Here is a 120,663-nt window from a genome sequence, read left to right as displayed (position 1 = left end):
CATGTCAGAACAGCAGCTCTGCAGCAACAAGTGCACCAGTTGGTAATGCAGGTGGGCCTTAAGGCAGGAATCTTTTCACCACGCTTATGTAAAAGGTTTAGTTTAGCTTATGGGTGCTTCAGAAGTAATGGCTGTTTATAAGCAAGGTTCCTGTAGCAGCACAGCACCTCAGTAGTGTTAGCTCTGTGCCTGTTAATACACTGGGGTTTAATTCTGTTAAATCTCTTGGGAAGGAAATCTGTTGTGTGTTCTTGTGGGGTTTCGAGTTATCAAACACAATCACACGCTACAAACACAATAGGAAATGAAAGGAGTACCTAAGCTTTTTGATCTCAAAGGGTATTGCTGACTTCTGTGCTACTATGCCTGTCGTCTACCACAGAGCTCATACCCTCACCTCCCATTAGCCCTCCCTGTGATCTGTGAAGTACTTTATAATCAGGTGAAGCCTTTTCCTGCAGTGATTTCAGCACTGCATGGTTCAGGTAGACGTGGCTGAACAGCCAAGCTTCTCTCCTAGAAAGCAGCATTTCAGTACTGGAACACTGTTGATTTTTGCCTCTCTGTGGAAGTCAGTGTGTGCAGAAGCTGCGGTGTAAGCTCTGTGTTACACGTAAAGAGAGCTTCTCATCTCTGTCAGCTCACACCTGTCTCCATCCTGTTGCTTTTCTTCTTACCATCGTACAGGATGGCTGCAGCTTGGTAAGGTTGGAGTTGTTTGTGACTACTCAAAGCCATCTTGTCAGGTTTCACACAGTACATTTGGGTTAGATTGTCCTTGCAAGGTTTGTTTGCTTGCTGCAGGATTCTGTGTTCCTTTCGGTGCTTATCACGGCACAGGTTGATTTGTCTCTGAAGGATAAAAAATGCTCCTTAATCTGTCCAAATTCTTGTACCTTTCCTTTAGTGAAATGGAGACTGCAGTGTAGGGAAAGGAAGAAGGAAAAATGAGAGAAGGGCAGTGATGATCTGCAGTGGGTGAAGCTGTAGTGGTACTAATCTGAATTTAATTCAAGCCCTAACATACATAAAGGAAGAGTGGTTTACAGAATGCATACATGTGAGAGAAGAGTGACTTAATATTCCTTCTGACTTCATGTTTGCATTGAATTCACAATCCTATAGGGAAATGTGGAAACTGGAGTTGTTTGCAGCCTACTGTAAGCTCTTACTGAATCCTGCTGGGTCTATTTGCAGCAACTGGTGTTTTCAGATCACACTGACTTGTAGCAGTTGTTACAAGGCAGCTCTGTCTGTGTATTCACAAGCAAAAGCCCTGGTAGTGTTGTCCAGTTCCTGTTCCTATTCCTATTGTTCCTATTCCACTTTAGAACAAAGAGTTTTTCACATTCTAGAGGGTTAATTTGAATGTAACCAAACAGCACAGGTTCCAGCACAGACTGGAACAGGCTCAGCACTGAAGCTGGTGTGTGCTGTGAGCTGGACTGGAGTGAGCAGAGCTTACCTGAACTCAGCCTTTGAAATGGATCTCCCCTTCTCTCCAGCATCATTCATCTGCCTCAGGCTGATTTTCAGACTTAGTGACACTGCTCTTGGTGTCCTCCTTATCACTGGGGGGTTTCCTTTACTTTGGCTGAAGAAACCAAAGGGATGGGGATCTCAGTTCAAGTCTTAAGCATCATCCATGAGACACTCTCATGTTGGAGAAGGAACTAAATACACAAACACAGCTATTTTGCCTCACATTTCTCCACCACTTCAGAACAGAAAGTAAATCCCAGTATTTTCCAAGGTTTCTAAATTACTCAGGAGGTTTTCAGTAACGTGGAGCAGAAGCAGAAGTGAGAGCTCTCCCATGACAAAAATCATACGTATTTGATTTGCTCAGCTCAGGATGGGAACCCAGTGATGGATAGGTCATACTGACCCTGCATGTCACATTGATTTTAGTTCAGATGAATCAGAAACCTAGTTACAGGAAGGCCATATTTCACTGGTTACTGTTCTGCCCAAGGTTACTGTGATTCTATAATGCTTTCCTCACCTTACACTGCTTTTCTGTGCTGAATGCTGTAGAAACAGCAGCCAGGGGATGGCTTCTGAGCACTTGCACTATGTGCACCCCAGCATTAGTGTGAGGAGGCTGGGTTGAGCTTAGCTGCATTCACTGTGCCAGCTCATCTGTCAAGTAAAATCCAGGCTTGGATGAAGTGACTTTAACCAAGCCTTCCAGTAACTGGCTCTTTTGGGGTGATTTTGGCTGTGTTATTTATCTGGAGCTGGCTTAACTCATCAAGATGCTTTATTACTCAGAAAGTATTTCAGGTAGAAGCATGTGTCTGATGAGGCTAACAAATACTGTGCTGTATGGGCATCTCATGCCTCCCTCAGCTTCACAGGGCTTTCAGTGACTATCTTGTGCCTTTTGTTCTTTATTACTTGAGGTTATGCTTAAACTGTAAATCAGCTCCTGCTCTTCCCATCACTAAGTGTTAACTCCAAGGTTTTTGCCTTTAGTCCATCTGCTTCTGAGAGCTTTGTGCTGCTGCAGTCGTGTTTTCAGCTCGGAATTAGGTAACTGTCAACCTCTGAACAAACTTAATCCCTTCTGCTCTTTGAAACTCATTGTATGGCTCAGCCTCTTGTATTAACCTGTAACAGCTTCCAGCTTTTACCTTTGCAAAGCCACCTCACTTGGAGCTAAAACCTCCTCCCCAAGCTGTTAGCAGAAAGCTGTCAGACCTGCAGGGCCTGTCCAACAACAGCTCCCTGCATGGGAGAAACAAGCACCCTTGAGCTGCTTCTCTAGACTGCAGCTCAGCCAGTCCTCCTCTTGTTACCGATGCAAGCAGCAGGCCAGGCATTGCTGCTCAGCCACAAACCCAGCCAGGTTTGTTCTGCACTTGTTTGATGTGCTGGAAGCATCCACGTGCCTTCTCGCTTGATGCTGTGTTAGTCATTCAGCTCTGCAGCAGGGCTGGAGGTGCTTTTGGCTCCTGCCCTTCTCCCTGCTGCATTGGTATTTGCATCTGGTTAGTAAGGTTTTAGTGTAAAAGGTGTGGTTTGGGTTTTGCCTTCTTTTGGAAGTTTATTAATAGGGGTGCTAAGGTAAATGTCTTGTGCAAAGAGCCTAGGTCTTACTAAGCTGATGGTAAAGAATGTTGCTCTCAGCTCTGCATGTAAATGGGAGATTGGCCTTTCTGAGCTGTAGGTTTACTCTGGGATGCAGTGCTGGCTGCAGCTGCCTGAACTGGAAGATGGCTCAGTCGTGGGGCTGCATGGAAGGAAGAGCTGGTGAAGGAAGCTCAGTCTTGCTCTGGAAAGCTGTGCTGTGTCACTTCTGATGGAGGCTCCTTAGTGAGGTCAGGCTGGTGGCTTAAAGCAAACTTCTGGGTGTCCCTGCCCATGAATTGTTCCTCAGTTTTGGGGTATTCAACATGAAGCTCAGGGCAGGGACTAAAGAAGAGCAAGTGTTTATGCTGGTGCATGCCCCAGGCTGCTGCTTCTGGCTCCCTCAGCCTTCTGACCTGCTGCAGAGGGAGCTTTGCTGAGGGCAGATCCCAGCCGTTCAGTCCAGCCTATTTGCTGTACTTCCAAAGCACATTTAAATTGCAGTGGTTCATACATAGAAAAGCCCTTGTAAGAAGAGACAAGTGACCAACTTTGACCCCGGCTATCTTGGGACAGGCAGCAGGCCATGGACATGTCACATCTCTCCAAGGCTGCAGATGGAGAGCTGGATATGCTGTTAGAATTAATTCCTTAATAGGTTTATGCTCATGATATCTGTTACAATGGTACAGAGGGATAATATTTCTACTGGTACCTTATATGCAGTTTGGGTGAGCCATCCCTTTAGCTATCTCAGATCCAAGACCTATCCATCTATGATCTAAGAACCAAAATCAGAGACCACCAAGATCTGTGTTCTGGAGAGACCCAAAGACATGAATGAAGATAAAGAAGATGCTGCCTGGCTGATAGCAAGTAAGAAGCTGAGAGCTGCTAATAGAATTAGGTGATCATGCATTTTGAATAGCTTGATTACCCCCAGTTAAAAGCCCTTGTCACTTACAGCTGTGATGACACTGTCCAGATGTTGGCAGGCAGGAGAATTTGTACTATGTCTCTTAGCTGGGCTTCCTTTGTACGTGAAACATACCTTCTGAAAAGGGAATGTGCTGTGTAGGCAGTACTAGTGCAGTGCAATTCCTTTCTGTGCAGTGCTGAAACTGCTGGGAGCTTGCTGGGGTCATGAATTAGTGAGTGAAGGCTCATTATTGTCCAAGAGGAGATTTCTGTTTCTTTTAAGGCATCTGGTTGTGACCCAGCAGCTGTTTGTTGCTGCAGGGAGTTGTGTGATGGTCAGAACCCCTTCTGCTAGGTGTCTGCTCACTGTGTGACACTGCAGTTAATCTAATTTAGTTCAGTTTTCTACAGAAAATGCATTTTAAGGGAAGTGCTTCCCATGCACAATGTGTGTCCTGTAGTGGGGAAGCAGCAATAGGTGGATGCAATGAGATCATTTCACCTTCTTCCCACAAAATCACTTAAAAAGAGCTGGAGTGAGGTGGGAAATTCCCTGTGGAAGTGTGGAGCTGATCTCTTGGCAGAGGGTTTAGGTCTGGGGGTTAGTACCAGATCAAGAGCATTGCCTGGCAACCTGGGTGATGGGAACGTGACATGATGTGGACCAAAGCTCAGTGTAATGTGACAGCTCAGTGTAAAGTAATTGAGAACAGTGAGGGAAGAGGATGCTGCAGTGAAGCAGTGATGCTCCTGCCTCTTGGAAACTGTTCTGCACAAACACTTGGAGTTAAAGCTTTGTAAGTGAAAACTTGTAGCTCAAAGTGAGTCAGGAGACTCGGGGCAAGTTAACAATAAACTTGATGCTTATAGGAGAGAGAAAAGGTCTGAGCTGTTCATCTGCATGGTTAGAGCAGGCTCTAGGATGAGATTCAACTGATTTAAGTACCTCTAGCATATTAAAATGAAGGTAAAGGTTGGAGCCAGCCTGTTTAGGAGCAGTTTGATGGGGGGATCTGCTTCATGCTGTCACTGCTGCTGCACACTGGTGAGGAGCTGACTGCGATGGGGCAGAGCCTGGAACCACACATGCAGTGAGACCCTCTCCCCTGCGCCTTGAACGAGCTCACCCTTACTGGGTTGAATGAATCTCTGTTTCTTAGTGCCTGTGAACTCAGTCATTGCAGTATTAAGGCTTTTCTGTTACTTCACACTGATGCAGGTACATGGAATCATAGAACAGTTAGGGTTGGAAAGGCCCGTTGTCATTCAGTGCTTGCCTGCTACTGTTTATAACACCTGGACCCTGATGTTTAATTAGATATTACAGGAAACTAAGTTTGGAAGAGCTCAGTTTTCCTCTGGATTTCTCTCCTTCCCAGCTCGTTTGCAGAGGAGGAGGCCAGCAAAGGGTTTCTTGCATTCTTTTCCTTTCCCACCAGGCTTTTATCAGCCCCTTGGCATGAACACCTGAAAACCTCCAGAGCCTTTATCTCCTCCACCTTCATAGCAGCTCCCTGGGATGGGGGAGTGCTATGGGGCCCATCTGCAAGGCCCTGGGAAGGTGCTTTAGACTGTGATAAGCTGGAAGCTGAGCTCTGGCATCCTAAAGCTCAGGCTGGTGCATAAATCATGGCCTCAAACCCTCATTTATTTTCTTCACAAAGGATTTTAGCTTTTCTGAGGCTGGGAAGCAAAGAAAGAAAGAAAGAAAGCTCAATGAGTGTGACTACAAACTGTTTTATTGCTTTGTGTCTCTGTTCATGATTCCCAAATGTAATAAGGAGATATTTACATCGGATACAGAGCTGTAAAAACCAGACCTCACTGCAGTCAATCAGCATGGCCCAGGTCAGGATGCTGGAAGTCCTCCTTGACCAAAGTGAAGTGAACCACTCAACCCTTTTCTTCCCACCAGGATTCAGGCAGAGCTGCTGCTGAAGTCAGTGGAAGTGGGGCCCACAGCAGGAGGGGAAGCAGCAAACCTTAGCCCCAGGACTATATAAACCTAAAGAGTGAAGTCCTTCAATCCATAACTGCCTTCTCAGTGCAGCTCTGTGTTACATGAGGCATGTGAGGCATCCCTGCCCATGGCAGGGGGTCAGAACTGAGTGATCTTAAGGTCCTTTTCAACCCAAACCACCCTATGAGATGAAACAGGCAAACTCCCAGGACAGACATGCACTGCACAAAGGGGGTGTTTAAAGTGAGGGTGTTCATTTCTACCTCTTTTTGTAGCAAATTCACTTTGGAAAGAAATATCACACCCCCTTGAAACGAAGGTCCAGCAAATAACCTTCTTTCTCATCAGCTTCTCACTGATGCACCACAGCATCAGGATTGACCTGTTCCTTTTGCCTGAGCCACAGAGCTCCCATCGCTGGGAATACAGATGTTGTTTGGCTTTGGGAGTTAGTTTGACAGCCTCATACTGTGGAAGGAGCTGTGCTTTAGTGTGCAGTTCACAGCAATACCTGCTTGCTGTCCGTGTGCCTCTGCTCCATCTTCAGATTAGGGTAGAGTGCATGAGAAGCAGCACTGTGGAGAACGCAGGTGATGGGCTTGTGCGGTGCCAGCTCCAGGAGATGGTGCAGATGCTCATGCATGTGGTCCTGGTGTGCCACGTTTCACACTGGGCTTCCCTTTTGCAGGTCTAGAGAGGGGAAAAGGGGTTGATTTCCTCTGATGTGAAAGGAACAAGGTGTTCAACATATGGCTGCTGCTGAGCTCCTTTAGCCTTGGTCTGCAGCCTGGGACCTGCAGGAGCAGGCTGCGAAGTGCTCCTAAACCATTTCAACTGGATACAGGCAACAGAAGGACTTTAGGTCCTTCTTATCCTATTTAATGAAAATGATTCATTGTTATACTTAATTAAGAAAGGCTTTTTGGGGGGTTGGAACTAGATGATCTTAACATCCTTTCCAACCCTAACTATTCTATGATTCTATGACTCATGCACTGTCCTTTCAGTGTGCCTTTCCCCACCCTCAGAAGTGAATGAAGAAGAAACCAGGGCTTTTCTTGGAGTTAGGGAAGCCGCTATCAATCCATAAGGACTTTTGCTTGTTGCAACCCAGTTCCCTACAGAGGAGTTTTGGGGGGGGGGGTTTCTACACAACCAGTGTGCTCCCAGTATGCCTGGAGTCACTGGGCTCCAGCAGCTGCTGGTTTGCTGCTGCTTTGATGAGCTGGGGCTTTGGCACAGGTTTGCACTGCAGATTCATTTGTGGGGGGAAAGGAACCCCTCAGCTGCCAGCAAGAATCCCAGGCCAGCCCCTGAGGCCCTCTTTGATCGGGTGAATGTCACTGTTAACTTCCCAAGAGCTTCATTTCAATCAGTGGGAGCTGCTCGGAGCAGCAGGAATTCCCTCTCTAAAGAAAAGCTTAAATCTGCCGCAATTGCTTAAACCAGAACTGTGTCACTTTAGTGCTGCTGGAGCAGAGCTGGCCTTGATGAGAGGATTTCCTGAGGCACTTGGAACCCAACTGCCCCATTGGTGCGACACGGAGCTCTGCAGAGTGGTTTTCCCCCTTAGGAGCAAAGCATCTTTGCACAGGGCTGGTTATAGGGATTGATGTAAGTGAAGAGTGCAAACATCGCCCTCAAAAGGGGTGCAGGAACAGCTCTTTGTTAGCATTTAGCCCTTGGAAAGCCAGGCAGGGATCTGAAGAGGGCTGGGTGGAATGAACACCCATCATAAACATGACAGGCTGGTCCCTTCTTCAGCCGGGTAAGAGCAAACACAGGTCTGGGGCTGCAGCTGTACTGGGATATAAGATTACACCCAAGGGGCAAAGTCATTGCTGCTCAGTGCCTCTCTCCTTGAACACTCTTGTTCTTATTCTATACCAAACTATTGTAGTATCATTCCAAACCATTCCAAGGTTATTCTGGCAGTGATTTCTGATGTGTTCTGCCTTTTGGAAATGAAGATTGTAAGGATCCAATTCCTGTTCATTCAGGGGGAGGGAGGTTCTTTCCTCTTTCCAAATGTAGTAATTTGGATGACTAAACCCCCTATTTTTTACTATGAATCCCATAAATGTATAACAATTGACTGTGTCCAATTTAAAAGATGCTCCATTTACAAAGAAGAAGGTGTCAGAGATGGGAATCAAACCTTCTTGCAATCCAGCTTTTCCAAGCCTGAGCCCAGCCAGGGCAGGAGCAGGGATTTTGGGGCTGGAGCACTCCCTTGCCACCAGCCTGGGTTGGGTGCACTTGGCACCAGATGTGGTTTTGTGCAGAGCAGGGGGTCGATGGGCAGGAGCAAAATGTGAATTCCTCATGGACAAAAGGGTTTATTTTCATCCAAACAGGCAAATTGCAGTTGTTATTCTGATGGGGTTTTCCTGCTGACTCAAGGGGATGGGGGAGGCAGAGGGAGAGCATAAAGAAAGGGATCCTGTCTGCCCTAGGACATGGGTTAACTCTAAAGCTATACACATCTGCATGGCTGTCATCTAACAAAGTCATCTAAGGCTGCATCAGCCCCTCTGCTGCTGTTCCTTACTGACTGTTGGGGAAATAGAGGCACAAAGCTATGGTGATGGTGGTCCAAAATAGTGCAGAGGGGGATTTGGGATGCAATAGCTTGTATCTAACCATGGCTCCAGTGATGGCTCTGAATGAACAGCCTGGGGAGGAGTGAAGTATGGTCACCCCAGGCTCAGGTTGGAGGCACATAGGAGCACGTTGTGCACTGGGAGCACACAAGTGTGGTTCATTACACGCATCAAGTGATGCACAAAGGCTGCCACAAACACCTCATGTCTTCCTATTGCAGAGTCAGTGCTCAGTGGTTTGAGTTACTTAGGATTAAAGAAACAGGCATAGGAGAAGAGAGTTTTACCTCTTTTTTGCCCTTAATTCACTACACATCCCCCTCCCATCCACCGTACATCGGATGAAGAACGCTTAGGTTGGATTTTGGCACCTGCCTCCTTTATCCCTTGTGGGTGGGATGCTGCCAAGTTTCAAACACCCACCCCTGTCACTTACTAACCTTTTACATCTGCATCTTCGTCTCCTGGTTTCTAAAACGAAGAAGAAAATGTGTCAGTTCAGAGCCACCAAATCACAGCTCAGCAAGGGAACGCTGCAGTGAGGTAGGGCTGGTGTTCCCCAGCAGGCTGCTGTCTTCAGGACATATAAAGATGGATAAACCCAGCTCATTTTGGAGGAAAGCCATGCAAGGAAGCAATGCTGCAGCTCCCATTCCCCCAGCAGTCCCAGAGTATCCTAATGAACCAGGTTTTCACATGAGTCACAGTACCAGCATCAGCCTGGGAACACCGACAGGGAATTAGGTTTCCTTGCTGTGCTGCTTTGGCATGTTGCTGGAAACCCATTGGCATCAATGAATTCCTCGTGGGAATGATGCCAGCTCTTCCTCATTTTAGCATTTAGGTGGTTACTCTGGGATGTGTTCAGCAAAATACAATGCCTGGACATTCATCTTAGTATAAGGGGGGGAAATCTGCCCTTGAGGGCTGGGGCTGCAGCTCATGGGTTTTCACTGGGCATTCACATCACCATTAAAAGGCAGGAATGAATCACTGAACGGTGTTTGTAGCTTAACTGGGAAACCCTGGTGAGTGCAGAGGGAACTGACACCAACTCTGGACACTCTGCTGCAGCATCAGCCATTTCCCTCAAGGAGAATGATGTTTTGTTGGGGCTCATCAATGTTTTCTTCCTGCATCCCTTCCTGTTGCTGCAGGTCCTGAGCAGTTTGCAGGGCTGAAGGATGCTGAAAAACTAACTTTCAGCCTTTCAGAACCTAAAGGGGCTGCAGGAAACCTGGAGAGGGGCTTGGGACAAGGGCCTGTAGGGACAGGCCAAGGGGAATGGCTTCAACCTGCCAAAGGGGAGACTGAGCTGAGCTCTTAGGCAGAAGCTGTTCCCTGTGAGGGTGCTGCTGGCACAGGGTGCCCAGAGAAGCTGTGGCTGCCCCATCCCTGGCAGTGCTCAAGGCCAGGTTGGACACAGGGGCTTGGAGCAGCTGCTCCAGTGGAAGGTGTCCCTGCCTGTGGCAGGGGTTGGGACTGGATGAGCTTTAAGGTCCCTTCCAACCCAAACCATGCTGTGGGTCTATGATGTTCTGTGATATTTCAACTGGCTCAGCTGGTAAATTCATCTCACATCAGCTCCAGGCTGTGGGGAGAGTGAGGATCCAGTTGGGTTCATTCAACAGCAAAACTGTGGTGGTCCAGGCAAATGAGCTGAGCTGGTTTAATGGAATCAGTGCAACCTCTGGGGTACCTCAAAGTTGAACTGATTTCAGTGAGCACTGAATTGGTTTCAATACATTTGCACTCGCTGCTTGCTCAGGGTAGTGAAAGGTGAACTTTCCCCATAGGACTTTTTGCCTATCCAGAGATTCTGTGTTACTGCTTTAACTGCAGCAGCCTCTGAACCCGTGGGATGAAGCTGCTCATTCGGTTACAGCTCAAGCTGCTGGTGAGGGTCCTGGTGTTTGAATTCACAAGTTGTGTGCCCAGAGCTTGTTTATTCTGTCCAAGTGTTTCAGGTTCTGGTACTTCCATCCTCTGATACACCAATATAAGGATGGTAGAGCCAATACAGTTTGGTAGAGTGAAGTTTTCCCTACTTATAATCTATTTTTCTTCCTTAAAGGTCTTTTCTAACCTAAATCATAATATCATAGAATCATAGAATGGTTTGGGTTGGAAAGGACCTGAAGATCAGCCAGTTCCAACCTCCCTGCCTGCTCCAGTCATTCATGATTCTATGGTTCTAAAGTGATAACTATTTCTCAGCCTAAGCCTACTGATGAGTACAGTGCAGTGATTTTAGCAGTGGTCCTTCCCTAGGGCTGGCTGTCCTGGTTATCTGGTGCCTATGTAAAGGGGATAGTTGGAAGATCTCTTCCCTTGAAAGCCAGGGCTGCAGTTTCAGGCCAAAGGAATGTCTACAGAGGGTTATGGGTGACTCTTACGTTGGCACAGCATGATGGTGACGGCCAGGGCGAGCAGGAGCAGGAAGCAGGCGGCTGTCATGGGAACCCAGATGAAGATGTCACATAGCAAATCCAGCCCTTTCTCCTTGCTGGTCTCTGCAGGAATAGAGAAAGAGGAAGGTTCACCATGTGCTGGTGGAGCCAGGACCTGCCTGGTGTCAGTGAGGCTGGTGGTGAAGCAGAGGGTACCCCCTGCCCACCAGTGACCTCCACAAGTGCATCAGTTACTGCTGATCATGTACACCAGCATCAAAAGGCAGAAGTAACCCCCTGAGTGGTGTTAGTAGGTTCACTGGGGAATCCTGGTGACTTCAGAGGGAACTGGCACAGCAGTTCCTGGGAGGATGTGTAGCCAAAGGTGTTCTTGTATCCCCTGCTGAATCCAAACCCATCCCCAAACCCCCCTCCACCTCTTCCCAGTGTGCCCAGCATGAGACCCACTCATGCTTTTACATCATTTCCCACACAGGATGAAACGCTGGAGTTCAATCCTTCCAACTCCGCTAAAGCTCCATGTGTTTTCACACTCCCCACATCCCAAAATGCCTCCAGGATCTCCCTCAGTATCAATGGACCAGAGCCCAGCTCTTCCCCTCTCCCTTCATGCAGCAGAGCTATACCTGAATCCGGGATCCTTGGGCAGGGGTCCCTTTCGGTGATGTTGGGTGCTGCGGTGGTGGGTGCTGGGGTGGTTTTGGGTGCCACTGTGGTGGTGACTGTAAGTGAGAATGGAGAACACAGTGAATAGCTCCTCCTGCCCTTGTGCTCTCCCACCCAGACCATGACCCATACTGGGTCTGAGGGGGCCTCATAGATCCCACGTTGGGTTGTGACTCCCCCAAGACCCCGTAAGGAGCTGCAGGCTCCTGCCGAGCGGGTGGTGATGGACTTTGCTTTAGTCTTATCCCTTAAGAGCCATGAATGGGATGGAGAAGCAGGGATGGGAGAGGTGATGCTGTGTCTGCCCCATCACCTTCGCTTCTGGCCACAAGAAGGCAGGCAGGGAGCCTCTGGCTGCACTGGTTGTGCTTGCCTTGGGCAAACAAGCATGGACAATGGGGTCTGTGGGAGAGCTGACTGGTTACAACAGGCAGGGACAGGAGGTGCTGGGTGCTTTGGGAGAGCTAAGGTTGGGTGGAGGTGTTGCTGACCTGGGAGGAAGACGGGCTGGCCAGGGCTGAAGTACAGGACTTGGTTGACGTTCATGAGGCAGAAATAGGTTCCCTGGTCCTGTGGTGTGAAAGAGTTCACTGCCAACCAGGAGAACCTTCCGTCCTTCCCCGCCTGATAGTGTTGGGATGTCCTCATGCTATTCCCTCCAAAGATGGTCCGGGAAAGGGAAGAGATGAAGACAATGAAGCGAAGGGTCCCAGCCTTGTCCTGGTGGACCCAGAATACGCCACTGAGCATGTTGTTGCTCTCACACTGCAGCATCAGTCGCTCTCCCATCCGGGGCTGCTTGGTGCTGTGGATCTTCACCGTATACTTCTGGCCACGGATCCCAGGGCAGCCTGTGGGAGAGGGATCCATGTGGGAACCGCTTGGGAAGAGCCATGTTCCCTCTGGACAAACCTCTTTCCCTGTCCATGAGGCCAGATGCTGCCTGGATGAGCTGAAGGTTTTACTGGAGTCCTTGCTGGGGTTGTGCATGGAGGCTGCTCAGCAATCAGCCACCCGGGGTTTAAAGGTGGGTGCTGCCCTTAAAGCCTTTCAGCTGCCTTCTCAGGGATGTTCCCCCTTCCCAGCTTACCCGAGGTGGCTCCTTGAAAACACTGACTCCTAAATCCCTCTGTTTCCCATTCCCCCTCCCCTCCCGAACCACTTCTCCAACCGGGCTCCCTTCCCAGCACAAATGATGCTGCAGCCACCCCTCCATCCACACCACCTTCACCTCCACCGAGCAAACCTCAAAGCCACCCTTTTGGGTTTGCTTTTACATTCCCTTTAACCATTTAGCCCAATTTCCTGCATTCAGGGGCAGGGATTCACTTGCCCATCCTGGTGAAGGTGATGCACAACCCCATGGTGTCCATACTCACAGAGCCCCAATGTGAGCAGCAGGAGCAATGCAGGAGCCCCGGTCATCATCTCCTTGGTGCAGTGGAGCAGAGATGATCTCTCTTGCTTGACTTGGGTAGGCTGTGCTGCTCTTTGTGGAGGATGTGATGTCACCAGGACCCTCTTGGGCGATGTTCAGCATCTGCAGCAAAACGAGGAGAAAATAAGATTCCTGAAGGAATCCAGTTCTAATCCAGAATTCAGGGTCATTTACCACTATCAGTTTGCAACGGTGCCGCAATGGTTTTGCCTTGGTGACTCCCCTAAAGATCCAGACTGATGATGCTCATGTCTGAGACAGGATCATCCCCTGCAGCCATTTGGGGGCTTGGAGCAGCTCCAGCCCCACACAAGTGATGGACAAGCCCAGTGCTTTGGCTGCAGGCCCCGGGTTGCAGGGACTCTGCTGCCTTCCCTTGTGCGCACCCACAGGGATGGCAGAGCACCTCCTGTTTCACCACCACATGGGGTTTATACCAAGTGTTGTTTACCCCCAAGCACACGTGTGCCTGCCCCGCAGCTGAGCTCCAGGTGCTGCTGGGTTGCTCCCTTTGCATCCCCTCCTGCAGTTGCTCTGCAGAAGCCACTTAGCGCAAGGCAGGTGGTCTGGGATGTGAAACCCATCAAGGGAGCCCCATGCCCTTGGGTTGTGCTTCTGACTTCTTGTGGTTTGCTTCTGGAACCACAGGGTCTTCCGCCCTGCCAGCAAACCCCTGTGTGCTCCAACGGGGAGGGCCCTTGCTGCTGCCTCCGGGGACCACTCACGCATGGGTATGGGTGATGCTTCCTTGAATGGTGATGCTGGTGGGCTGGTGGGTTATAGATCTTCTTCTTACTGGCACTTCTTGCCTTTCCTGTTGGTTGCTTCTCTGTGGGAGGTGTTTTTCTATGACCCCATCACAAAGAAATCCCCCTTTTTTCCTTGGTTGTGCCAGGGATCAGGTGCTGCTGATGCTGCTGCCGTTGCTATTGTGGCTGCTGCCTAATGATGAGTGAAGGAAAACGGTTTAGGAGCTGGCTTTATTCCATTGGGCATCAAAGCGTGTTGGTGAGTGAGGAAAGCTGCTGTTAGGCCCTGCTGGGATGTGTGAAATTCATACTGAGGCTGTGAGACTTGTGCTGTCTGCCTGAAATAGAGCAGGTTTTGGCAAAAGGAGGATAAAATGGGTTTAATCAGTTAAATGCCATTACAGGGATCTGGATCTCACAGTCCCATCAAGGAAATGTCACACTTGAGCTCTGTGTTACCTCTGAGCACTCCATGATGGGACATCACCTGCTGATACTTGCATAGGCTCCTCCTGGTTTCAGTGGGCAGCTCTTTCTCCTTATCTTAAGTAGAATTCATCTTCCCTTTATAATGGGATAAGCTGCTCTTGGGAATTGTCTGTCTCCATAAGCTGATGGAGGAATACAGACAAGGAACTGAAACCAGGGCCTGCCTTGTAGATGACTGCAATTGAGTCTTAGGTTTTCTGAGATGCAGAAGCGAGCTGGTCCCTGCCATCCATCAGGATTGTTGTGTGGGTGCCTCCCAACTTTGTCACTATCACACCTCAGTGACAGCAAATGGAATTTCAGAAGCAATTTCCAAAGTACAACCTGAGACCAAAGCAGGAAAATTCCTCATTCCCATTGTTCAGTATGGTTCAAATGGGAGTGAGTGTGCTGTGGCTCAGGTGTTTGTCAGGAGCAGGTTCTCACTGATGTAGTGTGTGGATGCTTAACTACAGCACATAGTGTGTGTCCTCAGAGAGGCAGTGATGGATGTGCTATACATCTAAAGGATCATCCAGGAGGGGCTGTTGCTTTTAGCAGGGACATCTTACTTCTCTCCTGTCTCTGATTAACATTGAAGGTTATTATGAATCTCAATGGCCTTAAAGGTCTTTTCCAACCTGGTTGATTCCATGATTCTATGGATCAGTCCAGGGTAACAAACTGGAGCCCAGAGATTCCTCTCCTGGATGTAGAGGTGTCCTTGATCATGGTCCTCATGGCTTGAGCTGGTTTCCATGCAAGGCCACTGTTCCCTTTGTTACATTCAGACTCTGTGTCACCATCCTCCTTTTTCTCCTCATACCCATACTTGCTGCAGCACTTGGTGACTCACCACTGCACCAATGGTGCCACCAGCCCCTGTCTCTTGTGACTCCTGCCCATTGTGCTGGGCAGCCACAGGAGCTGGCTTCAGGGGGAGCTATTCCCTTCTGCTGCCTGCAAGAGGCTGCTCATGAATACATCCTTTAAAGGCAAGACAAAAGCTTCTTGTCAGCAGAGAGATACAGCTGCAAGGGGGCTGTCACACATCCTTCTTCTGCATGGACACTCTTTGTGGGCCAGAGGGATCCAGGCAAGTGTAGCTCCAATGGAGATGTCTGTATATGGTCAGACAAGAGCACCCCTTTCCTGTCCCCCCATCTCATGTCTCTGAAATAATAAGTGAGCTGAGGCAAGGATCATGGAATGGTCTGGGTTGGAAAGGACCTGAAGCTCATCCAGTTCCAACCCCCCTGCCATGGGCAGGGACACCTCACACTAAACCATGGGTACCCAAGGCTCTGTCCAACCTGGCCTTGAACACTGCCAGGGATGGAGCACTCACAACCTCCCTGGGCAACCCATTCCAGTGCTTCAGCACCCTTACAGTAAAGAATTTCTTCCTTATATCCAATCTAAACTTCCCCTGCTTAAGTTTTAACCCGTTACCCCTTGTCCTATCACTACAGTCCCTAATGAAGAGTCAAGAGTTTCTGGTTTCTGTGTTTAGGTATGGCTCAGCATGAAGCTGTTCCTATTTCACAGACTAATAAGGAAAGCTAAACCAGTTGCACTGTTTGATCATGGAAAGCTCCAGGCACAAGCAGGACCTCCAGGAACAGCTCTCATTTAAAACCAACACTCGTATAAAGGGTTTACATCAGTGATGTAAGTTTTGTGCTGATCACCTGGTCCAGAACTGGCAGGAGGAAGTGGCCAACCAAATCAGCTAAGGAATGTCTGTCTGGTTTGGTGCTTTGTCCTCTAGATTATATTTTGCCATAGACTTGGCATTGTTAGACCGGGGGCCTAAGTCAGACCAGTGAAACAGCAGCATTAATACCATGTTATTAGTGTATATTAACATAACATATATTAACGTATACTAATATGACATATTCTATTGTGGTGCCACAGCTGTGACAAAGGAAGAAGGAGAAACTCAACCAGTTTCTTCTGCAGAGCATCATGTAAGATGTCAGGGGACCAACGAGGTTGGTTAGCCAGTAGAAGGTAATTCCCTTCTCTTTTCCCAAACCTAGCTATTTTACTCATAGCTAAGGTTGCTGGGATCTGATTGCTTAAGTTGCTTTTGGCAGAGGTTTATCTTTATGTATTAAGAGCAGCCCAGGGCTGTATTTAATGAATATTAAATAATTAAGCAAAAGGAGACAGGAGAAAGGAGAGAATAGACAAAATCATGCAGAGAACAGACTAACAAGGGTGTTTGAAGCTCTTTTTATTGGAGCTTGGCAGGAGGTGAGTTCAGGATTCACTTTCTCTATGGTTGCTTGCATTCATTGAACAGAGAAGACAGGGAAATGAGAGGGAGCTTGGGTCATCATTGCTGAAGGAGATGCTGAGTTTCACATATGGTCGATTTCTCAGTCATTTTGCATAAGGATCCCAGTGACTTCTTCGTGGTCTAAGAAGCTCTCCAGCTTCTGAGCATCGATAATACCAGACATCACATGGAAGCCTCAGAATTCCATGACTGGCAGCAGGAGCACATGGGAATTACGCTACGATTAACGATTGGTAGACATAAAAGGAGCATCAAAGTGACCATCTATCAGTTCCCTTGTTCTGTTGCCCGTGGTATCTCCTCACAGTGCTTCAGGAGGGCTTCCCATTGGAAAGCATTGATGCAGTGCTGCTGCTGATGAGCAAGTGCTGCTTGGCCCCTGCAAGTGATCAGTGATGGGCTTGACACCGGACTGTGCATGCTTCAGCACTGCTGATTCTTCCTCTCATTACCCTTTAGAAGATCTCCTTCATGAGGAGGAATGGAAAGTTCTAACGAAGAGATCAAAATCTAGCCCCAAATCACACAATCTTGTTTCAAACAGAGGGGGGAAGGATCTTGAGACTGAAGCACACAACTTTTCCGGTGTGAAATGAACCTGTGGTTTATGAGCAACTTGCTGCCCCCCTCTTTGCAGAGCTGCACCACCAAAGGGGTTTGTAGAATGTCAAAAACAACTGTCACCCACCAGATGCTATCTTTCCATTGTAGTTGTTTCCAACTCAGTGGCCAACACTGCCCTTTCTTCTGTGTACTCTCACACACCTCATTTACAGTGTGTGCAAACCACAAACCCTCCTGAGCCTTCATCTCTCCGTGGTGTAGACCTTTAGCTTGGTCACTGGGTTGGAGATCTCCCTAATCTCCATGCTTGGTGGTACCCCAGCTTTGGGTCCAATAAGGATGTGCAATGAGGCTTCCCACACTTGATGCTGTGAACTGCACAAGGATCTCTCTGGAGAAGGTGGATGTGAAATGATGCATGCTAGGAAAAGCAGTCCTTAGTCTATAAACTAAGGAGTAATGGCTGTTCCATTGCTGCTCTGACTCTTTACCTCCTGCATCACGATGACTTGGAGCACGTATTTCAGTAACACTGGTGTCATTTGCAGCTTGTTGCTGATGGCAGGAATACACAATCCCAGCTCCAGGAATGTTCTATCTCAATTTCTCTGAAGAGACTGATAGGAAATACCCGAACTTGGATTTTGCTTTTGGTGCTGATGTTAAGGCAGAAAGTGAAGCCCTGGAGCTGGGTGTCAGCACAGCCCAGCACCGCTCCTTGGTAACCAACAGGTTCACCTTGTGCTTATGCTGGACAATGGTTGCACCTTAAGCTTTGCTGAGGAGCAACAGAGGTTCTCCAGCATCTCCTCCCATGGTGGTTCCCAAAGAGATGTCAGATGTGGTGGGTTTCTGACACGGGCCATGCTGCAGTGCGGAAGAGCAGCACATACCCATCATCTCCAATGAGGCCCTGCCTGTCCCCAAAGACATCTGCCCAATACCTATGTTCTGTGTTGCATTTCGTGCTGCCTGCATGGCTCCAGCTCTCTGCACTGGGGGGAACAACAGGATATGCGGTGGGCAAGATCACACACGTATATCTGCGGACAGAGACATCTCTTAAGCCGCAGCCTTCCTCCCTGCACAGCCTCATAATGGGAGGGTGATGAGCCCCGTGTTTTGGTACCCAACCTCTGGCTGGATGTTTTAACAACAAGCAGAGAAGAAGAGCAGGAAAACCAATGTGGCTTGCACCTTGGGCAGGGTAAGGCTTGCTCCATTGTGCTTGTAGGGTGGAGGAAGGTGTGGGGTGGGATGGGGCATGGGGCTGACAGCAGCAGACAGAGTGCTGGTGGTTGGCACCAGCTTGTGGGCTCCATGCTTTGCTTTGGGTTCATCCATTGCTGCCCATGCAGAGCAAATCAGGCAAATCTTTGGTGTTCCCTGGAAAAAGTCAATGTTATAAAACCTTGCCTGCAGCACACAGGGTTTCTGCAGGATTGGGTTTTCTGCTGCGTGATGCAGAGGCTCAGTCTGCTTTGGGTGAGATGAAATTCAGCTCTTTGTTACTGCCCAACCCAAAAACTGCCCCTTCATATGCTTGTTTATCTTAAAGCCGAGATGAGAAGCTGAATCTCAGCAGGGGATGAATATTGAACCTCCTATTGCAAATACTGAAGGCATGGGGAGAGCTTTGTTTCATGTGAAAGGAGCCCTGGTGTATAAACTCCAGGTAAGCTTTCCCATAGCAAGGTGGGAGAGAAGCAAAATGCTTCACACAAACAGATGTGTAGCTTGCTCTGATGCATGTTCCAGGTAAATGAATGCTGGAATTGCCAACTTCCATAGAAGCTGCAGTGTGGAGTGCACACGATGCACACACACTGAGAGGCACAAACAGCTTCACTCCAGCATATAATGTTTAATTCAATAAAGTGAATCATAGAATCATCGAATGGTTTGGGCTGGAAAGGTCCTTAAGAGCATCCAGTTCCAACCCCCTGCCAGGGATGGAATAATAATATGGAAGGAACAATTTCTGGTTTATATGGAGCAGGAATTGGATCTGTTGCTGTTTCTGATTTAGTGAATGAAATGCAGTAGGGGATACATGGGCAAGGTTATCTGTCAATCCATGTAGCTGTCAACATATATGTATAGTATATATAGAGTAACATATATATATTATATATAATACATAACACAGTATATGAAATAATACATGCTATGGTCATTTATAATATATTTAAATATATATATTTAAATCTAACACATTGATTTAGAATACATATACCTATACTGTAAACTTTTATCTATTAGCATTACAATATAATAATCATAGTTGTAATACATAATAATATAAAATTCATGTAATAATAATATAATAAATGTAGTATTAATAACAATAAATTAACATATTTAATTATATAATACAATTGAATAATCTAATAATATAATTAGAATGATAAATGCATAATATACAATTATATCACAGTCTATTTTATATTTTTATAAACATGTATATTTATTATATATTTATTATATATCACTATAATAATTTCTATATTTGTTATATATATGCTTACATGTAACATAATATATAACTATTTTAATATATATACTATATTCAACTATACTATATAACATATAATATGCAATTTATAGGTGATAATAATAATATCTAATTAGAAAACAGTTGCTATAACCAACCATCAATCTCTATAATGCAATGTTTCTATATTTAAGGCTCCTGTTAACTGCTTGGTAGCCCAAAGAGCAGAGTACCCTGGTTAGCTGCTGTGTGCTGAGGGTGCAGGAGGGCTTCTGTGTGTGGGATGCTTCTGAAAGATAGGGAAGAGACTTGCCCATGCCCCTGCTCATGTGTAGGGCTGTGTCTGTGTGCAAAAGGGATTTGGGAGAAGCAAGGGAGAACTGGGCTATGTTTTGTGGCTTCTGGGACACATCTGGTTTTATGTGGTGGGAGGAAAGGACATTTAGAGCTCCCATTTCACAGCTCTGGGCTGGATGTCCTGCTGGGGATCCATTTTTCCTGCTGGGAGGATGTATTCACCAAGCAGCTGTTGTGCACGGAGCTGGTCTGGCCCAGGATTAATCAGAAGGAATTTAAACAGCACCCATGGATATAGGCAGAAAGAGCAGGGTAACAAGAGCCAGTGGAGCTCAATAAGGACAAGTGCCTGCCTTGCACCTCAGTAAACCCAATCCCAGAGTGCAGCAAAGGCTGGGATCTGCCCTGGGAGCAGCTCTGTGGAAAGGGACCTGCGGATCCTGGTGGACACCAGCTCAGCATGAGTGAACACTGGAGCTGCAGCAGAGAAATCCAATGGGATGCCAGGGAACATCAACAAGGGCATCAGCAGCAGGGATAAAGATGTGATTATCCCACTGTACTCAGTGCTCATCAGGCCACAGCTGGAATATTGTGTTCGGTTTTAATCCCCACTGTACAAACCAGATGTGGACAGGCTGGAGAGGGTCCAGAGAAGGGCCACAAAGATGATCCAAGGACTGGGAAGCTGCATGAGGAAAGGCTGAGAGAGCTGGGACTGTTCAGCCTTGGAAAAGAAGGCTCAGGGGAGACCTTGTCACTGTGTTCCAGTATTTAAAGGGTAGCTGCAAAGAAGATGGAGACTCCCTTCTTATAAGGAGCCCCATGGAAAAGATGAGAGGTAATGAGCACCGGTTGTTCCCAGGGAGAGTCTGACTGGATACAAGGGGAAAATTACTCACAGTGAGAATGATCAGCCATTGGGATAATGTCCCCAGGGAAGTGACTTCCCAGCACTTAAGATTTGGCTGGACAGGGTGCTGGGACATCTGATTTAGGCTATGCTTGGCCTGGAAAGCTTGGACCAGATGATCCCTGAGGTCCTTTCCAACCTGGGATGCTATGATTCTATGGTTCTATGCTGTGTGTCTCCTTTACCTCTGCAAAGCTTTCAAGTTCCATCACTTAATAGAGATGTTATTCATCCTTTCTCCATCAGTGCAACCCAATTCAGCTGTGTTTATGACCCTGCCAAATGACTCTTTATACATTTAGGAGCTTTAAAATCAGATCCAGCTGCTTCTTTTGTGTCACTATCTTGTTTTCAATTGAATGCTTTCAGCTGAACCTGACTTGATTTACTTCTGTGTCTTATAAATGCAAAGAAATAGGTATATAATAATACAAGGAATAGCCCCATAAAAATGACTGGGCAGCTTAAAAGAATAAAGAGAAATGGAGCACAACCAATATTAGATCAGCAACTGACACATTCCAGTAAGGATGACAGGGTTTTAAGGTCTGTGTGCATAAGTTTTACATTAAGACTACTCACTGCAGTGCCTGAAATACCTTTATTCCTGCTCTGCTCTGTCCTTTGAATATGTTAATGCTTTCATGGTATGCATGACTGTTACTGAAAAAGTAATGGCAGTACTTTTAAAATACAGAATATATAGAAAATATAGAATATATGTGTATATATATGAATATGTATAAATTATATCTCTATATAATATGTATATATGTCAAATATGTTCTAGATATAGAATATACATAGTATATAGAGACTATAAACCAAGAAGATAATAAAACTATAACAACAGATCATTGCAAAGTGTGATTTTGCCCTCTTTTACAGCTCCTTGCCCAGTGGCTCACAGGGGTGGGTACAGCACAGGTAACGTTTTGTACTTAGGATCTGGAACAACCTCCTTGTCCTATCCAAAACCCTTTTGTCTTTGTCTGGGTTTTTGGGCTGCCTCCTTCTGACAGCAATTATTTATGCTGGTGTGAGGGTCATGGATAAAATCCCAGTGCTTTCCTTTCTGGGTATGGAAGTTCCCTGCTGCAGGGAGCAGGATGACAGTGGGGGACAGGGGATGGCTGGTCCAGCCTCAGAAGGAAACAAGGGATAAACCAGAGCCTCTCATTTGCCAGGGCACTGTGGCTGGGTAGCCTTGTGATGGGCAGTTCTGTTACCTGCATCCCTCCCTCCATGGATCCAGGCACCAAGCTATTAGCAGAGATGCATGGAAATATATTCCCATTAGTTTCCATGATGGAATCATGCCTTTTCCCCCATGCACCGTAACTCAGCATCCCTGACTTTCGGCTGGTGTCACCATCGTGCTCTCAGCACAATGACAAGGTAGGAAAGAAAACCAAAGAAGCTGAGGGTATCAAGGGACCAGATCATTTTCTCAGACAATAAAAGCATCTTTTAATAAGCATTTCTGTTTCTTATGTGTGCTCTGGGAAAAGTCTATGAAACAGAGGTGATTTTTCCCACTGGCTCTCATAGCTGTGAAACTGCTGCTGAAATCTCTCTGAGGTTTAGTGTTAAAGCAGCCTATTGATGGGCATAGGAATGAGTACAATTTATGTCATCATTTCCATCGGTAAAGTGCCCAAACCTGTGTACCAACAGCACTGGGGACATCCCTGACCTCTCCTGTTTGCACACAGATGATGGAATTTGGGTTTTTTAAGGATTTTTCCTTTCCAATTCCAAAGGAACAGCAAAGTCAAACTGGGGAATTCGGACACTGAGCAAACTCTTCCTGCCTGTTGCAGTTGTCCAGAGAGCTGAGGGGTGAATCCCCATCCTTTGAATGGGTGTTACTGGAGCTGGGTGGCTGAAGTCTATCAAGGCAAGGTGGTGTTGTCCTGGGGGGGGGGGTTGTTGAGGAGTGGACACTGTGGGAATGGCCTGAGCATGGGGATGGAGGGAGAAGGATTGAAGCAGGCAGGGTTATCCCTAAGGCTGCTCACCTTCCTATGGGAGAGGAGGATTGGACTGTCACAGCCTGGCTATTGCTGCCTGGATGCTTGGCCATGGGAGGGCATCTCCTGTGCTGGCCGAGAGGTGAAGCAGGTCTGGACATTAAGGTCAGGATGCTTCAAGCATAGGAAATAGAGCTGGCATCTCAAAGGCAGCTGCAGGCAGAGGGAAAACCCTGGGTTTGAATGAGTAAACCTTTGCCCATGGGGAGTTCCAAAGGGGTTTCCTCCTATCTATCCTGTGCCAAATACACATCATAACAATCATCTGCTCCTGGGGTGAAGCTCTGTGCCCTGAGCCCTTGCAGGGCAGGACAATGATGTGTTTGGTTCATTTGAGCTTTCCCAGAGGCTAAAACGTGCTGCTGGTATGGTGGGTATGGTGTGTCAGAGCAGAGGTTCTACAGGACCCCACTGCAGCATCCCTGGTGGGATGGGGTCTGGAGCAGCCTGAAAGCCTGGTGAGCATCACAGGCTGGCTCAGGGTGGTCCATTGATGGCTTTATCACTGCATCACTTGGGGGAAACCTCCATCTGAGGAGCTGGCTTTGAGACCAGACCCTCCGGATAAACCAGTATTAATGTGGAGAGCAGCATCTCTGAGGGGAGGGGGGGAGGCAGGAGGGATGCTGCTGTCACTGTGGTGCTTTACACCCGCACACGCTCTCCCTGTGCCTGTGTCTGCCCTGGCCCTGGGCTCTGTGGAGCCGCATCCCTCTTGTCCCGTGGGCAGCTGTAAGCACACGTGCAGCGGGCAGGACTGGGGACCCCAGCCCCTGGCTTTAACACCCACCCCCTGCCCCTTCCCCTTGCACCCGCTGCAGCCGATGCAGCCTTGGTGAGCAGAGGAGTGGTTGCCTCTGAGAGCAGGGTCGCCCCCTGCGCTCAGCACCGAGCTCAGCGCCCATGGACGGCTTGAGATGTGAGCAGTGGCTAAGCACTGGTAACATAACTGGGGGACACATCCTGCTCCTGGCAGCACTCAGGGCTGGGGATCCATGGGCAACACTGGGCTCAGCACACACGGGCACCATTCGGGGCTCAGCACACACGGGCATCACTCAGAGCTCAGCACACACAAGCACCATTTGGGGCTGAGCACACACGGGCACCATTCAGGGCTCAGCACACACGGGCATCACTCAGGGCTCAGCACACACGGGCATCACTCAGGGCTCAGCACACACAGGCATCATTCGGGGCTCAGCACACACGGGCACCATTCGGGGCTCAGCACACACGGGCACCATTCAGGGCTCAGCACACACGGGCATCACTCAGGGCTCAGCACACACGGGCATCATTCGGGGCTCAGCACACACGGGCACCATTCGGGGCTCAGCACACACGGGCATCACTCAGGGCTCAGCACACACGGGCACCATTCAGGCCTCAGCACACACGGGCATCATTCGGGGCTCAGCACACACGAGCACCATTCGGAGCAGTCCCCGTTGGCTGTGCCAGGTGTCTGGGCTCAGAGCCAGCCCCAGCTCCCTGTGTTTGCTCCCAGAGGTGCTGTTGGCCTTCAGGCTGTGCCAGGTGCTTATCGGCTTTGTCTGGCTCTCATCTCCCACTCCTGCCCGTTTGCAGTCTCCCATGGGACAAGACTCCCTCCCAGACCTGCTCCCCTTGGAGCTTTCACTCTGCTTTAACTCTTGCTTGGGCAGAGGCCTTGGTTTCTTGCCTGCTCTGCCTCCATGTTCCCACTGAGCAGGGCCACAGGACACCAGCTTATAGAGCAAAATGGCCAAGAGGTGTATTCCTGTTGCTAACACACATGTCTGTACAGGGTCGTTACAAGCTGTGCAGAGAACTGCCCTCCATCTGCCGGCTGCTCTCACAGCATTCACTACCAAAGTCCTATGAACCAGCATTAGCAGGAGCAAAGCAAAATCATCTTCATGTTGTCCTATTGATGAACATAGAGGAGGGAGAAGGAGCTCACAGCATCTTTCCAACCCACTTGAGCCCCTTTGGTGCACCAGCCCCATACCCCCAGTGCAGAGCCAGCCATGGTGTTTGCCCTGCTCAGCACCCTGCAGAACCCAGCCTGGTCCCTTTACCAGCTGTTGTGTTAAGGAAACCTGTTACAGTCATGATCTGTCACAGGGAATAAATGTCTGTTTGGTAGCACAAGCCTATGTCTGTCTGCTGTAACATCCTTCCTGGGTCACGTCCAGGCGGGGGGGGGCAGAGCTTCTCCCTGTCTGCCCGAGGAGCCGGTGGGATTTACTGCCTGTGGATGCGAAGCCACAGCCTCCGCTTCATACCTGGGGAGAGATGGTGTCAGTCAGCTCCAGGACCCGCTCCCAGCTCCCCATCCTGCTCCTGGGCTGTCCCAGGGCCTGACACCCCTCGTGGTCCCCCACAGGATGCTTACGGTAGAAACGATGGGCAATGGGGATCAGGCTGAGCAGGAGGACCAGGACAGTGGTGGCCAGTGGGACCCAGACCAGGGGGCTGCAGGCACCTGGAGGAAAGGAGAGGACTCAGCACCATCAGCTCTGAGGGATGGAGCATGAGGTGGGAAAGGGAGGAAAGCAAGGCAGGTCCTTAGAGGAGGGGCTGGGGACACCACCATCACCCTGGGGAATCCTGTGGAGGATGCACTACACCCGAGGGCATTGCAGGGAACTCAGAGATGGGTCCTGGTACCTAAACTGAAACACATCCAGGCCCCTACACCCTTGTATATCCCAGGGGAGCACTCCTAAAGGCAGAGGTCAGCTCCAGCCAGAGTGATGGGTTTAGAGAGACCCAGGTGCCCACCCCGACAGGGTAACATTGTGATTGCCCAGGACAAACTGCATCTGAACCCTGTGGACCTCAGGAGCTCAGCACAGCCCTTTTGCACTGAGCAGACCCCGTGTCATTCATACCTTTCCTGATGGGAGCTTTGCTTTTGGTCACGCACTGCAGAGCCTTTGTGGAGAGCGGGGCTTGAGTGGTCTTTGGAGGCAGAGGAAGGGCATCAACTGGTGGGTAAGGAGGAGAAGAGGTCGGTCAGGGTGGCACCGAGTGTGATGGGGATCAGGCCAGAGGGGCTGCAGATTCAGGCTTTTAAACCTAGCCCCATCCAGCGACCCCTGCAAAGGGCTGGAGGAGCCAGGAGCTCGACCTGAACCTCTCAGTGGCCACAGAAGTTACCAAAAGCATCAATGAAACAATGTGTGGGGCAATGAGGGGCAGGAGGCTGAGGCAGAGAAGCTTACATTGAGCTCCATTTACTGCCAGGCATCCCCTCTTTAGCACCTCACAAACCCCTGGGCAGCAGATTGCAGCAGCACTGGGGGGGTTTGAGGGATCCCTGGATCTTGTCTTACCCGGATCCCTCTAATCTTAGCTCCAAATTGGATCATTTCTTTCTTTCCTGGTAAAACGAGGGCAGGATTTCTTGTGGTGCATCTGAATTACAAGGGGGCACATCCACCTCTTTGTAAAGGTGGTCAGGAAAACCCCCAGGAATGCTACATTAAAATACCCCAATAAAATGAAATGAAAATGGCATTAAACTTGTCTGCTCAAACTGCACTATTTGCAGTGATTCAAACCCAATTTGTTCTGATTTAGGGCTGAAATTCCTATGGGATCCATTGTTCTTTTACACAGAAAGATGAAGCATTGGGTGCCTGGGATTTATCTGGACAACTTTTCCCTTACATTATAACAGACTTCAACAAAAGGAACGTACAAACAACCTGTTTTATCATGAGGACTCAAAGGAGGAGAGCAAAGCCCGATCCTCCCCGAGCACCTGCTGCTGTTTGGGTTCCAATTAGAGCGTCCTTGATGGTGCTCAGTTTCAAGCCTGTTTTTCGTGCTCTGCTTTGCACAGATATGGGCTCGGCTGATGAAAACCAGCTCCCCTTTATCTGAAAACAGCTTTTCTTTGATCCAGCAAGGCTCCTGAAGGGGTTTCTGAGCCAGCTCAAGGTGCAGGGTTTGTTTGCAACAGAAACAACCCAGAAAGTTTGGGACTCTGGGGCTACATCTGTGTTAAATGAGTGATTTGTCCCCCTAAAAGCCTACAAAGAAAGGGCTGAATCCTGCTTCAAACACATTAGTTTTTATACATTTTATACTCCTGCTCTTTGTTCAAGGGGAGAATGGGCTGGAAAGAGCTGCATCCTGACCCAGGGTCTGTAAAGCACCATTACCCCCCCATGCTACCCATAGACAGCTCTGATTTACGGTCAGAGGGCCCCAGTAATAGAGGCTTTGAGGAATAAATCCCATTTCAGTGCTTTATGTGAAGGACAGGTTTGAAACCTGCAGCCACAGCCACCCTGGAGATGCAAGGGATGATGTCCTCAGGCCTTAATGCTGCTCTTGTCACTAGGATGGGGAGGGAAGAAACAGGGCACACATCAAACCTCTCATCCGAAGTACCACAGGGGATGAGGGAAGCACAGGGCATCAGGGGATGAGGGTCTTCCCATGGGAATCCTAAAACACTAGGACGAACACAGTGCTCAAGGCATGACCACAGCAGAGCAACTGCTGGTGGCAAAAGGACTATTACATCCAGCTGACCTAAAATGTAGCTATTATTATATGTGTTTTCTGTCTTATCCAGTCTCATAGGTCTCTTCAAACCTCACAGCCCCATCCTTGCACCTCAAGATTGGGAAGGGTCCACTACCATGCATCACCCCTTGCCCTTGCTCATCACAGTGGTACATTTTGGAACCCCAGGGCTGATGCTTACCCACACTGAGCCGTGTCCCAGTGCCCAGGATGAGCTGGGAGGACTGGGAGATGGAGCAGTAATAGATCCCATTGTCCGAGGCATGGAGGTGACTGATGTGCAGGCTGTAGGTGTGGGCACTTGCTCCATGGGCACTGAACTTCTCCTGGCTCATGTTTGTGCCATAGGTGGCTTTGCCCATCGGGCTGGAAAACATCAAGAACTCGAAGTTTTGCTTCTCCTGGCTCCAGCGGTACCAGTACACCCCTGCATGCTCCCTCCGCAGCTCACACAGCAGTTGTGCTCCATTGCCAGCTTGGGCTGTAATGTGCTTCGGAGTCTGGGTTATGAGGAGATTTGCATAGAAACCTAAGTGAAAAAGGGACAGGAATGAGGAGTTATTTGCTTCTCATGATTTTTCTTCCATGCTAAGGACAGATGTTCTTTGTGGGATTAAGAGCAGGTAATTACAGACCAGGGGAGAACACGACTGAGAAACAGGAGCATCTTTATCAGGATGATCCCATATTCTTTCAGAGGCCTTTTAGGCCCAGCTGTTTTTTGGTTAAGCCTAGTTAAACAGGTAGTATACCTGTACTAAAATAGGTAGTATATCTGTAGTTAGACAGGTAGTATACCTGTACTTAAATAAGTAGTATATCTGCAGTTAGACAGGTAGTATACATGTACTGAAATAGGTAGCATATCTGTAGTTAGACAGGTAGTATACATGTATTTAAACAGGCAGTATATCTGTAGATAGACAGGTAGTATACCTGTACTGAAATAGGTAGCATATCTGTAGTTAGACAGGTAGTATACATGTATTTAAACAGGCAGTATATCTGTAGTTAGACAGGTAGTATACCTGTACTTAAATAGGTAGCATATCTGTAGTTAGGTAGCATACATGTACTTAAATAGGTAGCATATCTGTAGTTAGACAGGTAGTATACCTGTGCTTAAATAGGTAGTATATCTATAGTTAAACAGGTAGTATACATGTATTTAAACAGGCAGTATATCTGTAGTTAGACAGGTATTATACCTGTACTGAAATAGGTAGCATATCTGTAGTTAGGTAGCATACATGTACTTAAATAGGTAGTATATCTGTATTTAGACAGGTAGTATACATGTATTTAAACAGGCAGTATAGCCTCTAAACACTCATCTAGGGGGGAAGCTTAATGCCATGTAGGGAGGAATGAGGAGGGATGATTTTAGGGTGTCCTCAAGACTGCACATACAGGGCAGAGCATCCCCACCTACTCCTATGGATGCCCCTCTCCCCTCCTTTTCTCTCCCATTTTTCAGAGAGGGTTCACCTCTCTTTCAGCAGGTTTTGTTTGAGCCATTTAACTTATTTGCCACATTTTTGTTCTACCAGATGCAACACCGGTAAACTTCATCCCTGGTGCAGAAAAAGACCCCAAATCATGCAAAAAAACACCTCAAAATGAACCGATTTGATATTAATTTGTAGAATACATTACTTTCATATGAATCTCAGGAGCTGGGCAGGGAGGGAGGGGGGTTGAGGGGTAGCGGTGGGATAGAAAGCTTGGCTTTGGCATCGCATCGCCCTGTTTGGGGTTTGAAGCTCCTTTGGCCGTTATCTGAGTTGTGTTTGGCACAGGCAGATGTGAGCTGTGCCTGTGTGAGAGCCAGGATGCATCCTTGTGGGAAGGATAACAGTGGCCTCTGATCCTTTCTGTTAAGCAAACAGGCCTACAAAGCTGCAGATAACTCCAAGACCAGGTGAAAAACAGCCCTCTGAAGATAAGGATGTTCCCGCTTTCTCTGCCTGTTTCCCAAATGTGTTTTGAAGCTGTGCAAAAGCTCAATAAAATACATTTTGGGGCCTTTTTTACCTTAAAATGTCCCTATTCCTTCAAAATCCCAAAGCTGCTTCCAGTAGCTGTTGCAAACAGCCTCATGCAGCCTTCAAACCCGGGTTTGCATGATCTGTGTTTGAAGCCCATGTGCCTGATGTCCCCCATGGGGACAGGTAAAGGAGAGGGCTCTGGTGACTGACACAGGTCCAGAGCCTTTCTCTGTCCCCACACCAATGACCCCATCACTGCTGGTGCACTGCAGAGAGGAGCAGGCTTTAGCCCTAATATTCCAATGCCAAATTCAAGGCAGCATTGATGCAGCTGCAGCATTTCACCGCATCCTTTGGTGCTGTGACAATATAAATATCTCCTTATTACTAAAATACATAATCTTCAGGTTTTGGAGTGTAATCGTGGTGAACTTTGCTCTGGCAAACACATGGATGAGAAGGGATCCTGGCAAAAGCTCAGCTCAGCTCTAAGTCAATGGTCAAGCTCCAGTGGGGTGAGCTGAGACAGAGACAGAGCAGAAAAGCTCATCCTCTGCCACAGCTTCATCCCCTAAACCCTATCCATCCCCTTTCCCAATGTATATTCTGTCAGGAGACCCCAGGGAATTGGGGTGGGATGGGTTTGTTTCCATGTGTTTAGTTACACCAGCCTGCAGCAGCTTGAAAATGATCCCTTTTCCCTTTGCATGATTTATTGGGGCTTTCTCAGCAAGGACCCCACTGTACAGATCTATAGGATATTACTACCTATATGTAAGTGCCTCAGGCTGTTTGCAGCTGTGTTATGCTGTACGTGAATGACCATCACACAATGTGAACAAACACCCTGCAGTCCTGACAGCCTCTAGAGAGGGTGCTGAGCAGCTTTGAACCTGTGTTGGGCAGCATTTTGGGGGACCAACTCGAGCTGTTACTCGAATATATACATTAAATGTGTGTTTCAAGCTTTCAATATTTTCTACCTGCAAACTGATGGTAAAAATTGTCTCTTAAAGCACAATTCACTTTGCCGTGACACCGACTATAAATTCAATTCAACCTACTCCTCCAGCCTGTCTGCAATAAGCAGAAGGCAACACGGTTTTATAGCACCCATTCCAGCTTGGCCCTTGGGAAACATTCAATCCTGGGATAGATTTAGGGGAAAATTTGATGGGATGTTTATTGTCTTCAAGTTACAGTGGCAGCGTGGATAGGTGCTGCTTTGACTTCTCCATCAGCAGCATCCCACAGCCCATCTGCACTAAGAGGGTGCAGGAAAAACAAATTCGGTGGTGTCTATACCATTATATATTGCACTTGGAATAGAGTAGGGTAGAGCAGAGTAAAGGAGAGGAGAGAGCAGCCTGTTTCAGTTGGAAGGGATCTACAGTGATCTAGTCCAACTGCCTGATCACTTCAGGCCTGAGCTTCTGCACTGACCAGAAGCTAAAGCATGTTATTAAGGGCATTGTACAAAATTATGCAATGATAGGCAATAACATAGGTAATAATATCCTGTAATCTATCCTACATTTAAACTTCCATCATGCAGATGCTGTGTAAAATCCCATGTTCTAAAGCAGGGTGGAGGAGAGGCTCCAGCATGATTTTAGGTGCCCCTAACCCTTAAGAGATGCATCCCTCTTACCTGGGATCTGGAAGGAGATGCAGAGACGGAGCCACAGCCAGGCCATGGTGAAGGGGGCAGTGATGGAGGGGTTTTGTGCCATCTCCATGCAGGGTCCCCTCTTTAGTGCTGGGGCTGTCTTTACCCAAGAGGTTCTTCCTCTTCTTGATGCAGACGTCTCACCAAAGAGCATCTGCGGCAGCACCCAGATCTTCAGCGTGCTCCCTGCTTCTGCGCTGAGCCCCACATCCAGGTGTGCATCAGGGCAGCAGCCCCATGCACTGCTCCAGCCTGGGGTCCCCCCAGATCCCCTTTAGGAATAAAGCCAAGGGGAACTCACTGATTTTTAATTATGATTACTTTGTATTTCATCACCTCTTTTCCCCTCCCTTATATCTAGCTCCGTGCAATTGAAAAATGACAAATGTAGGAGCTTAGCACTAAAAATGAAAGCAGGAAGGGATGAATTTTTGCTGTTTTCTCCCCCTTTGAAACCAAAAAGCACTCGAAATAAGGAAAAGATGCAATGTGTGCTGTGCAGTTGTTTTCTTCAACAGAATCTTTAGCACAAGGTGTTATTCTCCGGGCCTGGAAAGTGATGAACACCGAAGCAGGTTGCTATAAGGGCAGAGGAACGAGGCTTTACAGCCAAAACCAAGAAGCCTCTAACAAATTTAGTGGCTGAAAACGTGGCTTTGAAATGCCTTCAGGAGTGACAGGTTTGAAGCACTTGGGATTTAGGGTTTGAAGAGTGGAATGCACGACGTGAAACGACAGGGAGAGCTGGTGGCAGAAGCCCCCAGTATCCCCATGCTTGGGGAACAAGGTAGAAATGGTTTGTTATTTGTTATTTGTATTTATTCACTGTTCCCCCTATAACAAACAAGCAGGGTCTGGTTTTCTTTTATGCCCCCCCCCCCCTTGTGCCGATACAGAATCACACAGAATCACAGCACGGTTTGTGTTGGAAGGGACCTTAAAGCTCATCCAGCTCCAACCCCTGCCCCAGGCAGGGACACCTTCCACTGGAGCCACTTGCTCTCATGTCCTCACAAAGCCTCAGCATCTCCCCATAGCTGGATCCTGAGCAACAGGGGGATACCCCTGAAGGCTGTCCTGTGGGGGCACCAGGAAACCTCCCCCGGGGTTTGAGCAAGCAGGTGAATAGGAGAGGGCAATGTTGCACCTTGTGCAGTGGGGGGTTTTGGGCTAATCCTTTTCCCCATCCCCTTGCTCCTATAATGCATCCCCTCCCCATTTCAGTTTAGTTTCCTGCCCGAAGCAGCCTTGCCGCAAAGGGCTCAGCTGAATCCCTCCTTAACTCTTTCCTGGCAGGAGAAAGTACTTTTAGTGCCTTCAAACACATCTCAGTGCTTAAAAGCTCCTGTTTTGAGAGCCGAGGCCCTGGCATGGGGTGCAGCAGCCCCTGCCTCTCCCCTCCTTACCTCCTGCTCACCTTTCCCCTTTAGTTTCACATCACTCCCAAACCGGGACCTCTCCAGAATGGGGTATAAAGACCTCTTGTTGGGGGGTGCATGTGCTTAACATGAGAATTACCACTGTGAGTGTGTTTTCCCTTCATCCCCACAGTGCAGCTGTGAGCTGAGCCTCATGTCCCTGCTTGCAGCAATGGCTGCATCCCCCTTTTCTCACTGCTGCTGTCACCTCGAGCATCTTCTGCCCCCCTGGCCAGGTCCAAAGTGCACACAGAGGTGGGTTTTGTCACCATTAAAAGCTTGGACATGGGGCACACAACACAGGGCTGCTGCAGGGCTGGTGACACTGGGTTTTCTAAGCAGATACTTTGGGTTTGGAGCATTCCCCAGCACATTACAGCAGCTTTGGAGATGCTTCCCTGCATTGCTTTTACCTCTAGGGTTTCTCCTGTGGAAAGAAGGGAATATTTGCAATGTAAAAGCATGGTGTGTGTGCTGAAACAGGGCTTAATTCTTAGTTTGGCTTTGAAGAGGTTGTTCCTATGCAGTTCAGCCATTTCCCAGTGTCCAGACTGCTCTCAGGGCTTGGTGTTGCTCCTAGGAGAAAACATTCCAGATGGATCTAACAGCTTTATCACCAACAAATACAATCCATGGAGGGAACATGCAGGAGAGCAGCTGCTGTTTATGACATCCCCCCATTGTCTGGGGCTGCTGTGCTGGGAAGAAGACAGGGGAGTAAAACCTGGTGTCAGTTGAAGTGATTTGTTAGCACAAACAAGGTTTGGTGGTGACCTTGCTGGGGTGCAGCAGCTCCTGATCAGGAACGTTTGGCTCATGGCTGGTCCAGGGGGGGGGATCGATGAATTTTGGTGTATTTGAGTTGTTCAGATGCACAGTTTCTATGGGGGGATTTATTCTTTCTATGAAACAAAAGACAACGACCCCAGACCCTTGTTCAGCCCCCTCCCTGCCCCATCTCGGTGCTTGCCCTATGGCCCATCCTGGGGGAAAACAGCCCCTCTCCTTTGTCTCATCCTGCATCCAGTGCATTAATCCTGACACTGATTCCCCATCCTTTTGCCAGCTTCATTACAGTTTTGCCTCTTTCCTGTCTCCCCTGTGATGGGTTTCTTACAGCAAAGTGTTTGGTTTGGGGGGGGGCTAGAGGAAAGCATTGGGGTAGAACAAAGGGGGCTACAGACAAGAAGCAGGACCTGGCTAGAGCTTCATCTCTGTTGCAGCAGGGGTAATTGCAGCTGTAAATGCCAGGCTGGAGAAACAGTTCCCAACAAATAAGGGAAAATCCAGTCCCTCTGTGCTTCTGGGGCTGCAAAAGGTGATTTTGGGGATTGGGGAAGGCTGCTCAGCCTCAAGCCTGGCCCCACACAGGCAGTACTGCAATAACTGGAAATAAGGGCCCTTTGGGGGTAACAGGATGCTGGGTGGAAATGGCTCAGGATAAAGCAAGCCACATTTTCAACAGGATTTATTCCAGGGAAGGATGCACCTCCTGCAGTATTTCATTAGGGGGAAAAGCAGTGATGAAAACAAAGCATTTCACTGGGTTAGTGCAATAGCAGGTAAAAAAGAACCAAGTGGGTCAAGTTCTCTGTTCTAAACTGCTCTAAGATGTGGTTTGTGGGGCGAGGCTGGGGGCTCCGGCTGCCTTCTGCAGGTGCAGATTTACAGCTGCCATTCAGCTGATGCAATAGCACAATTGAGGCCCTTGTCACATCATGGGGTACCCCCAGGGTACACATCAGCATGTGGAGAGCCGGTTTGTGGCATGGAAAAATGCTGCTTTTGAACTCCATGTGTCCAAATGGATCTAAATGAGGAATTGTGTGATTTTCCTGCCTTTTCCTCTCCTCTGTGTGCTTGGGGGGACGAGATCTAGAGGGAACCATGTGTGTTACAGATGTCAGATGTGACCCCCAAGTGTGATCTCCCCCCCAAACTCAGGTGCTAATGGGGTGCACAGCAAGCCGGGGGGCTTAGGGGGGGAGGCATTGAGGGCAGTGAGGAGGATGGATGCTAAGGGGAAAAGCTCCAGCTCTCCCCCTTGAGGGCACTTGGTGCAAGCAGAAGTTAGCATAAGCGAGAGTGACTAATCCTGGCCCCCCCAAAACAGATAAGGGGCAGAGCACCTGCTTCCCTAATCTGTGCCCAAAAAGGATAAAGAAAAACAAGGATGGTGTCCTTGGGAAGACAGGGGGAGAGATGAAACACATGCAGGAGGGAGATCCGCCATAGAAGTAAACAAGCCCCCCAAACCGGCCAGCCAGGGCTATAAAAACCAGCGGGCTGAGACCCTGCTACCACCTTAACCCTAAAGGTGCTTCAACGGACCGGAACTCTGCCCAACGGACTCGTCTCTCTCCAGATCCCCGGGACTGCCAGGATCCATCCAAGGATTGGTGAGATCTTATTACTGGGGTCCTATACACCTCTTCTCCTCTTCACCCCATCCCGCATCCCTTCCCCTTCCCCTCCCGGGGACCCCGGCGGGTCGCGGTGGCCACCGCCGTTCGTCCCTACCTTCCCTTTCCCTTGCTACCAGGTTCTGCATCCCCCCCTTCCTTTTGGGTGGCTTTTGGGTGGCTTTGGAGCGGTTTTTGCGTGGCTTTTTGGGTGGTTTTCGCGTTGTGGAGCTGCAGCTTTCCTCTGTGTGTGGGTCGGTGCTGTTTGTTGCGGTAGTTTCCCCCTGAGATAGAGCCGTCTCGCATCTTGTCCCCATCACTATGATGACCGATATCGTTAGCAATTGGAAGCTGGAGCAGTTTGTGCTCCAAAAGTGTCTCCCTCCGGTGTGGTCTCCAGGCTCCTTCCAGGGCCCGGAGGCGTACCAGCAGCTCTGCCAGCAATGGGAGAGCTGGTCGGAGGAGTCCAAAAAGCCCAAACCCACAAACAAATGCAAGAAGCGAGCGGCTCTGCAGGGGTTGTTGATGGTGGGCAGGGAGCTGTCGAAGTTGCTCAAGGAGGCTCTTGAGAACGTGCAGGCTTTGGAGCAGGCTAAGGGCGAGCTCAAAGTGCAGGTGGACAACCTGCGTGCAGAGGTGCAGGGTCTGTGTGGGGACTCCCTGCGGAGCGCAGTGGAGATCACCCGGCTGGAGAGCAAGCTGGGGTACGAGAAGCTGAAAACGGAGGAGCTGGAGAAGGAGGTTGGCAAATGGATAGGGGAGACCCACGACGCACAGAGCGCGGTGCGGGCGGTCCTGCAGGATGTCCATCGGGACCGCGGCACAGGTCCCGATCATAAAGTGTGTCATGCTAAGATCCAGGAGCTGCAGGCAGAGCTGGGGGTGTCCAGGGGTATTGTGGCTGCCATCCAAGGCAAGAGGGGCCGGTTCGGGAATAGCCAGGGAGAGGACTCCCTGGACCCGCACCCGCCCCACTATGACTATGAGGATGATGTGTGGGGTGCCAATGGCCCCACCAGGCCATCCCCGTATGCTCCTTTGCGGGAGGAGATGTGCCAGATACAAGGAGGGGAGGTGGAGGCTTCCAAAACTAAAAAGAGCCCCCCCGATGAGCCAGCCAGCCACGGGCCTCTGCAGGCCATAGACACCAACAGGGCTGTGCTCTGGTTCACCCCCGAGCAGCTCAAGACAGTGGGGAAGATGCTGGGGCCATTGACAAAGGAGACAGCAGTTAACTGGCTGTCCAGGGCCCAGCGGCTGCCCCGGAGCCAGAGTGGCAACTTAGTGAGTGACCTGATAGACGTGGTGAGGAAGTGCATGAGACCGGATGATTTTGCTTCGTTGCCAGGGGATGTGCAGATGGGGAATGTCCAGGACATCAGGGATGTGCAGCTGGCAGTGCTCAAGGTGTTCTTCCCGGAGATTAACCCCTTAGTGTTGTTCCACCAGGAGAAGCAGAGCCCCGAGGAGCGGCCTGATGCTTATGTTAACCGTAAAAAGATGCTCTATCAGATGGCTGGGCTGCCTGGCTCCAAGGAGTCCCCCGTTGATTTTGACAGGCCTGAGTTCAAGGAGCCGCTGGTGGTGGGGTTGACCCCCCCACTGCGGGTGATTGCTGGGGGGGATGCGGCTAGAAAGCCATTGCTGGAGCTGGAGCAGATCCTGACCCAGAACTTCGAGCTGCAGAAGCAGGCGTTCCCAGGCTACATGCCGGGGGGGAAGAAAGGGAAAACCTCAGCCATGTCCTACCAAAACGGAGGGATGAGAAAGATGCAAGGGGACAACCGGAAAGATCCTGACGGCAAAGGCGGCCTGGGGAAGGAGAACCAGCAAGGGCTGAGGTTTCAGAAGCCCAACACTTGGCGTGCTGAGCTGCGGAAGCGCCTGATAAAGTATGAGAAGCAGGAGGACATCGATGGCTTGCCGGATGCGGAGCTCTTCCGTAAACTGGCCCTGCATGAGGCCAAAAAGCACAGCAGCTCCCACCCCATCGACCCGGGGTCTAAGGCTCAGCAATAGGGCTGCCAGGCACCTGCATCGCCCCTCTTTGTGGCACCGATTAAGACCGATGCATGGGGGCGCCTGATAGTTGATATAACTATTGGAGGAGGGGTGCTTGGACAAGTGATGAGAATTGATACTGGTGCCACTTATTCCTTTTTAAATCTGGTCCCTGGCGAAGCCAAGATCTTCCAAACCTGTGAAATTATTGAACTGACAGGGCCCAATGGCCAAAAATCCTCAGTGGCCTTCACAGGGCCCATACCCTTTGAAATTGGCACTGTCAAAGGGTCTGAGAAATTTGGGAAAATGGAAATGAAAGGGGAAAAAACGGGTGTTTTGGCCATCTCCACCCTGACAAAGATGGGGGTGATGGTAGATTTGGCAAACCAAGTGCTGTTGTATTGTCCTCAAAGCAATGTGCCTGTCATCCCGGCGAGCCATAGGGTGATGTCAGTGAAAGCCCCTGAGATCCTGGTGCACCCTGAGTGGGAACCCCGGGTGAAACGGGTCACGGAGCAGTTCCCCCGGGTGTGGGCAAGGAGCAAGCTGGATTGTGGGCAGATTGATGCTGTTGTAGCAGTGAAGGGGCCGGATCCCCCTCCTCAGCCACAGCCCTGGTACCCGGCTGAGGCTGAGGCCAGCCTGTGGGGCACAGTCAAAACCTTGCTGGAGCAGGGGGTGTTGATGGAGCTGCAGAGCACCAGCAATGCCCCAGTGTGGCCCTTGAGGAAAGCTGATGGGAAAACATGGAAGCTGACAGTCGACTTCAGCGCCCTGCACTGCGCCACCCCACTGCACACCTCCGCAGTGGCCAAGTACCCCGGCATCATGTCAGCCATCTCCCGGGGATCCGAGTGGTTCTCGGTGCTCAGCCTCACCAGCCCATCCTTCGCCATCCCCCTGCATCCCGAATGCTGGCATAAGTTTGCCTTCACCATCCGAGGACAGCAATTTGCCTTCACCAGAGTGCCCCCGGGCTTCCAGAACACCTCTGCCATCTGCCACACGCACGTGGGGAGGATGTGGGAGAAGATCAGGCATCGGGACAGCGTGATGTCCTGTGCTGGTGACATCCTCATCCATACCCGGACAAAGGAGGACAACCTGGAGGTGCTGGCGGAAGTGCTGGAGGCCGTGCAGAAGACAGGCTTCAAGATCAGCCCTATGAAAGCCCAGCTATGCTGGAAGGAGGTTTCCTACCTGGGGGTGACCCTAGGGGAGGAAGGGCTCTCACTGGAGAAGCAGAGGGTCCAGCTAATACAGAAGGTGTCAGCACCGGCCAATGCCACCACCCTGAGGTCCTTCCTGGCTCTCCTAAGGTTCTGCAAGGAGTTTGTTGAGGGTTATGCAGAGAAAGCTGCCCCCCTTTGCCACCTCCTGAAGAAGGACACTCCTTGGGAATGGGGGCCAGAGCAGGACGAGGCGGTGAAGGCCTTAAAGGAGAGCGTGGCACAAGCCCCTGTGCTGGTGCGTCCCTGCAGGGACAGACCCTATGTCCTACAGCTGACCAGCACGGGGAGGGGGCTGCAGGCTACCTTGGGCCAGCAGCAAGGTGCCTGTCTCCTCCCTGTTGCCCATGCATCGCGCCTGCTGACGTCGGCTGAGCAGCAGTTCAGTGAATACGAGAGGGAGGTCTTAGCCTTGATCTGGGCTCTGCAGCACTGGGAGTACCTGGTGGGCTCGGCCCCAGTGCTGCTGAGGACCTCCAGTGCCCCGGTGAGGTACCTCTTGTCGGAGAAGGGGGATGAGGATCCCCTGTGCCGCCCCAGAATGGCCAACTGGGTGCTGGCATTGACCGACAAGAGGGTCCCTGAGTACCCCTCACCCGGTGCCTACAGGGTGGTGATCAGTGCAGAGAGGGATGTGGAGGAACCAGAGGGTCTCCTGCCTGAACCCAAGCTGCGCCGGGCACCCCTGTTTGAGAGCAGCCTCAGCCTGCAGGAGGCCAAGGACAGAGGATACGTTGTGTGGTTTGTAGATGGGTCCAACTACTACGAGCAAGGGGTGCCCTACACAGGCTATGCTGCTGTCAACCTGAGTACTGGGGAAGTGGTGAAGGGGAAGTGCCTGCCTCACTCCATCCAGGCTGCTGAGCTGGTGGCGGTGACGGCCGCCCTTGAGAACACAGCAGCAGACCAGCCCCTGGCTGTGTTCTCAGACTCAGGATGGATGGTGAGAACAGCACTCAAGTGGCTGCCGCTCTGGAGGGAGAGGGACATGCAGTCTGCTGATGGCAAGCCTGTCACCTATGCCAAAAAGCTGCTGTACCTCGCGAGGCTGGCGGAGCAGAGAGCGCACCCGACCCAGATCATTAAAGTGAGGGGGCACAAGAAGGGAACAGAGGAGGCCAAGTGGAACAAGGAGGCGGATGCTAAAGCCAAGCAAGGTGCAAAGGAAGGGCTGATGTGGAAGACCAGCAAGCCCTTGGAGAACACCTCCATGTTCATGGCTCCCAGCAGACACTGGGAGAGGGTGGACCTGCCGGGCTTGCAGGCACAAGACCCCAGCATCCGGGAGTTAGTGCAGGGCAGGGTGTATAAAGGGTGCAAGGTGTGGAAGGATGTCTCTGGTCTGGTCCTGGCAAGGAGGGAGGGGGCAGACTACCCGGTCTGGGTGGTGCCTGAGCTGGTCCGGACAGAGCTGGTGGCCCTGGCTCATGAGCAAGGGCATCTGGGGACAGACAAGACCATGGTGAGGCTGCAGGGTGCTGGGTGGTGGCCTGAGATGAGAGAGGATGTGGAGAGGTACGTCAGCAACTGCTTGACTTGTGCGGCCAACAATCCTGACATCAAAAAGACCAAAGCCCTCCTGGGTCATCAGAGGGTTTCTGGGCCATGGAGCAAGTTGCAGATGGAGTTTATTGGCCCTTTGCCCCAAACAGCCCAAGGCAATAGGTATTGCTTAGTGATCAGTGATACCTTCACCAGCTGGGTGGAAGCATTTCCAGCTCGAAACAACACACCCAGCACAACTGCTAATATCCTGGTAGAGCACATCTTATCACGCTGGGGAGTCCCAAAGGAGATTAACTCAGACTACGGCCAGCGCTTCATCACAGAAGTCACAAAAGGAGTGTGCCAGGCCCTGGGCATCAAGCAGAAGCTTCACATCACCGGCCATTTCCAGAAGCCTGGCTCGGCAGAAGAACCCAACCAACCCCTGAAGACAGCGCTGAGGAAGCTGGTGAGCCAAAGGAAAGACTGGGATCAGAAGCTCCCACTGGTCCTGCTGGCCTTACGGGGGACAATGGCATCTCAAGCACCTTCTCCCCAGAAGTTGCCTCCTGCAGGAGACCCGAAGCTGCTGGGACACTGGTGGCGAAGAGGGGAGCCACCGGATGAAGTGCAGCCCCGTGTGCTGATGGACAAGTGGGTCCAGGACATACTGAGGACGCTGTTGGCTACGTACCACCAGCTCGCTCCAGGGCAGGATACCAACATCCCCAAGATGGATAAGCAGCTGGGAGTGTTGCTGCGCCCCGTGGAGTGGAACACAGGGGACCTGGTAATGTATCGGGAGGTTAGAGAGAAGAACCAGGTGCTGGAACCCCAGTGGATGGGGCCCATTAGGGTGGTGAACAAGGCCAGCCCCTCCATGTACCAGGTAGAAATCAGAAAGGGGGCAAAAAGGCAGGAAAAGTGGTTCCATTCTTCACAATTAAAAGCATGGAAGGGAAACTAACGGGGCTGGAGAGCCCGTCCTGTTTATGTTTTGCAGATAAAGGAAAATGGAAGGCGATTGTGACCAGCGGGAAGGGCGAGCTTCGTGGCGTCACCAACCCTGTTTGCGCTATGGGGGAAATGCTTTCAGATTTGTGGTTGCAGGATTTGCTTTGCTCTCTGGTATGTGCATAGCCCTGAGCACCCAATGCGCCCAACCAACCCATCAGCACCCCAGGCAAAAAGTCAGTCGTTCTCACTTAGAAAGGCATCTCAACACGTGGGTCCAGCACAGGGTTAGGAGATACACAAAAACTGAGACCAATTGGCCCTGGTCTCAAGCTCACATAAAATACACGGGAAGCATGGGATTAATTTCTAACAAAGGCTTAAATCTGTCAACAGTGGTGATGCATGGGTCAGAGGTGTACTTGGAAAATGAATGGAGCTGGGATAGCACAAACAGACTTCCACAGCTGATGGGGACGGTGGGACAACACATAAGGGTAGGGTGCAGGGTTATCAACGGATCCACTCACCAGCGAGTAAGTCAGATCTCCGTGACCGAAGTCAAAACTAAGAAGAATCAGAAAAAGAGCTGTGCTGTAGAAAAATGGGACTGTTGGTACAACTTTACTTTGGTCCAGCCAGTCTTTGTGGTCTGCCTCTGGGCACAAAACAGCGTGGGGCTGTCCTTTAAATTCCAGATTAACACCATGACACCCTCCTTTGCTGCTGTCAAGATCTCCAAGTGCCACTTCTTGGCCTGGCACGCAGCCCCATACGCTGAAGTTGGCAACCAGGTAAAATTGGACATTGAGTATTCCCAAGAAAGTGTAACTGACCCAATGCAAACTGATGGCACCATGATGACTGTCACTGCCCCTGATGGCCACAAGTGGGTCATGCCAGTAAAATGCCTCCGTGAGACCAAAACGCTCAATAGATCTGAATTAGGTGCAGAAGCTTCGTGGTATAATCAGGACTATGGAATCTGTCCACACCTGGTCATAAACCTCCAGGTATGGTGTCGAGGAAGCCTAAGCATAGACATGTCCCCTGAGCTTGGAGGGAAGTGGTGGATAGGAGGTCCTGACGGATTTAAGAAGGAGTTTACCATCATTGCTGTCCTACACCCCTTCATTTCCAAAATAGGCCCTTACGTAGTCAAGCAAAATCACATCCAAGAGCTGTTGACGGGGCCTGTCCGATCCCTGAAGAAGGTGGTGTTGTCTCTGTCCACCGTTAACATTTCATCTGTCAGACCTCACTGTGCCCCCTTCCTCTCCACGCTCCACACGGGCTGGCTGGCATGGCTCCACAGCCGCTCCATCCAGGGCACCCGGGCCAGGAGAGACCTGCTGGCCACAGCACTGGGAGGAGGAGGTGCTGGGCTGGGCGTCCTCAACACTATGAACGTTGAGGTTTTGACCAACAAGCTGGAAGCTGTCACCTCAGGCGTGCAGGGGCTCCTCAACCCCTTGAATTCATCCCTGGCCAGCCTTGGGATGGGGCAGTGGCTCGTGTCAGAGGTGTTGCCTACCTGGGAACAAATAAATGAGAAAGACCACCAGATGCTGTTGCGAGCGTTGGGCATCGAACAAAGTAACGTCTCTCTTGCTCTTAGCTGCATCCAGGCCCAGATGTGGGTGCAGAGTGTCGTTGCAGGTATCCTGAGAGATGGGGACAACGGTATCCTTCCCACTGAGATTCGAAAGATCGTGTGGGATGCAGCCACCGAAAAGGAACGGCAGCTCCAGGCCTGGTGGAGGCTTGTCAACTTCACCCACGACCAGGCCCTCAATGCAGTCATCACCTATGTCCTCACTGTGACAGAGGCTCGCATCGAAAAGGTCTACCCCGTTGTGGCCCTGGGGGTTAACACAAATGGGTCTGTGGTCTACCCCCTGGACCACCGCATGTGGGCGAGGGTGTCTGATGGGAAATGGCAGTCGGTAGATTTGGAAGCCTGCATTTTGGAAAGGGGGCTGGGATTCATATGTGAAGATGATGCCCTTAAGGCAAGTGATGTTTGTTTTGATACTAGAGAAGGCGTGTGCCACTTTGAGATCAATCCCCAGAGCAGCAATAAGACCATGTTGGTGTACGTAGGGAAAGGGTGTGTATGCTTCAGAACGATGTGTAAATACGTGCAGATCAATGAAGTCTATAACCAGAGTGTGTTTAACGACTCAAATATGTGTGCTTGCAATGTAGCTGTTATTAGAGGCTGTGATTTTGTGTATAAGCCACCTGTATTCACTAGCCAGTTGCTAATAAGAAACTATACCTTGTATCGTAGTATAACCCCAACTCCTATTGGTATGGATTTGTCACTTGTAAAAGAGATGTTAGAGCATGCAAATTTACAGCAGCTGCTAGAAAATGCTAAGGCAGAAGCTAGAAAGATCCTAATAACTGTACATCACGATGGCAGCGTTATAAAGCAGGTAATGGAACGAATTAAGAGGGTGGGAGAACATCACTGGTGGGAAATATTCTTTGGCTGGTCCCCCACTGCCACCAGCATCTTCAACGCGCTGCTGCACCCTGTAATAGTTATACTGTTAATGCAAATCTGTGTGTGCTTTGCCATGGTAGTGACTTGTTACTGGATGAGGCAGGTGAAACTCTGCATTGACAAAGAGGTGCAAGGACTGAGGCTGGCCAAACGCCTCCTACCATAGTCAAGGGCAAGACTGGGTTGGCCTCTGTGTTTGCCACCAAGAAGAACCTTTAGCTCCGCTGTTGGCTGCAACCCAGTAGGCGTTGAGCGGTGGGGACACATGCCATGCCAGACCTTGATGTGAGGGATGGCCTCCTCTGGTATAAGAGGGCCATCCAGGAGGGAAGGGCAGGCCAAGCAGCCTGTGGTTGACATGAATCACAGAATGGTAGAGGTTGGAAGGGACCTCTTGAGATGATCAAGTCCAGTTCCTCTGCTCAAGCAGGACCACCTAAAACAGCCCAGGCTGTATCCAGATGGGTTTTGACTGTCTCCACAGATGGAGACTCCACAACCTCTCTGGGTAACTTGCACCAGTGTTTCATCACCCTCACAGTAAACAAGCAAAAGTTAGCATAAGTAACTATTATAAGCAATAATAATAATGATAAGTAACTATTGTGTTTGAACCTCCCATGCTAATGTCAAGATGCTGCTCATGTGTGATTTAAGACTCCTTAAGCAGAAAAGGGGAAAAGCAAAGCCAAGGACTGTGTCTTTGGAAGTAAAGAGAAGGGAACATCATGCTGGAGCCTGGAAACCACTCACTGAAGACGGCAGGGGTGTTACCAGCCTCAAAGACTTGGAAAGATGATAAAAGATGAGCAGAATGTAATCATCGTGGACTTAAAGGAGCTGAATCCACATGGACCTTTGTAGCATCTATCTCCAGGTTCCCAAGACTCCCAGTGCGTCTGGCCAGCGCATTGGTGAGATCTTGTTTCTGGAGCCTGGACATCACTGCTTTGTTTTGCTTTGCTTAGTTTTGCATGTACTCAATAAAGTCTGTTAGAGGATGTTCAGTCTGTCTGTTCAATCGCTGCCTACCCTGACTCATGCCTTTGGCTATACTGGTAGAGAAATTATAGTGAAAAGATGTGGGTTTGGGTTTTTTTTTTCCCTTTTTTTTAGGCCCAAATCCCTCACTTGCTTTTTGCCTGCAGAATATTCACTGAAACACACAGATTCCTGCCTTGGGCTGAAGAGTGTGTGCAAACCCACTCCCCTCCTTCAATCTGCCTTTTCCGACCTGGATCACCCCCTGCCACTAAACCAGAAGGAGCCTTAAAATATACAAAGGGGTTCTCAAACAACTTAAAACCATCAGGAATAGCAAAAACTCAATTAAGCACCTCATGTCCAGCCCATGGGCCTGATCTCATCTCAGAGGTGCTGCCCTCTCTGAGAATGGGGGTTTACACTGGCAAAAAGCCCTTTGCAATCCAGGCTGAAATAAACACATTAAAGAACTGGGCTTTAACCCAGCAGGAACTTCTGGACTAGCTCAAGAAATGGGTTTAAAATCTCACTCTTCACAATCACTGGGCTGGGAAGCACAAAGAAACAGCATATTGCTACGTCATACTTGATTTTAAAGAATACTTCAATATATGGGTTTGATAAGACACTTCTCCTTAACAAACATTATTACTGAGCTTAGGACATGTGGGTAAATAAATCACTGTCTAAACCCACAGAAGTCTTTTTCCCCTCTCCAAGCACCATGAAAACACCCCCTTCACCCCTGGGATGGGAGGCTGAAGTCTCCCCCCAACCCTCCCACTCCCCTGGAAAGGGCTGGGGCCTGGTCTCTACACTCTGCTGCTCCCTTCATTTCACCCATAACAAAGCCTCACAGAACACACCTTTTGGTTAAAGCACCTTTCTTACTCACTAACACCTTACATGTTTCATGAGAATCCATTTCCTTGTGAATAATCACCCTTTTATACAAAGCCTTTACTCCTCTAATCTGTTTCGGAAGCCTGTGGGGAAAAAAGGAACATTAGGAACATTGAATTATCCACTCTTCCACTGCAAACTTGCACTGTGACAGTGTGACACTGGCCTCAGGATGATGGTATAGCTGCCTATACATCCCACACTGGCTCCAATCAAATGCAGAAGGAATGTCAGCCTGGTTTTACAGAATCATAGAATGGTTTGGGTTGGGAAGGACCTTAAGATCATCCAGTTCCAACCCCCTGCCATGGGTTAAGATTGTACTAGATTGTGTTGCTCAGAGAAAGTTCAGACTATGATTTCCCAGCCCAGACAGGTTAACAGCCTTGTGTTTTCATGGAAACATTCAAAAGAGCTTGGAATTTTGGGGGGGTTCTGCCTCTAAAGCCCTGAAGCCTGTCAACACTCATTTCATAGCTCCTTAGACAGGGCCAGGCTGGCTGATTCCTGCCTGTCACAGCTGCCCCCCCAGTGCATCATCAGCATTTTGACCCATGTCACTCTCCAGCATGAACAGTCCCTTTCAGGCTCAATGTCTGGACATGGCTCTCTTTTTTCTCCTCTTTCCCCTTCTCTTCCCTCTTTCCCACCTCTATTCCTTTCCTCCACTATTAATGAAGTGCTTCCCATCTTCCTTAACACCAATTTTCTTGCTAATTGAGTGTGACTGTCACTCCAGATCATCCTTCCAGGCCTCCCAGCTTTGAGCAGGGTGTTTCACAGCTCTTCCTTCACCCAGCACCTACAAGGTACCTGCACACTCACAGAGAGGGGATTCATCCAGCTTAGAACCTCTTGTTGGTGATGTCTTTCAAACTCATGTATTCTGTAAGCCTATCAAAGGCATCCTATAAAAGCAAAAGTAGTAGCAGGAGGACTGATATGCTGGAGGGGTCAATCTTGATGCACCACTGGTGCAGAGCTCCAGCTGTGATCCCTCAGTCTAAAGGTAGGGTACTTTTTGATTGAGAACATGTATCTTACTCTTCCCAGTCCCATTAGTAGAAGCTGTTCTTTCTGCTCCCAAGTGTTTTACTCACCCCAGAGCACACACAGTGATTCACAGAGAAGCTGGATATTAGCCCTAACTATTTACAATCTGTAAACCTGCTGTAGACACAACCCATATAGCAGAGCAGTGAGAAGGGAAGAGCAAGAAAGCCCTGGGGATGGAGTGATACAATCAGACAGAGATGTAGTGCAGTGTGCTATATCCTGCCTGATCATGATTTATTATGTATGGGCAGGATAGAAAAATGAGTTTTAGGAGGCAGAATATGGAAGAGCATCAGGGCTCAGAGGCAGAATTGGGAGAGTTGGTTTAAGAGCTAAACCAGCCTCATGGGGGATGTGGGACAGATTGAGGCTTAGGTTGATTCTTTTCTGCTCTGTAGAGTCCCAGAGAATTCTGTGATGTGCCAGCACTCAGCATGAAGGGAGATGCTTGATTTATTCCTCAGGAAGCGATCAGATATACATCAGCCTGGCTGAGAATTGCTCATGAATAACTCAGTAGGGAGCTCATTTACTCCTAGGACTGATGGAATGACTGATGTTACATCCCACAGAGGGAAATGCAGGGAATTCTTATGGGTTCACTTATTTCTTGAAAAATGAAACACATTAGAAACAATTTCCAGCTTCGAGAGAGATTCATCATTAGCCTGATGTTTGGAAAAGCTAACACAAGGCTGTGATTAAGAATTAGGCCTTCCATAGCACAGGGCAAATGCCCTTGTTCTTTCAGCTGCTCTCAACAGTTTTACTAGTGGATGAGAGTCACAGGTACCTGGAAAGGGACATGAGGTTACTTGGAATAGTGCAGGTTAGAAGATGGGGGGAAAAAACCCCAATATGAGGGTGCTGAGGCGCTGGCACAGGGTGCCCAGAGAAGCTGTGGCTGCCCCATCCCTGGCAGTGCTCAAGGCCAGGTTGGACACAGGGGCTTGGAGCAAGCTGCTCTAGTGGAAGGTGTCCCTGCTCATGGCAGGGGGTTGGAACTGGATGAGCTTTAAGATCCCTTCAACCCAAACCAGCCTTGGCCTCTATGATTTTATACCACCAGCTTACAGGTGTTGTCTCAACCTCTTTTTCCCCACCAGCTGGTGCTTCATGCTGCTTTGAGCATGGTGTGGAAAGATGAAAGGCAGGCTGTGCACCGGTGCACAGTGAGACCCCCATTCACAGCTGCACCACAGGCAGCACCGGCGCTGCTCGGGCTGTGTGCCACAACACCCTGACCACAGGAGCAGCACCAGGTTCAGCACAGCAGCACTGCTAAGTGAGCATGGCTTCTATGTGTGGGCTCACTGTTTTGTTTGCTGAGCCAGAAAAAAGAAGAATAAAACATGAGATGTAAACAAACCAGAAGGCAGGAGCTGAGCAGCATCAGCTTCTCTATCAGATTTGAGAGGATTTTTCTTTAATCATAGAATCATCAGGGAATGGTTTGGGTTGGAAAGGACCTTAAAACTCACCCAGTTCCAACCTCTGCCATGGGCAGGGACCCCTTCCACTGGAGCAGCTTGCTCCAAGCCCCTGTGTCCAACCTGGCCTTGAGCACTGCCAGGGATGGGGCAGCCACAGCTTCTCTGGGCACCCTGTGCCAGCGCCTCAGCACCCTCACAGGGAACAGCTTCTGCCTAAGAGCTCAGCTCAGTCTCCCCTCTCTTGGGCAGGTTAAAGCCATTCCCCTTGTCCTGTCCCTACAGGCCCTTGTCCCAAGCCCCTCTCCAGGTTTCCTGGAGCCCCTTTAGGCACTGGAGCTGCTCTAAGGTCTCTCCTTAAGGAGCCTTCTCTTGTCCAGGCTGAACCAGACCAGCTCTCTCAGCCTGGCTCCATAGGAAAGGTACAACAAAGCTCCTTCCATATAATCCTCTAATTTTGAGGGTACTTCTAAGGAACCTCGGCACATGCAGATGTGGCTGCTGAAGGGAAACCCGCTTGAGCTGAGTGCATCCTGAATGGTGCCTTAATCTGCACTTGCATAAAGCTACAGCATCAAAGCATGTACTTTCCTCTGTGGAGTGGTCAAAAGAGCCAACCCTTGCATGCTGCTGGGAAGTCTCACATCTCAGTGGTCACACAACACCTTCCCTGAATGACTCATGGCCAGAGTCACAACCAGCCTCTTGGTGTTGCAGCTACATGGGAGTGCAAAGCAAGCCAGCAAGCATTAGTGGGGTGAAGCTGAGCAAGGCAGAGTGATCTGTGTTTAAGCACAAGAGATGGATTCAGAAAGGCTGAAGGCAGATAGGGAAGAACTGAGCTGGTGCAGAGAACTCACACAGCTTCTCCCATAGTGCTCTTGAGGCACAGACTTCAGTTACACATGAACTCAAATAAATATAGAGATACAGACTTCAGAGTTTTGATTAACGATCTGAGGAGGACCTGTACATATACACCATGGTGCCTTGATGTGTTATGTACCACTGACGTATCACTGTCATGAGGGAGTGAAGAGAAATGGAAAACATCATTTCTGCTGACTACAACAGGGAAGGTTTTGCTACTGTGGCTCAGAAATAGCATCAGCAGAGACTGATATAATGCAATTCCAAAAGAAGCATTTAGAGGGAAGAAGTTTAGCCAAGAGCAAGAGGTATCACAAGCAGTATGCTTCTCACACAGCACAGTAGTATCAGTAACTGTGATTCAGCCTGTGGAGCTGAATTTATAAAGCAGACGGTTTGGAAGCACTTAGCTTTGGGGAAAACAGCTTTATTTCAGCTGTTTGTTAGGTGAGTGCTCAGGTCATTGCTGTGAACAGTTTCATTGTGAGTTCTAGGAAATCCTATTTCATTTTAAAGGTTTCTTTCAAATCTCCCCTCCATCCCACACAGATTTCCTCTTTTCCCCACAGTCTTTGAAGAAAAACCCCCAAAATACAATGTACCATTTATTCCACATTCCCTCTGTTGAGAATCTGGGCTTATTTAAGATTCTCATACCTCAAGTACAGAAACAGCAAGGACCTGAGCTGTCAGTGCAAGAGGAAAAGCTCTGGGAGCTGAGGGTCTGTGTTTTTGCCTGGGGTTTGTGGAGCATCAATCCTATGATGAAGCTCGACTGTGAGACAAGTGGTACTCACCATGCTATACAATGCAGGCTCCTGCAGGCGATCAGGACTCCTAGAGGTGTCAGTCTCTTGTGGAAATTGGGATTTATGCCAAATTCTTCCAAGCAGGAGCGATTGCCAGGAGCAAAGCCAAGCAGGCAGTGTGCTGCAGCCCTCTGAAATCAAACCAGAGGTTCCTTAAAGTTAATAGGAATCAATGCCTAACCCTTTGCTCTGCCAGAAATAACCGGCTGAAATAGCACTTCATTGCTCTCAACTGTAAATTGAGCTTTTTGAAATAAAGGACATGAGCTTATTTGGGATGAGGATCACTGCTGGTCTTTTCCCAAAGCTTTCCCACAGATTTATGGCTCTGTGCTTATTTATGGTTTCTTGTTTATTAGTTTTTTGTGACCAGGATAGGAAACAGATACAGATGGAAAGTCACCAGCACATCTGACAAGGCTGTAACTTCCTCCCTCAGCTCACTTCCACCAGCATATGTGAAGAGCCAGCAGCTATAACACGTGAAGGTTAAAAAGCTGCAGATGAGATGGAAGATCTCATCTGCACCACCATGTTCCTGGCAAGATGTGAATCACCAGAGAAGCTTGTGGAAAGGCTGGAAAGAGAATCCAGACCTCCCAGTCCTCACCCTGGTGCTTTCATCTTGGTGTTCTGGCTGATAAATACAACCATTAAGCACCCTGTCAGCTTCCGTGTTGGATGGCAGTGCTGGCCAAGAGCTGAAATACCTTGATTTAATTAAACTGTAATAACAACTACTTCAAACAACTGCTTTAGACTGAGCTCTGATTCCACAGGTATGATTCCACAGGCTGAGAAAGCTGGGGCTGTTCAGCCTGGAGAAGAGAAGGCTGTGTGGAGACCTCATATCAGCCTTCCAGTATCTCAAGGGGGCTATAGGGATGCTGGGGAGGGACTCTTCATTAGGGACTGTAGTGATAGGACAAGTGGGAATCAGCTTCAGTTCTATGATTCTGTGATTCAGGGGAACAGCATGGGCAGGGCAAAGCTGCCAGAGTCACCTTTTGCACCATTTGTAGATAAAAAAGAGGCATTAGAAGAATAAAGTACCTGATCCAGATGACCTGGTGAAGCAGGGACAGACAAATGTGAAATGCAAAAGCCTTCATTTAAGCTCAGCAGTTGTAACAGCAGTTTAGCCGCAATCAAACCTGTAACAGCAGTTTTAACCTTGGGTTTGTGCCCTGCTGCATGTACTCAGCTTTAACTTGCCTTTGTGATATACAGCTGTTCTTTCATAAAGCCAAGCAGCACACAGGTTTACTGAAAGAGGAGACACATCACATTCAGTCTTTCACAGAGGAATACTTATACCTGCATAAAACACCATTGACTCCAGGCAGATCTGCAAGTCTTTCTGCTCAGAAAGAACTGTGGCTGAATTTGTTTCCCCACTCAGAATTGTAATGCTTTGGCAGTTTTAATGGGCAGAACAGATGAGCAGAATTAGCTTTATTACAGTCAGTGTGGCTTCCTTTGCTAGTGAGGAATGGAAAAAGACACATTTACACTAAAGAGTAAGTAACATCATTAATCTCTGTGCCTAGCATTGTAAAAATGCGTAGCATGTAGATAACTATTGGTACAGATGTGAAAGGTTTGGAACAAGGCAATCAGGAAACACAGGAACAATAATTGCTATTTATGGCCTTAGAAAATTGGCTATCACTTATCTAAATGAGAGCTGTAAGTCACTTGTGCTAGATGAGAACCTGCTATGGCTCATTTACAGCATTTACATCAAAGATTAATCATTTTTTAATCAAAATGTGGCAAGAACACTTCTTCAGGGATCTTGTCTTTCATGTTTGGTACCAGGAAACTTTGTTTAGAGCTATTCAACTTGGTTTGTGCAACCACTTTGCAGTGGGTGGGTGAGGAAGGTATGGAGTTCAAGCACAGATTTGGGAATGATCACTGAGAAAACCAAAACCATCTCTTTGCTCTGTTAACTCATGCTTTTACTGTGTTTTCAGAGGCATGAATTTCCTGCCTCCCAAAAGTGCAACTTCAGAAGCAAGTAAATTGGTACTTACTTCCCTTCCTTGTGTACAAGTGGAGTATTGCATTGTGGCCTTTCCATCAGCTGGGAGCTCTGTTTTCTTAAACTGACTTCCTAAGGCAAGGAGGTGTATGCGACTGTATGGAGCAGGGGTCCCCTACCTATGAAGACATTGGCCATATTTGTACAAGCCTATTTGACAGAGTGGCAGAAATAGCAAAGAGATCTTACAATGCCTTCAACTAGATGTTTCAAGAGCAGAGAAAGTCATTATTTGTCTTACATGGGAACAAGCTGCAGTGCTGCTCATGTTATTCTCATTGCAAAGAGTAGGTACAGGAGAGCACTTGAAAACCTCCTCAGTTACCTCCCCAGACAATACAGTTAGCCTGCAGTTGGCAGCTTACAACAGCTCACAGCCGTCATCAGTAGCATAAATAAATGATGTTTGCCCAAGTAAATAATGAGGAAAGCAGTTATTGTGTGATCTGAAACTCCCTCGTCAGATGAGCAAAGGCTAAGGAAAGCCATGAAAATTATCCTTGGAAAGATACAGAAAGGCATGTAACTCTTGAGTGAGGAAAAAGAGCACTGAAGAAAGCAGAGGCATCATCAGCCTCAAACAAAGACAAGGAGAAATTAGGAAAGGGGACCAGAACAAGGACCCAATGCACACTTAATGCTGAATCCCCATGAAGCTTTGAGTTCAGGTTCCTGAGACTCCTGAGAAATGAATTGTTATTGGCAACTACATGTTCCTGCTAAGTGCTGTTTAGCTGTACCTGTATCTAGTTCAGCTTGTCTGTTAGAGGATGGACTGAGTTACTTGGTGGCTCAGATGTGAACAACTGAGATTTATAACCTTAGCAGCAGCAGGAAAATCTAAATCCAAGATATCAATCAACCACAAAACACAAATCCTAAAAAAACCCGAAGCAGACTACATTGTTTTCAATGCTTTTCAGCCTACTTATACTTGTAAAACCAAAACTAAGACAAATCAGACAGGCTTGAGGGCCCTGGTCTCTGCTCCATCCCACACCACAACAACCCACAACAGAAAGTTTCAGTTGGGCAGCGTTACTGTGAGCAGCAGCTCAGCACAGGTGCCTCTACAAACAGACTAACCCAGGGGAAAGAGCAGCCTGAGTGGTGCAAAGTAAGAGCGTGATGGCTTTGAGATCCCACATCAAGGCTTAGAAAACCTCCCTTGGAACCTGCAGGCAGTAAGAGAGATGTTAAGTGGTGCCTTATGAAATTGCTTTTAAATGATTACTTGTCAGAACTTAACTGTATTTACTCAGTCCAGCAGCTTTCAGTAAGACATCACACAGGCTTCAAATCCTCTACACAATTCCAGCTCAACAGTGCAGAGAGATCATGCGATTCCCCTCTTTCTCTTGGGTATCCTGCCTGTTCCTGGCTCTGTAGACGCTGCTGCATTTCCAGTGTCCATGGCTTACTGAAGGTCTCATCTGAGAGTCCTGGGAGCAACACAAGAGCCTGAACCCCATCACCTCAGTTTCTCAATTAATTGCATATATGTAGGACATTAGTGCTTATGCCACAATGCCATAAATCCATGAATGAAGGTGTGGTGTCATGATGTTTAAAATGGGAATACAAAGCTGTTACTGATTTTTCAGGATAGGGTTTGGATCACAAACCTTGGGTCACAAATGTTCCATTCCTTCTGTACATCACTTTGAATGAATGAAGCAGAACATAGCCTCATAGAATCATAGAAACATAAAATCACAGAATAGTTTAGGTTGGAAAGGACCTTAAGATCACCCAGTTCCAACACCCCTGCCATGGGCAGGGACACCTCACACTAGACCATGGCACCCAAGGCTCTGTCCAACCTGGCCTTGAACACTGCCAGGGATGGAGCATTCACTATTTCATTGGGCAACCGCATTCCAGTGCCTCACCACCCTCACAGTGAAGAACTTCTTTATATCTAACCTAAATTTCCCCTGTTTAAGCTTGAACCCATCACCCCTTGTCCTATTGCTACAGTCCCTAAGGAAGAGTCCCTCCCCAGCACCCTTGTAGACCCCCTTCAGACACTGGGAGCTGCTATGAAGCCTCCATGCAGACCTCTTCTCCAGGCTGAACAGCCCCAACTTTCTTAGCCTGTCTTCACTGGCCTCATGTTTGTACCTTTTCTGTTTCCTAAATTAAACTAAAAATGAGGAATACAATAAAAAAATACTAGACAATGTATATCTGAGAACCATTTGCATGTTTAATGGATTAATTTTCCATTCACAACTGGGTGACAAACAAGCCAAAACAATACCAACACTCCAAAGACCCAACAGCAAGTATGATCTGGAACCAAAAGCCTTTCACATTTTCCTTCTGGCATAGAAATGGTGACAGACATGGCTGGGAACACTGTAGTGAACAATAACAGACACTTCAACAGTAGGTACCATTAACAGCAGAAATAACCTATATCTGGTGAAATTCCAACAGTATTCTCTAAACTACTGCCCTGTATTTGTGGTATATTCCCAGAAGAGATTACAAACTTTTAAACTCACATAACTGCAATGGCTACTGTATGTGTAAGGATTAAAACTGACTCCTAACTACTGCCACAACATTTCAGAAGACAGGATTATTCTCACTCCCAGATTGGAACAAAACCTTCTGTTTTAAAACCCCAAAAAGTGATATTATGCTATCAAATGGGTGAGTCTACAAACAGAATCAGCTTTTTAAGCTAAGCAAAACCTTTATCAGTATCCCAAAGATTCAACCCAAAGTAGCTCCTCTCCTATTTTGCCCTCTCTTTGTGGCTTCTCTTTATCCTCCTTGGGATTTTTGCTGGTTGTTTCAGCAGGGCTCTCTTTAAGTATTTTGTCTTTATAAGGTTTTGATTTCTTCTTACCCACCAAGCCCATCTCAACTTTCATTTTCTTTCGTTTCTCATTCAACTTCTCATTTTCTTTCCCAACATCTGCACCTTCACTACTTTTCTTCCTTTTCCACTTTGGCTCTTCTTTTTCATACTTCATCTCTTCATTGATGGATTCCTCCTCTTCCTTGAAATATTTTATCTGAGATTTCTGCTCTTTTCTGTAGGAATTGGTAGAAGTTTCAGCAAGTGTAAGACTGTAGCAGTCATCACTGATGATGGCCACCTCAGACTGCTCTTCTTTACAGTATCCCTTGTTATAGCAACAATGAGGTTTCATTTCTAGTGTGTGCTCATATGCTGACGGCCAACTTGGTGATCTCTTTTCCCCAGTATTTGTAGGTGACTGGGTGTTTGAGATAAGGCTGGAATGTCCTTGTTGACACGTAGAGTTTGAAGATATAACCTCAACAAGGTCATCTTCACCTTCGATGTTTATATCTTGAAACCATTCCTCTTCTACTTTTACTAAGGGCCCCGTTGGCTCTTGCCCTTTAGCCTCTTGAACATCAACGCAATCCATTAATTCATCTTGCAAGGAGTAACGGGGTTTGTTTGGTTTCTTCATGAGATTAGCTAGCATTGTTTCTCTGCATAAATTGGAGAGAAAGTCTTAGTTATTAATACTGACTGATTTCACTGGCATCTGTTGAGTTAAAATAAACAGGTCACATTTCCAGAGACAGAAAAAGAACATATTCCAAGTGTGTTGCTCTGTGTAGCCACATGGACCCTGGTACACTCAATTGTATCTGTAAAGCTGAAGTTCCAGGGTACAAATTCTACTCTTTGTGAAAACTAAATATCTAGAAGAACATCAAATGAGTTTCTTGTGAGCTGAGATACTGCAGGAATAAGATGCTTTTCAAATGGCTGCATACATCTTAAAACTACCCCTAAACCCCCATATTTAATATTCTCTTTTATTAACTAATCTCCAATTAGCTGCAGATAAGAAACAATTACATTAAATACCATCAAGTAATGAAGTTACTAATTTCTCTATGAGATCCATTCTATTGAACTGTTGCAGTACACTGATTTCAGGCAAGCTGTGTGACTTCACAGAAACAGCCAACCTGGATGGCTAAAACCCTAACAAAGTAAATGTGGTCCCCAAGGTAAAACTACTCTTCAGTTTATATTCTATTCTCTCTTTCCTCAGCCTGGAAGATAACGTGTTAGGTGACAAAGATACTCCCTGAAGGGCAGCTCCAAAGCCCCATACTTTAAATGTATCTTGTTCTGCCTTAATTCACCAGCTTTAACATTCATTTTGTTAAACTGTAGACCTGTAGCAGTGTCCTATACTCCTGTCTTTGGAGACTCTAATCCTGTTCACTAAGCAAATGTTTGAAGTCATATCACTTCTACATCAGTGTCTTGTGATTATATTATTATTGTGCTTTCACTTAAAACATGTCTTATCAAAACATTTATCTTGTAAGCAGTTTTGATATTTAGCCTACAAACACAGCTCTTAATTCACTGCAATATCCATTCTGCAATTAACAGTCTATAAGCCCTCTTCTGGGTAAAAGGGAAACACAAGAACTATCATCTATCCCATAAATTATGCCAAATGTAAGACACACATTGATGAATTTTGAAAACAACACAACTGATGGAGACTTGGTGTTTTTCACGATTATGGTCTTTGCCCTGCCAATAGGAATCTTTAAGATCAGATCATTTCCTTTTATCCTGAGTGCTGAAGATGCTGTACCAAAATAAGTGCTGCTATCCCCAGACAGCAAAATAAGTGGGGAAACTGTACAGGTTTCAGGACTTCTCCTGTGGGTTGTCACTGAAGATGCAACTGGGAGAACTCAAACAATGAGTTTCAGTCACAAGTATGATGCTTAAATGGACAGTGCACCTTAAAACCAGTAAACCAACCAACCCCAATAGCAACAAAACTCTCCCAAGCTAATCAAAGTCACTTAACAGCAAACAACAGGACTAATAGAAAAGTTTGAAACTAAAAACTTCTAGTATAGTAACAAAAGACTTATTGACTTACTTAATCCTGTGCTTCTTTCCTTGCAGGTGGGACTGGTATGTTTCTATAGATGTAATTGTGATATTACATACAGGACAAATGTAATAACCAGCTCCAATTGCTGCAAAGAAGGGACATGTAAGTCTGAGAGACTGCAACTGAAAAGCAAAATTCAAAGCACATCACAATCCCATCCCATGCAAGAGTCCTAACATAATGACATAAACAGTGTTTATGGACAGATAGAGTCTCTGCCGCAGTTTTACGCTAGAATAATACTTATGAAGAGAGCTGGTAAGGTGTCCAGCTGCAATGTAACCATGGTTTAAACACTACCAAAGAGTATATTTTTGATGACTGAAGTGATCCAACGTAATGCCAGTAACTGTTGTCAAGTGCTGATGAGAACGAACTGTACTGAAATATTCAATACTATTGTAAATACCTGACCCAAAGCAAGCACCAACAGATACCAGCCCAGTCATTCCAGAATTAACTAAAATGAGATCAGTTTAAACACTACCTGTTCAAATGTTCATGCAGCTTTGGTTCAACCCTGAAAAGAGGGAATTGTCCATACAGTACACTATGAATATGGTACATGAAGCCTCAGGCAAATATACCATCAGATGAGGAAACACCTTGTGCTTTCTAGGTTGTCATTTTCTCCTACCAGCTGTGCCATCCATAGACCTATGTATTCTAAAATCAGAGAGCAACCTTTTTCCCCACGCAAACCCAAGAGCTTCATCCATTAGCAGCATTAATTCCAATGGGCTATTGCTTTGCATCAAAGCATATCATTTAAATTATAGCATGACTTAATGAGAACTGTTAACAATGACTTTTGATTATCAAGTAGGCATTTTAATTCCTTACTAAAGAAAGCATTGACAGTTCTATTGCATAGGACCAGATGATGCCCTATCAGAACTAATGGAAGTTGCACAGCAACAGGGCCCTGGCTTTGAACACAGTTCTTGAGCTGCAGACAGTCCTAATGGGAGGCTGGGGAACAATGACTGTTTATGAAATAGATTTCCTTATGGGTGAAGACTGAAATAAATCTGACAAGCAGTTCCATGAATAAAAGATTAAGGGAAGACATGACACCAGTTTTCAATTATTTAAAGAATGAGACAAAAAAGAAACAAATGATTCAATTCTTGTGCCTGCTTCTTGTTCTGTGCATAGTGAAGAAATACACTGTGGTCAGAGAATGCTAAGTTCAGTGTTAGTAGAAGGTTGTAATATTGAGAAGAAGACCTGGGACATGTTCCTTATGGAGGCTGTGGAGTTTTCAGCATAATGGTTTTTAAGAACAAGGTGGATGAACATCTTAAGAATGACACAGACAAAACAGATCCTGGCCTTGGATTTAGGGGATTGGGGTATTGTTGGTAACCCTTTGAATTTGATTACAGAACTCAGAGACAGAAATTTAACAGCTCACAGACCAAATAGAAAGGAAAAATTAACTTGTTCTCTAGCACAGGAGAAGCCTGTAATTTCTTTGCACACATCAAAGTAGTTCCTTGCACAAATCAGAAGTGAGAACCCAAGATACACTCAGAGACTGCAACACTTGCTCACATTCTGCTTACCACTTGTGCTGGATTCTGCAGGGACGGCTTTGTCTCCCAGCTCCTCTATTAGCTTCTTCCGTGCTTCATTTCTTCTGTGTTTCTTACCACTGTAATGCTCCTGGGCAATAGTTGGATTATTAAAGGAAGCACAGCAGAGCCTGCAGAACTTGTCTGGATCATTAAACTTCAACCTTGTGTTGGAGGATGATGAAGACTCTTCAGCTCCTGAAGGCTGCAAGGGCTTCTCACACAGTGGCTGCTGTAAAGCTGGAGACATGGAAGCAGAAACAGCACAGGAAAGGCTAAAACAATTCCAAGGAACTAAACAGACTGCAGAGCAATCTGCTGGGTGCTGAACTACTTTTAAAAGACTATAGAGTATCTTAGCTCTTGATATGAGTGTACAGACTGATAAGAAACATAACCCTGGAATATTCAGAACCCCCACCATTAGATACCTAAACATCAGCTGTGTTTGATGATTGGTCACTCTAAGGTCCTTATACAGCCCAAGAAGTGAGAAGAACCCTTGCAGAGGGTGATTCAGAGCATATAAAATATGCTTCACCCTTAAATAGAGTTCAGCAACTTTTACAAGACTAACAACAGTTCAGTGTTGCTCATGGACTGTTGTTTTAATTTCTGATCATATTCATTTATGAGAGGAACAACTTATTGGCAATGCAGTGAATTCTCAGAACAATCAGCACCTTTCATTGATAAAAAAAGAGTAATATTTGCCTTTAGTTTCAGTCAATGAAAGGGAATTTGAAAGCAAGGTTCCATGGCTTCAGAGCTGTGCAGGGGAGCATCATTGTTCATTCACCTGTGTAGTTACTACAAGACAGCTCCACAACTTCGGCAGCATTGAAAAGCATAGAGACAGGGCAAGTGTAAGATATTTCCCTGTATTTGTTTCAGAAAGTGACAGGAAAAGACATGCAAGGCAAACTCTAGTCCTTACCAGGAACAATCTGCATGCCCTGTGCTGGCATGTGGGCTTCCTTGGAGAACTGCTTCATCTTTTTAGCATGGGTCTTTCCCACGTAGTGAGACAAAGCATCGACTGGGGAAGTAAACGACATGTTGCAGAGACTGCAGTGCTTGTATTTGTCCACTGCTTCACCCTCATCCATCTGAAAGCAGACAAGGGCAAGCTCAGTTAGAAGCATTCACTGAAGCATACAAGGAAAAGCTTTATTTAGCAATGAAGAGGAACAGTCACCTGAAAATCAATACCATCTGTTTTCTTCTGCCTCTTATCTCCACGCATTTGGATGTAAATATGAACTTTCTGAGAATGTTTTTTGCCCTGGGAAGAGAAGAATTACTCCTGTTTCAGTAATAAGGATCCACACAAGTGATATATCCAGTGACTGGGACTCCAGTCATCAAAATCTACTTTCAACATTTGCCAAACTACATTTGTATGAAGCAGAGCCACAAGTGGACAAATGCCAGTTCATGGCACAATACTAAACGTTAATCAGTAATGTAGTACTTAGCTTTACTCAGAGCATTTTGCCTCAGCAGCCTTTGGAGTCATTTACTTTCAACTCTTTGGGGAATCAAAAATGCTGACATGTCCTCTTACAAACAGGGATGCTAGAATAGGCAAGGAAAGGGAAGGAACACAGCCATGCCACAAAGCCAGTCCGCTGTGCTGCTTTACCACTGAGCCTGGGGGCTGGATATCAAGGCTGTCCCCTGTCCTGACACAGAAGAATGACAGGCAATGACTTACCTGAGAAGTCTAGTCTCCCCAGAGAGTCAGTGGAGAGAAACAGGTTTCCCTGGAAAGCTGAATTAAAGTGTCTCTAGCTTGGAGTCAGCCTGCGGAGATGCCTGCACCTTTCTACTGAGGATACAAGAGTCCAGGTAACTAACATTGGGTGTTAATTTATACTTCCCTCAGAGGCAATTACTTTTTAATTCTTAGATGCTCTCTCAATCCATAACCTTCAAACTCTTGCACTTGTAACACATCCTCATGCTAACCTATACAGTGGAAACCTACAAAGCAAAAGAATTGCCTTCTCTGATATGATGCTTTTCAGATGTCTTTTAAGGGTTCTGAGGAGCAGTGCAAGACATTATAACAATGTTATCAAAGAGGAAGGGGTCCTATCATGCCTGGCTAGTTAATACAAGTGAGGAAAAGAAAAAGTCACTTATTTTCCATCACTTTGATCTATGATGGTGAATCAGATAAATTTACAATTGCATCCATCATCCTCAGCTGGATTTAGATCCAAAAAACAGAGCATCAAACTGAGGGTCTGAACCCTGTCAAGTCCTAACAGCACAACTACTGCTTAAGTTAGATTGAAGTAAGTAAATACACTGCAAGACCTGAGTTTTAATCATGTGAATAGCAAGAAAGACTCTGACAGCAAGTGACTGTACGAAGCTTTAAAGTGCAAGCTTTAACCTTTTAAAGACAAAAAGGCAGAAATGCCTGTTCCTGCAAACCTGAACACCCTCAAGATCAAGTTCCAAACTAAAGCACACTTGCCCGTGGCTACAGCAATATCCCAAGGCACACAGCTAGTCCAAGAAATGCCTTCAGCGTGGTTCATACAACCTGCCTGAAGCAGACAGTGGCGTACAGAGCAGCACGTATATTGCTGGGTGAAGAGCCAGGAGCATGACCTTGATCCTCCATAGCATTGCCCTGTGCTGTACATGTCCTGCCTCATGTGGTACAGAACTGCTTCATTTCCATACATAGAATGGCCTAAATTTGCTCAGTTCCTTCTGAAGTCATGCTACAATATGCAGCTGATTGCCCTTCACTATCCCTGAACCCACAACCTGCACAACATTCTGGTCTGGTTAATGTCTAAAGCCAAGCGTAAGCCTTGAGAAACACTATAAAAAGAGTTCTGTAACACTACACAGAAACCCCAAACAAACCAAAGCCCCAGTGCCAGGAGAAATCCTATCCAGCCTACCTTGTAGTGTGATATCCTTTCAGACTCAAACTGCAGCACTGTCCTGCAAACCTTACAGAAAGTGTCGGTGAAAAGGTCTTTCCTTGTTGCTTCATCTAAAATGTCCTCTAAATGGAAACGGCAGAAGACAAAAATCAGCCAGTTTTTAGGACATGATACATTGCTCATATGAAACATCAACCCCTTTGACATTCACATACAGCAGCAGATGAAGGAACCAATGTTCACCCACTGAATCACATCGTGCCTCATGGTGGCTTCAAATAAATGCTGTAAAGCCACTGGAACCTTCCTACTTGCCAAAGCCTTGCTCTCATGGCTGTATAAAGTATTATTATAAGAGTACCTGGGCTTTAAAACCACAGAGACTCTTCACTGGGTTGTCAATCTACTTCAAACAGGCCACAATGTCAGAAATACTTGACTAACAGTTTTAAAAGAACAATTTTAAGTGAACTGGATCACAGAGTCAGTTAAATATGGGAATATTCCTTAAATACATTTATAGAAAGTCTGGCAGTAGCTCACTGCATGAGAAAGGCCAGGAGCTCTCAGATGCTTAGGGAGGTTATACCCATGGGCCCTACAGCAATTTAACTGATATATGGGAAAAATTGCTCCAATAGCTTGTTCAATTTTCTTTGCCCTTTTCCCAGCTAACTCGTGGCCTCTATACACTTTAATTCACACTAACATTGGCCCAGACTTGAAGCTATTCCTGAATAATCGTACGTGTAGGCACATTTGAACTGGGGGGACACTCTAAAAAGCACTTAAAAGTAGTATCAACATCATGTCAGTTGGGAATTAAACACACTCTTCAGAGGAGCACAGCTGTGCTAGCAAAACCCTTACAAAGATAAAGCTACATCCCCACTCCTGTTCTTTCTCAACACACCTCAGTTCATTAGAGAGGCCAGTTTAACTTACATAGCTTGAAACACCTCTCTGATACAGTATGCTTTCAAGGAGCAAGCTGTACACCACCAAAGCTGCTTCCGTGCTGGCAAACTCTTGCCTACCTGTTTCTTTTCATCCCTAGAAGGTCACACTAATTCCAAATAAGCTGGAATTCCACTTTTTGGCAAGCCCTGCTCTTAAAAATAAGCCACAGTTGAAAACAAAAAGAAAGGAAGTCACATAACTACAGTTCAACTAAACCATGCTCTTCAGATGAAGCTGAGGTTGAAGAGAAAATATTGGGCAAAGTATCGTGATGTCTTAACTTTATGGGTTTAAACTGAAACAGGAAGTTCAGGTTAGATATAAAAAAGTTCTCCACTGGGAAGGTGGTGAGGCACTGAAATGGGTTGCCCAAAGAAGTGGTGAATGACACCTCTGGCAGTGTTCAAGGCCAGCTTGGACAGAGCCTTAGGTGACATGGTCTAGAGTGAGGTGTCCCTGCCCATGACAGGGGGGTTGGAACTGGATGATCTTAAGGTCCTTTCCAACCCAAACCATTCTATGGTTCTATAACTGAGCTTCAACCTCTCAGTTTACCCAATGGTCCATCCTGGAAGCCATGTGTAGCACGGTTGGCTTTCCATGCTTTGCACACAGCCTGGAGCAGAAAGCACTGCGCCCTGTGGTCTCCAGGCTTGGTGCCAAAAAGGCATCTAGGAAGCCATAAAGGCAATCAGCCTTCACCATTATTTCTAAAGATTGCTCTCTGGGCCCCTTGCCAAATTAAAGTCCAAGGGAACATTAAAAACCAGAATCAAATACTGTGTATTGTGTCCTGTAACTCTAAATAATGATGCTAAGCTGTGGCATGTAACAAATGATTAAGAAAGGACTTGAGTCTACCCAGTCCCCTGGGACAACACACGACTGCCACCTTTGCACAGAGAAAAAGCTTTGCACAGAGCATGAATTTTGGTACAAGCTGTATACTTTATATATATACTGTACACTTTAACTGAGCTGGAATGTAGCTCCAGTGGAAGCCTGAAACAAGGAATGCCAACCATGCGTAACCAGCTGAAAATCTATCAGCAGCTCTATGGGCATTGAGAAAACCCGAGGAATGGCAGACACAGAGATCTTTCTCAGCCTGTGTGCATGGCCAACCCCATTCTGCCTTCCCAAAGGGAAATGTTTAACATACACATCTTAATAAAGTTGGCTCTGATGAGGCTTCTGGCTGTGACTGACATGATGACTGAGTATCAAAATGCCACTCTCTGGCATGGTTTACCAGGGAAAAGATTCACCTTTTAATAAAACCTTTATTTTCATGAGGTATAAAGGCCAGGTGCCTTGTCCTTTAGAGCTTTTGTATTCTGCAGTACAACCTATCCAGAAATGCTCAATACTCTACAGTTATTGATTCACATAACTTAACCCCTTCAAACAGAGGAGTGAAGGATGGACACAATAACTTGACTTGATACACAAGAAAATCCAATGACTTAGTTTTGGGCATTAGAAGAAAGTCCACCCTGCACCCAAAGCACATGAATTGCCAATGTCTGTAGCAGAACAAGCCACTTAGAAAGGAAAATTACATCAGTTTGCTCAAGCGTACTGAGCTGTAAAATCAGCTCCCTAGAGAAAGATAAATGGAACTGCAATGTAAACAGGCACAAGGCTATGAAATGCCATTATTGCTCTTTTCAATTTGCATAGCTTCTCACTGTAAAACACATCTCTGTTTCAAAGACAGACTTCTTTATATTACTTAAGGACACTATCCTAAGCATGTTTTCCTTGACTTAGCAGTGAATTCCACAGCCTTCTTGGGGGACAAAACCCAGTCAATGCTTGCTACAAAAATACCCTAAAAACATAATAACATGAAAAATTAAGAACATTAGAATGTGAAATTAAACTTGCTTTTTCTTGGCTGACCACTGCAGGGAAAAGCTTGGATTACAGGGAACAGAAGCCTGGTTGTCCAAATAACTTTTTATTGTGCCTCTTGGAGCCATCCTGAACCCTGTTGTGTCCTTGTCCTCAATGGCATTTTGTACTACCTGATGAATTGCACTAAAATATATTCTAGAGACGTTTCAAACATTGCTCTTTATTGTTACAAGAGCCACTTTCATTCTTCAATATTGTGAAAAGGTGACAGGATTTGACTTAAGACTCTTCTTTGGAAATCTATTACATCTTAGCCCTCTTTTCATAATACTGTGTCTTTTATTTCTCATTAAGTCTTTCCATTTTTCACCTCTTAACATTGTCTTCCCCCTGCTTTAGCTCAGTCTTTTCTCAAGGTAAGGTTATGCTACTCCAGCTGAGTCAGCAGTGATGAATGCAGAGGTACCATAGTCTCAGTGAAGTCTCCTCCAACTTCAGTCTAACACTTGTAGCATTGTTAAAAACAAAAATTGATCCCCCCGGCCCATGAGAAAAATGGCTACAAAAAAAAAGACACAGAGTTCACAACATTTGTCTTCATTTTGGACCCTTAAAGATTTGTTCTGCTCAGTTTTTCTCCATGGTCACAAGATGACTATTAACACAGATCACATGAAACAGGCAGGGTTCCCAAAGAATAACTTGGCTGGGGAACACAGACCAGCACCATGAGAATGGGAATATATTGTGTTTTAATGCAGCTCTTGGCTTTCACATGATGTTACATTAGCAAATATATAGGAACTCAGCTCCAGTTCTGCCAGTGTGATACAGTCAAGCACAGCATAACCTCACCTGCTTTCCTTAAGGCAAACAAGGCCAGAACATCCCCATCTACAAGCAGGATACAGCAGCTGCTAGTAAAACTGCCCAGGGGCACAGCTAGTTGGCACTTCTGAGAATGCTGGGTTGCCACTTCTAAATGCCCTGATCTAGCAATTTCTGCCTCAAACCACATGAAAACCTGTACATATAACCAGAGCCGTTTGCTTTGTATTTTCTATATGGTTAGAGGACTTTTAGGTGCATACATATGCTTTGGATAAGGTGTTTCTACCCAGTCTTCTGACAGACTGCATGGAGACAGGTTCAGGAAAAATATGATGTGTCTCTCACTTAAATCCCAACCAGGCAGCAAGATAGAAATGGTTTTCAACTCGGTCTGGGCAACCACAGGCTCTTTCCCAATGGCAACCACACACATCAACAGCCTTTGCTAACACATTTCTGCTCTCTTCTGTAGAAGGGTCACAAACCAGTCTGCCCTTTCTCCTTTTATCTGTGCCCAAGACCATTTACAACACACAGAAATGATAGAGCATGGGGAAATCTATGCTACTGCTGCCTGTGTGCAACCAGTTCCATAAATATTAAGCTGAACATGAGGCCTTCAGCTTTCAGACTGACATCTTCCCTGGCAACCAAGAAAATTTGGAGCAACTGCTCAGATCAACTTTCTGTCATTAAATGGTTCACTGAAGAACAGACCAACTGCTGCTTGTCATAAAGGGACTTCTTAATAAACAGATGTGGGTAAAAATGTCTTAGAAATATAAGGCATGAGATTGATTTTTATTTTTTTTAAGAAAAGATACAATCATTAACGCTGTGTGATTAAGTCAACCAGTAATTTTCAGTGTGGTTTTCCCTTTATTTTTAGGCTATTCCCCAAAACAACTGTTTATGCTTCTAACAACCCACACTTTGGAGGAATAACAGGTCTCTGGACTATCTGGAGCCATTAATCCAGCCTCCTATTTACTAATCACCCAAGGGGAATATTTTCTCCTGTGATTCTTAGTAGGTCTTAGGTCTGTCCTTTCCTCAGCTGTACTATGAACCCTATGGTACCTGGTAATGCTGCAGACATGCTGTGAGACTTCATGTTCTGTGAAGTCCACTGACATCCTAACAAAAGCCATATTGTAGCAACAGCAAATATTAACAGCAGTTTATGTATCTTAAAGGATGCACAAAGGGAAGCAGCACAAAGGGGTTTCTGGCAATCAAAGGATCTGATCCCATTGAAATGCTAAGAAGAGCTTTGCAAGTGACTTTAGCACAGCTGATTAACCTCAGATAACCACAAATTCCCATTAAAAGAAGTGCAAAGATTCCTCAAAGATTTAACTCCATGTTCATGGGAAGTGTGGAGCAGTGGAACAATTCCCTCTGGCTTCTGGGCTCAGAAATCCCACCAGATTGGAACCTCTCTTCAATAATGGCCTTGTTTTCAGAGTCACCTCAGAGCCAGGACTGGTCCTGGGCAGCATAGCTTCTGAAAGCACAGATGATCCACAGATGCCCCTGTCACTAAAAGACACAGGGTCTCATACAGTAGATTAAAATTCTTAGCTTTAGGTCTTCAGTAGTCTTGAGGGTGCTCTGTTTAGAGGAAGATATGTGACCACATAAGGCTGAAAACAAGAGTGCAGTGCTGGATTTGCAAGTGTTTAGAACACCAAGAGTGATTAAAGCCCACTTTTAGTGGGTAGAGTACAAGCACTACAAGAGGAGAAAAGAAGCTTCTGCTCTGCTCTAAGGTGGCACTGACCATAGCAGAAGGATGCACACAAACAGAAAGGAGTCAGGATGAGAAAGGACATTTGCAGTAACATGAGGCTGCACATGCTAGCTATGTGTATGTAGAGATTTCTTTCTTCAAGCAAATTATCAGCTCACCAATATACCATCTGCCTCACCTGTAGCATTTGCTTTGCTCCATTATCCTTCCTAAGCTCTTAAGTAATACTTCTTTTCAGAGGGAACAGGGCTGAGAAATGTACCTGTCAAAGCTGATTAGATGGAATGAGAAATGAGCATTCAAGTACCACCCAGACACAAAGGGGAAAATCCAGTAATAAAACAGGTAACACTTCCTGTTTCATCATGCTTTCATATGCCCAGAAGGTAAACATGACAGTATAGACTTCCATGAATGTACTACCTATAAGCTATCCTTAAAACAGAAGATAATCGCACAAAAAAAAGAGAAAATATTATTGTTGTTGGACTGCAAAACCAGAAGAAATCAGACCCTGGAGACGCTTCTCTTAGTGATGATCCACGTTAGAACCAACATAGCTCCAAAGGAAAAACTAGACAAACAGGTGAAGTTTTCCATTTTCTTTTCAAAGAAAGGAATCAAATATTGGTTATTCTTTTCGACTATTAATTCACAGCAGTCACTATAGTATTTCTGTTACTTCAGCTCTTACTGTGATTCAAGAGCTTAAAATCCAGGACACAGAATAGGTGCCAGAAAGATTATTTTTATCAAACAGAACGTCTATAAAATGCAAAAAAAAGGCAAAACACACACATACACAATTATTCTGTATTCTTTCTTGGTTTTGTAACACAATTTATGGTACTCATCTGAGATACTTGGGCATTTTCATAACAGGCTGCTTTACAGTCAGAGTCAAATTCCAGATGCAACACCGAGACTACGAAGCCCTAACAGAGAAGGCAGGCAGAAGTGGGAGGAAGTAAGAGAGGGCAAGGCTGGAAAGATAGATTATGCCTCTGCACAGAGAAATGGGACAAGGTGAATTCATTTGGTTATATGGCATGGGGTTGGAGCTAGATGATTTTAAGGTCCTTTCCAACCCAAACCATTCCATAATTCTATGAGTCTAAAATGATTTCCTTACTGTTTCCTGATTCTCTGTTATGATTTTAGAAGCACATTTTCAATCTTCATTAATGTTAAATCTCCAATGGCACAGCAATTCAATAAAACTCTGATGTAAGAAGACTTAGGGACTTTTAAACTTTATTGTACTTTCACATTTTACTACTTGGGAGATGTTCAAAGATGTCTTTTTAACTTTAAACCTTTGCTATCTGCTTTCTTACTTTTGCTAAGTTAATTGTAGAGGAATCTTTGTGGTGTGCCATACAGGAAAGGTAGGGGAAGAAAAAGTCTTCCCTCAGGGCAGTATAAATGTGGTAGGAAAAATACTAACATTAATTAAAATGTCAGAAACCAAGTAATTTCAAAAAGCCTCTTCAGCCCAGGATTTTCTACCACTTGATTAAAAAGGAAATGCTCCAAGCTTCAGTCTATTATTAATGTTTCTTCCCCAATTCTTGAGGGTAGAAAAGACATAAAGCAGAACAATGTAGTAAAGAAAGAAGTCTAGCCTAGACAAATCCCTTAAGGCAAAGGCATAAAGTTTCAAGTGGAAGGTACTAAACCCACAAAATGACAGAGCTAAATTCTGCCCTCAAACAGCACCAGCATTTTAATGAGAAATAGATGGATTCACATGAATCAAGTTCAACAACTGCAAGTCCTCAAGAGCAAATATTGACCCACATATTTTCCTCATTTGACAAGCCCTTTCCTGTGGTTGTCTCCAAGGCACAAGCACTGGGGGTGGAGCATCTTACCAGGCTACTACCTGTCAGCCTCACAGTAACTAAGAGTGCATGCTGAAGCCTGTCCCAGCTGCAAAGTAGAACAGGTTAATATACATCATGTGCACTATATTAATTTGCTTTATTCTGCAAGCAAGAAAGGCAGGAACCTGCACACACAGTTATCCTAGCTGACGGGTTGTAACTTCACCAGATGTGCAAACCCTGCTGCTTGTCATCAGGCAATCATTTTACTACTCTGTGAAAAGATGAAAGACGAATAAGAGCTTCAATTAGCTGTCCAAAACTATGGGGAAACAGCATCCCTGAGATCCAGTCACTTTTGGTTGTGGTACAGCAGGACAGCACAGTCCCTGTACAGCAGGAATCAGAAAGCAGTCTCAGAAATAACCTCAGGTATCCACAGATACCCAGGGAAAGGGCAGGCAAAGATAACAAACTTTAAACCCCTTATCAAATGCACTGAGCTGCAGTATTACAGCATTGTATTTACTATACGAGGGAAGCTGAACTAGAAAGGTTTTAATTCCCACAATTGGGTGCAAAGATATTTCTCCAAGGAAATGACACTGTAGTAGCACTAAATTTTCATTTTCTCAGTGAGTTTAGGCACTAAGTATCCTTTTGAATGATTTTTTGTTTAGTTTTCAAAGCTCAGGTGATCAGAAAAAGGTGAAATGCCACTGGACTCTTGGTTGGAAGCAAATGCATGTTTCCATAAAATAGTTTCATCACTCAAACTAGATTTTTCCTGACAGACTACTATAAGAAGTGAACTTACAAGCAGTTATATGCATCTTTGAGTACTACATATTATCACAGATTTGACTAGGACACATGGCTAAGCCTGCACACATGCAGGTGGCCTTTGAAGTGTGTAACTACACTACCAAAAGAGGGATTAAAACCAGCATTGCCCAAACCTTCTCAAATGTACAAACTAAACCAAAGCAGTGCTAAAAGCCTTGATAAATGGATCTGTGATCAGCTCCAACTCACAACAGCAGCTTAGAACTGGTGTGAAAACAATACTCCAGCTTCTGCCCAAGGTGAGCAAGGAACAAGAGACTGCCTGCTTTAATAGCGCTCTCAGATCAGCCAGGACACAGCATTTTAAAGCATTAAGATCAAAACAATATTCAATAATAAAATTACGGTGTCCACTTCTTGCAACACAATTCCCTGATTCTCTTCATTTTTCTCCCTGTCAGTCCAAGTCTTCTTGTTCTCACACTTCTCTGTCCTTGCCGAACACCACACTGACCTCTGCTCCCTGCATCCCATCACACCCACCAGGGCTGGGCCAGCCTCTCGCAGCTGAAGCAGACTGACATCAGCTATTCTGCTTTTACCAGAAAAAAAAGCTGTATTTTCAAGTGTCAAATCATTTTACTGCAATAAATCACTCAGGATTTCAGATAACACGTCTTAGGGTTTTGGTTTTTTGTTTCTGCAAACATAGTTTGATCAGGCCATACTTACATTTTCTTGAAACACACATCAAAATGTGAAGAGGGTGCAAGTGAAGGCTGATTAAGTCTATGCTGGGTGTTTGGTTCCTTCTGAAGAAGAATCTCATGCATTAGACTTATTAAACACTGCAGGATAAGCTGTTAGGCACCAAGTTATTTCTGTTGGGTAACAGACCCTTTTCCCTTTCCACTCTGTCATGGTTGAAACCCCCTTGGGTCTTAAGAACACCTAAGAAATACACCTCCCACTCCCCACTTTGTAAACTCTCTGAGGCAGGTTAAGACAAGTTACTCACCCTTCTGCCCAGCTCCCTCCTGACATATAAATGCTCCTGTACAACTGTATCATAGTAGTTTGTGCAATGTTATTTCTCAGCCTACTCTCAGGGCTGTTTTAAGATAGGCTTGTGGAATGTGGGGTGAGGAAAATAAAAGCAGTGAATTAATACCCTACTATTCCTCCCCCTCCCTCCATTAGTGATGCTGTGTAGACTAAAAAGGGAGGAAGAGGGGAAAATTAGTCATTCATAGCATGAGAGCACCATAAACTGAGTCTAGAAGAAGGATGTGCGGTTGTAACTAAAGATTACCTACACTTTCACAGGTACCCAGGGTTTTTATCTTGTTGCCACTGAGCCAAAAGAAACCCCTTAGGCTAAAAGATACAAACAAAAAAACCCATTTGGTTTGTGTGTGTAGAAATGAGCAAGAATTATTGCCACAGAAAGTTTCCAAAGCCAAAAGTACTGTTAATTTTCATTAAGATAAGGATACCTTCCCTTCCCAACAGGCTATCAAACCATAATACCCAGTTACACAGCTCTGTTTGGCACAGGTAGGAACTGACAAGCACAACCCCTAGTCCTTTGTGTCTGGCTCACAACAAAACCTGCACTAACTGTGCACTAAAAATAAAGGTGTGAACTACCTCTGGACACTAAGAATTTAGGAAACACAACCTCCAGACCCTGAAATTCCCTTGAAATTCCCAAAAGGTCAAAATCCTTCTAAAAATAAAGGCTTTGCTCCTAACACACCAAAGCCCATTTTGGAGCTCAGGAACATGATGAAATAGGTGTGAAAAATGGAACTGAAAACCTAAACACAGCAAGACTGCATTCGTAACTCGCCCCAAGTATATTCTTTTGAAGACAACATATACTTGTGCTGCTTTTTCCCTCTAGAAAGCTGTTTAAAATAGCTGTCAGTGTTCCACCGAGTGATTCATTCCACTGGAGTTATTTCTGTTTAACAGCACTACTAAATGTTAACTGACAATGGGGAAACCTGTGTCAAAAGATGTTTCACATACTTAATAATAAGAAAAAGGCCTATGTTTATGCATTGCTAAATGTGTGGCTTTTCTTTTTTTAACTCTATTTTCATTATACAATTGATAATGCTCATAAATCACTGGGCAAAGCCTTTCAATGTGGTTTATACTCATTTTGAACAGCTTGATGTGCCTGGGAGCTCAACACTTATTTTGGGGTGCTATTTGCTAGATTTCAACAGGATGATGTCTCTCTCAAGAAGGATATCAGGGAAGGAGAAGACATGGAAAGCTCACTTTAAGCTTCAGTTCCAGGGCTCTGCATCACAGCTCTGGTATATAAGAACAACCTATCTGCCATGTTTGCTTTCTGAGGGTAGAGCAAGGCCTCTTTGCACTATAGAATTAAATGTAAGACTGACTTTTACAAGCTGTATACCAAATAGCTTGGACCTACTGCAGGCGCCCCACTGCTCCTTCCACAGACAAGACTCACACAGCAGAGGGTTAGAACTACCTGACTCCTGAAGGTCCCTTCCAACCGAAAGTGTTCTGGGATTCCATGATTGCATTTTACTCCTCCGGCACCAAACTCCCCTCACTTTTCACTGCTAGCATCATGAAAACATGCTTTATTTCACAGCGGGGACGGCTCTAACAAGCCATTACCGCACTGTGACAGGCTTTTGTCACCATTTCCCCTCACGGCCCCTATGGCTGCGCAGGACCGGGCCTAACTCACCTGTGAGGCAGGCGGGAGCCTCCTCACCCCGCTCCGCCATGGCCCCGGCTGGCAGCCACCACCACAGCCGCCTTCAGGGCTCCCTTCGGGGCTGCGACCTTAACGGCCCCCCCCAGCACCGAGCTCACCCCTCGGGCCCTATAATCGGGCCCTATAACCGGGTCCTATAACCGGGCCCTGAAGATGGGCACCGCAACCCAGCTGTGCCCGCCCTCAGCTGCCGCGGCCCGGCCTCCCTTCTGCGTCCTCGCCCGCTGGGCTGAGGGGGCGGGGGGGGCTGCGTGGAGCTGTTAATGGGGGCTGGCTAATGCCTCACGGCTGCCCCATAGCTGCTAATAACTACCAGTATCAGCCCAGTATGTACATCACAACTACTAGTAACTGCCTCGTGCTGTTCAATAGCTAGGAGGAGCTAACAGTAACAGCCTACTGTATGCCTCACTACTACTGGTAACTGCCTCATAACTGTGCAATTGCCACTAGTGACTACCAGTATCAGTCTATGTCTCATACCTACTAACTGCCTCACAACTGCCCAATAGCCTATAGTTACTACCAGTAACAGCCTAGTATCTGTCTCACAACTACTCACAACTACTAACTGCCTCATAACTGCTCAATAGCTACTAGTAATTACCAGTATCAGTGTGATATCTGCATCACAACTACTAGTAACTGCCTCATAACTACTCAATAGCTACTAGTAATTACCAGTATCAGTCTGATATCTGCATTACACCTACTAGTAACTGCCTCATAACTTCTCCATAGCTACTAGTAATTACCAGTATCAGTCTAGCATCTGCATCACAGCCACACTGCCTTGTAAATGTCTCATAACTACTAGTACCTCATAACTGCCCAGTAACTAGTAGTAACTGCCTAATAACTTCTCAGTAGCTACTAGTAAGAGTCTAGTAACACCGTAATATTAGCCCTGTGACTACTAGTAGTCTAGTATCTAGACTAGTAGCTTAGTGCCTGCCTAGTAACTACTAGTAACAGCCCAATATCTGCCTAGTAACTGAACTCCTCTCTGCCTCCGTTACACTCAATTCCCCCAAAATTTCCCCCAAAAAGGGGGTTCATCCGGATCACATTTAATGTCTAAAGTTGAATCATAGTGACAGGATGAGTCCTGTCTAGGACAGGGGTTTTCCCTTCTTTTTTCGCTCTAATTCACGACACATCTGAGTACTTCTCCAAAGGGATTAAATCTGATGGAATTGTGCTTTGGATGATTTCCCAGAGAGCAGTAGAGGGTGCTGTTTGTTCTCCTGTCAGTATGGGCCCCTCGACCCTCCAGCCCAGTACCCAGATAGATCCAACATGCAGAATACTCTGCTGTCAAAGGGTCACCCTTGCTTGACACTCCAAACCTGGCATATACCTCTCCAGCTGGCTTTGCAATTCAGTGTTTCCAAGGGTTGAAAGTAAGTTTATTGCTCCAAATCAGTCTCTAAAAAGCAGGAATCCTCATTATCCAGCCCCTCTCCAAGTTCCCTGGTGATGGGATTTGGATTTATCTTCAGATTGACAGTTTTGCCACTGTATGTAGGCACACATCTGGGGCTGAAACCGTGGCCTGGTGGTACCATGGGTGTGATGCGACCCAGATAGCAGATCTCTTCTAGCATGACTTTGGTGAGCACCCACCACCGTGGTATTCACAAGGCTGGAAGGGGAGAAATGACACTTTTGTTACACTCTATCTCAGCCAAAATGTGGGATTTTGTGATGTGAGGAGTGCATCATACTGAATACACCATGATGTCTGCCTGTGCAGAGATCTGGTCTCCTGTAACTCTGTCCTGAAAAGACTCAGATCTGTTGGTTTTACTTGGTTAGTTTGAAAAGATATAGTCTTTGCTATTCTTCTCTTTCTTCTCTTTTTCTCTTCTCTTCTTTCTCTTCTCTCTCCTCTCCTCTCATTTCCTCTTCTCTTTTCTTTCTCTTCCCTCTCATCTCCTCTCCTCCCCTCTCCTCCTCTCTCTGTTATGTGAATCAGAAGCAGTGTTTAGTGTGGTTACTGACTGGGTGCAATACAGCTATACTCCAGGTTGTATTTTTTTTGAAGGAGAAAAGAAACCAGCATCTGATTTTGAGGTGCTAAAGTACTATTGGCAAATATACATCTCTCCAAGATGCTTACACCCAGGGGAGTTGAACAGGGCTGACAGATGAGACCAGAGCATCCTGACATCACGTATCACACAAGCAGATCCTTGCCATTCAAACTGTAACTACATGTAGGTGCTAATTGCCTGTAGTAACTTTTCTACACTGCACTGGGAGGTTTGTGCTGATGGCTCTGGGACAGCTCTTGCCCTCATCAGGACCAGTGAGGAGTCTGAGTGTTGGGAGAGGATTGCTCATAACCACGTGAAGACCTGGGTCACTCTGGATTTATGGAGTGGTGGGATGATACCATTTGTGCTTGGCACTCACAGGCAGACTATAACACAGGATATTTACTCTGAAGCACAGCATTGCGCTTCATTTGCAGGCAAGGAAAATTGCCAGGAGCTTTTAGCACAAGATACTGAGCAGTTCTGTATCTTGCAGAGCACAGCGATACTTCCCTTGCAAGCGATAAGCCTTGGCAAGGTAAAGCATTTCTTTCATAGCCGTTGAGGATACCCTTGGCTGTGACAGAAATTACCTTTTCTTTCTTTGCAGCTCACTTTTGCTGTTAACCAGACAGGTTGTCTACAGAGCAGAGAGGTTTGGGAAGAGATTTGTAAGCTTTGATATCTGTGCAATGCTTAGAGATCCAGGAGGAAATAGCATCAGATTTCCTAGGGGTGGGAGGGTGAGATTAGCAGGAACCAGCTCTGCAAAGTGCTATTAAATGATAAAGGAATGCTGAGTGACAGTCTGGGCTGGGTTTGAGGTTTATTCTTGTACATGGAGGTGGGGAGAGCTCTCAAATGCAAAGGTTTAGTGCATCCAAAACTCTGTGAGTGCCTAAAATGTCCTGCTTGCTTCTGCAGCCCATGCTGAGCTGCTCCTGTCCTTCCAGCTCCTTCTGTGCTGCTCCAGTCACCATTTGGGAAATGACTCCCCTTTTCCAGGTTCCACTGGCGACAGATGATGCTGAGGATTTCAAGGCATGTGTTTCACTCTTATCCCTGCCTCTAAACACACTTTCCATCTCCTAGAGGGTAAAAATAAAGCAGCATTGTTTAACTTCTGGAAAAAGCCAGATGACAGTGGAAAGGGGTCGGAAATATGCATACCAGCCCTCTCTGTCCCACTGTCTCAGCTGTTGCTTCCTGAGAGACAGAAGCATGTGGCTGCTAAAAATACCCTGCAAAGAGAATACATTCTCTCTCCAATGGGAGAGTATAAATTAATCCGAGCCATAATATATACAACTGCTTGTGGCTGGGAAAAACAATTCCAAACGTCATTTTCCAGAGGGGGGTTTCCTAACGAAGCACAAGTCCCAGCCCTGTGCATTCCCTACGTAGTTTGGTGATATTGCGTGGAGGATCTTCGCCTCCTGCCCCTCCTGCTCCCACCCCCTTGTCCTCCTATGGGAAATGGTGTGGCCAGGAGTGGGGGGAGCCCAGCTCCTTTATAAGCATGGTCTAGCAGGACGCTGAAGTTGACAGGAGTAACAGGAGATTTGGCTTGCTCCGAGATACCCACTTCCAAGCCTTGGGGTCCCTGGGATGACCAAAGGGGAAATGGAGTCAGTTGAAGTGTTCACGTCTGAAGGCAAAGGCAGGGGTTTGAAAGCCCAGAAGGAATTCCTGCCCGGGGATGTCATCTTTGCGGAGCCAGCCTATGCAGCCGTGGTGTTTGATAGGTAAGAGAAAAAGCATTTTAAAACAAAGACCAAAAGGAATCTTGATGCAGAATTTCATCTGGCCGGGCAATGTAAAAGTTTGGGAAGGTCTGGACAACGTCAGAGGAGGGTGTGATGGGAATCAGAAGCACTTCTGTAAACACACATTCAGAGCTCACAGTGAATGTGCTTCCTAAAGCTCAGATCAGCTTTTTCACTTTCAATACAGTGCAGTCAGTTTCCAGGATGTGATCTTCAATGTGCTCAATGCCCTCAGCTTTTACACAATGTGTTGGAAGTGGTGTGTATTTAAAGGCACACCAAACCAGACCCATGTTCCACGCTGGTGAACTGCCAGGAGTTAGTGAAATTCAGGTACAGCAACCCCAAACTGGCTTTGCTGAAACCCCAATGCATAATGAGTGACAAAATCAAGTTACACTGTGCTCTGCCCACTTGTAGCACTTCCCCGCTGTACACACAGCTTCATTGCCCATTGCCTTCAAACTAGAAGCTAATGGGGATCTGAGAGTGATACCGTGTGTGTTAAAGCGATGTTATATTTATAGCTAGCTGAGTTAACTGCAGGCAAGTTTCTGCTTTCACTCTTGCACGAGACTGGGTTTAAGTTTTGTGTTCGCACTGGTGTAGCCAGAAACTGAATTCTGGTGCAAACGCCTTGTTTCTTACTGCTTGTTTCAAGGATGAACAACATCTGGTCAAACTGTGCTGCTGGTGTGGCTGGTAGTTGCCTGCTTCTGCCTTTCAAAGCAGTGGAAGGTTCACTTAAATACCTTGAAAACTAAAAGATGCAGAGAACTGATTTCTTTCTTAATCTCTCTTGGAATAAATCTAGAATAAAGCCTCAGACATGAATGGAATTTGTTCAGCCTAATAATGCACTAACTGAGAACAATTTGCCCCAAACCCCAGGAGCTGGATGTTTCATTCTGGCCTTTGGATACTTATGAGCATTCTTCAAAGGTGTCATGGTGTGTCCTGAGCCCAAATTTTTGCCCCAGACTGTCAGTTACTAGTGAATATTCTGCACACTAAATAGGCAGGGAGTGATTCCGCCTGGCTGAGCTTTCCCTGATGGAATCAGCTCCTCTAACAACATCTAGAGCGCAAGTAATGCTCATGCTGCTGTTTTAATCCTGGTCATCTTGTAGCAGAAGCTGATTCTGTGCTACTGGGTGAGCTGGCAATAGCAGAGAATTGAGGATTAAATGGGCAGAGCAGGAAATAAGTTTCTTTGTGTCTTTCATTAACTTTTTCACTGTCAGTGGGTGAACGTGTTTGTGATTCTTTACAATAGCAGCAATGACACTTTTTAGTTTTGATTTTAATTCATCATTGCAAAAGCTCACATTAAAAATGTAATTTGAATTTAAAATATTAAGTTCTTGAGTTCTTAACCCTGAGTTTAATTACGGGAGTTAGTGACAAAACCATCTCTCCTTGATGTGTCCTTTTAGGTCTTGTGTCACTAGCTAGAATCTTACTGTGATCCTGTTCACTTTGGAAGTGCATAAGGGCAATTATTTCTCCCACATGCCTTATTAAAAGTACTCTTTAACTTCTAAACCATTGAAAACATTCTGACTTTATTGCTGGTTGTGAGCTTCACACATAGAGTAGAGCTGCCCTTAGCAAAGAGCTACAATTTCAGAGCTCTTACACTGCAGGCTGTGTTTTAGGCTTAGGTTTCCAACAGAAAGCCTGGGATGGGGAGAGGTGGGCTTCCCTCCCTCCCCTGGCTGGGCTCATTTAATTCCCAGAGGGCAGGTCCAGACACTGAGCAGTGAGGAGGCAAAGTAAGCACATCCCTTCTCTGTGACTTGAGGGAATGGAGATGGCTTCATTCATTCTCATCTCACTGCTTCTTCTTTGTGCTGCTGTGCAACAATAATGGACTCTTACCCTCCCATGACACATTTCTTACCAAAGCACTTCATATATATCTGTGGGCAAATGAATTCCCAAAATGCTTTTTGGTTAGTGCTTACCAGGGCATTTCATGGAAACACACATTTTTCTTGTGAGAACTGCCCTCATGCTTTTCCTACACACACAAGGCTTTGAGTTTGAACGTACCTTCTACTGTTGTCCTAGGGTATTCAGCTGCATAAAAGCCCATTGACTTGATTGCTGTCAGAGTAGCCTGGATCCTTGCAGGACCTGCAAGAACGCATCTCTGCTAGGCCGTGGTGCCTGGTTTTGCCCTGAAAGAAATGCTGTTGCCTCTGCACGTATGAACAGTCCATTGAAGAGGCATGTGTTTCTCCTTGTCCACTAACATACATATATAGGTCCTAAAATTAGTGTCGAGTTTACATTATTAAAAAGGGTCTTACCCTGCACTGGGAAACTCAAAACCCAGCTTGTTTTATCCTAATTGGACTCAGCATCTTTATTATGGAAAGGGGGTTCCTATATGAGTGATTGGTGGGTTTACTTATTTGGTCCAGGTCCCACCAAATATGTGACGAGATTTTCCACAGAGCTCAGCTTTCTTTTCTACATAAAGGCTACCACAGAATCATTAGAGTGCAGAACTGGTCTGTACTTTGCAGCCCTTTGAGGAGCTCAGTCCTTTGGGAAGTGTGATTCCAGTGTGGATGCTGAGCCCCTGAAGTCCTGCCCCTGATTTTGCTGTTGAAATCAAGCTATCTGTGTGATGTATATGGATGTCAGTCACACTGCGGTGTCCACACTGCTTCCTGCATGACTGCATGGGATGTGGCAACACAGCAGGTGAAGTGAAGGTCTCTAGTTCAGGTTAGTAGGAGCAGCTCTTCTCTTACTAACTACTTCTTGCTTAGGCCCTACCGCAGGCTGGAAAGCAGCTTGTGTTTGTGCCAAGGCACAAGTTTGTCAAGAGATGGGAATGTTACTGTTCAGAAATGGGGAGCTCCATAAACTGATCATTGTTTAAGCTGGTAACTTCATCATTATGAAATATATATATATAATACTTATTGAATAATTTCACCATTATGAAATATTTGCATTATCTGCTATAGGTGTTTAAGTTCAGGTGTGTGAGTGAGAACCCCCTTCACATGGCTGTTGTGTAGCAGAAACCTACCTTTCATGCTCTGAGAAACTATCAGAAGAACAATCCCTTTTGCCCTGACTGTACAGGGATCTAGGGAACCTGAACAATGAATCTTGGTGCCAGTGTAACTCACAGCAGAAAGTGTGGATACACTACACTTTGGGCTTATACGGTGCAAAGACCCTTATCTATATAATGATGTGAGGAGCTGCTGCAGTAATTTGGACCTGAAGCTGTAACCCAAGTGCACTGTAGGAAAGTCTGCCTTTCAGTAGGATGCTGAGTTTGAGGAGCTGTTGAGATGGTGTTTTATTTTTTGCTAGGAAAAGGAGAAATGTTTTGTTTGGCAAAAGTATATAAAATGCCATCATGCTCTGAGCAATCCATCAGTTTAACTGCACCAACCTGCAGGGTGATGTCCACTAATATTCTTTGAGACTCAGCTTGCAGATGAAGCCACCCAAAACTAAAGTCTGCTGTGTTCGTGTAGCGCTAAAGGCAGGATTCAGTTGCTGTAGGTGTTTAATGTCATTTGAGATGCCCCAGGGTGTCTGAGGTGTCTTAGGGCTGACAGGTACAAACCAGGATTTATGAGAATCAGACCTCCTCTCAGGCCAGATATCCCTGTGCAGAGCCCAAAATAACATTAAGCTCCTATACCCTGGCAAGTGAATCCAGCCCTGAGAGCCTGTTAGAATCAATGGAGCTCTATAATGTGCAGTGACAGACACCTGCCTTTGAGCTGAGTGACTTTCCAGACCCCACTGAGTGTTATGATGGAACCTCTGCTTAGACACTGAGGGTACAGATGAGCATGTTAAGGTGTCTAAATCTGCAAGCAAGGGCTTGTACTTTCAGCACAGTGATGGTCATCTGAGCAGCGGTCTCTTACCCAGTGCCAGAGACCTTTAGTCCAGAAGTACGTAAAACTCAAAACGATGCTAAAGAAAGTTCCTACAGGCATCTGCCAGCTCATAGTTTCTTAGGTTTTAAGGCCAGGGTATGACTCACAAACTAACCCTGCTCATTGCAGGGGGGTTGGACTAGATGACCTTTAAAGGTCCCTTCCAACCCAAACTATTCTATGATTCTACAACCTTTTGCTTTGACACTGTGGTTACCTGATCCTGACTCCTACATCAGTCCTGTTCTGCCTGAACCAAAGAAGGCTGCTTAGAGAGACTGTGAATACTAATCAAAATAGGGTGTAGAATTCAGTGTGTGATATTTTGCTGTTTGGATGAAGTGCAGACACACACTCTGATCTGGGTTTGCATCAGCCTTGCTGTTATCAAGCTGAAATAGCAATGAAAAAACACCAGTGTCAGGCCTGCTTTCCCTTAAAATAGATGCAGAAGGTTGTAAATATATCTTCTGCAGGGATTCGTTGCCTTTGGTGGGGTCATTTTACAATTTGCAAAGCCCTTGTGCATTCCCCATTGACGTTATCTCTCACTGAAGCATTCTCTAGTGCCCTGCTTACATGTGGGGGTTTAATCCTTCCTTCCCTCCTCGCTTTCTCTTTGAAGGTTTCCTTTCTTCACCATTGGGACGATGGCATCTCTATTGCCTGGGTTCAGTGTACAGTATGTGACCTTCTCCTCTGGCATGTCAGTTGGCTCTCAAGCTGTAAGAGTTTACATTTCCTACGAGCATGGGGATGCCTGATATATCTCTGACAGCCTTCATCAAGAGCAGGTTTGCTCTTTAACCAGTGGGGTTTGAGAGTCAGTGGTTAAGGCAAACAGTGTCATGTGGTTGAAAGCCAAGATCACCTGAAGATCTGCTTGATGAGTGATCTGCACATTGCTAACAACATGAGATCCTGCAATAGTTGTACTCATTTTTGGTGCACGGAGCAGGCCCAAAACATCTTCCAAGGGAAATGTGGAGATCTCCATGGAGCTGGGATAACCTAGGGGTAAAGAAATGCAGAATTTTCTGATACAGGATGACTCTGAGAAGCTTATGGAAACATTCTGGGAGTTGATACCAGTGAAAACTGAGAGCTGATGTGTTCACAGAATGGTTTGGGTTGGAAAGGACCTTAAGATCATCCTTTTCCAACCCCCTGCCATGGGCAGGGATGCCTCACACTAGACCATGTCACCCAGGTCTCCTATTCACATGGTTTATACTTTTCTGGTGTTTGATCTTTTAAATTCTAATCTCATTTGTTCATAAAAGCTTAAATAAAACCTGGGAGGAAACCTGGCTTTCTTAAAGAAAAGCACCCCTACACCTCTAAAAGGAGTCTGAGAAATCTTGTAGTGGAAGACTAAAAATAAGAGAGTCTAAAATAAATCCTCCACTCCAATCAGACAAACCAGGATGTGTCATCCCCGACATTTAAAGGTGAAAGTACTAAGCTCCAGCCCCCTTTTTAAAGGAGCATAATCATTCTTGTGCTGATAATTCAACAGTATAGGTATCCTCAGCTATTGAATACCTCCCTTTTCCTTTCAGTGCTGAAATAGATGGTGGATTTCCTTGGGCTATTGTGTTTAGTGAAGGGTTACAGCCTCTGCTTCAAAAGCCAAGTGGACTTTGCCTACAACTTATGCTATTCTTATACTGTCCTTTGTAGGACATTGAGGAGGGAGATGCCATCCAATAGTAAATATGAAGTGTAAGTGTAAGGTGTAAGTTATGTCACCTCTATGTATCATCTATGATGTACAGGATAGAATAAACTCATACTAAATAGTTTCTGAGCTTCTCACCATGTCCATTAGCTATTCAGTGAAATCCTCCTCTATTTCTTTCCCCTCTAAACCATCTCATCTGGCTTTTCCAGATCAGTGAATGAGATGTGCTGGATGTCAAATGATTGGCAGATCTTTGGGTTGTGCATGTCTCAGAGATGAGGGCAATATATTTCCTGTGACAGTGCTCAGCCCTCTGTCCTGGCAGGTCCAACAGATCTTAATCCATCTGAATCCAGTCCAAGCAGCCACAAGAGCTATTTGTTTCTTCTGCTTTCCCTGAGAGCCATGGTTTAGTTGAAGGCACTTTGTCATGTCTTGTATTTGTTGGCTGGCACATTGAATTGCTGCTTTTGTGAGTGTAGCACATCCAGGATTAGCAGCAGTTGTGTGTCTCATCTATGTAATGGCTGAGCTCATGAGCCCCTGGCAGTTCAACTTGGTTGGTGCTTGGGTGAGAGGTTAAGGAAACCTGAGGCTCCCCAGAAAGTCAGTCAGTAGTGCCTGCCCTCCAAGTCAGCCCTAAATCCCTGATCAAAGCAGGGCTTTGATGGGCTGGAGACATCCCTGTCCTAATGAAGATGCTGCTTTTGGGCAGGGTGGAAAAAAGTAGTTCTCACTATGTGTGGGAGACAGCAGAGATCACCCCAGAGGCCATGGTGTACACAGGCACAACAGAAAGCTGTTGTATTGACCGTGTTAAAGCAAGTGAGGCTGAGCACTGAATCTATGAGGTTTCACACCTCCAAAGCTCCTGGGTAGGTGCCACACCACTCCAGGAACCCTGAGTGCTGCCTGGCCATGCAGCACCCTGACCATATGAGCGTGGGCTGCTCTGTTTCTGGTGTAAAGTCCAGACCTGGGGCCAAGAGAGAGCCCCACTTTGACATCCCCTTTTGGGGTGTCCATCTCTGAGCTCCTCTGAGACAAAAGCAGTTTGCTTTAGGGCACTGGGGGGGTTTAGGTGCTTGCAGGGTCAGGCAGTGCTATAGATCTCAAATACCTCTGACTCCTGATGTTTTACTGTGCCAAGAGTTGAGCCCAGGCCTCTGGAATCCCGGTAATACACATTATCAATTCATCCAGTCTTCTTTTAAACCATTCCTCAGCAATAAGGGTCCCATGAAGGTTCAGTGAGAGATGCTCTGTTTCTTATACCTGCCTCAGTATTACTCAGATTACCTATAATTGTGGCTGCAGTTTCAATGCCACATGGGCTGTTCCTTTCCTTTCCTGGAAAGTCTTGTATAAGTTTTCTGTGCATTTCTGCATCTCCGCAGAAATGAGGCCTTTCCAGGCAGTGAGTTCCACCAGGTGGGTTTGCTTTGGAAGCTCTGGACACCCTATGTGATAAACAGCAAAATGCAAAGGAACATCCCAGTACCTTTCTGTTCTCAGAGAGCAAGCTGGGGGGAGACAAGCCCCAGTTTGAGAACCTGAGTTTGCTGCTCTGTGTTCCCCTCCAAGCTGCCATTGCTTTCTACAAGGAAACTTCTTTAGCTGCCTCTTTGCTTTCTGACTGCCTCGAAACATGCAGGCAGCAGGAGGGAACCCCATTCCCTGTGTGGGACGTATCCCTGTGCTTCCCGGTGCAATGTAACCACACAGGTTTTATCAGCTCTCTGTCTCTCCTTTGCCTTACAAGGAGTGTAATTTCTCTTGCACCTCTCTGCCCCCCCTGACTTGACAGCTGACAGAGCACAGCCTCACATTTCTCACCAGCTCCCACCTCTTCCATTTGACATAATGGAGCTGGATGCAGCCCCCTTCCCAGAGGCGTGCTTCCCCCTGCCCCATCCCGTGTGCTTGGCTTGTGCTGGGCTCCCTTCAGCATTGCTCACTGTCATTTTCCAAACCTCATGTTTGCACATGGTTTTGTCTGCTGCAGGTCATCCTACTTGAAATCAATGGTCCTCTTCATCCTGCAGGAGCCAAGGCGCAGGGTGGATTGTGTCAGGAGCTCACACACTGCTGCCAGGGGAGTGACAGTGCATTTTCATTGTACTGTGATAGATAGATATAAATATGCATGTGTATGTTTATATGTATGTATTTATATAGTGGAGAGGCAGTCTTGGGGCTGTGGGGCTGATTGCCACCTGTGGCACATCCTCCTCGTGATCCTTGTGCCTCAGTTTCCCCACTATGGGCTGTGGGCAATGATAATGTCCACATTATAGGGCAATTCCTTTGGTAATGAAGCCTCTATGATCAGTGAGATCTTTGCAATGAGGAGAACCTTTCTCCTGGGACCAGTAGCGTTTAAATTATGGAAATTCAAGTTTTCCTGTACTCTTGGGCCTGGCTGGAAGCAGAGATAAAGTGGGCAGTTGCCTGGAGAAGCAGATAGCTTAGGACACCGAATTAAACAGTGCAAATCCTCCTCCAGCAGCAAGGGGAAAGTCTCAAAGTTGCTTGGGCAGGAGCCCAGAGTGTCTTCCCCTCCTTCCCAGTGAATTAAGTCCTTGAAGCAAACAGCAGGACACCTGAAAGGGGCACATGGGGCAGGTTTCCCTTTGATCTGGGACCCTCTGGACTCTCAGAAGGAGAGCATGAGGTTAGATTTCTTCATCAGCATCCTCTGCTGCATTCCTGCCCTGGCCTTGGTTATAGTCTTATAGTCACATGCATACAACTCTGAGATGCTGCTTGGAAAGCTGGTTTGGAATCCTGCAAAGAAGAAGCCTTCTCCTTTTGAAAAGTGTTTCCAAGTTATCCCATGACCTAAGTCACAGCTGAACCACAGAGCCAGAGGCAGGAATAACCGATGAGCAGCACTTACTGCTGGTACCAGAGAAACACACGTCAGGCTTCTGGATTCGGAGCAGAAATCTGCATCACCAGCCCATCTGCAGGAAGGCTTAAAGAGCACATGGCTAAAGATGATGCCAGCTCTAGGGAGGACTTCATGCCCTCAGAGCAGATCAGGCACTGTGCTTGTCACCTTTAGTGTTGAACATCCGCATTGGTGGCATCTTCTGCATCACTATGTCATTGATGTTCTCTGCTCAGCAATGTATCAGCCTTGTGAATGAAAGATCCCCTGGATTTAGTTATACAATCTTTTGGTGGTCATAAATGCAAGTGCTGCTCCCTAAACTGGACATTACAGCCAGCCCACTCCATGTCCTATCCCAGCCAGTGCTCCTGCCAGCTCTTTAGAGTTCATCTTTCCTCTGTCTTCATCTTCTGGTGTTTCTTGTCCATCCCTGAGCAGCTGAGAACCCACTTGTCCCTCGGCACTCATCCCTCGGGATCTGCTGAGCGGGTGGAATCCTGCTCTGGTCCCTCAGAACTTCACCGAACCACACTGAGGATGTCTGGAGTCACTGGGACCAGGAGAGCCCCAAACCCTCCCTGCCTGGGGCTCTGTGTTGATGTCTCCTGATGGTGGACAGCAGGAGATGTGCCTGCTGTCCACCAGTTGAAGGAAGGAGGAGAAGGCACAGAACACTATGATGAGAAGATCTACCTTGAAGGAGGGTGTTCTTTGGGCTTCCTTATGTAACTTCCAACACAAAGCCACAAGTGAATGTCTCCAGAACAGCTATACCTCTGGCCCGAAGCTGCTTTTTAATCCATGGAAACATCTTGGTTTCAAACAGCACAAAATCAGGGTTTCCCTATGCAGTCACTTTGATGTATCAGTCTTCTTCACTGTGATAGACCTCTGGTCTGCTCACTAGCTGGTCACTTCTGATGTATATTTTTATCCCTACAGCATGTCTGTGCCTAAGGAAAGCTCAGGAGAGCAGTTAGGATGGCTCAGAGCCATGCTCCTGCTTGGTTCTCCTCACCCAGTGTTTTCCCAACTCTCTTGGGCATGGCAGTGTCCATAGCTCTGTTTTGTGACCTGGTCCCTGTGGGGCCCAGGAAAACCTTAATGCTTGTGGGGTGTTCACTTGAGCCAAATCCAGAGGCTTTGCAGGCAGGTGAAGCTCTCAGGCTGGCTCTTTGCCTTCACATTCCTCCTTGTGCTCTCCTAAGCCACAGACTCATGAGGCATCTGCTTTCTGGTGCTTCAGCATGGAACAAATGAGAACAGACTAAGAATCCTATTAACAGTGCTGAGGAGGAGCAGATGTGCTGCAGACAAGAGGGCTGAGAGCTGGGGAATGCTTTATTGCTGTCCTCCTTTAAACAATGTACTTGTCTCTTTGACATAGCCAGACAGAAGAGCAGCAGCACTGGGCAGGTGTGTAAGGATTAACCTCAGAGCAGCTTTCCAGTATCTGAAGGGGGCCTTTTAGATGCTGGGGAGGGACTCTTCATTAGGGACTGTAGCAATAGGACATGGGGTAATGGGTTCAAACTGAAACAGGGGAAGTTCAGGTTAGATATAAGAAAGAAGTTCCTTACTATGAGGGTGCTGAGGCACTGGAATGGGTTGCCCAGGGAAATTGTGAATGCTCCATCCCTGGCAGTGTTCAAGGCCAGGTTGGACAGAGCCTTGGGTGACATGGTTTAGTGTGAGGTGTCCCAGCCCATGGCAGGGGGTTGGAACTGGATGATCTTAAGGTGGTTTCCAACCCAAACCATTCCATGATTCCCTGCATCTGTAACCTGGTGGGATGTTCTTCATCCTTAGTGGCTGTGGGCAGCGCAGGGATGCAAAGCTGGCAGGACCCCTGCTCCGTGGAGCTGGCCCTTCACTGAGCTACGAGCTAATGTGTCCTTCTGTCCTTCCAGCCTGACACATGTCGTCTGTCACACCTGCTTCAAGAGACAGGAGAGGCTCCATCGCTGCGGCCAGTGCAAGTTTGCCCACTACTGCGACCGGACCTGCCAGAGAGCAGCTTGGCTCAACCACAAAAATGAGTGCTCTGCCATCAAGAAGCATGGCAAGGCACCCACTGAGAACATCAGGTGAGAGCTGGACCCCAGGGACTGAACCTGGGCACAGTGGGACAGGACAGGGTGGCAAGGAAGAGCTGGGTGGCCAGCGTTAGAGGATGAGTGGGAGATGGTTTGGGAAAGGACAGGAGCATCCCTGAGCTGAGGGGATGCAGACCTGGAGGAGCATCTGGGGTGTGAGAGGGTTGTGCTTTGGCTTTCTTGGTTTTGGTGATGGACCCCAAAAAATACTGCAGTTGAATGTGGGGAGGCAAACCTGCCTGGGGTGATTTAGGAAGTGTGGAAAAGTGGGGAGTATGTGAGAAAGTGGAAGAGGAGATGGGATCTTCCCCACTTGTTTGTCTATAGGATACACTGATTTAGCTCTGTCATAAGAAAACAAGAGGAATCCCCAAGGAAATGAGAGCCATTGTGGAGGGCTGGGAACCTACATTCTGCAGTTGCGAACATAGATGCTGGGGCAAACCCCTGTGTCTCCCTTTCCTTCAAAAGCCTGTGGATGGTTCCCAGCCATCAGCCATCCAATGCTGAGCCTGTCTTGGTCTGCCTGCGTACAATTTCCTACCCATGAAGTAGATTTCAGTGGTCCTTTGATCCATCTCGTTGCAGTGGATGGTGGTGGTGCTAACACATGGCTCTCTCTTCTGGCCAGGCTGGCTGCCCGCATCATGTGGAAGATAGAGAGGGAAGGCAGCGGGCTGTCAGAGGGCTGCCTGGTCTCCATCGATGACCTGCAGAACCATGTGGACAACTTTGGCGAGGAGGAGAAGAAGGAGCTCCATGCGGATGTGCAGAGCTTCCTCGAGTTTTGGCCACCCCAGAGCCAGCAGTTCGGCATGCAGTACATCTCCCATGTATTTGGAGTGGTATGTTGGAGGGGAGGGAGGAGGAGAGCAAATGGGGGGCTGCTTTTAATGCAGAGAAAGTCTGAGTTGAGGATATATGAGCTCATCCCTCTGTTGCCCTCATAGCTATTGGGGTAACTGAGACCAGCATTTGCTGCATGTGGTTTGGATACTGGCCGTTCCCCATCTGTATCACTTCTACACTGACACTGGGAAACTGAGGCACAGCAGGGCAAGGTCTGAAACACTTGATCTATGTAGATAGGCAGGCATGTGGCTTGCTTAACTGTAGGTGCTGCACTGTCATCACAGGTCACACTGGGCATCCCTGTGCACCTGTCAGTTACATATTTATATATATATGTTCACCTGCACCAAATACATATAGATGCATATTTAAATATATTTTAGCACATATACTTGCAATATATTTTAATATAGCAGATCTGATTTAGTATAAACATTGATGTCAATTGTATATTGTGTGCATTTGTTTTTCCATGCATATTGTAAATACATGTTTTCTAATAAAAATAGGTAAAATGTGCTAAATATATTTAATAATACCCATTACTAACTTCTTAACTGCAAACTTCTGTTCTCAGTGTAGCCAAGAGGGAAATGACCAGAAGCCAGTTCAGGCTGAGCTGCTCTGCCCCAGCCCTGGTATAAGTCAGTGTACCCTGGGCTGCACTAACCCCTCAGCTAGCACATTGCCAAAAGGAGCAGGGTGAGCAGAGACAAGACACATGCTTTGCTGGCACTTCTTCTGGTGGCTGGTGTGGTAGAGAAGTTGGCTTCACACAGGGAGGGGATGCAGCATCTTTGGTACCCACCCTGCAAAGAAAAGATCTCCCTGCAGTCCAATGGGCGCAGGGAGATCTATCTGCTAGTGACGGGAACAGCTTGCACGTGCATAACTAAGGAAGTACAGATGAAGTACAGAATCAGTTAAGAGAGGAAATAAAACTATTAACAGAGTAAAATAATTAGCAGCCAAGTTAATTATTTGCCTTAGTTATACCCTATTAAATCCTATCACATTTTGCCTTTGCAACCATTTCATTTGTAGTGTCTATGCCTAAAAACTGTTCCATTCATATGTGGTGATAATGCACCCTATAGAAAAGTGTAATCATTCATTTGTGGTATAAATGTCAAGCAAAAGTAGTCATTCTGAAAATGATTTTGGACTCAAACAGTAGTAGTTCTTATAAGCTCTGTGGGCCACTCAGCAAACATGACCAGGTTGAATGCAGCTCTTAAGGTTAATTTCTAACTGATACCTGTTTCAATAAGCGTGAACTTTGCTTTCTGCCAGGCCTCTGCTTGAATGGCCTCTAATTCATTTTCCTGTGACCTTTCTCTGCATTATTTGTAGGAAGTGAATCTACGGCAACCAACGCATGGTGAGCACAAAGTTATATTAGCCATCCCAAATGAATATTAACAACAAATACTCTGTAACATTTACTCAGCTCTGCTCTGGGTTGGTCCATCTGAATGAGTCTATAGAAGAAGAATAGAATTGCTTTTATTCTGATGTTTTATCCCAACTAAAGATGTTGTTCCAACACCTACCTTCTGCAATGATCTCATAGGCACTCCCTCCTCAAAGTTTGGAGATGCAATGCTGGAGATATACCTCTTCCAAAGCATCAGTGTGAACTGAAAAATCCTTAATGTAGCCGAGTGCAGTTTTTCCTCCTTTAATGCTTCTTCCTTCCTATGTTTTGGGACTAGATCAGCTGCAATGGCTTCACCCTCAGTGACCAAAGAGGACTGCAGGCTGTTGGTGTGGGAATCTTCCCCAACCTCTGCCAGGTCAACCATGACTGCTGGCCCAACTGCACTGTCATCTTCAACAACGGCAAGTGAGTGGATTTCTTTCCTCAGGCACAGTGGGGATGCATCCTAACAAGCAACTCAGCAGACTTGGCTAACTGCGCAGTGTCAGATCCCATTCTTGTTCTTGTTCCCTTCTCTAGCTCAGAAAAAGATGTACCAGGATTCTCTTTTTAAAGAGGAGCTCTTTTCTCTCTCATTATTGTCCAATGCACTAAACAAATACACAAGATTTGACCCCAAATCCAGTGAACTGGATTTTTCCCTGATTTCTGTGGGGTTTGAAACCAGACTTAAGATAGACAGAGAGAGTACTAAGAAGCTGCCTAGATCTCCCTTATATTAAGGCTTTATTTAAGGAACAGTTATGGTTAATAAATTATTAAAGATTGTATCAGGTCCACAGTCCAAGAGTTTTTCATAACCAAAGCTTGCTATCAGCTGTGTATCACTATGTGCTGATGTGTTTATAGCCATTCCTAGCACAACCCTCATCTTTGTGAGTGTTCCATCTCTATTAATCACTGATTAACTCTTTAGCAATGGGATCTTAATGACAATTGTGACTGTTATCCTCAAACCTAGTCACTTGAGAGTGCAGGATGCCCAAACCTGCAGGGCATTTTCCATTTTCCATTCCCACCCAAGTAAGAAAACTTCTGTGGGATATATGAGATGGAAAGAGATTAAGTGTGAAATGCAGGAATGTTTCAACAGAGCCGGGAGTGGAGGCTGTTGCTCTCAGAGCTTGGGGCAGCCCATAGGATGGATGCTCCGGCCCTTGCAGCCTGCAGGTACAAACTGCAGCTGATCCATCAAGTTGTATCACATGCAAGACATTAACTGTTAGGGATTTGCTTGCCAAAAGCTGCACAGCCGCAGTATTTCATCCAGATTTTCCACTAAAGTTGTACAAATTCCCATGCTCACCAACCTTTAGTGCTAGAAGTTAACCCCTCAGCCTCCCCTTCTTGAACTAACACATTGCTTGTGCACTCGAGTTATCGCTGCTGGTTTTACCTGATGAGATGACACAAGCGTTTATCAAGCGGCTGATAAACGAGCAAAGCGAAAACAAAGCTGCATTAGGATAACTTATGTTGGGAAACAGGGTCTGATCCAAAGTCAGCTTGGAGTCTGTGCTCTGATAGCCAATTGCTCTGGATCAGATCCTTAGTGGGATGATGAAGAGCCTCTCCAGCCAGCCTGGGAAGTGGAGGAGGAACTAGCAGTGATAAGTCTGAATTTCTGGGTGGTAAGTAGAGGAATGGCATTTTGTTCACCTGGCAGCTTGTCGAAGCTCCCACATGTATCCTGTTACTGACTTTAAACTTGACCATCTGGTTATTGGCAAAGTGAATTATGAAGGTTTCTTGCCTTCCTGGGCAAGCCTGATGATAAGCCCCTGTTGTGTCTGTCAGGGCACAATACCAGACTTGAGGACCCACTAAACTCATCACATAAAGCATAGTCCTTGCTATCCCAGTTTGAGTTCCATTTCAAGCCGTGTTTTAGAGAGCACTACTGATGTCAATGGGGCTATTTCTGTGCAGAGCTACCCCCTTGTGCCTGAAAACCTCAGAAGTGGGTTTTGCACAACCCATGGCCAAAACCCCTCCTAAAATCACAGCGTGGGACAATTCTCCATGGCCCAATGATGGACAATTCAGTGATGGCTGCTGCATAGCAGAATTGAAGATGTCATTCAATGAATCATGAGCCAGGCACAGGGAACCCCTTGTCTCCTGTCGGGATGATGTCCTACACCGTGTACCCATGTTTTCGATGTACTTGTGCCTGTGTAAATTGCAGATGTTTGTTTTGTCTTTCAGTCATGAGGCTGTAAGATCAATGTTCCACACACAGATGAGGTGGGTCAGTCTCGAAAGCATCGTCCTCCCCCCTTGCCCTGTACCCCTCATGTCCTGTGTTTAATGGAAAAGCTGCAAACAACCCGAGGGGCTTCACGTCTCCCCTGTGTAAAGCCCCACTAAACCCAAACCTCACTTAACTCTGCATTTTGTAGTACCTTAAAACCATAGTGGTAATCCTGTGACTGTCTCCCCTATGGTGAATTCCCCCTCTGCCTTCCCACCTTTCTCCCTCGGCTTCCTCCCTGACAGTATTTCCCCTCTCCACTTCTCATTTCTCCTCCCCTGACTACGGCAAGAGCGTGAAAGTCAGAACAAGGTCTTGCTAATCTTGTACAGCCCAAAATAAACCCTTGCGTGTTAGGAGATGAGAAATGGTTGCATTACTGACATACTAAATAGTCCATGTTTCTTCTGCGACAAGCGGTGCCTGTTCAATCCGTTGCCTACAGTAGCAGTACTATGAGATGTAGGTTTCAATTCTTTTATCATAATACCTGATTAATGTTGCACCTTTTAATGATGCCACTGTTACCTGATCCAGACTAAAGAAATCACAAAACTATGTGCAAAGAAAGAAAAGTTCTCTGCTTAGCTCACTGCACGTGGTATATTTTAGTTAGCCCTGTTAAAGGGACACTGTTGCCTTTAAACATTCATTTCAAGTGAATGTGTCCTCCTCAAATAAGACATGAAATACTTTTGAAGTGCTCTTTTTCACCACTGGCACTATCAGTAGGATAAAAAGGGGCAAATGAGTTGCAGTTTAGAGCTGCTATTTTGGGGCAGTTTGAGTTCTGAGCTATCAATCAGGCACACGATGTCTGTGTGTGTCTCTCAAGGTCCTTAATGCTTGGGGCAGGCACTGGGGAAAGCACAGCATGAATGTGGTGGGGTGCCCTTGGCTGACAGTGTCTCTTTAACTATAGCATTTAAAATATGCCAAGTGTTTCCAGGCTTATCCCAAACGCTGTCAATCTCCTCCACACAAGGGGTGGCTGCTTAAAATATACCTACAGTGCTTAGGCTATCAGGGGCATCATAAAAGTCAGAGCCTTAATTCTGCTTCTCTGGTTGCATGACTCACTTGAACGAGGATCCCGGCGAGTGTGAACAGGAATGTGTGTATGTGTCGACCTTTCTGATGGGAATTGCTCTTTTCCATGCACTTTATCCTTGAGTAGCAGGTTGCTTCTTTCTCCAGCTGTCATTTTCCTGTGGTTGTGACATAACTAAGAGCTGTCCTTCATGATGATGGCATGTTTAGTGATAAGTTTTGTATGAAATATGCTGTTGGTATGATCTAACACCCACAGAAGGGTAAGACCAGCCTCAGAGGGTAGTATTCACAGCAGCTTTAGCACAGCTGAAGAGCTCAGAGTTAAGCCCTTGGAGCTAAGAGCTTGTAACAGGAATTACAAGGGAATGAAAAGGGAACTACAAGAGAATTACCAATTCCTAGGCAGAAATATGTTCATACAGAAAAAGCCATGTCCTTCTAAAAGAAACTTATGTTTAATTCACGTGGTGAGACCTTCGAGCCCTGTACCACTTATGCCTTAGGTGAGACCTTCACTGGGTCCCATCTAAAGCACCTCAAGTTTGAGTAGGCGACAGCAGGTCCCCCCAGGTACATCTCATAGCAGGCGTGTCCATCAAACACGCTGCTGAGCTCAGCAGGAGGAAGATCAAGTCATGCTGCCCACAGTGAGGGAGTCCCAGGACTGATGGACCACATGGTAGGGTGGGAGATCAGACCATGGGACTGCCTTCATTTGGTTCACCTGTAAGTATTCATACCTGCAAAGATCTGTGTAACCAACTAATGGGATTGAGCAGAGAGCCCCAAATCACTGGTCTCAAGTGCAGTGAGTTATTTCTAACCATGGGTAGAGTCACTAGCAGATGGGGGAGAAGATGGATACAGAAGTAACACCTCACAGGTGTATTTGATGGAGTTTTTCTCATTATGGCCGAATTGCTGAGAGGTGGCCCAGGGTAACTGGGAGTGGAACAGCAAATATCCACATTTTTGAAGACCTTTGCAGGGAATGACACGAGAGAAACTTGGGTGTAAAGGTCTGTCCTTCCAAAAGCCTGCCATCAATGGCTTGGCATGGATTTTGGCTTAGTAACACAGACTGGCAATTGAGTTGTGGTTTATAGTAACATCAGATCAAATGAGCTATTCAAAAATAGACAATTCCCAGGGAATTGCTTATAAGCTTTTATGTACAGAAGCATGAACAGGGTGAGGGCATCTCTTACACAGCACTTAAAGGGAATTTGTCTTAACTTTTGGGAGTGAAAAGGATCCCAAAGGCAGCACAGCCTGGGATCTGGGAGTCTGGCCAGGAATGTGCAAAGCTGTACTTAGAAAAAAGACCTAGAGTCCAAACTCAGCATTTTACAGGGCTCGTTGGGTATTCCTGATTGTAGGGATTTCTTCTGCTGATCTCCTGAAGAAGTTAAAGTCTATGTTCAGCCCAATAATGGACCATAATCTGTTTATAGCTCAGACCCTTATGTATCCCTGCCAGGGACTTGCAGAGGGGCAGGAGAAACTGGTGTGGCCACGTTTTTCCTCTGATTTCAGTTCACCAAACTGCTGTCCCTCTCTGCATTGCCTCCTTGAAGAGCTAAAGCACACCTAAGGGCAAGAGCCCTGCAAGGCTGGGGCAGGATTTGTCCCTGACAACTCTATGGCTGCACCTTTGCTTCTGTTGCTTCTCCCAGTGCACATCTCATCTCCTTTGCACTCAGGATCGAGCTGCGAGCACTGAGCAAGATTTCTCCAGGGGATGAGCTGTCTGTTTCCTATGTGGATTTCCTCAACGTCAGCGAGGAGCGGCAGAAGCAGCTCAAGAAGCAGTATTACTTCGACTGCTCCTGTGAGCACTGCAAGAAGCAGATCAAGGATGACCTGATGCTGGCGGTGAAGCAGGGAGAAAGCAAGGTATGGGTTGTCTTGCTGTGTTCAAACCCAGAGGTGCTGTGTCTCTGCATGTGTCTGTGGCAGTGGTCCCGCAGCCCAGGGATACACCCAATAGGAACAGAGTCAGATTTTAGTAGAAGCCTGACTAGTGCCAATGTAAAAAGTGAGAATGGAACTGGACCTCCATTGAGCACAACAGCAGTTCAAACCCACCATGCACAGCCAAGCCTGGAAATGAGAAGGGTGCATGGAGACCTCAGAGCAGCCTTCCAGTACCTGAAGGGGAACTACAAGGATGGTGGAGAAGGACTCTTCATTAGGGACTGTGGTGATAGGACAAGGGGTGATGGATTTAAACTTAAACAGGGGAGCTTCAGGTTAGATATAAGAAAGAAGCTCTTTACTGTGAGGGTGGTGAGGCACTGGCACAGGGTGGCCAAAGAAGTAGTAAATGCTCCATCCCTGGCAGTATTCAAGGCCAGGCTGGACAGAGACTTGGGTGACATGGTTTAGTGTGAGGCATCCCTGCCCATGGCAGGGGCTGGAACTGGGTGATCTTAAGGTGCTTTCTAACCCAAACCATTCTGTGATTCTATAATCCCTGTTATCAACATAAGTGCAGTTTTTACATTAAAAAAGCCCACAGAAGTTGCCTTTGGCTCTAACCTGAAAGTCCATCACTGGGCAGAATGCGAAAATATTAGAAATTAGGTGTAGAGCTGAGAAAAATTCTGGTTTAGATTTTGGGGTGATTTTTTAGGATCTAAAGAGGAATCAAGGCTTTGAGCAGCAGCAGGGAAAATGTGTTGCAAGTGATTCATGGTGTCAGTGCTAATCAGCACTGCTGGAGCTGTACGGTTTGTAACACATGTACCATCACAGGAAGGTGGGAACCCTCAGCTTCCAGTCCCTCCTTGCAAAAGCCTGTCACAGATACAAGCACCATCACTTGACATTTGTGCATGGTTGCTGTGGGCAGACTGTGAAGAATTGACATGTTTGACTGTTCATTTTTAAGCAAGTTGTGTTTTCCTTGGAGGTCTCACAAGCCATGGAGTGGGAGGCTGTAAGGCTGTGCCTTGCTGGTGGCAGTGGGATGTGTTGGTTGGCCACCAGCTCCAGTTTGTGAGCATCCTGGTAGCTGTAAGGGTTACTTTTTGGTTCCTCTTGGAACCATCCTTAGCCCAAGGATGTAATTGCTGGTATTGGTTTTGTCCACTATACTCCAAGTGAGGTCTCATGAGAGCAGAGGGGCAGGATGACCTGCTTTGAGCTGCTGGTCATGCTCCTTTTGATGCAGCCCAGGATATGGTTGGCTTTCTGGGCTGCGAGCACACACTGCCAGCTCATGTTCATTTTCTCAATATATATTGCAGAGTGTAAGTCTTTACTTGATAAAGGTTTGAAGAAACAGGATCAAATGGATATCAGGAAGCTCCAATAGGAGAACAGAACATGGGACTAGAGGAGACTCTTTATTTGCTGGTCAGGTTCTCTTTTAGTGCAGAAGACCCTACTTTATAATCCCAATACTAAATGACCAGGCATTCATTTTACAGCTAACCCTGACTACTGAAACACCTCACTTTCAAGCTGTTCTAGAGCTCAGTCTTATGATACAGAAGCATTTTTATCTGACTTTCTGTACAAGTATTTTCTAACACCTCCTCCAATGGATGGCATAAAGAAATCCCAGCTCTCACAGAACACTTGCTATCAAGCCCTGACTGAGCTGTAAGATGCACTATCCCCTTTTCATGAGTGTTAGAGCTGCTCTGCAGCATGCGGTGGGCAAACGTCCTCCACCATCTGAAGTGCTCATCCAGGAAAAGCCAATATTTATGCAAGGTGCATGAATCCAGCTATTAAAAACACACTCCCTGCACAGACAGTGAGTATCCAGGCTGACCTCATCTGCAGAGCATGGCTGTATCACATTGTCTGAATCTGGGCTCATGTGCCTGAGAGCAGCAGCACTCACAACTGCATGGAAACAATGCTATGAATACATGCAGGATTGACAGCTTACATCCTCAACAGCCGCTCTGACCTCTGGGCTTTCACCCCTTCCAAATTGAATCAGAGAATCAACTAGGCTGAAAAAGACCTTTAAGATCAAGTCCAACCTTTAACCAGCACTGCCAAGACCACCACTAACCCATATCACTGAGGGCATCATCTACACAGTGTGTGAACACTTCTGGGGATGGTGATTCCATCACTGCCCTGGGCAGCCTGTTCCAATGCTTTCAGTGAAGAAATTGTTCCTAATCTCTAGTCTAAACCCCCCTGGTGCAGCTTGAGCCTGTTTCCTCTTGTGGTATCACTTGTAACTTGGGGGAACGTTCCCATTGTTTATAATGGCAACAGAATTAGGGATCTAGTAAGTGCAAAAGAGGATCTTTATTAGACAAAGCCACAATAGAAGTGCTGTTTAAAGTATCTGTTCTGGGAGTCTTTACTCACACAGCATAGCGATGTGATTTGCACTGATGTTAACATTGCCTTTGAGTGTGCTCTGTGCTCTAGGACACCCTGTGTGCTGCTCAAACAGCTGCAAAAATCTGGTTAGCTATGACAGCTTCAGTCTAATAATATAGAATAATACATCATAACACAGATGTATGTACTCATAAATAGATGGGGGGGGTATATGGTTCTGAAAAGCTACTGGTTTTCCTTTTGTGCTCAGCTTCCAAGAGGTTATCCCATATAGCTGAGTTCCACAGATTCCTCAATAATCTGATTGATCAGATGTGTTAAAAAGCCAACAGGACAGTCCCATGGTCCTGCCTCCAAATCTCTGCATCCTTTGCTGAAACACTGTATCTCTGCTTTTGATGTGCACCCAAAGGTCCTTCCTTAGCTGCTGGGTCCTTCCTGTGCTCTGGCTCTATTGCATGTCTGCAGATCAGGCTCTTCCTGCAAGCCCCTGGAATCAGACTTCCTAGTTACAAAAAGGAAGGTCATGGTAGCAAGAATAGTCTGAAAATGCAAATCTGAAAGGCTTAGAAAAGAGGAAGATGAATGATGGAGCTGGTGATCGTAATGCTACATTTCAGCATCGAATGAAGGAGAAAGAGGCAGCTAATGAGAAGCTGGTTAGTGTTTTGCCAGGCATGCCTAGATGTGCATTGTGTCTTCAGATACATGATGGGTGTATGGGAAGACATTTCACTCTCAGGGTGCAACTGAAATCTGAAGTCAACCTTTTTATGATGTTTGGACCTAATGGCAGTGTTTATCAGAATGGGTAAAATGTAGTTATCTTTCCTACCCTTATTCCACCCATCTTTCCTTCAAGACCCTAATTTCTCCAAGATAGCAGCACTGTGAGCACCTGATATGCACCAAATGATGGCTTTCACATCCTCTTTGGAATCTTGACAGACATCCAAGGTCCAAGGTGAATTCTGTCCCTTTTCCATGGGAGGGAAGTAGGGGAAAGCATTGAGGAACCCAGCTATGCATGCCAGATATGCATGGACATTATTATAATGAGCAGCATGGTAATATCTTCTTGGAGGACCATATCAGCCTTGTCTTGAAGGGAACTGAGAGGCACACTGGTATACACAACCAGTGATAGGAAGGTGATGTGGGAAGCATTCCACTGAGCTGCATTGCGTTCCCAGACTGTGGACCAAGCATCCCTTCAACCAGGATATTTCAGCATGTGTCAGGCAGTGCATTTTCCTCACTGGCTTTCTTAATGTTGTTCCCAGCCCTCTGCAGAGACAGTGAAGGAAGTGGTCCAGTTCTCCAAGGACACACTGGAGAAGATCAACAAGGCCCGCATAGAGGGACTTTACCATGAGGTGAGTCCTGGTGCTTTTATTCTCTTGCTTTACATGCACTGCCAGGGAAAGCAGGTCTTGCTCCTCTATGTCATTGATTTAAGGACGAAACAACCCCCCACTGCTGTAACCTGAACATCCTCATGTGCTTCCTGCTCTCTTGCCAGCTCAAATTGCAAAAGCTGACGCTGGTTTCTGTCCTATGTAAAGCACAACTGTGCCTGAGACAGCATCCCAGGCTGTTTGATTTATATTGTAGCGATGGTACAAGATGATTCAAATGACTTCCAGCAGCTCCAACTGACACAGGTGTTAAACCAAGTGCCTTGCAGGCAAAAATCAGGAGTTAAAGGGTAATGAGTCAGCTCTGTTAGGTGGCCTCATACAAAGGAGGACAGTGGGTTTGGGAGGGAGACAGGACAGTCGTGACATTTGCCATGTCAAGCTGTGGGCCATGTTTGCCCGTGTTGATGTCCTTTTCACCTCCTGGCTCCTGCATCTTGCTCATCTGTTGGGTGATGAGGATGGATGTGTGGTGTGGGAGACCCACATCCCACCCAGAGCACAGGCCACAAGGACGAAGGGTGTCCTTTGTCCTTTCTCCCTCTTTTGCTTACCAGGAAATATTTAATTGTTCTCTTCAGAGTGTAACAGCTTCAGGTTGAGCAACAGCCTCTGGGTTTGAATTTACTTTGGGAAAAGGCTTTTTCCTCACCAGTTTTATGAATGTAACCCTGAGAGACAAAGCTTTGAGCACGAGTCACTTTGACAGATTGATGTTTCAACAAATCAAAGCATATGCTATCTTCCCCAGCCTTCAGAGAGGCCTCTAGGAGTGGTATGGACCATGCAACCCACAGGGCTTTGGTGTGACAACTTTGAGACTAAAGTTGCCCTTCCTCTCCCTGCTTCCTCTGGGTGCAGGTTGTGAAGATGTGCCGTGAGTGCCTGAAGAAACAGGAGCCTGTGCTGGGGGACACGAACATCTACCTGCTGAGGATCCTCAGCATTGCCTCCGAGGTGCTCTCCTACCTCCAGATGTTTGAGGAAGCAGCTGACTATGCCAAGAGGATGGTGGATGGCTACATGTATGTCTGTGCCCTGGTTTTGGCAGCTCTCTGTCGTTATACAGTGTTAGGCAGCCTGTTACAGGGATGAATTTCTTAGTCTCCTCCCATTAGGGCAGCAGTTCTGATGTTTGCATTGGGACCTGATCATACCACTAGATCAAAGAAGGCCCCTTCTTAAATGCACAAGAGCTCCCAACCACCTTCATTTACTGAACTGTAACTGAGAAATGGTTTTGGTGCATCTTCTGTTTTGTCTTGGAAGCATCTCAGGGCTGCTCTGGTAGCAAGACATGAGCCTGGGTGCGGGACAGAGGTTGCCACTGCCAGGGATGATCTGTTCCCCTGCACCCTGCAGGAAGGAGAAGGTGCAGAGAAAAGAGAAGCTGTTTCACACAGCTGTCACTCAAGATATCCCTTCACTCTTGAACAATACATGGATTTTTGGCTTGGCTCATTAGTATACACAGGTCCTGTGGTACAAGCTCACTGAGAATAAAGAAATTCAGGCTTAGTTCAAGTAGATCCAGAGCAAACCTCACAAAAAAAAATGACGTGCTTTATTATTACTGAGGGTTTACTACAGGACTGATGGGTATTAAATAGGAAAAATATAAATTAAAAAATAATGGAAATCATAGGGAAAAGAGAAAAATCCATTTCACCATCTCATTCACCCTCTTGCTGAAAGCATCTCATACCCATTGCTTGTCATTTTAGTCAGTTGTACCCCAAAAGGCCTGTGATATTTTGTTCTGTTTCAGAGGGGTGATAGAGTCACCTTGCTGGCTTGCAGGCCTGACAAGCCACTTCATGTCCCAGCCCTGGCACTGAGCTAACTGAATGACAGGAAATTGCTTCCCTCCCAGTTCCCTTCCTTGCTTTAAGACCTGCCAGTTCAATATGACAAATAAGCCCTTGAAGGCAGGTTTGGATAAGTCCAAGCAGCTTCTAACTCTGCCTCCGCTTCTAAGATTGTAGAGGGCAGGTTTCATTTTTCCCACCTGAGGTACTGACCATAGGGGAGTGATCTGACAGTCCCCAGAGGCAAAGATGCATCTTGAGGGCATGAAATGAGTATTTCTGTAGGTTTGGAACCACCTATTTCTCTCCCCACTTTGAATGAGAAACTGGTGGTTCTTGCATTGTCAGTTTAAGGACTGCATTGAGTGACATTGAGCCCATTTGGGCTCTAGGTCTAGGTTTTGGTCAGATCTAGGTTTTGTTTCTGCTGAAATAATATGGAATGAAAGAGCTTGGCATTCTCCAGCCCAGGTTCCAACCTCCCTGTTTGCAGGTTGTTCACCCTCTTCCACAACAGCTCATGTCCTCATATAACTTGTGTCCTCCTGTAACTTGTGCCTGCCCCTTTCTAAGCAGGGCAGCACATTTCAGTGGCACCAAATACAACAGGCTCTTCACTTGAGTAAACAGCGAGCTCTTTTTGGCAAACACATGTCCCTGACAAACATTTGGGAACCCTAATCTTTCATTAATTCAAATTACTCAATGTTTTTCCAGGAAAATATACCATCCCAACAACGCGCAGCTGGGGATGGCCGTGATGCGGGCAGGAGTCACTCACTGGCATGCTGGCCTCATTGAGGCTGGGCATGGCTTGATCTGTAAAGCCTATGCCATTCTCCTGATAACCCATGGACCTTCCCACCCAATTACTAAAGACCTAGAGGTAGGTGTCATCTCTGTGCTGTCTCTGTTGTCTACCTAGGCAAAATTACATTCAAGCTATAGGAACAAGACATCCATAAGAGCTGAGAGATGTATCAATAATGGCCGCTTCTTACTAAAGCTGTGGTTTTCTCTAGATTGTGTCACAGTTTGATGAGAAATATGTGTCTGTTTTCACCCCTGAAAAATAGCTTTAATCCTACACCAGGACACACATTAAAAATGACCACTGAGCTTCTGAATCTCCTCTGAAACTGCTGTGCCCAAGGACAGAGCATCCCATACTTCTAACAGCCTGATTTCACTGCTCTCAGATGGATGGCATTGCAATCTGACTATATCAGAGTACATATGGTAGAGGTTCCCAGTTTAACAACTGATTTTCTTTATCAGTGTTCATTCTTTATTTACCACTCCCCAGTCCTTCTAAGCTGCAGTGTATTTTTCCCTCAAATGACTGGTAGGTGTATTTCCTAGCTTAGATCAAGAGCTGCAGATCCCAGGGAATTGTGTCTGCTCAGATATGAGGAACTATTTGTGATTGCAGCTGGGGATCTATCATTTCCTCAGCCTTTAACTCAACTCACCTGATGTGACCTGTTTGCTCTACAGTGTTCTCTTTTATTAACCAAAAAATTACACAACACCAAATGAAATATTTTATTGGTGTCTTAGTCACCATTATAGTAGAGTTATAGCCTTTATTAGAGCAATTTTATATCACAGAAAAATGAGTATCTAGTACCTAAAGCCAGCCTGTCTGTTGACTGTTTCCCTATACATAGCCAAGGGTGAGACCCCAGCACCTCCGTTTGTGTATTTCCCTTCCCACTGGAAGATAGTGGATGTATGGCACTTATCTCTATGCTCCTAAACCAAAGGTTGAATAAATTCAGACAGGTATAAAAAGATTTCCTAAAATCCCTTCTGAGCCTCTGCTCTGATGCAACCCTAGGAATGACTCTCTTTACGGTGAATCCAGAGGGTGCAAATGTGTTTGAAGAGGGGCTGAGCATCCTCCTCCTCCTCCACCACATGAGGTGCCTCCCACTCCGGTGCTGAGTCACACCAAGGGTCAGCCCCATGAAATGGATGGGAAGTACATTCACTCTTTGGCTCAGCACAGCATCACCTTTAAGCCCTGCATCATGTTTGGGACCATAAGGCTTCCCAACAACCTGTGGAATAGCTGGGTGCAGGTACCTTCACATTACACAGGCAACCAGGTTGGAGAATGGAACTGGGTATCTGTGTCCGTTTAGCTTTGATCCCATTGGTGGGACACTTAGAGGAAAGGGCATCAGTCATTACATGGCCTACAACAGAGTCACAGAATGGTTTGGGTTGGAAAGAACCTTAAGATCATCCAGTTCCAACCCCCTGCATGGTCCTCATTCTTAGGCAGTGTGTTATTCAGTTGCTTTGAGATCCCCTGATCACAGATTGTTACCTCCTGTGTCCCTCAGGTCATGCGTGTCCAGACGGAGATGGAGCTGCGCATGTTCCAGCAGAATGAGTTCATGTACTACAAGATGAGGGAAGCTGCCCTCAAAAACCAAAAGATTCAAGTCATGCCTGAACCCAGCAATGAGACCTCACCAGGCCTCTTCCACAAGAAGGAATAAACCCCAAGCTTGACATGATTCATGCCTGTGACACAACATCACCTGTATCACATTGGGAATGTGATATGTGGTATATCCATAAGGATCATTTCCAGTGGCAGCAGTCTGACAGCATGGGCTGCTGGGAGAGAGTCCCGAAACATCTTCTGAAGGCTCAAAGCAGAAGAGATCTTGGCAGAAACATCTTTTTTCTACCATTAGCATTAAAAATCAAAGCAAATACCCCTGTTATAAAATGATTTACATTCTCATTGGAGGCCTGTTTCTCTCTGCACAAGTCCTGATCCTGAAATCCTTGGTTAAATTTAATGGATTCTTTCCTATGTGTTTTTTGGGTTTTTTCCATCACTTCCTTGTGATAACATCTTTTCTTTCCATGATGTCCATGGGTGGTTGCTGGAGGGATGGTATAAGTGGGAAGGTGATTCTGAAATGTGGCTTGTATGCCTGTGGGCAGTGAGTGCAAACTGAGTAAGACCCACAGATGGTGTTTTGTGCAAAGTGGTGTTTTTCTGATGAAAAACTGCTGAAAAATCCATCTATAGCTGATACTGGTGTCACATCAAACTGTGGACACTTTGTAAGTGAGACTGAGTGCAATTCCTACATCAGGATAAATGAATAAGGGTATATGAGTCTCCTTAGTTAAAAACCAGGAAAGGACTGCAGTGGTGGTAGGGGATGCACAGGGGATGACTCTGTGCCAGAAGCCGGTTGCACTGGTGTGGTGCACTGTCTGTGTTCATTGCTCTAACTGAAGAAGCAGTGAGCTGGGGACTCCAATGCCTTCCAGTGCTGCCTTTCAGCTTAGACAGGTGTTTGATCCAGTTTGCATTAGGCAAAATATGGATAGTCCATGGATCAGCTGCCAGTGGGCAGCCAATGGAGCTAAGGAATAGTCTAAGGACAGTGCTTAGATTTCTAGATAAAAAGGTCTTTGCTGCCTGCCTGTCTATCTCAAAATCCATCTGGTTTGCTCCACACATTCAGTAGCAGCCAAGAGATGGAAAGGAATGGGTTTGTTTAAGAACACCTACTTGTGCCTCAGCAGAACAGCAAGAAAACAGACCCAGGGCTTTTCCTTTGTGGAATGTCTCAGTGATTTTAGTGATGTTTCTCCAGATATAAGATAAATTTGCTGGAGGCAACATCTGCTTTTTAGGTGTGGTTGAGCTAAGCCCTTCCATTTGTCCATCCAATGTCCAATGTGACAATCCATATTGGTTCAGTTCTCAGTATGAGAATCAGTCATAGAATCACAGAGCACATCTCAGTGGGTCACTTGTCAAGCTCCATTCACTAACATCAGCACAGCCTTGTTTCAGCCTGTTGCCTGATTTTTACCAGGGCTTGTGTGAGTTTCAGAGTGTTGCATTTCTTTATAGCAACAGTGAAGAGGTTGATGATAACAAAAAGGCTTTTAATACAAATTTTACTTTAATGGACACATTTTACACAGTAAAATGTTTGGTGTGTGCGGGGTTTCTAGATTCTCTTGCTGACCCTCTTGTAGGTGATGTCTCCCACTTTCATAGTCTGAAAAACAGATGGAGAGTGTCAGCTTTTCATAGAACCATTGGAAACAGCCCATAAGGATCATCACGGTGCTTGCCTCCAAACTCTACTTGGAAAGGGTCTGGTCTTACAAATTAAATCAGGACTGGTTCCCAGTCTATCTCCTATAAACTGAATTATTAAAGCTTTGGATTTCTTTATGAGTACCCCAAAGCAGGTAGGGGTAATCTAGCATCCTTCAACAGGGATCAGTCTGCTGCACCTCTCCTTTAAAAGAGCCATGTCCACACATATATCTCTGCCTCTGGGTGGGTGAAAATGTGCCCTCATTACATGTAATTTTGTTAAGCAATGCATACTGGCATCCTGAAGAGTACTTTTTGGATCAGACTACAATGAAAACCTGCCTTCAGTGCCTGGCCAACTGGTAACTTTGGCTGCAGAGTCTGTGTGCTCATCTCCACACCTCCCTAAGGTCCCCAGTATCTCTAGAGGCTTTCCAGGGCCAGACACTAAAGGCATCTGTATGCACCATTACATCAGCCATTGTCCCCTTCTACACTTACAAGGGTGATGGTGTCTCCGTCGAGTTCAGTGATGGATTTGATCCCTTTCAGGTCTGCAATCAGTCTGTTGTTACCTTCCATATGAACAATAGCCTGGTAAGAGGAGACAGAGGCATTCATGTTGTTGCTGGAGACCATCTCAATTCCAACCCAAATCTATGATTCTATGATTCTGTCCTGTTCCTTCTGCACTAAGCTCCCACCATCCCTACTGCAAACTGTCTGGAGAAAGCTGCTTCCAGGTGATTCTGGCTTTCCTGAGAGGAGGAGGAGAGAGGGTTGTGCTGGTGGTGACTACAACACAACAAGAGTGCGGATCTTTACTTTGGGATGTGGTTTTGGCCCCATACCTACTTCTCTCCCCTTCTAATTGTGACTCACTCATGTATTGTTATATGTCAGAGCAGAGATCCTTGGCATCCCTTAGCATCACACAAACACATGAGTTTTGGGGCAGAACAAGGAAGGATCTTCACCCTGCCAATACTGCCCTGATGCTCCTTGGGGCAGCTCCTTGGGGCAGCTCCTCATGCAGCACCCAGACTAAGAGGAGCTGCACACCTCCAAGGAGCAAACTGGGACACTGGGACATGTCCTATCCCTTGCCCACCTATTGCAGCAACCTCCTTTGGGATGGGGTGACAGGGAGCTGGGTGACAGCATGGCAATGGGGAGAGTCTTGATCAAGGTGGGAAACTGTTTAAGGAGCTTTAAGAGACTCACTCGTGGCTGGAAAGCTCTTGGAGGCTCAGGCACATCTGCTGGGTCTATAGCCCTCAGGAGCTGCCCATGTAAAAGCAGCAGCACCTCCAGGGCAGCAATCATTGATATGATTCAGATGAACAACCCAGCAATTTCAGTTGAACCCATTTCAGTTCCTCTGCCTGTCCAGCTATAAGGGTTGTTCATCTGCCCTTGAGCTGCTGAATGATGGAGGGTGAAACTCTTCTAATAGCTTTTACCCCCTAGTTTATGCACAAGGGACTGCAATGATGCTCATAGCAGCCTTCCAGTATCTGAAGGGGGCCTACAGGGATGCTGGTGAGGGACTATTCATTAGGGACTGTAGTGATAGGGCAAGGGGTAATGGGTTGAAACTTAAACAGCAGAGGTTTAGACTGGATATAAGGAAGAAATTCTTTCCTGTTAGGGTGGTGAGGCACTGGAATGGGTTGCCCAGGGAGGTTGTGAATGCTCCATCCCTGGCAGTGTTCAAGGCCAGGCTGGACAGAGCCTTGGATGACATGGTTTAGTGTGAGTTGTCCCTGCCCATGGAAGGTTGGAACTGGATGATCTTAAGGTCCTTTCCAACCCTAACTATTCTATGATTCTATACTGGAAGTTGTGATATGGCACACAAAGCAGGTATGGCTCTCAGAGACCCCTGGGGCATTTCCTTGGTGATCATCCCTCCTGATTTCATCTATCCCTGAAATATCATCTTCTCCTGAGGTAGAAGTGAGAGGCAATAATGCTGGCAGCACTGTCTTGACATTTGAGGAGCCATTGCAAATAATGAATGGGAGCTGGCCCCATTTCAGGGGTGATAACTCCTCACCTTGCCAAATCATCTCACCCTGTGTCAGCAGAAGCAATAGGAAAAGCTAGCATAGACCAAGCACTGGGACACCAAGGGAGAGATTTATTGGTTTATGATTTCTTGGCTGACTTTCCTGCACTGCCTTTAAGACAACAAAAAGGTGGGGGTATATTTTGTGTTGTAACATGACAGAAAGTCAACCCTTTTCCACCTTGAATCTTACAAACCTTTTGCTGTCAGAAAAACCCCAAAAGCAAATCCCCCATGACAAAAGGGTTGTTAAAGCAGTGACTCCCAAACTGGCAATTGGAGTAGAAATCTAAGAAACTGAATTTAGAAAGGCAAGGATTCATCTGCAGAAGTGCTGCTTGGGGAGCTTGGGATCTAAAAGCAAAGAGGTGGCAACTTTGGAGCCTCAGGCTCTGAGATTCTCAGGAAGGTGACTCAGAAATGTGCTGTCACTTTCAGGAATGAGACCCTAAGAGGCTTGCTGAGGACCTGGGCAGTGGTGTCACATCTGCAGACCTGGTTTCAGCTATTATCCCCTTCCCATTACATGGAATCATGCATGCAAACTGTGAGAGACAGAACCAGGCTGCGGAACTACCCAGGTCTTCTCCCTGTGTCAGCTTTAACACCCATAATCTGGTCATTCCCTTTGCTCAGGTGCAGAGGGAATGGCTGGAAAGGGAATTTAATGTCCCTGAGCCCTGGCACGGGAGGAGCTCATCACCCACCTTGACTTTCTCCCCTGACAGCATCTCCAGCTCACACTCCTCCCCAATGGTGAACTCTTGGTGCAGCACTTTGGAGCCGGTGGTCACTGTGATCTTGAACTTCTTCCCATCCTGCACGATCTCTGAGGTGCTCTTGATGTCCTTTCCTTTCTGGATCTGTTCATCGGGGAGCCCTGCCCAAGAACAAGAGACATTATTCAGCCTTGGAGCCATCAGTAAGCACGTTGCTGCTGCTGAATCATAGAATCACACAATGGTTTGGGTTGGAAAGGACCTTAAGATCTTCCAGTTCCAACCCCCCTGGTGAACGAATGAATGTGGCAGGATTTGGGGATGCAGAGCCAGGAAGATCTCTGTTGCAGGGTGGAAAAACCTTGCAATGATGATGATTCCCATAGGTCACATAGCCCTGAGTCTGGTGGGAAGAAGAATAACAAATACTGCCATTCTGATGTGTGGGAAGTAAGACATCTCCCTTGTCTCACTGACCTAGCTGGTAGCAGAACAGATACCTCCCTGTCTAAGCATTAGATAGAGGGAATCCTGATTGTCTTAATTCCTCTGGCAAACAGAGAAAATGGAATAAATAGAGTCAGGATAAGAGAACCAAGTGGGTTTTTGTTGTGTCCCTCAGAACCAGTTCACTCTCTCCAAAAGCCTGAATCTGGTCTGACAGGTAGAGCCCCTCCAGCACATAACTGTGCAGAAATCATGCAGTCTCCTGAATCCCTGTGGGAACACATTCCCTGGCATGGACACGGATGGAAATGTAGTCAGCCACATTCAGCATTAAGAGTTTAAAAACCCCAACTATTTTTGTCTCTTCATCAATCTCTTCATCAGGGTCAGTAGCAAGAGGACAAGGGGTGATGGATTCAAACTGAAACAGGGGAAGTCCAGGTTGGACCTTAGGCAGAAGCTCTTCCCTGTGAGGGTGCTGAGGCACTGGCACAGGGTGCCCAGAGAAGTGGCAAATGCTCCTTCCCCAGCAGTGTTCAAGGCCAGGTTGGATGGAGCTTGGAGCAGCTGCTCCAGTGGAAGGTGTCCCTGCACGTGGCAGGGGTTGGTACTGGATGAGCTTTAAGGTCCCTTCCAACCCAAACCATTCGATAGTGATGCTATGCTTTTTCTGATGAATGGTGGAATCTGGTGCTTTGCAGCATCACAGAGCAGCTGCATGATGGGCTGAGCAATGTCCTGCTGGCCTTCAAATATAGAACCATAGAATCATAGAAGAGTTAGGGTTGGAAAGGAAATATCCCAGCTTGATGGAGCAGATCTGCAGTCTCCCTGACCCACCCGGGTCCTGCTGGGTTATCCCATGCATGCAGCATTCTGCTGTGGCTGCAGACCCTGCTAAGACCATTTTCCTGCAAGCCATGCATTTAATCCAGCATCTTTGGCCTCCAGCCGCCAGCCAGGGAGATGCTTTCTCTTCTATCTTGAGACCACATCTCCATGTACACCCATTAAAAAGCACCCCAACAACTGCAAGAAGACAGTCAGAAACAGACAATCTGAGAGATGGTTTCAATCTGCATCATCAGTGCATCAGTTGGACTCCCAAACACCAGTGGGACCTGCAGAGGCAAAGCAACACTTAGCACATGAAGGCACTTACCCATGGCTTTCATAAAGGACTCAAAGTTTTCCTGGGACTGGAGCTCATACTTTCCAGTGAAGCTCATGATGGAAAGGCTCTCTGTGCTCCCAATACAAGAGAAGGTGCCTTGCTGGTGAGCAGAGCTCGGTTTTATAAGGTCCTTTTGCCTTAAAGGCTGGTCAGAGGTAAGATGATGTAATTGTTTTATGGCCATGTACAAATATTAACATAAAACTGGGCAATGGTCAGTGACAAACTGTACATTTGATGGACCTCGATTTACAACGTGGGGGCAGGGAAAATGCCATGAGCTCATTTTATGGAGGCAGCAACGTGGCATCCATAAATAAATAGGGAATAAAGTGTTCAAAGAGATTGATTATCAGAAGAATAAGCCCGGCCATCTACCAGCTGGCAGCCTGGGAGCACACCTCTGGAAGGGGAGAAAGTGACGGAAGATTAGGGTTATGGCTCCAGGGGGTTTCTATTTATGTATATGCTGGGTCTTTAGCACTGGTATGGGGAGTAGTGGCTGCACACTGGCTTGCTCACTCCTTCACTTGCCTTGTGGTCCACTGTAGCAGAGGGTTTTGGTGTAACCCAGATGCAGCAGTAGTCACAAAGTCACCATTACAATCATAGACTCATAGAATGGTTTGGGTTGGAAAGCACCTTAAGATCATCCAGTTTCAGCCCCCTGCCATGGGCACGGACACCCCATAGTAGAACTTGTTGCCCAAGGCTCCGTCCAGCCTGGCCTTGAACACTGCCAGGGATGGAGCGTTTCCCACTAATCATCGTCTCCTAAGGAAACATGATTCAAAATCAAATCCTGGGCTTCACCTGGTCCATCCTGAAGACTGCAGTTTGATTCAGACTGCATCACTAATGGCCTTGCCTCAAGGAAATGGGTTTCATGTGGGTCAGATGGACCGGTGCCGTTAGTGACCTACTGAGGCTATTGCCAGGAACCACCACTATAACCCCCATTCCCCCTCCTTTCCCCATAGGAGCCACAGTCAGTTGTGCACAGAAGGAGCCTTCTGGCCCTCAGAGCCATGTTTCTGCCAAAGGCCACATCATCAAAGCAGGGCCAGCAGCAGCTTCCAAGCTGAGCCTCATTCCTTCCTCCGAAGCAGGGCTCAGAGCTGGGCTCCTCTCCAGTGCGGTCCCCTTGGCTGAGCATCCTGGGTTGCTGCGTGATGTTTGAGCATCCGTTCTCTGGGTCTGCACTCCCAGGCTGTGCTTATTGCTCCCACCTCATCCTCTGCTCCAGTGAATTACTCCTCCCTCCCAAAATCACCAGCTCAGGGATTTTCCCCCTTTTCACTCACTTTCCTTCTCCTCTTGGCAGTTCTTCCATTCTGCCTTCTCACAGCACCTTTGGCCTTTTGAAATCATGGATAAATGCAAAAAACCCTCTGTTTCCTTCCAGTTTGGAGATGCTGTCAGAGCCCCTGCTCCTGCAGGCTCAGCCCAGGGCTGCCGCCACCTCATCTCTCTGTGCTGACCAGTGATGCTTCCTGGGCTTCATTCAGCCTCAGTTTCTGGTGAATTAGTACAGGCAGTGTCAGCTCAATGAGGCAGCAGAGGGAAAACCTCTGCTGGAGGGTATCCATATGGAACATCACCCATCCGCACCATGGAGGGGGCCAGGCAGGCTCAGAGGCACACATGGAGGGTGGGTGGATTCAGCAGTTTCCTAAACTTCCCTTTTATCCCTCACGTTCTAACAGGAATGATATCACCTTGGGAACTGCATGACATGTTTTCCCTGTGCTGGGTGAATGACCTGGGGTCATGTGGGGCCACACATCCCTTTTCAGCGTCTTCTCCATAGGGCTAGAGGTGACTGACCTCTAAGGCTGGGTCCTGGCAGCATATGGAGCTGGCAGCTCCCTGCCCCTCACCGTGTCCTCTGGCCATAAGCCATTTGGAAGCACACGTGTGCCTCCCAGGCATTCCTGCCCTGGACCTCTCGCTGCTCCTCCAGGCAGTTTGGGTTCCCCCTCTTTCCATGATGGACAACGAGGTTCAGACTTGAAACAACACCTGAATATTGTTCTATCACCTTAAGCTCATTCAGTTCCAAACCCCCTGCCATGGGCAGGGACACCTCACACTAAACCATGTCACCCAAGGCTCTGCCCAACCTGTCCTTGAACACTGCCAGGGATGGAGCATTCACAACCTCCCTGGGTAACCCATTCCAGTGCCTTCCTTATATCCAATCTAAACTTCCCCTGTTTCAGTTTGAACCCATCACCCCTTGTCCTACCACTACAGTCCCTAATGAAGAATCACTCTCCGGCATCCCTGTAGGCCCCCTTCATATACTGGAAGGCTGCTCTGAGGTCTCCATGCAGCTCCTTTTCTCCAGGCTGAACAGCCCCCCACACATCTGAGATCAAAGCTGCTTTCTGCAGGTACCCTCTTCTACTTACAGATATGACATATCTGTGTTCCCAGCTTTGGGGTGTTGGATAAAGGTGGACTATGGATCACTGCTGGTGAATTTAAAATCACAATCAACTGATTTTTGATCAATGATTGAAGATAAAACCTCTTTGGTTTGTCTGTTCTGTTGGACTCATGTTCTTTTATATCCCCCAGTAAAGGAATGCAGAAGTTCTTAGAAGAAGCCCTCACAGAATGAAATTTGGCCAAGGTAATGATTATCTAGGCAGGCCTGATGAGCAAACAGCAGGCGAGACAAGCTTAATCTCAATAGCAAAGTTCAGGATACTTGTACATCTCCCCAGCAGCACCTCTTTGAACATGACATCAATTTATCTTTCTAGGAAGAAGAACATGTACCTGATTTGCATTAACATGAGGCCATGTTAATTGACCATTTGGATAAAACCAAATACCTACCCCAAAACATGGACCTGGTTTGTAGAAAGAGGAAGGTCTTGTGGGAAGCCAGCAGGTGCTTTTGTGTTTAAGTTGCTTTGGAAATAAAGTGTAGGATCATTTCTGCTTTGAATGCTTTACATCCCAAGGGGATGAATCAGAGAAATGCTTGTGGGGACGGCCCTCTGAATGCCTCTGCCTCAAAGCAAGAGCATCACCAACACCAGGTCAGCTCAGCCATTGCTTTGGCCATAGAATCATAGAATAGTTAGGGTTGGAAAGGACCTTAAGATCACCCAGTTCCAACCCCTTGTCATGGGCAGGGACACCTCACACTAAACCATGGCACCCAAGGCTTCGAACCCCACCTCCTCTATCTCTCTGGGTACCCATCTTGGGGCCATACCCCACCTCTTGAAGGAGATGCTCAATCCAAACCTCCCAAAGTGCACTCATGTTGTTACATCTGCTCTTATCAAGAAGTGTTTGGCCCCATCACCTGTGCAGCCACCGATGGAGCAGTTGGAGGCTGTTATCACCTTCTCTCAACCCTTCCCTGGGATTCCTGGTCCTGGCTCCCACTTCCACTCAGTGTCTGCCAGCGCACTGGAAAACCACCCTCCTGCACACACTGCTTCCTGACAACATGGATGTTATATTGGGAAACAGGATTTCGAGCCTCAGGGCTCCTGCAGCAAAAAATCCTTCTCTGCATCCTCCAGGTTGAAGTAGACCTCTGAAGTTCTGACTATGAAGAGGACTTGGCCCATCCCTGGCAGTGTTCAAGGCCAGGCTGGACGGGGCTTGGAACAACCAGCTCTAGTGGAAGGTGTTCCACCACTGGCCTCCCAGACTTTGTGAAATCAAAGGTGATTTCACTTTAGTGCTTTGGGAAGCTGAGGTAAGGCTCTGCACTAGGATATTCTTAGCCCAAATGTGACAGGCTACAGACCAGGGCTTTTGCTGATTCAGTCATGGATTTCTCTACTACAGATCCAGCTGAACACCCCAGAACCCCTATCCAGTTACTTTAAGACCTTGGTTGCATCCTTGCCAATCACAGATCCCCAGGTGGACTTCCTTCTGTCTAAACCCATACTATTGCTTGGTTCATCCCTATTTCTGTTGTACTTGTACTTGGGAACTTGGTCTCCTGCCCAGGGTTCACATCTTTGGTCAGATTTTTAGCCTTGAGGAATGAAGGTTTCTTCAGCAGGACAAATGATGGCATCGCTTGGAAAGGCTGGATGGGATGGGGAAAGATGGTGCTGATGCTGCGATCCTCTTGGTTTAACCATGTTTTCACTGTGCTGCATTACCAAGACAGCACTGAGATGAAATTCAACACCTTTCCCATTTTATTTCTCTGTTTGAAATGGCCATCACAGTCTCCCGGATGTAACTTCCAAGCTGCAGACATGCAAGCGCCAGTTCATGTTGGCTTAGATTAGATATTCCATTATCAAAGCCTTGATAAGAGTGCCAAAAGCATCCGCTTGTACAGAGAGCTGCTGCTTGATAAAGCTGTCCATGAATGCTGAAATCCAGCAGAGGAATCAGCCCTTGTCATCTGATTACAAAGGTCCAAACAGGAGCAAAGGCTTAGTACTGCTTCTCCAAGGGCAAGGCAATGGTTTCACTGATAGCATGAGACCTAGCACTGCCTTAGCTTTGCTTACCAATGATATGTGGGGAGCAGAAGAGCTGGCCTTTACTGATGGGGTCTTGTCCTATTGCAGGAATAAAGCTGCTGGTTGTACCATGTTCTTGCCTCAAACACATGCACTGTGGTGCTGCTGCCTCTTTCCAGGCACATAGAGCTTTGCCCATGTCCTAAGAGGGGTTGTGCTCTCCTTGCAGCTTTGGTAGGATGATGTCTTCTATGCCACTGTCCAGCTTATGGAACTGGGAATGGTGCTCATTGCTTATGGAACTAGGTTGAGCCAGGGCAGGGAAAGAAATGGAACCATTTTCAGTTATGTTCTTGAATAAAGGGAGGTTTGGAAGAGCCCCACAAAGCACAGCATCAAACATTTAACCAGTGCAAATGGGTTTCATCTCAGCCTACCAGATGGCTGCAATGCAGATGTCTCCATCTGATCCAGGTGCATGGGTACACACTGGGGATACATAAACCTTCATGTGACCAAGTGTACACCTGCATGATGGGATGCAAAGAGCAGCAGCCTCCAAGAGGCCAGATGAACTCATGTCCGGGCTCTCACCTCTCCAGCTGGCCTGTGCTCTCCTCAGTCTTCAGTTATCAATCACAGCAGCTCACTTAATAACTGCTACCAGTAGATTGCAGCTAATTAGTCAAGGAGAGCTTCTCAGGCCCATACAGCCATGAGGAGGAGCCTGTTAGTCTGCGTGCCCTGCTGTTTGCACGTGAGTCCTCATGCACAACCCCTCTCACCACACACATGCACTGCATGAATGTCTTGCTCAATGTAATGGCTTTTCATAAATGTAATATCACTGTCAAAGCAGCTGACTTGGTACACCAGACCCATGATATCCAGTGGGTATCATCCCTCAGGGGTGATCATCACTCATCTATGTTCACCACTCCAGACTGAATGTGAGGATGCTCTGTGCCGTAGACCACTGTTCCTGCCTCTTTGAGCCAAATATACAACCACAGTTTGCATTTATACATAAGGGAAAATGCAAACAAAACCCCCAAGAGTTCCCCTACCAGATGGTGCTCCTTGGCTGGGTAAAGCAATGGCACGGGAGCAAAGCAGAGGCAGGACACTGCTTTGAGGTTGAATGAGGTCTGAGATTTCAGCAGGTTCATGGCCAGGGGTATGCTCCATGGGAAACAAGCACAGTGCCAGCAAGGCTGGAGCTATGGACAAAGTCTAGGTTGCCACTGTGCGTGTCCCACTTGATGCTGCTGCTGTGTTTGCTTTAGTTCAAGCACCTCCCTGAGCACAGGTATCCCTGCTTTCCATGTAATGGAACACATAGACACTAACTGACGTTCCCAAAGTCACCTGGAGAAGGTGATAAAGCAAAAGAGCTGTAACTGCTCAGCCTCCACAGCCTCTTCCTTACAGAGTCCCTAATGAGCGGTCACAGAGCCCATATCCTATGGGATTGCAAACACTGAGACAAAATTTATCCCTGATGTTTAATGCAAACTTTGATGCAGCAGGTGCTGATTGCACAACCTACTCCAGGTAACAGAGTCTTCGATGCCCTAACAGAAGAGCCAGCACTGCACTGTCCCATCCTCATGCTCCCTTTACAAGTGTGTCTTGCACTTTGGTCTCCAAGACCCGAACCACAGCAGGGATGTCCTTGAGGTTGTTGTGAAACACCTTGGGGTGAGGAACGAGCACTGAACCCAGCCGATGTGCTGGCAGCTCCTTGCCCTGCAAAGTCACCACAAGTGGAGGTGGAGGAGTGTGTGTGTACATTTGTAGGTGAGAAAAGGTGCAGTCCCATGTAGGACTATCCCAGGTCAGCTGAGATACTGATAACATAATCCAATCTAGAAAGAGGAGGAAAGAGCCACATTGGCTGTAACCAAAGGGCAGTTCTGTGCATGTTAATTCATCTATGACTGTACTTTTCTGCCTTATAGCTCCTTGACCTGAGGCTCAGACAATGATTCTGGGTGCATGTTTGCCTGTGCAGATGCAGACATCCTTAGCCCCCTTCCTGCTATAGATCTTTGAACCTCACCTATGTGTGGGTCTGCCCCTGAGAAAGGCAGAACTGAAATACTTTGATTTCTGGCCAAACCCCTACAGTTTGTCCCTGGAATCTCTCTGTTTTCACTGTAAAAGTTCATACATCCATGCATGAGCGGGCAGGGGACATAGATTTTCTTCAGCAACCCCTTGTGACAAAGCTTAGGTATTTTCTCTCAGACAATGTAACACGTCCCACTGGAAGCAGTCTGTAAATGGCATTGCAAAACCCCAAACATCCTTATTGCTTACTGGACCTGCCTGGCATTGCTTGGCTCTCTTATAGGTCTGAAAGCTTTTGTTTGTGCATGGTTTTCAGACACCTGACGGGCAGAGACAGGACTGGGAGATATGAGGAGGTATTTGTGCTGATGGAGCTAATGTGATGCTGTTGTACTAAACTGGGTGCATTCTTGTCCTGGGGTCTTTCCATGTGCCCCTTTCTGCGTCTCTCCATAGAGCTAGGCTCTAGAGACACCCAGGGATGAGAGACCCGGCTCGGAGGAGGGTGATAGACCCAAGGGAGAAGATGGGGTGAACATAAGCATCTCTTTCCCACCCCCACAAGCTCTTGTATTGGTTCACCCCTCTCCATAGCCTGGCCTCCTGCCATAGGGCATCCCCCGTGCCTCCTCGGCTCCCAAATGGGGCTCTTCGGAGAGGGTTTCCTGGCTGCTGCCTGAAATCCCGGTGGGATTCTGTGCATCCATGGCCGCGAAGTTGGAGGGAGGGAGGGAGGGAGGGAGGGCTGATGGAAGAAGACTCCTCCATGGATGCGAGGCGCTGCCGCCATCTAGTGACATGGGGATGCACTGGTGGCGCTGAGCCTGCGGTCCCCATAGAATCAGAGAATCAAATAGGTTGGAAAAGCCCTTTAAGCTCATCCAGTCCAACCATTCCCTGTGCAGTGCCAAGGCCAGCACTGACGCATGGCACTGAGGCCTCGTCTCCACGCTGCGTGAACACTTGCAGGGACGGTGCCTGCAGCCCTGCCCTGGGCAGCCTGTTCCAATGCCTGAGCACCCTGTGGGGCAGGAATTGTTCCTCAGCTCCATCTAAACCTGCCCTGGTGCAGCTTGAGGCCGTTTCCTCTTGTCCCATCCCTTGTTCCTTGGGAGCAGAGCCCAGCCCCTCCTGGCTCCATCCTCCTCTCAGGCACTTGTAGGAGCCATCAGGTCCCCCCTGAGCCTTTTCTTCTCCATCTGAACCCCCCAGCTCCCTCAGCCGTTCCCCATCTCTTGTGCTCCAGGCCCTGCACCAGCTCCAGTTCCCTTCTCTGGACCCATCTCTGGGGATGCTCTGCTGGGTGTGTGCACAGGGAACCCAAACCCAAGGCACTGCTTGTGCCTGGGACACACAGAGGGGGGGGCATTGCTGGAGGGGAGAGAAGGCTGCTCAGCAAACATGGAGCTGAGTGTTTCAGTGCTCTCCTTTGAGTGCTGCAGTGCTCTGGGTGAGACCTGAAATATGGGGTAAGCTGTGCAGGAATAAAGGCTTCTCACTGCTGTATGTGCCCTTCTGCTTCCTTGGTCCTTACCATAACCTTTGTGCAGGGAGAGGCTGAGGAAATTCCATCTGGAGGGATGAAAACTGATGCAGGACAACAAAAAGAGTTGGCAAAGTCTGAGAGCAGCTACAGCCAATTCCTGACATGCGAGTCCAAAGAGTCAGACGTGCTCAGGAAGGGACAAGGTCCAAAGTGGAAGTACAAATCCCAGCAGGAATACGGAGGCATTGAGTAAGACCAGGTTAATTAAAGGCTATTACGTTTTCCAGCTCTGGATCTGTTGCTGCAGTGGATGAGCCCTGACAAGCTGGTGTGCAGCAGCAGCACTGGCCTCTATTCCCCTCCTTCCTTTTACAAATCCAGGCAATGTTAAAGAAATAGGACTTTAAACTTGAATTCATGGAAATTGCAGGGCTAAACATGGGAAAAGCCCTCCCAGTGAATAGCACTGTCATCCCAATACATGTCCTACGTGCTCCCCCTGTGTTCTATACTCACCCATAGCTGCCACATCAGCAATCCCTAGCATCAAAGCACCAACCAATGACCTCATTAGCAGGGTTATCACTGCTGATAGGGCCAGGACATAGATAAAGCTGGGGTAAGAGCCCTGCTACCATTTCCTTCTGTCAATGCAAAGCAACAAGTGATCTGATTTAACCCCTTTTCTTATTGCAGGGTTCCTGTATGCACCCCTCAGGGTTTGAATGTTAAAGGGTTCCTAAGTGTCATCATAAGCTCTTCACATGAAATAAATACATACATTAGATGAGTCAGTGAAGTTGTCTCACACAGGTAATGTACACATTGAAAGTGTTAGATGTATGGTAAACGAATAACCAGAAGCATAAAGTCTCATGGTGGTGGGAGTAGGGGGGGATGCCCTGTGTGACCCTTGTGGATACAATCAGATGCTCATTGGTGATACTAAATTATTACATTAATAATAAAGACTATCAGCAGCTTTCCCCATGGATTTGATCCTTGCCTTGTTCGAGCCTAAATCTGAGCTGGGTTCAAAGCCTGCTTTGTGTCTGCATGGGCAGAGACTGCTGCAAGGGGAGAAGATCCTGACTTCCCCTTGGCACGCTGTCATGGGAGAGGTTAGAGGAGGCAAAGTCCTGTATCCTGCAGCTTTTAGCATATTTCTAGTTGATTCTATTCATTTCTATTTGGTATTTTCTTGTATTTCACTGTTTCTTTTCCAGAGATGCTACTTGAATAGAGTTGTGTCAGCTGCAACTGGAGCATGATGTGGAGCTAAGGCTCCATTCTGGGGACATTGCCCATTGACCCTGGAGGCTTTTGGTGACTCCAAGGATGGATCTGCGGAGGTTTCACCATTGATCTAAACATCACCTGTGAAGAGCAAGGTCCAGCTCTGCTGCCTGTGCTTTCTAGTGCCCTGTAGAAGGACTTGGATGCACATCTGGAATGGGAAGGGACCCCTGTTACAGGGTCAGCATCCCACTAAATGCCAGTGCGCCATAGGACCTGGTGGCTGTGGGTGCAGAGAGGACCCTGTGGTTACAGCAGGTTTGGGTGGCTCAGGCTTCATCATTGTAATGTGATGAGAAACACTGAGCACAGAGATCTCCCTGCAATGGAGAGATACGGGCTGGCTGGGATATAGAATACATAGAGATATAGGTAAGGAGCTCCATTTCTAGCTGATTCCTTAGAGGTGGTCAGAAAATGAGCAAGCTTTTTATATGTTGGGTTTAGAAAAGCCAGTTTCCATATCAGAGTCCAGGGAAAGGATGGGATCACTCTCTACCAGATCCAGCTGCTCATGGGAGTAAGAGAGGCACTGTGTGTTGGGTTGGACTTTGATGCTTTGGTAGCCATGTATCCCTCGCTGCAGATGTGGGCTTCCTGCCTCACATCTGGCTGTTATCAGCCATGCTTTGTACCTCAGCATCTTGCCTTAGTGCACCCTGGGTCCATGCAGTCACCAGTCCTGTGGTCCTTCTCCTTCAAACACTTCTTTATTAAGCTAAAAGGTAAGAAAAGGGATGCACAGCCCTCCCCTGCAAAGGAGAACTGAGTTTTTTACACAGCCCTGCTTATGCCCCATCTTTGTCCCATGCCTCAGTTTCCCCAGTGGTGGGATAGAGCTGTTATCCCATCCCAGCCTCACCGTCTCCACTGAATACAGACTGGTGCTGGTTGGAAGGGACCTCTGGAGGTTTCCCACCCAAACCCTGCTTTAAGCAGGTTCAGTCTCAGCTTCAAACCCAACCTCACGGTTAAATCGGGTATCTCAGTGCTTCTCCAGCTCAGTTTTGAGCTCTAATGGGGTCACACTGACCACAAGCTCCACTGTGCCCTGTCTGATCACCCTCACCTAACACAGAACCAGCTTTCTCCCCTGCTGCAGCCTGTGCCTCCTGCCCAGCCCCACCAGGAGCAGCTCAACTCCATCATTCCCACACATCCCCATTCCCAGGCGCGGTGCAGGAGGACCGAGCGCTCCGAGGGGAACACTGACATGTTGCAACGGGGAGAAGATTCCCGTGAGCACAAGGGCAAAGGGTGTCCGGTTGCAAGCGCTGGGGGTGAGTTTCGTGTCTGCTTTCCTGCCTCTCTACTGGGGTCAGGAAGCCTGCGGCCATGCCGAGGGGTGGGAATAGCTTTGGTGTCCGAGGTGGGAATAGCTATGGAGATTCATGGCATTCATGGGGTTAAAGGGGCTTCCAGCAGCAGCGCTGGAGGCTGCTCAGTGGGATTTGCATCAATCCTACACTGAGTTAAATCCCATCTTTAGTTTAACCCCTTTGGCAAAATTCAGTCTCAAACCCCACGTTGTTCCCTTCCCTTTATTTATGTACTTTTAAAGCTCCACCTTTTGCAAGTCGCCTGCAGGGGACATGACGTGCTTGCACAGCGACTTCTGCGCCATCGAGCCGGGAAGTGTGTCCGGGGCATGTTGGGAATGGCGCAGGGAAAGCGGGATGAGGCGGCTCCGTGCAAAGCTCAGGCAGCGTTTCCACTGCCTGCAAAACGATGTGTGTCCTCTGCCAGCCCCGGCTGCTCCAGCAACCTGTGGCTTTTGGGGGGAGGAGGTGGTTTCCTCCCTGAGGATATCTGTCTGTCCACATAGGAAGTTCTATATAGAATCATAGGATGGTTTGGGATGGAAAGGACATTGAGATCATCCGGTTCCAACCCCTGCCATGGGCATCCTCAGAGCATCCTATAGCTTGGGATGCAGGACTGTTCCCAGTTAGGAATGCTCAGGGCCCTGGCGGTGATTGCGGTGTCTCCCCAGCACCACCATGGAGTACATCAGCACACGGGGAGGCGCAGGGACCGTCGGCTTCGAGAGGACCCTCTTCTCCGGCTTCGCATCCGATGGGGGCCTCTTCATGCCCAAGCACATCCCCTCGCTGGATCGGGACACCCTGCGGAGGTGGAGCAGCCTCTCCTACCCGGAGCTGGTGAAGGAGCTGTGCTCCCTCTTCATCCCTGCCGACCTGGTCCCACGGAGCACGCTCAGTGGTGAGCCTCACCCGGCTGCTGGCAGGGATGTGCAACACGGGTTTGGGGTGTTCAATGCGTTGCCTGCCCTTGCTCCATCCTCTTCACAGCCACTAGAGGATGGAGCCTGCATCACTCCCTGCTGCTTTCTATACTCTGTTCTCTGCCTGGGAGGAGAATCTCTGCTCACTGGGAATTGCTGCCTGATGGAAAAGGTGTCCTCTCTGTGCAAATAGGGATTCTGGTGACTACAGCAGTGATAGCTGATGCTGTGGCCCTGCTTGCTGCTGGGTGCTCCAGACCTGCCCTCCACCAGGGCTTTCTGCTGTTCCCATACCCTCATTGAGACTGATTTTTAGTGTTTTTACCATTTAACAGCTATCACTGCACCAGAGGGCAGCTACAACCTGTGCAGCAGCAGTACCTTATGGCAAATCCTGGTTTCCTGGGTTTTATATTGTAACACAGGTTGTTCTGATTGTGTCAGGTATCGGCTGGGGTTACTTGTATAGAGCTGTCCAACACAATGAAGCTGGACTGGTTTACTCCCAATAGCTAGGAATAAGTTGTTGGGTATCTATCACCTCTCCAGCAACTGAGAGTCTTTGGTTGTGTATGAATGGTGCAGGAAGGCATGGGTCAGAAAGATGCTCCTCTACCCAATCTAACATCTCCTTTAACCATCTTCCCTATAGAGCTGGTCGACAGGGCCTTCAGCAGGTTCAGACACAAGGATGTCGTCCATCTGTCCAGGCTGAAAGAAGGGCTGAACGTTTTGGAGCTCTGGCATGGGGTTACTTATGCATTTAAGGACCTGTCCTTGTCCTGTACAGGGCAGCTTTTACAGTACTTCCTGGAGAAAAGGCAGAAGCACGTCACCATTGTGGTGGGTGAGTATGCCTCTTTGTGTAGGGGAGGTCTTTACCTTGATTGCCATCATCCCATGGCCCTCCCCATAGAAGCCCTGGGTGGTGTTGCCTCATAGGTGGCTGGTGGATGATCTCTGGGCAGTGACAGGGTGGCTGCTCCAGCCAAAAGCATCTCATGGAACATCTCTGCATCTTATTCTTCAAGTGCAGTGATGCAGGTTTGACTGACACATCAATTCTTTTTGCTCTTCTTGGTTCTCCCTCACTCGAAACAGGGACTTCAGGGGACACGGGTAGCTCAGCTATTGAGAGTGTGAGAGGGCAGAAGAACATGGACGTCTTTGTTCTGCTGCCCAAGGGGTTGTGCACCCAGATACAAGAGCTCCAGATGACCACCGTCATTGAAGACAACATCCACATCTTTGCTGGTTGGTGCTGCTGTTGGACTGCCCAGTTTATGGCTCTTCTGTGTCAAACCATGACTGTAGAAGTCTCAGGGGGTTGCAGCCTTAGTAGCTGCATCCATCTAAGTCATTGCCATCATGGTCACTATGCCCAGACATCTGGCAAACTGGAGCCCATCCCCAGCTTGATCACCAGGTGGTTCAAGGCTTCCTTTTCTCATGGCCATAGATCAGATCTGCTTCCATGCAGGTGATTGGTGTTTAGCTGCACTGAATTAAGACCATTTCTTGGTACTAAAAGGACTGAAGGTCACCCCTTCTCCCATCCCCTCATCTTCATGGTGGCCCATCCCTTACCACCATGCTGTCCCCATGGTTAGGAATTGCCTTTGGGCTCTTTGCTGTCCCATGGATGCCTCTGCTCAGCCAGGTCTCACCTTGTCTTTCATA

The 120,663-nt window shown here is 47.1% G+C and overlaps 6 protein-coding genes across 7 annotated transcripts in view; 2 read left to right on the top strand and 4 right to left on the bottom strand.

The window, feature by feature from the left end:
* Nucleotides 1-7,371: 7,371 nt before the first annotated feature.
* On the bottom strand, nt 7,372-18,958 carry CD8A (CD8 subunit alpha). Its single transcript, XM_034064783.1, is given in 8 exon segments — nt 7,372-7,530; nt 7,532-7,589; nt 8,994-9,024; nt 10,950-11,066; nt 11,591-11,686; nt 12,122-12,481; nt 13,010-13,151; nt 18,941-18,958. Coding segments are annotated over 8 exon segments (969 nt in total). The 5' UTR covers nt 18,947-18,958.
* A 6,165-nt stretch (nt 18,959-25,123) lies between these two features.
* Nucleotides 25,124-31,106, bottom strand: CD8B (CD8 subunit beta). Its single transcript, XM_005144613.2, has 5 exons — nt 31,061-31,106; nt 27,603-27,950; nt 25,774-25,869; nt 25,275-25,364; nt 25,124-25,164 (listed from the first exon to the last, which is right to left on the bottom strand). The coding sequence occupies exons 1-5, from the start codon at nt 31,104-31,106 to the stop codon at nt 25,124-25,126; spliced, it is 621 nt and encodes a 206-aa protein (XP_005144670.2).
* Nucleotides 31,107-45,026: 13,920 nt separating this feature from the next.
* Nucleotides 45,027-71,388, bottom strand: LOC101876486 (zinc finger matrin-type protein 1). The gene is made up of 8 exons (XM_034064782.1): nt 71,349-71,388; nt 60,611-60,717; nt 58,876-58,968; nt 58,621-58,783; nt 57,675-57,923; nt 56,092-56,182; nt 54,495-54,658; nt 45,027-45,052 (listed from the first exon to the last, which is right to left on the bottom strand). The coding sequence occupies exons 1-8, from the start codon at nt 71,386-71,388 to the stop codon at nt 45,027-45,029; spliced, it is 933 nt and encodes a 310-aa protein (XP_033920673.1).
* Nucleotides 71,389-75,025: 3,637 nt separating this feature from the next.
* On the top strand, nt 75,026-101,435 carry SMYD1 (SET and MYND domain containing 1). 2 transcript variants are annotated; one of them, XM_034064838.1, is made up of 10 exons: nt 75,026-75,162; nt 85,597-85,773; nt 86,414-86,627; nt 88,350-88,480; nt 90,284-90,322; nt 93,086-93,278; nt 96,983-97,075; nt 97,979-98,142; nt 99,643-99,811; nt 101,277-101,435. In XM_034064838.1, exons 1-10 carry the CDS (start codon nt 75,026-75,028, stop codon nt 101,433-101,435), a joined length of 1,476 nt encoding a protein of 491 aa, XP_033920729.1. The 2 variants fall into 2 exon arrangements, with proteins under 2 accessions (XP_033920729.1, XP_033920730.1); XM_034064839.1 differs by lacking the exon at nt 90,284-90,322.
* Nucleotides 101,436-102,853: 1,418 nt separating this feature from the next.
* Nucleotides 102,854-107,481, bottom strand: FABP1 (fatty acid binding protein 1). The gene is made up of 4 exons (XM_034064940.1): nt 107,415-107,481; nt 105,794-105,966; nt 103,517-103,609; nt 102,854-102,971 (listed from the first exon to the last, which is right to left on the bottom strand). The coding sequence occupies exons 1-4, from the start codon at nt 107,479-107,481 to the stop codon at nt 102,921-102,923; spliced, it is 384 nt and encodes a 127-aa protein (XP_033920831.1). The 3' UTR covers nt 102,854-102,920.
* A 10,444-nt stretch (nt 107,482-117,925) lies between these two features.
* Nucleotides 117,926-120,663, top strand: part of THNSL2 (threonine synthase like 2) — a 9,583-nt gene continuing 6,845 nt past the window's right edge. Inside the window, exons 1-4 of the mRNA XM_005144618.3 lie at nt 117,926-118,018; nt 118,732-118,961; nt 119,636-119,830; nt 120,085-120,237. Coding sequence (XP_005144675.2) covers nt 118,739-118,961; nt 119,636-119,830; nt 120,085-120,237 — 571 coding nt within the window. The 5' untranslated portion in view covers nt 117,926-118,018; nt 118,732-118,738. The remainder of the gene's footprint in view (nt 118,019-118,731; nt 118,962-119,635; nt 119,831-120,084; nt 120,238-120,663) is intronic.

The sequence above is a fragment of the Melopsittacus undulatus genome, chromosome 7, assembly GCF_012275295.1.
Source record: "Melopsittacus undulatus isolate bMelUnd1 chromosome 7, bMelUnd1.mat.Z, whole genome shotgun sequence".
In the NCBI taxonomy this organism is placed as follows: domain Eukaryota; kingdom Metazoa; phylum Chordata; class Aves; order Psittaciformes; family Psittaculidae; genus Melopsittacus; species Melopsittacus undulatus.
The sequence above is the reverse complement of the archived record's forward strand: the minus strand, read 5'-3'. Positions and strand labels throughout refer to the sequence as shown.

What these genes read in the sequence shown, in the direction of transcription:
- CD8B (XM_005144613.2), bottom strand. Translation starts at nt 31,106, where the DNA reads ATGGCCTGGCTGTGGCTCCGTCTCTGCATCTCCTTCCAGATCCCAG. An exon ending in CATCTCCTTCCAGATCCCAG is followed by an intron (nt 27,951 to 31,060) that starts GTAAGAGGGATG and finishes TTTTTCACTTAG; the next exon opens with GTTTCTATGCAAATCTCCTC. An exon ending in TGGGACACGGCTCAGTGTGG is followed by an intron (nt 25,870 to 27,602) that starts GTAAGCATCAGC and finishes CTTACCCACCAG; the next exon opens with TTGATGCCCTTCCTCTGCCT.
- LOC101876486 (XM_034064782.1), bottom strand. Translation starts at nt 71,388, where the DNA reads ATGGCGGAGCGGGGTGAGGAGGCTCCCGCCTGCCTCACAG. An exon ending in GTATTGATTTTCAGGTGACT is followed by an intron (nt 58,784 to 58,875) that starts GTTCCTCTTCAT and finishes CAGATGGATGAG; the next exon opens with GGTGAAGCAGTGGACAAATA. An exon ending in GGGCATGCAGATTGTTCCTG is followed by an intron (nt 57,924 to 58,620) that starts GTAAGGACTAGA and finishes CCATGTCTCCAG; the next exon opens with CTTTACAGCAGCCACTGTGT.
- SMYD1 (XM_034064838.1), top strand. Translation starts at nt 75,026, where the DNA reads ATGACCAAAGGGGAAATGGAGTCAGTTGAAGTGTTCACGTCTGAAGGC. An exon ending in TGAAGCAGGGAGAAAGCAAG is followed by an intron (nt 93,279 to 96,982) that starts GTATGGGTTGTC and finishes TGTTGTTCCCAG; the next exon opens with CCCTCTGCAGAGACAGTGAA. An exon ending in TAGAGGGACTTTACCATGAG is followed by an intron (nt 97,076 to 97,978) that starts GTGAGTCCTGGT and finishes CTCTGGGTGCAG; the next exon opens with GTTGTGAAGATGTGCCGTGA.
- FABP1 (XM_034064940.1), bottom strand. Translation starts at nt 107,481, where the DNA reads ATGAGCTTCACTGGAAAGTATGAGCTCCAGTCCCAGGAAAACTTTGAG. An exon ending in GTCCTTTATGAAAGCCATGG is followed by an intron (nt 105,967 to 107,414) that starts GTAAGTGCCTTC and finishes GTTCTTGGGCAG; the next exon opens with GGCTCCCCGATGAACAGATC. An exon ending in ACGGAGACACCATCACCCTT is followed by an intron (nt 102,972 to 103,516) that starts GTAAGTGTAGAA and finishes TCTGTTTTTCAG; the next exon opens with ACTATGAAAGTGGGAGACAT.